Genomic DNA, 120,768 nt, shown 5'->3' with positions numbered 1-120,768 from the left:
GGCAACTAAATTTGAGATGAAGAATCTAGGAGGACTTAAAATATTTTCTGGGAATTGAAGTTGCTAGATCAAAACAAGGTATATTTATTTCCCAAAGAAAATATGTACTAAACCTACTGTCAGAGGTGGGATTGCTGGAGTGTAAGCCTGCAGACACTCCAATTGTTCAAAACTACAAGCTTGGAGAATATCCAAACCAGGTACCGACGGATAAGGAAAGATACCAGAGATTGGCTAGTAAGCTCATTTATCTCTCACATACTAGCCCAAATATTGCTTATGATGTAAGTGTAGTGAGTCAATTCAGACATTGTCCTAGTAAAGATCACATGGATGCAGTGATCCGGATTCTTCAATATCTAAAGTTCTCTCTTGGAAAAGGATTTATGTTTTCAAAGAATAATCATCAAAGGGTTGATGGCTTTACAGATGCAGATTGGGCAGGGAATACCTCAAATAGAAAGTCCACTTCGGGTTACTTCATGTTTGTTGGCGGGAACCTTGTTACATGGAGAAGCAAGAAGCAAAAAGTAGTGGCCTTATCTACTGCTGAAGCTGAGTTCCAGGGAATGACCAAGGGTCTTTGTGAGCTTCTCTGGCTTAGAAAACTACTAACAGAAATTGGCTTTGCTCCTAACTCCGAGATGAATCTGTTTTGCGACAATAAGGCTACTATTGATATCTCTCACAACCCAGTCCAGCATGATCGAACGAAACACGTAGAGGTAGATCGACATTTCATCAAACAAAATCTCGAAGCCAAGATAATTTGATTCCCTTTTGTTGAGTCTGAAGACCAATTAGCAGACATACCCACAAAGGTTGTATCAAGCAAAGATTTTCACAACTCACTCAACAAGTTGCGAGACCTATATGCATCAACTTGAGGGGGAGTGTTGGCATGAGTTGATCAAATAAGCTGAGCCACAATGTTTGTGTCAAATATTGTAGGCTACCAAATATCGTAGGCTACCAAATAGTGTTAGGTATTAGGTAGTGTTAGGAAATTCATCTATATATATGTAGCAAACTCATTGAGAAAAACATGAAAATATATCATTCTTCAAACTCTCTTGCATTTCTTAAGACTCTCTTCAAGTGGTTGAGAACGTAAGCAGCCACTGATTTCGAAGGCAGATGTTTGTCGTGATTTCTACTTGGTCATCTTGGTGTGGGTGATTTCTAAATAATAATAATGATAATGATAGCAATGAAGCCTTAGGCAGGAAGTATCTTGCATAGGAAGCAAATAGAATTTTCCACGTCTTTTTCCCGTCACCCAGCACGAGCCTCCGCTGTGATCTCGTAGCTGTCTTTTTAACATAGCGTTGCAGCTGCTTCATTCACTGCAGCCCAGTTATTTGTCGAAGTGTTCTTTTAAGATTCTTCCCACCCACTCCCGTACGCTTTGGAACTGAACTCCTCCTCTCTAGTCCTTTCTGTTGGGAATAACTGTAGATCTAAGACTAACTCGAAGTATAGTAGCGGAACTAAACGAAAGAAATTGATGACAATCACACAGAAAGAACACCAAGAATTAAGTGGTTCGACTCAAAATGAGCCTACGTCCACTGGTGGGGTCGGTATCGAAGATTTCACTATCAACAGAGATGGAGTACAGATGAATACAACAAAACTTCACAAGGAAGTTATCTCTCAAACTCACTCTAAGCTTCTCTCTCAAGAAAACACTAAAAAAAAAGACAAAAAATGATTTCTGAAGCATAAACAAAAGGGGGGCGCCGTTTGGTATTTATAGGAACAGTAAAATTCACTTCTGTGAACATTGGCTCGAGCGAACACTCGAGCGAGTGTCGAGCGAACGTAGGTTTTCTGCACTTCGCTCAAGCCAACAGTCGAGCGAGAGTCGAGCGAAGCTCTCTACCTGAATTCGCTCGAGCTGGGTGTCGAGCGAGGGTCGAGCGAAGCTCTCTGACTTGGATATCGCTCGAGCTGCATGTCGAGCGAGGGTCGAGCGAAGCTCTCTGCCTGAACTCGCTCGAGCTGGGTGTCGAGCTAGGGTCGAGCGAAGCTCTCTGTTTGACTTCGCTCGAGCGAAGTGAACCTTCGCTCGAGCGAACCTACGACACATGCACTGTTCCATCTGAATTCAAGCCACCTCTTAACAAATCTCCACCTTGGCTTGAACTCTGCCAAAACACAAAAAACCTCTGACCACAAAACCAATCCCCACCACCAAATCCCTTATGGGAATAACAAAATGCAAACACCAATCAAGTCCAAACAAAGTTTGAACTTGTATACTGCAACTGGCTTAGTCATCATATCTGCTGGATTCTCTGTAGTAGCAATCTTCAGAATCTGTATAGCACCCTCTGTAACAATTTCTCTGAGAAAATGGTACCTAACATCAATGTGCTTCGTTCTCTCATGATACATTTGATTTTTGGTCAAATGTATTGCACTCTGACTGTCACAAAATACTGAGATCCCATCTTGCTGTAAACCCAAATCATTGACCAAGCCTTTCAACCAAATGGCCTCCTTAACAGCCTCTGCTGCTGCCATGTACTCTGCCTCGGTAGTTGATAAAGCAACAGTGGATTGCAGTGTTGCTTTCCAACTAATAGCTGACCCACACAGAGTGAAAACATAACCTGTCAATGATCTTCTCTTGTCTAAGTCTCCAGCATAATCAGAATCAACAAAACCAGTAACTTTGGAACTGAGATCGACATCTCTATCAAATATTAACCCAAAGTTCATGGTTCCCCTCAAATACCTGAGTATCCATTTCACAGCCTGCCAATGAGTCTTACCCGGATTAGCCATATACCTGCTAACCACGCTCACTGCCTGTGAAATGTCTGGACGGGTGCAAACCATTGCATACATAATGCTGCCAACTGCGCTGGAATAAGGAACACTAGCCATGAACCGTTCCTCTTCATCTGTCTGAGGAGATAGGCTAGCTGAAAGCTTAAAGTGCGTAGCAAGTGGTGTACTTACTGGTTTGGAATCAAACATTCCAAATCTCTGAAGCACTTTCTCAATGTACTTTCCCTGGGACAAGTACAACTTTCCAGCTTTCCTATCTTTGATGATTTCCATTCCCAAAATCTTCTTCGCAGCACCTAAGTCTTTCATTTCAAACTCATTTCTGAGTTGGGTCTTTAACAAACCTATGTCAGATATGCTTCTAGCAGCAATAAGCATATCATCAACATATAATAGCAAATAAATGAAAGACTTATCAGATAATTCCTTATGATAAACACAACTATCATAGTTACTTCTCAAATAACCATGATCAATCATAAAGGAATCAAACCGCTTATACCATTGCCTTGGCGACTGCTTCAAACCATATAAAGATTTCTTCAATCTGCACACATGATCTTCCTTGTTTTCAACAATGAATCCCTCTGGCTGATGCATATAAATGGTCTCTTCAAGCTCACCATGGAGGAACGCTGTTTTAACATCAAGTTGCTGCAGCTCTAAGTCATACAATGCTACTATAGCAAGTAGCAATCTGATCGAACTGTGTTTCACCACTGGAGAGAAGACTTCATTGAAGTTGATGCCCTCTCTCTGACTGAAGCCCTTAGCAACTAAGCGTGCCTTATATCTTGTATCTGTATCACCCTGGATTCCCTCTTTTCTTTTGAAGACCCATTTGCAGCCAACAGTCTTCACCTTCTTTGGCAACAGAACCAAATCCCATGTTTGGTTTTTGTGAAGAGACTCAATCTCTTCAGTCATAGCTGCGCACCACTGAGCAGATTCTGCGCTCTTGACAGCTTCTGAATAACTGGAAGGCTCCTGACCGACAATATTCTCTGCTGTAGTAAGAGCATACATCACCATATCTGCATGAGCATATCTCTGAGGTGGTCTAATCTGCCTCCTCTGTCTACCAGTCGCTATACTGTAGTCTTGCTCACCTTGTGCGCTGCTACTCGGATCAGAATCATGCTCATCTGCAATAGCATGATCTTGGGCGCCACGAGGCAGCCCTTGTGGTGCTTCAACCTGAAACTCCACCTGCTTTCTGACATCCTGTTCTTGTCCTGTAGACCCAGTAATCTCCTTTCTCGGAATAAGCATGGATTTTTCATCAAAAGTGACATCCCTACTGATCACAAACTTGGGTGATTTGGGATCAGTACACCACAACCTGAATCCCTTCACCCCACTGGCATACCCAATGAATATGCCCTTCTTTGCCCTTGGCTCAAGTTTTCCATCATTAACATGGAAATATGCAGGACAACCAAAAATTTTTAAATTTGAATAATCAGTAGGAATATCAGACCATACCTCATTCGGAGTCTTCAAACCAATCGCTGTGGCTGGAGAACGATTGACCAAGAAACAGGCTGTGTTGATTGCTTCAGCCCAGAAATCCTTAGCCAAGCCTGCATTAGAAAGCATGCTTCGGGCTCTCTCCAAGAGAGTCCTGTTCATCCGTTCAGCTACTCCATTTTGCTGTGGAGTATGTCTAACTGTACGATGTCTGGCAATACCCTCATTCCTGCAAAATTCATCAAACTCACCTCCGCAGAACTCCATACCATTGTCAGTGCGAAGTCGCTTGATTTTCTTGCCCGTCTGATTTTCAATCAAAGCTTTCCACTGTTTGAAGTTAACAAATACATCGCTTTTCTGCTTCAGAAAGTAAACCCAAACCTTCCGTGAGAAATCATCAATGAACGTAAGCAAATACTGAGCTCCACCTTTTGATGGAACTGAAGATGGACCCCAAAGATCAGAATGAATATAGTCCACAGAACTTTTGGTTCTGTGAACCCCTGTAGAGAACTGAACCCTACACTGTTTTCCAAACACACAGTGTTCACAGAAATCCTGTTTCCCTATCTTCTGATTACATAGCAAACCCTGCTTACTCAAAATTGACATCCCCTTCTCACTCATATGACCCAAACGCATATGCCACAAACGTGTGACATCTGAATCCGGATCATCTGAAACAGACACTGCAGCTGCACCTGTCACCGTAGAGCCCTGAAGGAAATAAAGACCATTTGTCTTATCTCCCTTCATCACAACCATAGAGCCCTTACTGACTCTGATAGCTCCACCTTCACCAGTGTACTTATAATCCAACGAATCAAGTGTGCCCAAAGAAATAAGATTCTTTTTCAAATCTGGAATGTGTCGAACATTAGACAATGTCCGGACAATTCCATCAAACATCTTAATTCGGACTGAACCAATTCCAGCAATTCTGCAAGCCATATCATTCCCTAACAAAACGGAGCCTCCGTTGACCGATTCATAGTTAGTGAACCAGTCCCTCTTGGGACACATATGGAAAGTGCAAGCTGAGTCCATGACCCACTTGTCACTAAAGCGACTACTTGAGTCGCTAATTGCTAGAACAAGGTCTAGGTCGTTAGACCTATCATCAGCAACACTAACGGCATTAGATGAACTAGTGTCGTCCTCTCTATTTTTCAATTTTGGACACTCATTCTTGTAGTGACCAAACTTATGGCAGTAATGACATTTGACGTTCTTCTTACTGAACGTTGTTTGTGAACTGCCCCTGGATTTCCCCTTATTCTTCTCTGAACCCCTGTCATTTGATCTACCCCTGCTTGAGGACCCCTTAACAAACAAGCCACTAGCTTGTTCATTAGTGTTCTTCACACTCAATTTATTCCTCAACTCCTTAGAATTCAAAGTAGACTTTACATCTACCAAGGAAATTGAATTTCTACCATATAACATGGAATTTACAAAATTCTCAAAAGATGTGGGTAATGAACATAAAATAATTAACGCTTAATCTTCTTCTTCAAGCTTAATATCTATGTTCCTCAGATCCATAATGATTTTGTTAAATTCATCTAGGTGTTCAGAAATAAGAGTACCTTCCTTCATTTTTAGAGTGTATAACCGTTGTTTCAAATACAAACGGTTTGTGAGAGATCTTTTCATGTACAGATTCTCAAGTGCCGACCAGAGACCAGTTGCAGTCTCCTCGTCAGCAACCTCTCTTAAAACTCCATCAGATAGTGACAAAAGAATTGCACTGTGTACCTTTTCTTCTTCTTCTTTCGAAGGAGCCGGAGAATCTTCGAATATCGACACTTCTAATACTTTTGACAAGCCCTGTTGTCGCAGTAAAGCCTTCATCTTGATGCGCCATAACCTGAAACTGTTCTGACCGTCAAATTTCTCCACTTCGAACTTAGCCATAGCCATCCCTCCAGATCCTGAACCAAGCGCTCTGATACCAGTTTGTTGGGAATAATTGTAGATCTAAGACTAACTCGAAGTATAGTAGCGGAACTAAACGAAAGAAATTGATGACAATCACACAGAAAGAACACCAAGAATTAAGTGGTTCGACTCAAAATGAGCCTACGTCCACTGGTGGGGTCGGTATCGAAGATTTCACTATCAACAGAGATGGAGTACAGATGAATACAACAAAACTTCACAAGGAAGTTCTCTCTCAAACTCACTCTAAGCTTCTCTCTCAAGAAAACACTAAAAAAAAGACAAAAAATGATTTCTGAAGCTTAAACAAAAGGGGGGCACCGTTTGGTATTTATAGGAACAGTAAAATTCACTTCTGTGAACATTGGCTTGAGCGAACACTCGAGCGAGTGTCGAGCGAACGTAGGTTTTCTGCACTTCGCTCAAGCCAATAGTCGAGTGAGAGTCGAGCGAAGCTCTCTGACTTGGATACCGCTCGAGCTGCATGTCGAGCGAGGGTCAAGCGAAGCTCTCTGCCTGAACTCACTCAAGCTGGGTGTCGAGCTAGGGTCGAGCGAAGCTCTCTGTCTGACTTCACTCGAGCGAAGCGAACCTACGACACATGCACTGTTCCATCTGAATTCAAGCCACCTCTTAACACTTTCTCTGTTTTCCCTTCAATCACTTGTGCTTCAACTATATTTGTAAAGCCCAAGCCCGTAGCCCTGAACAGGTGAATCCCAGCCCTCAGGATGATACGGTGTCGTTTAGGTAAGAAATTTTTTTGATTCAATTTCTCTTCCCTTCTGTTTCTCCCCCACCCTGACGGTTTTGCTTTTCCTCCGTTTTTAATTTAGTTCAGCCCGAATTTCTCTCTTTCCCGTATCCCATCTCCCCACGAATTATTTTTACAGTTTCTTTTCTCACTATCTATCTCACTTACAACAGAAACCTTCTCGCTCTCTCACTTTCCTGCATTTTGGCCGAATCTGAGTCTCCATTGGTCCGTCTTCAAACTCGACAACGGTTAGTGTTCCCTCCCTCCGAATCTCGTCTATTCACCCCCAACACCGTGAACCACCAACTAATGTTGCTGAGCTCTCTCTCCTGCACGACAGAATCCTTGAAACCCACTGATTCATGCCTGCATCCTTCACCACCGTACCACGTTATGGCCACCCTGAACTGTTACACACCCTAAGCCGCAGGCTGCGTTCTGTTTTATATCCCAACCAAAGCTGCTTCCTCAGACCGTGAACCACCATGAAACAACCAAGGCGCACGGCTAGTTCCACATAACTAATACCGCAAGCCAGACCCACGGTAGAACACCTCAATGCCGTAAGAAATGCTCCATCGAATCCTCTGTTTTAAGAAGCGTAAACAGAGCAAACTATCTTCTTGCTCTTCGGCTCGGTTCCACCCTCTCCACGCCCTCACCGTGAAGCCACAGATTTCTGTCCGAAGTCCTTACGTGATCTCTCGTCCTCGCTAGTTCTCTCTCGGTAATCCTCTACCGCACCGCTATTCTATACACAAACGGCTACCTGATTTTCAAATAAAATGTAAGTGATTTCGTTGAGCCTTCCGTAAAGTTTATTACGCATAGTAGAGTAAACTTTTGAGATGAAATTTCATTTATTTCCCTCTGAGTTATAAGTCAAATTATAATGCGTTTTGAAATTGTATTTTTGTTGAGTTTGATTTTACGATGGGCATAAGTTTGATTTCAGATCAAAATTATTGAGTTATTTTTAGTGTTGTTTCGTCTCACTTTATATTTAACGGAAAATATTTAAAGACTTTAATTATATTATCTTATATTATTTTATAATTTGATTTTGGTAGTATTGTAAGTTAAGCATATTATATGAAATAAATATTGGATAGTTTTAAATTAGATATGATTATTAATTTAAGATATTTTTTAATATAAGTATTATTATGAATATTTTATGAATTAGTATTACTTAAGAAATTTATGATTTCCTACTAGATTATATGTTGGAAGTATTAAATTATCATTTTAATAATAGTTTATAGAGACATGAGTTTTAAATATGATTAAGTTAATTTTTGAAATGAATTTAAGTTGCCTTGCCATATCTGATAAAATTATTTTATAATAGGTTAAGATTATTTTTAATGATAATATATTTATTAGATTTCTGATAACTAGATAGTTATCAAAGCTATTTTCCGTAGTATGAATTTAGGTAAATGAAAATTTTTAACTAGTCCTTTTAGGAGTTTAGTAACGCTTAGTGTTCTATATAGGTGACTATTGGCATTCATTCGGCACAATTGTGGAAAGATTCAAAATGGCTAAAAAGTCTAGGCAAGCGAGATTTTTATGTTAGAATTATTGAGATTGAGGTTAGCTTCCTGAAAACTTTGCATATTTTGTGATTAAATGAGAACTTGGGAAAAACCAACCATAGTCACTTATTTGCATTACTCATGAAATCTGCATAAAAAAGAAAAATATTTTTTGACATGCATTGTATAGACATGAGCTAAATTTTATCATGATGTCTCTGAAATCTAAAAAGAACGATATTGAGAATTTGAAAAATTATGCATTGATTTAGAAAGATGCGCCGACTTTTGTTTTCCCCACGTGAGATTGACCTAGTTATGTTTCAGTACTATGTTTTGTTTTGATATGGCATCTGAAAACCTTTGACATAGTGTACTGACTTTGTCTCTGCTCTACTCTGTTATGCTCTGATTTACTTTGTTTGAGTTGATACCAACTTTTCTGTCTCTGAGTGCACCCACTTTAGAAACAAAGTGGTTTTATGTTGTCTTTCCTATGTGCACACTCGAGGCTCCGAGAAGAATAAGAGAAAAATTCACCTCTGTCTCTGCCCAGACTGGCAATCAGGGATAGCACAACTCTACCATGGGATGAAACATGGCCTCTACTCTATGAGATGCTCTGTTTGGATGTGATAATGATGCTCAAGTTATGTTATGCCAAAATACTCTGGGTTTTATATATCTTAAAACCATTGCTCTGTTACATTTGAAAACATGTTTTGTTCTGTATAATAACTCTGGAAAATATTTTGTTCTGCATACTGTATTCTGTAAATGCTCATGTTTGCACGCTAATATATGTCCCATACTTACTGAGTTGTTGATAACTCACCCCTTATCTTCACAATATATTTTTCAGATACTTTGAATACTTTAGCAGAAGTTCAAGAATAGGAAGCATGACTAAGATTATCGAGCATAGTGCATTAAATAGAAAGAGTGTTCTTGTTGTTGGAGAATTTTAGTTAGTAGTTTTGTTTTGCTTTGTTGATGTAATACTTTGGGAAAGTTGATTTTTATTTTGAGACTTTTTTGTATTCTTAGTTAACTATTTTGGAGTAGTTGGTTTAAAACAATGAGGTCTATGAATAATAGACGAATTGGAGTTTATTTTTGTACGGTGAGATACGATTTTTGGTGACAAAAAGTAACACTCTGACTCATCCGAGACCGGGGTGTTACAAGACTAGTTTCATTTTATCTTATTTCAATCATAAATGCTACTTGGGAATTCTACGTTGGGCGAGGAAAGAGGAGTGACATCGCACACACAAGCATTTTGGCCATAACTTTGTCTATGGATATCAGAATTGCGCGTATGACCTTAATTCGAAAAGTTCTCTGTGACACGCACGTAGTGCTCACCACGCTACACTTGGTAGTCTCCGTCTTGATCCCATTTTAGTGAGAGGCTTATCTTATTCTATATTTTTTTATTTTTCCATAATTGGAATTTTACTTTCTTCTCCTTAGCTATTTAAGTCCAGTTTGTGGGATTCGAAAGATATATTCGATTTTTGCAACAAAAAAAAATCTTAATCTTAGAGTTAATTTATCTCAAAATTCTCTATCTATTTGCGTTTCTCTCAATCACTAGCTTCTATTGTTTAGCTATCCATCCAAATAATCCTTATTCTGCTCGAGGGTCAAATAAAAGCCATGCTATATGGGATTTTGAAGAAGAGTTAAAGCATCATGTTTAGGCAGTGAGATGTGATTAAAAAACTTGTGAATAGTAGTAAATGATTTGTGAATACTAGTGATCTGTTAACTCAGTGATAAATTTTGTGTTAGAGGATGTTAACTCAGTGTTAAATGATGCTAGTTAAATGAAAATTTTGTAAATAATACAAATTTTGTGATTTGTTAACTCATATCATTTCATGAAATGATTTGAGTTAACATGTTATATTTGATTTTAGGAAAGGAAAGAGAAAATTTTGAATACAAATATAATAAAGTTAAAAAGTTGTTTGAATATCATTTTTTAATATTGTTTTTATTTTGAAATTTAAAAAAGTTGCATTATTATTTATTTTTTTTAAGGAATTTGAGAATGTTTTAATGATTATGTAATGATTAGATGAAAATTAGGTTAGAGATTTGAAATTAAGTTTTGTGCTTGAATGATATTTGAGAATAAAATTATGAAAAGTTTTGAGATATCATCTCATCTCATCCAAGTTCCGAAACATAGGCTAAAAATCAATATTCAAAGGCTTCCTCTCGTTGTCCATCTCTATCACCATTATCACTGAGTCAAGGTCTTCTAAAATAATGGAACCACAATTACTACTTGGCGCTATAAGGACATGTCATAACTAGGGATCGAAGACTTCTAGGAACCCAGTATACACATATGTCATTACCATGGAAGACTTTTCTAGATAGTAATTGGTGGAAATATGCATATATGGAAAAAGGAAGAGACGAAAATGCAAAACACATTATACATATAAAAAGTTATATGGAAATGGTGTCCATGTGTGATTAATTTGAAGCCTTACGATGCCAGCTCATTATATATGTGAGTTTGTATCTTAATCTATAAGGATAAATAATAACATGTTAATAACCTAATTAATATTCATATTCATATTTAAGAGTAAGTTTATATCAATAAGGCATAAAAAATAATATTAAAATTTCTTGTTATATTAATTTTATAATATGTGTAATATATACATAGCATAAAAACTGAAAAATTTATAATATATTTAATATAAGAAATTAAACATATCCTATAAAAAAAAATTATATATATATTTCGCTTTCATTTGGTCTAATTCGGAAATTTTCAAATCTTGAAAACTGATACCAAACTAGTTTTTAATCAATATTTCAAATGCTTGCTCTATCACCATTATCACTGAGTGAAGGTATTCTAAAGCAATGGAACCACGCATGATTACTACTTGGCACTATAAGGACATGTCATTACTAAGGATCGAAGACTTCTAGGAACCCATTATGCACATATATGTCATCCCCATGGAAGACTTTTCTAGATAGTAATCGATGGAAATATGCGTATTACATGGAAAAAGGAAGAGATGAAAATGCAAAACAAATTATACATATAAAAAGTTATATGGAAATGGCGTCCATCTGTCATTAATTTGAAGCCCTTTGATGCCAGCTTATTATAATGTGTGTGTGTGTAACTTAATCTATAAGGATAAATAACAACATATTAATAGCTTAATATTCATATTCATACTTAAGAATAAGTTTATATCGACGTGGCATAAACAATAATATTAAAATTTTATATTATATTAATTTTATAGTATGTGTAATATATATAGCATAAAAATTAAAAAAAAAATAGAATATATTTAATATAAGAAATTAAATATATATATTTCACTTTTGTTTGGTCTAATTCGGTTTTCAAATGTTGAAAATCGATACCAAACTGGTTTTTAATCAATTTTGGTTTCTAGGAAACTGACCAAACCGATCCGATTCTTTTTAGTTCAATCAGTTTGATTAGTTTTTTTTTACAGTACTCCTAGTTTTTAACCATATAAAAAATGATTTTAGGATACGTGGGCTAGCTTAATTTTATCTTATCTCATCTCATCATTACATCATGGGGGTGGGATGAGACACAAAATTCTCATTTCATCTCATCATTACACATTTTTCAAATCCCCATACAAAATATAATAAACAATTCAATATTTTCAAATTCCAATTCAACTTTTTCAAATCTCAATACAATAATAATACCAAAACATAATATTTTAAACACTAAAAAAAAACACAAAATTCTCATCTCACCCCCCAAACCTACCCTAAATGTTACATGGGAGAGGAGGCCAATACTTCAACTTCGGACTTTTTCAAAGTCTAGGACTTATCAAGTAAATCAATTAGGTAATGCATGCAGAAAAGGCCCTAATTTGGTTTGGATATCCTCTAGCAGTAATTCGTTGGATTGTTTACAGCGAGAGAAACGTTTTTGCAAAGTTCTAAAACCGGCTGGGAAGAAGCCTTTTATAAAGTTGTCATTAATACACTTTTTGTGAAGTTCTTGATAGTAAATATGACTGCTTTGTGAAAGCACATCATGTCACAGCCAGAGTCATGAGAGGACTTCGAAGTTGCAAAATTCCATTTAGTAACTTGATCATTATATATACACTGAATGTAGGACATAGAATAAAGAACAAATGAAGTTTCAGAACTAAGATATACTCCAAGCAACTTTCAAAGCGGATGCCCAGCTAGCACTCAACAGTCAACAATATCCTAGCTAATTTATACTAGCTACCACTTTTGTAAGATTAACAATGTTTGATTAATGAAGTATTTGTTTTTGTTTTTGTACTTAAAGCTTTGCTTATTGTAAAGAAATCAAGGGGATTATATTTAGCTACATTAGTCTGTGAACTTTACATTTGCGATATCTTTTTATGAACATAGCATTCTTCTAAATGTTTGAGATTCCTCGTTCACCCCACCTTGAAAGCAAAGGAAGTTGGCCGGGTTAACAGTTTCAAAGCGAAAGACTGAAAACAGAGTCAGTCATACTAAAAATCAAAGATTCAAAAGGTAGTTCTCTTTGTCCATCTCTATCTCTTCTCCATTATGACTGAGTTAAGGTCTTCTGGTCAAATAATGCAACCGTGATTAATATCAGCTATAAGGACATGTCATTAATAAGGATCGTTAATTTGGAAATGGCATCCATATGTCGTTAATTTGGAAATGGAGCCAGGCTATATGAAATTTACAAGCCGAGTTTAAATAGTTAGAAAAAAATAAAAAGTTATAATTATTGCTTAAAATATAAGATACCGAATAAAACATGCAGTAATTTTCGTTTCGATTTGGTTTGATTTATTCAATTGCATGTATATACAGCGAAGCATTTCCAATAGGCTTCTCATGTTTTCTATATGAAAATGTTAAGGCCTAGTTTGGAAAATAAATTAAGATGAGATGAGTTGAGATGAAAATTGAATTAAAATATTATTTGAATATAATTTTATAATATAATTTTTATTTTAATATTTGAAAAAGTTAAATTTTTTAATATATTTTCTTTAGAAGTTTGAAAAAATTGTAATGATTAGGTGATATAGAATAAGATGAGATACTTTTTTCTAAAAATGAAGCCTAAATATTGTACGCGTTTCCACGGACTCTATTTGACCATTCAGTGCTTTCACGCCATAGAAATTCAGAGAAGACTTGTCTTATTTTAATTGTGGTTGAAGTCAATAATGCACTATTACGTGAGGAAATTATGAATGTTTTGATAAGAGATCATTTCACTTTACAAACAAGCCCCAAGTCTTTTATTTAAAATTTAGAGTACTGATTTGTGTGGACTTATATGTGTAATAATCAAATATAGCATACGCATGGATATGTTAATGAGACTTTCTACATATCAGTAGTCTGATGATGCATCTCTCACACCAACTTACAAATACAAACTAAGATACATCCCACTTCAAATTGACTTATATAAAAAAAAAAATGTTTGAGATTTCTCGTTAAGAATTTTAAAGCAGCAAAAGATAGAGTCAGTCATACTAAAAATCATTAATTCAAAAGTTAGCTCTCTTTGTCCTATCTCTATCTCCATCTCCATTATGACTGAGTCAAGGGAACCCAGTAGGCATGGATATGTCATCACCTTGGAAGACTTTCTAGATGGTCATTCGTGGAAACATGCGTATTATATGGAAAAAGGAAGAGATGAAAATGCAAAACAAATTATTTATATAAATATTTATTTGGAAATGGTGTCCATATATATGTCGTTAATTTCCAGTCATATATATGTCATTATTTTAATATTTGTGGTTGTAGTCAATAATGCACTAATATTACGTTATGAGTGTATAGGTAGGTGCCGGTGGCCTATTTAAACAAAACCTTTGCGAGTTTTATAATTGATCAATGGATCAGATGGGGCGTTTTTGTTGGTTCATTTTTATTATTTTGGTCTGTGTTCAAGCTTCTATCATCCCTCCGTGCTCTGCTTGTTTGGAGGAAGAGCAAAATGCTCTTTTCCTACTGATCAACTACCCAAAAGAATCTTTTTCACCATCTTCCAACTTAATTACCAACAAAGAGATTCATGCTACTGATTGCTGCAATTGGACAGCTGTCGAGTGCAGCAACATTACAGGCCGTGTAACCCTTATTTTTATTGATTGGTTGACCTATTGGTACTCATGGGATTCAGCTTGGAGTAGTCGTGGATCAGAATATTGGTACTTGAATACCTCACTATTTCTTCCCTTTCAAGAGCTCAAGTCTTTGTATTTGTACGGTTACAGATATAATTTTAGGGTATCAAAAGAAGGTCTGTGCATATTATAACTTGTGATATAGAATTTTTTCGATCCATTTTTCTTGTGAGATGAGAAATTAGTTGAATATACTTATTTTGAATTTAACCAAAATTATTGTAGGTTTGGAAAGATTGTTTGGGTTGAGCAAGCTGGAGGAGCTTTACTTGGATGATATTCCCTTCAATGACAGCCTCCTGCCATCCCCTGCCAAGATTGCAACCCTCAAGAAACTATCTTTGCGTGGAATGAAGGAGTGGGATTGCGAAGCTGCTAATAATAGCCAAGGTAAGTATCAATAATAAAATTGCTCTTTTTATTGTAAAAAGGAAATATAAAATCACTTCTTATTAATTCAAAGAGTATTATTCTAGAATCACATTCTGATATTGTACTACAATTTCCATTCTGTTACAGTAAATGTGAAGTCTATATATATAAAACCATTGTGGGTCTGTATATATACAGATACAAGTAGAAATCAAAGTTCAATAGAATTCAAGAATTCAGTTTCTCTTTTTGTCCTTTTCACAAACATCTTCTTTACGTTTAACACTTCTCATAAACCTTTTCACTTATATTAATAACATATATGATTAATCCGGTTATTGACTATTTCTTCCAAAATAGTCAATAACTAAATTTTTTCCATTTGTTGTTAGTGTTGCAAGAGACAAATCATGAAAGAGCCTCCAAAACCTATTTTCAAGAAAATTAAGTAGCAATATGATCACTCATTTAAAGGCGACTTGGCCTTAGATTTAAAGTTGGTCCAAATATATGGAGAATGAGAAAATCAAACAGACATCGGTTATTTCCACAAGCTCAAATCATTGGACACATAGCTCCCATATAGATATACCAATTTGTTGTATTTTAAGATTTATTGTACACAGCTTTGGACATTGAAAAATCAAAATTGCAGGTTTTGAAAGATTGTCTGCTTTGAGCAAGCTGGAGGAGCTAAATTTGGAAGATAATGACTTTAATGAAAGCATCTTGCCATCCCTTGGCAAGATTACATCGCTTAAGAAACTATCTTTGAGGTGGAATAAGATTACTGGAAGGGTCCCAATTAATAAAGGTCGGTTTATACTACTACTTCTATTTTCATTTACCTTACTTATATTTATGTAGTTTCCTAATCTGATTCAGTTTTTACAAATTCTTCTAATGAATAATGGAATATCAAAATTATTGCAGGTTTTACAATGAGTAAGCTAGAAGAGCTTAACTTGGATGGTAATAACTTCACAGACATGAGATTCATTTGTAAGATTCCATCTCTCAAGAAACTATATTTGAGAAAAGCTAAGTTGAATGGGGGAATTAATATCCATGGTAAGTCTCAAAGTTCAAATACTTATCAACACACATGATAAGTAATTTCAACGCACATGATAAATATCTAAAGCTTGTGTTATATTTTTTTAGAGCTTGGAAAACTAAAGAACCTACAGGAGTTGCGTTTGGATTATTCATCCATCGACAAAAGCTTTCTTCATAAAGTTGGAGTGATGACTTCTCTTAATGTATTATCAATGAGTACTTGTGGACTCAATGGTAGCTTACCCAACCAAGGTAGAAACGTTTTTTCCAAATATATTGCTGATCATAAACAAGCTGATCTTAGTAGCATAAATTAAAAATCTACTTATTTTACAGGTTGGTGTGAACTCAAAAATCTACAGCAGTTAGACCTTGGTGATAATCATTTTGAAGGAAGATTACCTTCTTGTTTAGCAAACATGACAACACTTCGAGCATTGAGTCTCGCATTCAATAACTTCAACCGAAGCATTTCTCACTCTCCCATATTTAGTTTGCAGTCACTTGAGTACCTTTTTCTGTCATTTAACACACTTGTTGATGAAACAGAGTCTCAAAGTTGGACTTCATACTTTCAGTTGAAGGTTCTGTCGTTGTTAAGTAGCCCTGCTAGAAGACCCACTAGAACGATTCCCAGATTCCTTCATTACCAATATAAGTTACAAGCAATTGATCTCTCGCACAATAATTTGGTTGGAAAGTTTCCCACTTGGTTGCTAGAGAACAATACAAGATTGGAGATTCTTAATTTAAGGAATAACAATTTCATAAACCCTTTCCAAGTACCCTATCATCCTAATCCCCATATTCGAAAAATAGATATTTCGAATAATGATCTAGGAGGTCCGATTCCGACAAACTTGGGTTTAGTTTTTCCCAATTTAGTGCATTTAAACATGTCTCAAAATGCATTTGTAGGCATAATTCCATCTTCTTTAGGTAATTTAGTTTCCTTGATGACTTTGGACTTGTCTAGCAATCATTTGTCAGGAATAATACCAGACCATTTGGGAATGGGTTGCCTCAATTTGAAATACCTCAAATTGTCAAATAATAATTTAAGTGGGCAATTATTTCCAGCCATAAATAATCTAAGAGGTCTTAAGTTTTTGTATTTGGACCACAACCGATTTTCCGGAAAGATCCCATATAGCTTATCCAATAGTACTCACTTGATGGCATTTGATTTTAGTAGCAACTCTTTGTCAGGCAAGCTTCCAAGATGGATTGGCAACATGACCAACTTGGTTCAAATTGTTATGGCCAAAAACCAACTTGAAGGTCCTATTCCGATTGAGTTATGCAAAGTCAAAGACATCATATTTCTTGACCTTTCCGAGAATAATTTGTCTGACTTCATACCATTGTGCTTTAATTCATGGAACATCAAACATGTTCATCTGGGAAAAAATAGGCTAAGTGGTCCCATTACAAGTGCATTCAAGAATAGCTCTGCTCTGGTAACATTAGATCTTAGAGATAACCGCCTAACTGGCAACATTCCAGATTGGATCGGAAACCTCTCATCATTGAGCATCCTCCTCTTGAAAGCTAATCACTTGCAAGGAATGATTCCAATTCAAATATGCCTTCTTCGAAATTTAACCATGCTGGATCTTTCAAATAATAATTTTATTGGTCCAATAGCTCATTGCTTGAGCAACATTAGTTTTGGGGCAACTAACCAAAAATCCGATCTACGAAGTTTAAGCTCTAGTTTTCTTATTCGAGCAATGATATACTTGGAGACAGAGGCAGAAGTAATTATTGAAAATCATGATTATTATGATAGTTTCCAGGATGTGGATGCACAACAAGAAGTAGAGTTCACAACAAAGAGAAATACTTACTCCTACAAGGCCGGTGATATCCTCAATTTATTGTCTGGAATAGACCTCTCATGCAATTGTTTATCTGGTGAAATTCCACTTGAGCTTGGATACTTGAGCAACATCCGTGTGCTGAACTTATCGCACAACAATCTAATCGGATCAATCCCCACAACATTCTCAAACCTAAAAGAAATAGAGAGCTTGGATCTCTCCCACAATAAGTTGAATGGCAACATTCCCCCTCAACTTATAGAGTTAAACTTTCTAGCTGTCTTTAGCGTGTCTGACAATAATTTATCGGGCAGAACACCAGAAAGAAAAGGTCAATTTGGAACCTTCGATGAAAGCAGCTATTCGGGAAATCCTCTTCTGTATGGACCTCCACTACCTAATACTTGGAACAAAACTGGATTGCCATCTAAAGATAAGGGAGAAGAAAGTGATGGTTTCATTGACATGGATTTTTTCTGCATAAGTTTTGGTGTGTCTTACACAATTGTGTTGTTGGGAATTGTTGCAGTTCTGTATATAAATCCTTATTGGCGTCAGGTGTGGTTTAGCTTCATTGAAGTGTGCATTACCAAGTCCTTTTATTTTTTTGGTTGTGATTTCTTGTAAGTTATCATGTACTTTGTAAATTATGTAGCCTTGCATAATGATGTTTGAAAATGTTTGTATGCTTGTTCTTGATTTTCAAATATGAGGTTTATAACTTTCGATAAACCTTTATCGATCGATTATTTATCTATTTTCTACTAAAATGTATGGACTTTTTATGTGTATTTCTATTGAAATTTAAGAATTTGTAAATATATAGGGTGTTATTATTTGCTATTCGCTAGAGTTAAAAAAAATTTGACAAATGAAGAAACTATAAGCATGACTCATTTACAAACCCAAAGACACTGGAAAGGAAGTTTGGCAAAATTTTCCTAGAAAGTGACTCATTTGTGGTGACTATGGCCATCAAGAATTCCCATTTGACACAAGCCTGACTAAATCAATTAATTGTAAGGATATTATGCACCTTCTCCAAACCTCAATGCATTGGAAAGTACAAAAAAAATTGATTACAAAATTGATATGTACATTCATAGCCCAATACACAGTCACCAATTTTCAATTTTGAAGCATACCACCCACCTCTAAGATCCCATGTATTGAATTTCCAAAGCAATTAAGATCCCCTTTATATTGGTTTGTAACAAATTTGATTAGTTTTTTATAATATATGTTTAATTTGATCTTAAAAGAAGAAAAAAAAGGAAGAAATGAGAGGAGGTTGTAAATATTGTTCATAAAGTAAACTTGATAAAGATTAATCATGTTTAGGAAAATCTATAACAACTAAAATCCTGCTAGGGTTGTAGATTATGTTAATCATTCAACGTCCCAATAACTAACACGGAAATTAGCAGGTTTCACAAAGAAATGACAATTAGATGAAGAAAATTAAAACTATATATATATTATATTAGAGGAAAATTTTATTTATCATTTATTTTACTATCATCCACTTAACATCTTATGATGTGGCATGAAATGATTGGCCCATAAGTTGGATGTAACAAATAATCTCAAATAATTTAATACCATATAGTGCTATAGTCACAAAACAAATTTGGGCTTGTTTGGAGAGTGAGATGAGATGAGAATTTTGTGAATAATAGTAAGATAATTTGTTAATAGTGATGAAATAGTTTGAGTTGAGTATTTTTTTAGTTTTGAGAAATGAGAGAAAAAATTTAAATAAAAAATATTATAAAATTAAAATATTGTAAGAATATAGTTTTATAATATTATTTTTATTTGAGATTTGAAAAAGTTGGAATTATTTTTTATTTTTTATTTAAAAATTTGAAAAGTTGAATGATTAGTTTTTAAAAGATGTAATGATTAGTTTTAAAATTTTGTATTTGAGTGTTTGGGAATAAGATATGATGAGATCAAATTATATTAGATGAAAATTTAATATCTCATCCCATGCCTCAAACCTACCATTAAAGTAAACATATAAAGAGATAAGACTTTATGCGATACGTTAGATCTATATTATAATAAAAATAACTTTAAAACTAATTTAACACATGAAACTACATCAATTTATATATTTACTTATATAAAGCTAATACATTTCTCTTACAAAATTTATCAATTTTTTTCGTTACTTTTTTTTTTTAGAAAAAATTAAAAGTTAAAACAAAGCATATTCTCGTCAGCTTTGAGGAAACAAATGCTGCGGTGACGACATAGACGACCTCTAAAGCATATTCTCGTCAGATTTACTCCCCAAGCAAAACTCCTCGCCTCTTTGTTTCCTCGACCTATAAAGCAAATTTCATTAGTTTAAAGTCCATTGGAGCGAAACCTATGATCACTATCTTTTTTCTCAATGGCGAAGCTAAAGATAGGAGGGACATGGGCTGGTGTGATAGAGGTGGTACTGGAGGAATGGACCGTGCCCATGTTGAGGATAGAGGTGGCAAAGCGGTCAAACTGCGGCCTTGAGTCGATCAATTTGATTTGCGAGGGAAAGGTCTTGAGAGATGGTGATGGCACTGAGAAGCTAGCCCAACAGGGCATCTAGAACAACGCTAGGATTCTAGCCAGTCGAGGCTGCGTCGAGGAGGGAAAGTCCTTGGGGGAGGAGTTTCTGGCCGAGGAGGAATGCTCTCGGAGACTCAGCAGAGTCAAGTGAGTCTTGCAAGTCTTTATGCATGCTTTCCCTCTTTTAGATTCGTTTTTTGTTGTTTTTACTTGCGAAGAAATAAAAGCAGGTTGGCTATTGATTTTACTAATTTTGATGAGAGGTTCGTTGTTCCTCATAAGTAATGTATATTGTTGAGTCTTTGTGCTTGTTTTAAGTTTGTGTCTTTTAATCGTTGGTTTGTTAATTTTTCTATTTTGATTATAGATTTGTTAATTGATTTTTGAAGGATAGTTTCGATGTCCTTTTTCTGTAATGCAGTTGCATAACTCACCTTCTCTCTCCCTTTCTCTGTAATGCAGTTCATTGGTATGATAGATCTCAGGGATTTTGATAAGTAATGTGTTTGATTTTAAAAATATAATTACAAACGCAATTTGATAAGAAAGTTGAGTTACCCTAATGCAAGAGTACTGTTGTCTGATCATTGGTATGATAGATCTCAGGGATTTTGATAAGTAATGTGTTTGATTTTAAAAATATAATTACAAACGCAATTTGATAAGAAAGTTGAGTTACCCTAATGCAAGAGTACTGTTGTCTGTGATGTAATCATCACAAGAGTACTATTGTCTCAAGTCTGTGTTGAATTAACCCTAATGCAATAGTATCTTCCACACGAATCTAGTAATTGCGAAAGCAATAATTGGAAATACCTCTCTAGGATTTGATATATGCCCTCCAATATAGTGGCTTTAGAAAATCAGAGGAGCTGGTTAAATGGTTATTCTAGTGCCCAATTTATATGTCTCTCTGGCGTGCCAAACATGGCCCTAACTGTTTTTATCATTTTCCATAAATGAACTTTTCTATCCAAGTGAAGGGGTGAGGGAGTGGTTGTTTGTCTGTTGTCTGCATACCCAACTTGGTGAAAGCATGCAAGAAAAGCCCAAAAAGAGCACCAAGCAAGCTGCAATTGGAATGACCATGTTCTCTAGTTTGTTAGGAGTTGTTATTACAATGTATATATACTACTCATTTAATGACCTACATTATATTTCGCATGATAACATGATAATGGCATTTTTTCTTTTCAATATTCTTGGTATGCATGCATAATTTTGTTGTTGCTTTGGGTTATGTTGATTGCCTTGGGAAAGGATTACTTTTTAGCTTTCATTTTAATGCTTTGCCCGTGAGTCTGTTCTTTCTAACTTGATGGAATGTTTGTCGCAACATGGCAGTAGCCACGGCACTGGCCAAAAGGCATGCAAATGGTTCACTACTAGTTGAAGACTTTAACATAGAGGTTGAAGATCAAAGTGGACATATTGTGCAGTTGGGATCTGAAACTGATCGGTATGGTAAATAGTTAAGTTTTGTGCATAATATTTTGAAAGGGCGGTTAGATGTGAGCATGGAATTCTTTTATTGAGGGATTTAAGGATCTACGATCCCTTTCTCAATGCTGAAGATTTGAACGAACTTTCATGTTACAGGACTGTAATGATGGGACTGATGCTTCATGCAAATGGAAAGCAACTAATTAGGAGTGAGAACTACAAAGATGCATTAGAAGTGCTCACCATGTGAGAGGATTAATTCAACCCCATATGTTTTCATGATTGTAATTTTGGGATTTTCAAATTAGACCATAGTTACCTCCCCCCCCCCCCAAAAAAAAAAAAAAGAAAAGGAAAAAAGTTCTTAGAAGAAATATGAGTAAGACTCAAAAGTTTGAATCAATGCTATTGTCCTGATCAATTGTTTTCTTACTCAGTAATCATAGATTTTCTCCCATACAATTCTAATCGATAACCCGACATTCTCTTTGGTTACGAACCCCCTCTGTGTCTATTGTTGTCTTTTTTTATTGTTGGTTTTAATCTTGCATCGATGAATAGATCAATGTAATTCTCATGTGGGTGTGACTTGATCAATGTAATTCTGATGTATTCGGTATTTACCTCTTAGTAGTGCTCATTAGTACAAAAGTTTTGTAGGGAGCAAAAAAGGTATGGAATGACACCCTCAAAGAAAGCTATGGATCTTAATAAACAGAATGAATTGGTCTTAGTTGGGTAAGTATGCCAACCAATACAATTTTTAGGGTTTAGGATTTGATCTACTTTCTTTTTCACACTTTTCCACCAAATCCATTGTTTTCCTTTAGCATTTTGATGAGAACTAGGGTGGTAGTCTGGGAGAAACATTAGTAGAATTCAATAACTTCACCTGATTTTCTGTAGGGTAAGTAGCAAGGTTTTGATGTCATCACTTGTGTGCAGCGGTTGCTGCTCTTCAGGCTGGTGGTACTATTGAGCAAGCTATGCATCAACTTCTCTCACAATCTGATTCAATCCCCACAGTTGGTGCTGATAACAGTGCCGATTCTTCCGCACCAATACTTCCTGATGCTTCTGGCAGCAGTAATGATATTGGAGGACCATCAACTGTAAGTGAAGCAGAAGAGAGGGATGCAGAGATGGAAGATGCACTGGCTGGAGAACTAGCGAAAGGAGACGCTTTAACAGACTACGACGTTGAAGTTACAAATGAAGGCGAAGCCATAAATGAGTACTTGGCTCTGCTGGAGTCAGCTGGTAATAGTGTGGAGGCATCTCGACAATGAGAAGACAACTCTAGGCAATGGTGTGCCACACTGGCCTCTCTTCTTGAAACAATCTGCAAGGTCAAAGGTGGTCAGACCAAGTGTCCAATGCATTCACATAAAAGATATATAGACACAGCATAACAGGCATGTTTTGACACTGCATAATGGTAGGCTACCATCAGAGAGAGAGAGAGAGAGAGACAGACAGGTGCTTGCAAAGTGTTGGGCAGTGAACTGTGAGTGCATACTTGCAAGTGCATAGCTCTGTAAGAGAACTAATCATTGCTCTAGAATGGAAACAAAAATTTGCCATTAGAGACATGGGAGCAGAAAAATCAATGATCTTGAATTTCTTCATACCTCAGTCTCCCGTGGCTGATTAGTAAGGTCACACATGGTTCCATTTGTATACTGATGAGCATGATACCTACATGAACCATTGAACATGATAATTGTATAATTTCTTAGTCCTTATTTTCTATCCTCTACCAAAGTCCGTTCCTAACTAAAAACAAAATTTTCCTTCAACATAACGTAATCTAATCATTTCAGAGATATTCTGGTTGATAGCAGCTGTGGCCTCTGCATTGTATTCACCTAATATGAACTCCTGAACCACCTGTAACGGTAACAAGATAAATCTAATGACTACACGGTTCTAAAAATGTTTGGGTCTTTTAACACAACCAACTCCACTGGTCCTAATGATATTGCTATTACTACAACCATGATATTTACAAGGATGGTAATCATAACAAAATATTGGACGCATATTTATCCAATCTATTTGCAAGGTTTAGTAGTTAATTCGTGGCGTGGATCCATCAAAACTAGTCAAAACCCAAAACCCACCCACAAGTTTAATCAACATGCTAGCTTATTTGATCCACCCATACATCATGCTATTATTGATAGTATGTTTAAGTAGAAATCAATTACAAAAGCAAATAACAAAGAATTGCATGTAGGAAAATAGGAAAAGCCACTTAATACCTTATCATCCTCCGAATGAACTTGACGCAACTTCTTTTGATAGCAAAATTCATATGACCACCAACTTTCTTGCTGCATGAAGGATTTGGTAACGTGAGAGGATAATTAAGGTGGATGCAAAATCTTTCAAAAGAAGCATACTAATTTGCAGAAACAAATACAACCACTTCTTGCAGCACATACAAGGAATGTTTATGTTTTAGTAATTTTTTGAAAATATTAAGCATTGTTCAACCAGGGCCTGAACAACGAAACTATTGGGGTCTCAGATCGTAACTCGGATAAAACATCGGTCCTTCAATATTTCAAGCAGTTCATCAGGCGTCTTCAGTTTTATCCGCTTCTCAGATTCCATAATCATGCTGCTTGTATTGAGCTGAGTAGCAGGCTTTCCACTCTTGGCTTTCTCCAGCTTAGGTAAAAAACATATAAAATTCTCTCCATTTTTATTTGGCATAACCACATACTCCTAATCATCATCCTACCAAGTAAACGGGCCCAACTATTAGATCATATTACTATCATATAAAAATAACATAGTTTTCCACACAGACCTGAGAATGAAAGCAAATACGGATTAGAATTTATCAAAAACAAAATTTAACCCCAAGGGCATCTGGTAACTGTAAGGCCCTATGCAAGGTTCATAGTCCTATAGAAAGGAATTCGGCATAACCACTACAACTGGTAAAAATCCAGGCAGCTAATAGTTGCATGAAGGAAGCACCCCAACACCTTCACAATTAGGTTAAGCACTTAAAACTGTAACTCTTGCTTGCTGCTTAAACCCCCTACCCTTACACAAAGGGTACGAAGCCACCTGCTTTCCTGTCTACGAAAAATATTGATAGCAAGGAAATGGATACAGGTGAACTGATAACAGCAATACATACCAATTAAATCCATCATGTAGATAGGTCAACTGATGTCATCAACTTTTTAATGACAAATGAAATTACTAGAAATACGGTATCCAGATCACAAAAATTGTCATAAGATTAAGTTTAAACAACCAGACAAAAAGGTGAATCTTCAAATATAGACCACAAACCTATAGTGGCATATTAAAAAAAGTAAAAATAAAGGAAAAAAGAAGAACCCTTTAACGACAAAAGATTTGAGGAATCCATCTAGTATCTAACCATATAGGTTGATAGAATTACCCATTAGCATGGCTACTAGGCCAAATGGGAAAAAGGTTTAAAAGAATCTAAACTACTTACAGGATGAAACAGGGAATCTTTTGGATGGAATTCAATCTTGTACTTCGGTTCACGAAAGCTGTGACCAAATGTGCCACCTGTTGATCAAAAGTTATAATGGAGAAAAGAACATAACTTTGCAGCACCAAAATTGAATGCAAGAAAAGACTTTCTGATTATATCCAGCAATAGAGAAAATAAATCTGGTTGATAGGCACAACCGCTTAGGACAGAAAAAACACATCATGCATAACCAATATAACTAATGGTGGGAATTGGGATTTCTTGGGTGAGGATTGCGGGTTGGGAAGGCTTAGGGGTCTTATTAGAACAGATAGGTTGGGTATTCCGTATGTTAGACGTTAAGTTATGTTGGGGCTTTGATGGTGATTCTTTGATGTAATTATGGTTGTTCCTCCGCCATAAGTGATGGTTTATTAATAAAAAAAATAACCCACATGAATCAGTATGCCCACAAAGCTGTTGGGATGGTAACTGCCTATTCAAAGCACACCCAGTATCTACATTGGCCTCATTACAGCTAAACCACTCCATGAAGTCCCCAAATAGCTTATTACCATTTCACATGTTGCTCAAAATAGTTCATCGTATTCATTACCGCCTTGGCGAGCTAGCTGTTTATGAATCTAATCGTCTTGTAATTAATAAGTAGGAATAAGCAACAGTAGCCAGCATTTCAGAATTAGCATCAATTAAATTCCACGTAAGCTCCAAGAACCAAATTCCATATAAGTTCAATTTCTAACGAAGCAATTAAAAACCCACTTGGCTCTATTTTAATGGAAGAGAGAGAGAGAGAGGGGGGGGAAGAATTGGAAGCCGATCAATGTAAAAATCAAGAAAAAAAAACAAAGAACTCGCGAGCACAAGTTGAAGTCATAATAGCATCGGGTAAACATACATGAGATTTAATTGTAAACATAAGAGATTAAAAGGGCATTTAGAAGAGGGGTTTACCTACATGACTAGGGAAGATCTGATCGGCAAACGCACAGTGACACAAGGTATATGAAAGTAGGATCAGCCACCACAATACCTTCATCTTCATTTTTTCCCTCTTCTCTATTGATCGTTAGTCTCAGGGTTCTTTCTTTGTAATGTTAAACCCCAAACAAGGAGAAAACTCAGCTTTATATATATCGCTTCTTCGAGGAAAAGGAGGAAGAAAGTCTTTCCATGACGACGGGTCTGTTACCTCCACGAATTTAAACCAATCAATATCTGCCACGTCATGAACATGCACGACACTAGGAATTAACACGTGCAAAGCCACGTGAAGCTGTTAGATGTGAAAGCCAAAAGGTAAAATAGCTCTTGATCAGTTTAACTAGATAAATAATAACTTGATAAATTTAAAAATTCAAAGTTATATTTATAAGTCCCCATAGATAATAAAGAAAAAGATAAGGAGTTTTTGAAAAGAAATGATTTTATTTCTGTTAATGGCAACGTGAACACAAAGGCAATACAAAGACATATATTTAAACATGAATATATCAAATAAAGATGAAAACAATAAAAATCTCATAAAATCTGGTTGATAGCTTATGTTAGATCACTACTTTGTTTGAATTAGTTGCCGTTTGAGCTCCAATATCCCTCAACGTCTCTCCATTGATTGAGGTAAAATTATTTGAGCATCCAGCTTTATTGCTCCAAGAATCTTGTCTATCTTTTATCTCTCCATTGACTCTCACAATTGCCAAGCTTGCCAAGTTGTTATGTGCTAATACCCTCTCGCAAACTGTGTCGGGGTCGGAGGCAAAGTTTGGTTCGAAAATAATGAAGGGCTCCCTTTGACATTGGCTTAGTGAAGAGGTCTGTAACTTGGTTATCAGTATAGATATGTCGAGTGATAAGTAGTCCAAGTGCAACACGTTCGCGCACAAAATGGTAATCCAACTCGATGTGTTTACTTCGAGCATTGAACACATGATTAACTGTCATATAAAGAGAACTAAGGTTGTCACAGTAGAGTATTGGAGGAGATGCCATTGGAATGCGGAGATCTTTGAGAATGAAGGCCATCCATTTTAGTTCAGCTGCAATGTTAGCCATGGCTCGGTACTTTGCTTCTGTGCTTGACCGAAAAATTGTATGTTGATTCTTTGCACACCAAGAGATAAGGTTTCCTCCAAGGTAGGTGCAGTAGCCAGTAGTGGAGCATCTGGTAGTGGGACACCCTGTCCAATCTGCATTTGAAAATACTTACAGATCAAGTGTAATGTATGAAGAAAAATGTAATCCTATGTCAATAGTTCCTTTAACGTATCGTAGAATATGCTGAACCATTTTCAAATGAGCTATGATGGGAGCATGCATGAATTGAGCCACATAGTTAATACTAAAGTCCTGTTTGGATTGAGAGATGAGATGGAATGAGTTGAGATGATTTGTGAATAGTAGTGAGATTTGTGAGCTGAAATTTGTGAATAGTAGTGAGATGAGTTGAGATAATTCATCTCTCAATCCAAACTAACTCTAAATGTAAGATCAGGATGTGTGAGTGTGAGGTATTGTAAAGCTTCAACAAGTCCTCGATAGTAACTAGGATCTTCCATGAGAGTGGCATTTGGTGAGGTTTTTGTCTTAGCTTCAAGAGGTGTACTCATGGGCTTGCAATCAACCATGTTGGATCGTTCAAGTATGGTAAGAGTGTAGTGTGATTGGGATAGATGAAGACCATTGGGTGTTGGGGAGATTTCAATGCCAAGAAATGATGAATCGGTCTCAAGTCTTTCATTGCAAATTCACTGCTCAACAGTTGAATGAAATTTGTAACATGTGTTGGAGCAAATCCTGTGAGCAGTATATCATCTACATAAAGAAGCAAAATTAGTGAGTCATACTTAGAATGAAAAATAAACTAGGAAAGATCTGCTAAGCTGCAAAAGAACCCGTATTTTAGGAGGAGGGCACTGAATCGATCAAATTGAGCACGTGGTGCTTGTTTTAAACCATAGAGAGCTTTCTGGAGTTTGCAAACATATGCCGGGTGTTGAGGATTTGCCATTCCTGAGGGTTGTTGTAGACCATGCAAAAAGGTATTCTTTACGTCTAGCTGACAGATAGGCCATTGCTGAACAAATGCTATAGTAATGATCATGCAAATGGTTCTTGGTTTGATAACTAGAGAAAATGTTTTTGTGTAGTCCACTCCATCAATTTGATGATAGCCCTTTGCAACAAGATGTGACTTGAGTCGATCTAGAGAACCATCCATGGCAGCTTTCCAACCAGGATGTGCCAAGGCTGATCTAACATTGTGTGGTTCATGAGGTACGTTGACAGATGTGGTAGCAATCAAAGCATACTTTGGGTTGGGTTTTACTATACCTAGTTTAGGCTGAGTCTCCATAGAATGAAGTATTGGTGCTAAAGAAACTGGAGTATGATGAGATGACTTCGATTGTTTAGGTGCAAGCTGTGGAAGTGATGCTGGTTAAGACAGTTCCAAAAGCTCAAACTCGTGCCGTGTTTCAAGTAGTGTCGAGCTGTGATAATAGGATAGGGAGGATGGAATATCTTATAGGTCAGTAGAACTAGGATGGTGGGGTGGTGGGATTGTAATATTGATGTCTGCTACTGGTAAGGGACTCAAACAAGGTGGTGTTGAAGATTGCAAAGAAGGCCCTGCAGAGGAGCTTATGTTAGTGTGTGGCAACCAAGAATCAAAGATGCTAATGACCTGTGGCATAGTAGGTGTGATTCAGGAAGTGTTGGCAGTCTTATAAGGAAAGACTAAACTCATCAAAAACAGCATGCCAAGAGATAAAAAAAAAATTTACTCGAAGGGTGAAAGCACTTGTATCCCTTATGTTTATCACTGTAGCCTTCAAAAATACAGATAAGTGTTTTTGGTTAAAATTTCTGACGTTGTGTGTCCCAAGTGTAAGTAAAACATTTAGTGCCAAAGGCACGAAGTGAAGAGTAAACAAGATGGACTCCATGCAGCGCAAAATATGGGGTTTCAAAATTAAGTGCAGATGAGGGCAGTCAATTAATAAGGTAGATAGCTGCAGTGAAAGCTTCTACCCATAGAAGTAAAGGAGTACCACAGTCATACCTAGCTCTCTTATAGTCATATGACATCTTTCAACCATATCAGTCTACTCAGGAGTATATGGGGAAGATACCTGATGAGTAGTGCATGTAGAAAGAAAGTGAGATGAAAGTTTGGAGTTTATGAACTCACTGCCTCCATCTAAATGGAAGATTTTAATGTGTTTGTTGAACTGCCTAGCAACATATTTTTCAGATGCTAAATATGCATTAAAACAATCAGATTTATGATGTAAGGGAATAATCCATGTATATTTAGAGAAGTCATCTACCAAGCAAGCATAATATCTGAATTTTGCAATAGATAAAATAGGAGTGGGTCCCCACAAATAACAATGAATTTTTTCAAAAATATTATAACTTGAATGTTCAGAACAAGAGAAAGGTAACAAGCTAAGCTTTCCTAATTGACAACTATCACAAAGATATTGAGATTTTGTTGCCCCTACAACATCAATTAGCCCCTTATTTTTTAGTAACTGTAAAGCCGAAGACTAAGGATGCTCTAAGCGTTGGTGTCAAACTTCTGCAGTGCTGGATTTGAAACGATGAGAAAAATATAATTCCGATGAAGTGGGTAGAATGTAAAGATCGCCCCTGTGTCTCCCTGTTATCACTGGTTGTCCTGTTTCCCGTTCCTTAACACAAAAATCCACGTTAAAAAATTCACAATTGACATGAAATTGAGTAGTTAACTAGCTTACAGAGAGTAACTTTTTTGTTAAGTCTGGAACTAACAAGACGTCATGAAGGGGTAAGGCAAATTTCTTTTGCTTTATACAAGAGTCACCAATTCCAAGAATTGGCAAGGAAGATCCATCACCAATTAAAATTGACTACTAGAATACTTACGAATATTGTTTAACATATTTGGCTTACCTATCATATGATTGGAAGCTCCAGTATCTGTTATCCATTCTGTATCTTCGATGGTGTTGTCCAAAGTAAGTGCTGCAAGTGTTTGTGGAATTTCATCATGATGAGTAGACTTTTTGGGCACCCACTAGCAGATCTTGGCAATATGACCCATCATCTCACAATATTGACATTGTTGATCACAATATTTGTCCCTCTCAGCAGGAGTCATACGATGCTTATCTAGTGGTGGAGGACGACATTGGAGTCCTTGGGTTGTTGTGCCTGGAATCCATGCCCATTAGATGTGAACTTTTGTGAGGCTCCACGATATCCTGAGGAAGTTTGTTGGGAGCATTGGTGCTACTGACCATAGAATGCCATTTGATGGGTGAGTGATGAAGCTTGTACATCTGTATGACTAGAAAACCAATTGCGCCTTTGATCAAAATTTTGGAGTTGAGCAACCAACTCATAGTATGAAGGTCGTGGGGGCTTCAACATGGTATTTGTGAAGATCTCATATTGAGGACCAAGACTAGTAAGAAGATAGAATACTTTTTCTTGGTCGGGAACATGTTTCCCAATGGCTGCTAAACTGTCGCATAGACCTTTGAAGGTACGAATGTGTTTTATAATGGTTTTGTCATCTTCTTTTTGAAAATAAGTTACGTGTTGATGTAGCTGCTAAATTCGCGTTCTTGTGATTCTTCGTGATACGCATTTTTAAGTGTTTCCCATACTGCATGAGCTATGTCGAGGCCAACAATGAGTCTGAGAGTTTCCCCTGAGAGTGTCCCAATGATCCACCCACAAAGGAGACTATTAGACTTTCGCTAGGCTATGTAGGCATATGTTAACTATGGAACAATTTTCAGCATCTATGGAATTGTTTGGATTTGGTATGGTGTATTTGGTGGGAGCGGGATCTTCATTTGTGAGATGGCCGACCAATTCTTGACTCTCTGTAAGAGCCAATGCTTGCTCATGCCACAAGGGATAATTAGTGGGGGTGAGTTTGAGTGTGATGAAGTTGCCAACATTGAGAGATAGAGTAGCCATAGCGGAAGAAGAGAGTGAAAGATAAAAGAAAAGAAAAGAAATAAATTATAGAAATTATGATATGCTAATGACTAAAGATGCAGTCCATGAAAGTAGAGATGTGATGCCACATTGTTCACAATGGCTCTTGATACCATAAAGAAATAGATAAGAAGGAGGAGTTTTTGAAAAGAAATTATTTTATCTCTGTTAATGGCAACGTGAACACAAAGGCGATACAAAGGCATGCATTTTTTTTTTTTAAGAAACTGGAGATCAGGTCTCCTTATTATTGATAATCCTCACTTTTGGTAGAGGAAAACCTTATACAAAATTCCAAAGCATGAAGTATCTTATGTAAAAAATTAACCCAAAACCAAAGGACTCCATAAGCCGTGTAACACTACTACTGAAGCACCCACGCCAAAAATCATATATGAACTTTTCTTATGTAAGGTAAACCCGTGCGATCCGTTTTGAGAATCCCCTTAAGCAAAGATGGGAGCTCATCCTGTGTCAGCCATACTCTATTGTAGGTACTACTTCCCAGTCTAGCAAGATAATCCGATGCCATATTACATGACCTAAAAACATGCTTTGTTTGAGAATTCATCGACAATAACATGAATACATCAGATGAAGATGGAAACAGAAAAACAATAAAATCTCATAAAATCTGCCAACTGATATGCTCCTCATAAATTTGGTCGATAGTTTATGTGCATTCCTTATATGTTGGATCACTATCTTGTTTGAATTAGTTGCCGTTAGAGCTCCAATATCCCTCAACATCTCTCCACTAATTGAGGTAAAATTATGAGAGTATCCAACCATATTGCTCCAAGAATCTTGTCTATCCTTATCACTCCATTGACTCTCACAATTGCCAAGCTTGCCAAGCTGTTATGTGCTAATAGATAACACATTTAATAAAGTGCTTATAAGGTATAATTTGATTTGAAAAATAAATTTTAAAATTTAATTTTTACTATTTAAGTGATATGAATGGTAGTGTACTCTATATAAGAATAGAAAACTCTTTAAAATATATATTTTAAATCAAATTATTCCATGCAAATATTTTATTAGATATGTTCTACTCACTAACTTGAGAATAAAAATTTTTTACCAATAATATTGATTCAAAATTCAAATCGTTTCACAATCTGTTTTACTAATATGATAATATTATTTAATTCAAAACTTTTATTAAATTTTTAACTATTTATTCAACTAAATATGTTAATTGAAGCATACGTAATTCCATTAATCATATAATAATAGCAAAACCTCAAAAATATTAATGATAATAATAAAAATAAAACTCCAATATATATATATATATAATGTGGAAATTAAAGAGCATGCATGCAGTAGTCTCATATCGATGATGATCACTAAATTATCGAGCTCATGCGTTAATGGCAAAAAGAACATCTTCGTTGAAAACTAGGAAGATCATAAAAACTACGAATTAAGGAATTAAACAGTACTAGAAACCTAGCTTATAATCAATTGACATGAATTAATTTATAATTTTAACCAGAACGATCGAGCTGGTGATCATCTTATTCTTCAGAGATTTTAGGATCATCAATCCATGCCACTTATATATAATGCTTGCTGGATCAGGACTTGTTCATGGGGAAGGCGGAGCTGGTGTTGCAGATGGAGGCTTTGCATCAAATTGAGAACATTAATGGTCCTTGAGCCTTGGATGGTGCAAGAAATGATCACCCTCATCACGAGCATGTTGGCCATGGGAATCCTCAGAAACCAGCTGGTTGAAGGCAGTGCAACAAGTCTGGCCTAAATTCGTGAAGTTAAATGATAAAATTGCCTGAATAATATCGGCCACACATGGCTCTATCTTTGAGACAGCAGTCAAGCATTTCCCAACTTCTTCATCTGTAGGACGTTGGGGGTCCAGGTGATCATGATCATCATGATGATGATTGAGAACATCAAAATTCCGTGCATAAGCACAAGGCAAGTTTTGAATAATGACTGTGACTGAGCAAATAACGAAGAAGAACACAGCTAAATATTTCTTCCTGATTATGGTTGAAGATGATCACCGGTTTTCTAGCTATATAAACAAGCTGAGATGACAAATTAATAAACTAGCTTCGTAGGTAGGCTAGCTGCAGGGACTATATATATAGGCCAAAACACCAGATCGACTTGCTCTCAATTAATCTAGCTAGTAGTTATTTGTTTGTTATGATCTCAAATCTTTTCATTCTCTCTCTCTTTGTGATTTTCTGTCAAGGGATTTTTACACGAGCTTTGCTACTCATTATTCACATATCCTCACACACCATATTTTTTACTTTTATTTTTTATTTTTTATTTTTATTTTTGTTCTATTCTTCTTAAATTGAATTGTTATATTTATCATTTATATATCACACATTTAGTATGAGAAAAAAATAAAAATAAAATATAAAAAAAATGTAGTGTTTGGAGATGATGAATATAATTTTTCTTATTATATATAGGAGACTGCTAAGGCCACCGAGAGGGGCACGAGAGTTTCTATGCGCGGAGAAATGTAAAATACACTTTTGTATTTTGTATGTTTTTTTAAACATGTTTTAAATCACTTGAAATATTAAAAAAAAAAAATCACAAGCTTCAATGAGAGCAGAGAGAGAGGGAGCAGAGGTTTTAAACAACAGACTAAGAGGGGAAAGAGGGACAATATCAACAGAAGGGGGCTTAACATTTTAAACAAAACTTTAAAAAAAAAAGATGACATCATTTTATTAAAGAAAATTATTTTATTAATATATATATATAAAGTGGGTTGGGTAGGACAGATGGGGTAAATCTCGAGCCGGCTTGGGTCAAACTCGAGCCCTATCCCAACATGGTTGATGGTTTCATCATGCGAGCAGATGCCTCGCAACCCGCATGGGATGGGCAGGGGGCCCCATCCCAGTCAAGAATTGAATCAAAAACAAAATTCAATGTCATATTAAAAATCAAAGGGATGAAATTTAATTAGTTAATTATTTTAATGATTCTATACATTGTTAAATCTAAAGTTTTGGTATCATATTTGTTACATGTCAGAATTATACTATATATTGTACTCATATTATCTCTTACTGTTAAATTTATTTATTTATTTTTTAGAAAAAAAGAGTTGATCAAAAAATTATAAGTAGTGTCACCAATATAGAAATTAAGTGATTGATTATTATATAGCATTTTATCCACGTATTAATTAAGAGTTTTGTTATATATTAGACTAGCCTTATAATTTTATCTCACTTGATGTGCCATTATTCATTAGCTCTAGAGTTTTTAAAAAAAGGCACAAAAAATTAGACCTCAAAAAAATATTAGAAGTTGGTAGTGTATATATTATTGGTTCTTTACTTTTTCTTCCTTATATTGTCCTTGGAAAACTAAATTAGACATCTAAATAATACTTCTTGGGGAGAACTTAAACAATGGAATATGTAATTATTCAAAGCATTATCCCTAATAAGAATCAAGTTATAGTCTAAATATTATATATAACCCAAATCTCACAAAGGACTTGCCGAAGCTTTTTTCACTTCAAACTAAACTGAATTTTTGGACCGCTAATTATTTTGTCACAAAAAGTAATAGGAAAATGATAGTTGGACCGATAAAAGTGACCGATTGAATTTTTAATTTTTTTTAATTTTTATTTTTACTTAATAATTAAGTAAGTGACTATTAGTGAATTAATATTTTTCTTTTATTTTTTGAAAATATTTAAAAATGTATAAAAAATTATTGAAAGAAAAAAAAATTAAATAAAAAAGTGCATTTGAACTTGTCAGTCGTTTTTCTCGATTAAATCTCTCGATCCAAATAGCACGGTCCAAATTAATAAGCATGTCATGCTTAAAAGAAAAACAAAAAAAAAAAAAAAAAAGCATTATTTCGTTGCTAAAAGACGTTTGAAGCAACGAGTTAGGCCTCGTTTCGATAGTAAGATGAGATGAGATATTTTAGATAAAAATTTTAGATGAAAGTTGAAAATTGAATAAAACATTATTAGAATATAATTTTTTAATATTATTATTATTTTGAGATTTATTTATTATATTTTCTATGAGAATTTGAAAAAATTATAATAATAAGATAAGATGAAACTATTTTAGTATCCAAACAAAGCCTTAATCACCATTTCTAGTTTTGTTAGGACTCCCAAAAGAATATTATTAGTTTTATACTTTAAAAAAATTAACATTGTTAGAGTAACATTCACAAAACTTCTTTTTTTTTGTTATCATTTGGAAGAGAGGGGTTTCAAACTCCATACATCCATTTTGGAGGCTGAGGGTTATGCCAATCAGTACATAGGCCTAGCAAAGAATAATACTACTTTGACACCAAATTTTGACACCTCATGTATTTTAATTTTTTTTAATTTCTTTCTTTATTTAATAGTTAAAGAATTGACTATTAGTGTATTGATATTTCTTTTATATTTTTTAAAAATATTTTAAAATGATTAAAAAATATATGAAAAAAAATTGGGAAAAAAAAAAAGAAAAAATGAATTTGGTCTAATGGTAACTTGTAGCAGGCTACTCTGAGAGGCAAAATAGCACCGCTCTTTGGCAAAACATTCACATAGTTAAAAAGGCATTAATGTACTGATTTCTTTCCCGAAGGTGCTACTCTCTTAACAATAATTTCAGGGTACCTAAATTACAGGTTAAATTGTTAGGCGATGATTTAGATAGTTAATAAAAATAGAAAAGGTTCATGAGCCAGTGACTACACAGTTTAATCTAGATTTTGTATCTCTTGCTGTCTTTGTCCATCTAGAATGGAAAAGAAATAGCGGTATGAAATGAGACTTAACGTTTTGTACTCTACTGAATTTTTTAAACATGTAACACTTGTGTAATTTCTGTGTATAAACTAGGGTTATAAGGTTGAAGATGATAGCTCCTTCGAGGGTAGGACCTCTAAAATTGAGAGAGGGAGAGAGAGAGAGAGAGAGTGAGAGGAATCTAAAAATAACAACTCGATCAGTTTTTGCATAAAGGACATTGTGCAAAGACTCTGCCCTCTAATAGAGTCTCACACAGGGTATAACCAACTAGATTCCCTTCTAGAACTTCTATGTAGTAACAAACACTTAAAAGAAATAAAGGAAGAAACAAAGACTGTGCCGCAAGTCCATGGACTCTTACATTACTGGACTAGACTCCATCTACTAATACTTAACCATAAAACATACCCCTTACAATCTTAGCCCATTATTCTGACTGTGGCCCCGAGTCGATCAACAAATAATTGAGTATTAATAATGAGAATTTGAACAAAGGGAGACAACTACGGGACATCTCCTAAATTGGAGTGGAAGGTTAGATTAATTATCTACAAAATAAATCATAAGTGACAACTTGACAACAACCTACTAAAAAAAGATAGAACTTTAAAAAGAAATTATTATTGATAACGAAAATTAAAACAGTAAAAATGGGATTAGGCACCATTAGTTGGGTTGAGATGAATAGATTATTCTAACAGAGTTGGTATGAACTGTGATTTGAACAAAAAGACCCAATCAAGGTTGCATTAATTTCTGGTACCACCAAACATTTGCAAGAACAAAAAGCATCTGAAACGGAATTGTAGTCGCTTTTATGTGGTCTTTTTCAAGTTGTTCGGTCTAGCACCAAATGTCTGCCGCTTTTATATTCTGCGAGGATAGGAAAAATTTTTTAAAAACGCTCTAGGACAGTTGGATAGTAATTTTGTTGAACATTTATCCCTCACCATCATAACACTGCACCGTCAGTAGCACCGGTTTAGACTGCCACCGCCACACCTCACTTGCCGACTACCCCTCTCTATTAAACCTTTAACCCTCATTGAAGCTCCCAACTCCTTCATGCCTAGCCACCAACCACAGTCATCGATGCCAATCCATAGCAGCAAAGCCCCTAGCCCCACCTCATCCTCAGACAACTGAAACCAACACAACTGGAAATGCCCAAACCTCACGAGGATTCCCTGTCTCCACCACTAGGAATAAAGCACAACCTGAAGCCCCTCACCTACCTCGGGCCACTAGGATGGGCATTACAACAAATGATCTCCAATGGTCTTTAGGATGGATAATTCATAAAAGCCAAAAAGAAAAAAGGGTGATTCAAAGAGATAGAGCACTATATATAAGTGGCACCATTGGGATCCTTTGTCTCATTGACAACCAAGAGTGAGCTCGGATTCAGAATGTACGTATTATCTTTCGGTGGGTAAGCACCTTTGCATGCATTACGTGATATATGCTTGTCAATTAAACATTTTCTACACATCCTCCATCTAGGCAGGCATCCAAAATTTGTGTTTGAGGCTTTGAGTCAGTATACACTTCAACAAAAATGAGATTTGGGACAAGTTTTTTTTTGGGCGAAATAAAAATCATCCCAAAACACGAGTTGAAGGGTCGAAATTCAAATTTCTTCCCTAAAAAATGAAGGAAGTCATCAACTATTCGAATAGTAAATTGTTTGTTCGAAAGGTATATGTAGGGACGAGAAATTTCGTCCCTAATAAAATATCCATTTGGACATTTACTAAAACATTTGAACGTAATAAAATAAACATTTGAAATGATATTATATATAGTCAAATGAGAAATTGGTGTGTTAAGTGATTAAATTTAGCGAGACATTGACTTACCGTTCAAACAACTTACTACACCTTTCGAACGTTAAGGTTAATCGTTGTTTAAACGTAACATAAAGAGATCGAATGAAAATTAATTGTAGAAATATTTTTGAACATAATAAAATAAACTTTCAAACGGATATTATACAGGATCAAATGAGGAATTAGCGGGTTAAGTCACTAAATTTAGCAAGACATTGACTTACTATTCGAACAAATTATTACACCATTCAAACTTCTAGGTTAATCGCTGTTTGAACATAAAATAAAAGGTTCGAACAAAAATTTACTGCAGAAATATTTGGTAGGAATATAAAAACGTTCAAATGCTTATACATTACATTTGAACGAATACATAATTTTCACAACTTTTGATGGCAACACAATACCTTACTTAATTATAGAGAAATATTTAATTTATATAAAAAATTAGTAGTTAAATATGTATATATATAATAGAAATCAATAATTAATTTAGGAAAAAAGAAAAGAAGATTCATAAATATTAAATTAATTTTACAAAGCACAAAATATTGTCCATACAAAAAAACAAATGCAAATAAAAGATGCATACTATTACCAGCCCAAATCTCTAACCACATCCTAGACTCTAGCTAGGCATGTCTCGAGACCCGAGTACTGATTGTCACCTAAGTCACAGATATGGTAGCAATCATCAGAAAATCATCAAAGCGTCACCTGAGTCAAAAAGTGGCATTTGGATCCTCAGAAAATCATCTTGAATGTAAAATCTTTAGGACGTACGTGTCAAAGTTTAAATGTGATTCAGGTGTGCAACACATAGATATATAATATTGGGTAGATAATAAGTAATGACTATATATAATTTTAGTCCTTAGTAAAATTCTATATACCATACTACCAGCTCATTTTCAACCCATTAAGTAAGATGTGAAACATTTATCCCCACTAAATGATCATTAATTGGATGGTTCTTTATCATTCCAATGGTGATAAATGTGTCACATCTTTCTTAATAGGATAAAAGTAATATGAGAGTGTGGTGAATAGCATTACTCAACTTCTTGGATTACGATGATGGTGCTGTCGTTTGTTCTTTTCTATTCTAGAACAATGAATGGGGAAAAGAACATCAATCAGAGATGCAGTATTTTCTATCAATATACATCTAGTCTTTGCGCGCAATAAATTTATCTGAGTTGGCAATAAGAGTAAAGGATCAGTAGGCCGTATTCCTTTATCGTTTGTCCATTGGTGAAGAAATTAGTTTGAAGGAATTGATATAATGGTCGGATTTGGTGAAATTGTTTTGAGTGTTATAAGTCAGTGCAACCTGCAAGGTTATCATTCAAATGATGTTTTGTTTCAATAGTGACTAACATATGTACGTATTTGATCTGTAATTGATCACCAAGTGGCATGGGGTCTTTAGGAAAGATCCGCCTTATTAATTATGATCTTTGTGCGTGCTATTTAAAATATGAAAGAGGAAAAAAGTGAATATAAAACTAGTTGAAGGTATAAGTACCTATGGGTTTTAGAAATATATTTATCTAGATGCAGCTTCATCACCTGAATGGCAGCCTTATTCTTGTTTCAGATTTATAGGATATATAATTAATGGTTAGTATTTTTAGTATTGGCTAAACTCCGTTTCAAAACAATGGTTAACGTTGTTTGTTTTTGGGGTTTGGGTTGATAGATGAGATTTATGATTTATCTATAAAGATAATGGGTAAATTTAAGTTGATAAGAGATCAAGTTTGTCTATCAATGCTCTAGCTTCTATTTGTTGAAATAAATTTGAGTATTAGATGAACATGGAGGTTTGAAGATCTCCAAATTCGAAATTTGGATAACGATGCAAGAAGATTTGGGTATGATGATGTTGAGCTAGTAGACTTAGCATTGATAGCATTGGACTACTACGAGAAGGCATGTTAGTGCAAATACAGTGAAAAAATGAGAAGATTCCTTGGGTTGGTCAAGGCGAAAAAAGGTGAAGAAGAAATGAAGATTCCTCAGATGGGAAAGGAAATGTCGGGATTCTTTAGTCGGGGGAGGAAAGGATGGGATTACACTGTTTGGCAAGGAAGAAATGCCGGGATTTCTCAGTTGGGCGAGGAAAAAGGGACAACATCACATAGGAGTCAGTATTTTGGCCATAACTTTGGCTACGGATATCAAAATCGCTCATATGGCCCTAATTCGGAAAGCTCTCTGTGACGCGCATGTCGTGGTCATCATGCTACACCTGATGCTCCCCTTCTAGACCCCATTTTAGCAAGATACTTATCTTATTACGTATTTTATTATTTGTCCATAATTGGAATTTTACTTTCTTTTCCTTAACTATTTAAGTCCTGCTTGTGGACTTCGTAAGATATATTCGATTTTTACAAAAAAAATCTTAATCTCGAAGTTTTATCTTTGTTTGCATTTTTCTCAATCTCTAGCTCCTGTTGTTTAGCTAGCCGTTAGCTCCAATGTTAGATAAAAGCCATGACATATGGAATTTTAAAGAAGTGTTAAAGCATCATGTTATGGTAAAGAGATGTGATGAGAATTTTGTGAATAATAATTAAATGATTTGTGAATAGCAGTAAAATAGTTTAAGTTAACATAATTTATTTGATTTTAGGAAATGAGAGAGAAAAAATTAAATAAAAATATTACAAAGTTAAGAGGTTGTTTGAATATAATTTTTTTAATAAAAATTTTATTTTAAAATTTTAAAAATGTCATTTTTATTTTTTGTGTTTTGTTTTTTGTTTGAAAATTTAGAAAATTTTAATGATTAGATGAAAATTAGGTTGGAGATCTAAAATTTAAAAGTAGTTTTTATTTGAAGGATGTTTGAGAAGAAAATTATGAAAAATTTTGAGATCATCATCTCATCTCATCTAAGTGCCCAAACATAGGCTAAAAATCAATGAGTCAAATCACTGTAAAATGCCTTATTTCTTGTAGTGATTTTTTTAACTTTTGCGACAAAAAAGTTCACCGCAACATTAAATTGGCATTTTGCAGCGATTTATTAACTTTTTGTGACGAAAAAATTTGCTGCAATATAAACAAATTTGTTGCGATGGAAGTAAATTCGATGAAATTGCTAAAGTGACCTTTTGCGACGATTTCTAACATTTTAGCGATGCAAAAACTCACCATAATTAAAAATTCAAAAACTTGTGAATTTTTACTCGAGCGCCAAAATGCACAAAAATGAAAAAGAGAAAATATAAATATCAGTCTACTGTTTGTTAAAACCGCCGCACACTCAATGGATTGAGTGAAAAAAAAAAACCTGTGTGGTGTGCTGCGGTTTCTGGCTGACGTTCAGCACAGCCCAATGAAAAAACCCCCCCTCCGGGAGTCAAAACGCAATGGAAACCCCCCCCCCCCGGCGCAACCTGTGTCGTCCCCTACCGTCACCCACAGCAAGCCTCCCAACCAGCCCTTGCTTCCGCCGTCGACAGCACCACAACGTCGTCGTCAAACCCCTCCTCCCTCTCCCCCTCCTACTCCCTCTCTATTTCTCTGTTGTCTCCCCCTCCTTGTCATCGTGTGCCGTCGCAAGCCCAGCCACTGGCGCCGATTTCCTCTCAGTCGTGCGGGAAGCTCTCTCACTTCCACCCTTTGAGTTTCTCCCTCTTCCAGCCCTGATACCCCTTGGTCTCTCCCTCATCTCTCTGTTTCTCTCATCTCTGTATGTTATAGTCACAAGACTTATGAAAACATTGTCCTATATATCCATTGATTTTTGTTTATTTTGTAGCTTCTGATCATCTCTAGCTTTTGATCATGGGTCAAAATATGCATTTTCGTTTCAAAGTCAGTAGTGATATTTTAATTGACCATAGAGATCATATTATATAGTGCAGGCTGGTGAAGAAAAAGAGAGGTGATGGTACTGATCAACCTGTTTATAAAAAGTTTCTGTTGAATATGGAGCAAAAGAAAAAGAATGCAATATAAGTTGTGCCAATTAATTATAGAATGTTCCTTTCTCCATCTCATGACTGGTGTTTTATTAAAGCTTTTTTCCTAATATTGATAGTGATTGGCATAAGGGGCCAATTAATTACCTGTGCATCTTCTTTAATGTGCCAAGTACTGAATTGCTTTGCATTTGTTTTGTATTATCTGTCAGCTTGTCTCAGTCGATGATCATCACAGAAAAAAAAAATAAAACTGGCTTTTATTATTCCAGCTTGTTTTTAATAATGTCTATGGATCACAGCTTATCCTTTCATTGTGCTAATTACAAAGAAATTAGGCTCCTTACACACCAAGTGATCAATAAGGCAATCATCCAAAATTTGTTCTTTAATTAGCAGGCAAAGAAGGGCCAATCATCTTTCTTAATCAGTCAATATTCCCTTTAAAAAAAACATGTACAAGAGGTAAAGCAAAGAGTCTTAGTGTCTGGGCAACCCCATCCCCATCTTACACATGTAGCTCTTCAATTAAGTACTCATTATGACCTTTTCAAACCAGATGCATGAAAAAAGAGCCTAGCTAGGTTTTCAGATATATATTATATTCCATATCAAAAAAAGATATATATTATATTTTTTACTCAATTTTCTCTGTTACAGATCCAAAAAGCTTATAACAAAGGGATATTGTATGATTGTTGAGATATCTCTCCATTGCTGCACCAATAACAGCTTTCTATTTAGTCATTTGTAATTTATTATCTATGTATTTGTTTCTTATTGTGCATGATTCAAAGTGAAAGAGGTGCATGCAGGTCTTGTCAACAAGACTAAGGAACCGATGTACTGTTATATATATATATATATCTATCAACAGGTCTTGTTTAATGCATAATTGAAATTTTACTTTCTTCTCCTTAGCTATTTAAGTCCAGCTTGTGGGCTTCATACGATATATTTGATTTTAACAAAAAAAAATCTTAATCAAAGTTTATCTCAAAGTTCTCTATCCATTTGCGTTTCTCTCAATCCCTAACTTCTGTTCTTTAGCTAGCCGTCAGAATAATTAATCCTTATTCTACTCCAGTGTCGGATAAAAGCCATGCTATATGGGATTTTGAAGAAGAGTTAGCATCATGTTTAGGTAGTGAGATGTGATGAAAATTTTGTGAATAGTAGTTAAATGATTTGTGAATACTAGTGAAATGATTTGAGTTAACATGTTTTATTTCATTTTGAGAAACGAGAGAGAAAAGTTGAATACAAATATTATAAAGTTAAAAAGTTGTTTGAATATAATTTTTTAATATTTTTTTATTTTGAAATTTTAAAATTTTGTATTATTATTATTATTATTATTATTATTATTATTATTATTATTATTATTATTTTGAGAATTTGAGAAAGTTTTAATTATTAGGTAATGATTAGATGAAAATTAGGTTAGAGATTTGAAATTAAAAAGTGTTTTTCTGTTTGATTGATGTTTGAGAAGAAAATTATGAAAAGTTTTGAGATCATCATCTCATATCATCTAAGTGCCGAAACATAGGCTAAAAATCAAAATTCAAATGCTTGCTCTAGCACCTTCTCTATCACTAGGGGTGTAACCGGTCCGGTCCGATCCGGTTTTGGATAAAATCTAAGATCGAACCGGTATGTACCGGTTTTATATTTTCCAAAACCGATTACGCACCGGTTATCCTCCTAAACCGGTACTTCCGGTTTTACCGGTTTCCGGTCCGGTCCGGTCCGATTTTTTAATTTTTTAAAAATGTAAATTTCACAATTTGTCATTAAAAATTTGTTTATAAAAAAAAAAACTTTTAGTATTAATTATAAGTATTAGTATTAGTTATAATCTTTTAGTATTAATTATAAGTATAACTATAATCTATAGTCTATATTAGACTATTAGTATTATTTATAAACTTATATATTAGTATTAACATTTAATGTGATAATTTATAAATTATAATATGAAATTATTTCATATATATGAAATTATTTCATATATATGTATATATATATATGAAATTATAAATTAACATTTAATGTACAAATTTATAATTATACATTATATATAAAACTTATTTATATTAACATTTAATATATATTTAAAATATTTTGTATAAAATTTATATATAAAAATATTATTTTTTATTTTTTTTAATCAACCGGTCCGGTCCGGTCCAAAAAATCCCAAAACCGGAATCGGACCGGAACCGGCCGGTTTTTACATTTTAAAAACCGGTTTCGGACCGGACCGGTTCAAAACCAATCTGGTCCGGTCCGGTTCGGACCGATTTTCCAGTTTGAGTTTACACCCCTATCTATCACCATTATCACTAAGTCAAGGTCTTATAAAACAATGGAAACATGTACGATTACTACCTGGCGCTATAAGGACATGTTACTAAGGATCAAAGACTTCTAGGAACCCAATATGCACGGATATGTCATCACCATGGAAGACTTTTCTAGATAGTAATCGGTGAAAATATGCATATATGAAAAAAGGAAGAGACGAAAATGCAAAACAAATTATACATATAAAAATTATATGGAAATGGAGTCCATCTGTTGTTAATTTGAAGCCATCTGTCATTAATTTGAAGCCTATGATGCCAGCTTAGTGTATATATATGTGTGTATATAAGTATGTAACTTAATAATAATATATTAATTAATAACTTAATATTCATATTCATATTAAGTTTTAGTAGCAACTCTTTGTTAGGCATGCTTCCAAGATGGATTGGCAACATGACCAACTTGGTTGAAATTGTTATGGCCAAAAACCAACTTGAAGGTTCTATTCCAATTGAGTTATGCAAAGTCAAATACATTATATTTCTTGACCTCTCCGAGAATAATTTGTTTGACTTCGAATCATCTTGTTTCAATTCATTGTACGTCAAACATGTTCATTTGGGAAAAAATAGGCTAAGTGGTCCCATTACAAGTGCATTCAAGAATAGTTATGCTCTGGTAACATTAGATCTTACAGATAATCGTCTAACTGGCAACATTCCAGATTGGATCGAAAACCTCTCATCATTGAGAGTTCTCCTCTTGCAAGCCAATCACCTGCAAGGAAGGATTCCAATTCAAATATGCCTTCTTGGAAACTTAACCATGCTGGATCTTTCAAATAATAGTTTTGCTGGTCCAATACCTCATTGCTTGAGCAACATTAGTTTTGAGACAACTAACCAAAAATCCAATATGGGAACTACAACAGGCATTAGTTTTGGTAGTGGAGCATCGACATACTTGGAGACAGAGACACAAATATTGATTGGAAATGATGTTGATGATCCTTTACCGTATGTGGATGCACAACAAAGAGCATAACTTACTCTTATAAGGGTAATGTCCTCAATTATATGTCTGGAATAGACCTCTCATGCAATTGTTTATCAGGTGAGATTCCACTCGAGCTTGGATACTTGAGCAACATTCGTGCACTGAACTTGTCGCACAACAATCTAACTGGATCAATCCCCACAACATTCTCGAAACTAAAAGTAATAGAGAGCTTGGATCTCTCCCAAATTAAGTTGAATGGCAGCATCCCCCCTCAACTTATAGAGTTAAACTCTCTAGCTGTCTTTAGCGTGGCTAACAATAATTTATCGGGCAGAACACCAGAAAGGAAAGTTCAATTTGGAACCTTCGATGAAAGCAGCTATAAGGGGAATCCTCTTCTGTATGGACCTCCACTACCTAATACTTGGAACAAAACTGGATTGCCATCTAATCATAAGGGAGAAGAAAGTGGTGGTTTCATTGACATGGATTTTTTCCACATAAGTTTCGGTTTGTCTTACACAATAGTGTTGTTGGGAATTGTTGCAGTTCTGTATATAAATCCTTATTGGCATCAGGTGTGGTTTAGCTTCATTGAAGTGTGCATCACCAAGCCTTTTTATTTCTTTGTTTGTGATTTCTCATAAGTTGTCCTGTACTTTCTAAATTATGTAGCATTGCCTAATGATGTTTGCACATGTCTATATGCTTGTTCTTGATTTTCAAATATGAGGTTTATAACTTTCGATAAACCTTTAGCGATCGATCATTTATCTATTTTCTACTAAAATGTATGGATTTTTTATGTGTATTTCTATTGAAATTTAAGCATTTCTAAATATATAGGGTGTTATTATTTGATATTCGCTAGAGTTAAAAAAGTTTTGACAAATGAAGAAACGATAAACATGACTCGTTTACAGACCAAAAGACATTAGAAAGGAAGTTTGGCAAAGTTTTCCTAGAAAGTGACTCATTTGTGGTGATTATGGCCATCTTGAATTCCCATTTGACACAAGCCTAACAAAATTAATTAATTGTAAGCATATTATGCACCTTCTCCAAACCTCAATGCTTTGGAAAGTACAAAAAAAAATTGATTACAAAATTGATGTTTACATTCATAGCCCAATACACTGTCACCAATTTCAATTTAGAAGCATACCACCCACCACTAAGATCCCAGGTCCTGAATTTCCAAAGCAATTAAGATCCCCTTTATATTGATTTGTAACAAATTTGATTAGTTTTTATAATATATGTATAATTTGATATTAAAAGAAGAAAAAAAGGGAAGAAATGAGAGGAGGTTGTAAATATTGTTTATAGAATAAACTTGATAAAGATTAATCATGTTTGGGAAAATCTTTAACAACTAAAATCCTACTAGGATTGTAGATTATCTTAATCATTCAACGTCCTAATACTAACACAACAATTATTATCCAATCACAAAAAAATACACAATAATTTATTAATCTCAAGTAAACATACAAAGAGTAAACAAAGAAAGTGATATGTGTGACGCCCCGACTCCCACGTATGGAAATGTGCGAATCGTGACGTCAGGATGATGACAACATGAGTCACGCATCCCAACGATAAGTGCCAAGTGTGTGTACATACAGAAAGTGTACAACAAAAACGCAGCAGATAATACATTTCTCTTAAAAATTTATCAGTTTTCTCGTTATTTTTTTAAAAAAAATTAAAAGTTAAAACAAAGGACCTCTAAAGCAAAGTCATTAGTTTTGTAGTTTCCAGCCCAATCAAAACCCCGACTCTTCCTTACTCCCCAAGAAAATCTCCTCGCCTCTTTGTTTCCTTGACCTGTAAAGCAAATTCATTAGTTTAAAGTTCATCGGAGCACAACCTATGATCTGTATCTTTTTTCTCAATGGCGAAGCTGAAGATAGGAGGGACATGGGCTGGTGTGATAGAGGTGGTACTAGAGGAATGGACCGTGCCCATGTTGAGGATAGAGGTCGAAAAGCGATCAAACCACAACCCCAAATCCATCAATTTGATTTGCACAGGAAAGATTTTGAGAGATGGCAATGGCAGTGAGCAGCTGGTCCAACTGGGCCTCAAGAACAACGCTAGGATTCTCTCCAGTCGCAGGGCCAACTAAATAGATTTTGAGGCCGAGAAGTTAAAATGTGACATTTTTTCTGTATCGAAGTATATTTTTATTTAAAAATTATTCTTCTTGTTTTTTGAGATGCATAATTGTTAATTAAATTTTTATATTCAAGTTCTTTTAATATTTCATTCTCAATTGATAATATGGTAAGAATATTCTTACTATGCTTCTAAATATTCTAGAATAAATAAATATTAACATAAAACAATAGAACCTAGTTTAGCAAATGGGATTCATTTTTATATAACAGATGAGCACCACTTTTCATATAAAATATTTAATCTGCACAATAAAATAAAATATATTAATATTAATATTCAAAATCAAGAAATAAATTATACAATATGGAAGTTAAAAAAACACCTGAAGGTAACAAATATTCGATGATTACTTATATACTTATATTGAGGTTACATCTCTCTAATTTAGGCATCAGAGTTCTTCTAGGCACCTAGTGCCACTTTCTCGTTTGTTGCAGGTTATCCAAATAGTTGGTTGAAACATGTCATTTACATTTTTATTGCTTTTGCACTCTTTTCTGATCTCCCCTACTTCGTGATCATGAGTTGACAACCCAAACATCAGAATCAAGTTGTATCTATTGTTGGTTTTTCTAGTTTGTGCAGGCACTTGATAGATACATGTACTCAAGTTTATGAAGCAATCATAACAAAAAATGAAATTAATTATTGCACCTACAATAATGTGATTTGGCTCTGTAGCCGTAGATGACATTTTTGTAATGCGATTAACTATTCGTCTTAGTTGCATTTACGTTTTAATGCATTAACCTCTATTCGTTTAGATGACAGAAACTGTAATTTCCCATAAATCATTTTTGTGGCAAAAAGCAGACTTTTGTAGGAAAAACTCTATTCTCACAAGATTTTGTTGTGGGAAGCTCGTGGGATAAAACTCGCCAAAAAAAGTATTATAGCCCACGAAATGTTTAAATCGTGGCAAATACCAATCTTTTCCAACAACACTTCTCGCGACAAGAGCCGATGAAGTTCACCGCAAAAGCACGTCCATTTTTGTTTATGCTCGTGGGAATAAGAGCAATTATCGCGAGAGGTACTGGTGGTATGAGTATTACCCACTAGAACATTTGGTGGAAAAAACTTCTTCTGGCAGAAAAAAAAGTATTTCCCGCGAGTTGTCTTCGCGGCAAATGCTAAACAGAAAAAAAAATAGTAAAATTCATAAAAACATTTATAATATAAGCTAAAAAATTATATACAAACCTTGAGCAATCACACTTTCTACTATTAAGCAATCTTTGATTGATTGTACATTTGGTAATAAGCAAATCTGAGCTAAGAATGCTGGAAGCTTTTGGAATTTTCAATAACCATTCCATGCATCCAACAAGTTGCACTGCAGACCAGAGTAACTAACTGAGTTAGACTAGCTCTAGGACTCATCCAAATCTGTGGAAGAAAAAAACATAGCAGGTATTTTATCCTTAAGAACTACTTATCAAAAAAATTTTACCCTTAAGAACTACAGCCATGTATAAAAACAAACTTTAATATTTAGTACACACCAACAACAATCCCAACCAACATATCACTTCAATAGTTAGTTACCAATTCACATCATTCCACTTCACACTCCCATATATATAACTCAAAGAGTCAAATAGCAACAAGCTTGCTGCCCATGTAATCCAATCCAACACAAATGTAGATATTTTATCCATCTAACACGAGTTCAACACAATAAATAACACAACTGTATAATCATAAACCAAATTCACATATCACAAAATCTGAAAATATATACATACAACAAAAATTATATATACTTGAGAAGGAAAGGTCGAAGCCTACACATAACAAGAGAGAAAACGCAAAGAAAGGGAACCTACTCTTAGCAGTGCAGTGGAAAAGATAAGTGGATATTGGCTGTTGTTCCACTTTGGGTGTAGGAAAACTAAGGTTTTGGTGGATTCTTGGTATTCCTACGGAGTTCTGGAATTAGCTACACACAAAATAAAATAGATGTGTAAAGGAAAAGAAGTGGAGCTGCTGTTGCTCCTTTGCCTTAGCTATTGCACTACTAATTGTTTGATTTTGGCTTCCCCTGTTATGAGGTTCATGAATGGCTAACAAAGATTTAGAATTTGTTGGTTCATTGGCATGGACTGAGGGACTAAAGGTCTTTAAAACAGAGGCTGAATAAGGGAAGGAATATAGAAGACTGAACTCAAAACTCAGAGTTACAAGGACTGATATTCTGCTGCTATAATGCCTTGCAGTAATTTTAGTTCAATCCTTATAGCATTTGTGGCTTGGAGTTTAACCAGGCCAGTAGTGAGAAGGGATGAGAATGACGTGATCAGAGGGTTGGTTTGATGTGCAGCAACTAACTTAGGTGTTTAGGTGCTAGAATCTAATAAAACTAGAGGAATATGAGGCAAGAACAAAAACTAAATTTGCCTAAAGTGATAGGCATGTAACAGGCTGCCAAAGAGAGATGGAGCTGGTCTGATGCAAGGGACTTGTGGCTCATGCACGCACTGATTTATAATGGTTTGACATACAAAAAAAAAATGGAGATTTAAACATAGTTGATTAGAGGAAATGATAGAGCTAAATCTACAACTCTCACACGTGAAAAGCATCAAGAAGATGTCAACAAGGGAAACCAGCAAGCTTGCTTAATCATCATTTCAAACCAGAACTTAAGAGAAGAAAAAAGAAAGCATGCATATTAGAGACATAATCCAAAATATAGGCTTGGAAACATGAGAAAGCAAATTCAAAAGCCTATTAAAGCTGAACCTATGTGAAGTGTGAACAAATAAAAATTACCACAAGAAATACAGAAAATTACAAGCTGAACCTAGATAGGCTGGCATTTGCAATGATTGCTGTCTTTAAGTTTCTACCCAAAGAAGACTGCATTGACAATGATAGTAACATATGAGCTTTTTAATATAAGGACCCTACGCTGGCATTTTTATTTATAAGTAAAGAGTACCCTTGTAACACCCCGTTCCCGAAAAGACATTTTAGAATTTTCGAGGAGCCAGTGTGCTACTACTAAACTTAAATATAAAAAGCTTTTCCTTTTTAACAACGCGCCAGATACGAAAGAATTCCATAAAATAACAAATTTCAATAAATACTGAAAATTTAAAATAAAGTCTGCAGAAGCATTTATTAAAAAAATATACAGAAGTTTTATGTGCTTATCAAAATAATTTATTTAAACCATAGAAATAATCATAGCAAAATCTGTCTAGGTCTCAGCCTTGTCTCCCGGAGTCAAGTCCTGTCCTGCAGTCTCATCTTCATAAATGTCATCACCTGGAGGGTTTAAAACATGAAAAAATAAACTAAAATGAGTCGAATACTCAATAAGCAACACATCATACAGTAAACATAATAAACATAAGGTGTCTTGAAAAGCGTGCATATTCATAAATACATGCATAAAAATCATGAGCATGAACATTAACTTATCTTTCACTTATCATAGGCCGTTACCCACTGTTGACCCCCGTGAGTTAGGGTTAACGAATCTAAAAAGATTCCGATTCCGCCCGTGGCCGCGGGTTGTGGAATCCATACATAAGGAAGACAATACTGGGTGCACTACCAGCATGCACAACCTGGCAATGCAATATGCCCATAACGTAGGTACCGTTTTCATATCATAACATAGGCCGTTACATTTTTATCAAATCATACTTGCATACTTGTCATTTCATAGATTTCAAAAGAAATCACATACATACTTGTCATATCGTATCATAGTTTTCAAACGAAATCGCATTCTTTCATAAATGTCGTGATACGTGTTTCATTGCATAAAATCATGATTTTTCTTTTATAAATAATTTTATGAATAATCTTCACATAAAATCATGCATTTCATAAATAATTTTTATGAATAATCTTTTACAAATAATCATGACTTTTTTATAATTTTATCATGTTTTGGGTACGTAAAAAGGGGCTTCCAATAAAGGGCATACATGCATAATATCTTTTATAAAAAGACAAACAGCTCACTGTACATAAGCGTAAGGATATGATCATGCTACTTACCTCGTAGCGCTAATCCAATATTTCCGGGCGCGACTGATTTCCTATAAGATAGACACGTAGTTTACGTAGTTTACGTAAATTTCTACTTAAAGACATACCTCTTAATTAAACTAGAAATTCCAACTTAATCTATATTTTTCATTAACTTTGATCTTTCAAACTCTAAAATCACATTGACTCCATAATATTGACATCAATTCTGTATATCTAGAGTTTATATGCAGAACTTAAAAATACAACTCTATCACTATGATACAAATCTAATTAACCTCAAGTCCAATAAAAATATAAGTCTATTTAAAGATCATTAGAATTTTGTAAGAGTTGAAATCTAGCCCATAAATATAATACTGTACTACCTGAGTCCAAACAAAAAAAATGAAAATAAGCCCATCTCACCCTCATACGGGCCTAAGGCCCAAGGCCCATCAGAAACTAAGGGTTCTTCCTAGAACCCGAAACATGGCTAACCAAAACTAAGGCAAAAACAGAGTTGAGACTGACTCTGCGATGGTCCGAAACTCACCGAGGGATGAAGAAGCTCACTGCGATGGTAGTCTGGGCGGCTGGCAGGGGGTCACGACGGCGCAACCGAAGGCTCCACTGAGTATGGTGGTGCAATCAGTGAGAGAAAGAGAGAGAGTTTAGAGAGAGAGAATTCTGCTAAACCGAAAACAACCGAGAGAGAGTGGAGGCTAGCGACGGTCGTGGGTTTACCGGAAGGGAGTGGGCTCGACGGAGTTCGGCTGGTCGGTACTTTCTGTGCCGTGGGAGAGGTGGTTCGGTGTCTCTTACGGTGGCTACTGTGGAGAAGGTGACTGCATGCTCCGTTTCGACGTGCAAAAACAGTGGTGCGTCCGTGGCTGCTACGGCGTGCCTTGGCGGCTGAGGGTGATCCGATGTATTCTATGGTGGTCAGTGGTGGCGTCGGCGAGTTCTGTGGCTGAGGGTGGCCGGGCTGTGGCTTACGGTCGAAGAGTTCAGTGCTCTGTTTTTTAGGGCTAAAACAGGGGAGGATGCAGCGGGTTTATGGCTTTTTCGAGGACGGGCCGTGCGGTGGTTCTGTGCGTGTGGAGGAAAAGTGAACTAACACGGCAGTGGGATTTACGGTGGAGGGAGAGGTGGTCTGCTGGACGAGCTTGAGGGAGATGGTGGAGCTTGTCTTCTCGGACGTGTGCTACGGTTTGAGGGGAGGAGGTTTGTGGCAAGTGCTCTGTGTGCGTGAGTGTATAAATAAATACAGTGTCGTGCAAGCGGAGGAAAAGAAAGGAGCCGTGCATGCGTACGTTTGATGCGCGATGGGAAGACTCACGATGGGGCATTGCGGCTTGCATCCGTATGAATATATGTTTCAGAACCTAGAAGAAAACCCTAGAAAGAAAAAGAGACGTGCATGTGTATGTGCATGTGAGTAGATTAGATTTCGCGTTTGAAATTCAAAGAAGAAAAAAAAACCGGCAAGAGGAGTTGTATTATGAAGAGGATTCAAGGGTTGGACAGAAATAATAATAGTAAAAATAATAATAATAATAATAATAGAGCCTTAATAAAATTATTTAAATTTTATCCCTAAAAAAAAAATTATAGGGTCGGGTCGTTACAACCCTACATTCACAATGATAGCTGCGTGCCTTGTTCATACAGATTTGGGAAAAAGTGATGTATATAATACTTCATACGTAGTCTATTAGCTGTTCAATGTCATCAAGGGAAAAAGTGATACAAGCCATAGATTTGGGCATTTCATACCTCAACAATACTAGCTATTAGTTTAATAGCCAAAAGAAGCTGCCAAGCAATTTAAAAATAAAAATAAAAAATATCATTTGCATAAGACCATGGTCTGATATCCTACTGAGCTTAGTCCATTGCATTGTATAAAATTCAACTGCAACTGCATTGTATAAGTCCATTGCATTGTATAAAATTGTTTCACGGGTACAAATATATGAATCATAAAACCATGTAATGCAATTGCAACTGAATTGTTAATGAACATAGAAAGTCAATGATTGCAAACCTCAGTAGAGATCCATGACTAGCAGTAAGAAAATTTTGCACACGGGGAGAGATGTACCAATGGTTAAAAAAAGCATGTTACAAGCACATTTATGTAGCTATATAGAGAAGGATTTTCGAACAATATGCATTGAAAAGAATTACCTATCCAACATCAAGAAGTTATAAGGAGTTATATAACAGAATTAGTTCAAAAAACCATACACAAGCGAGACTATGTATTTATAAGCATGCTTCTCTATGTATTTATAAGCATGACTTCCGATAGATAATACTCACATATGTATTTATAAGCATGAAAACCCACTTACAGGTGCAGACATACCAAATGCATAACAAAACTAAAAAGGAACAAAGCACAAATTTGTTGAGCCTAAATCCAAAACCTTAAGCTATCTAATTTTGAAGTGGTTGCATTTAGACTCTCCACTTACCCAAGAATTAATGCTTCTAACAGATGGAAAGAAAGGCATAGGAGGTTTGAAAGCTATCGACGGTAAACCAAAAATCTTTGAATCAACCAAGTAAAAAAGCATAGTGAACTTCAATGAAAGTTATAAAAGAAACATAGTCGAACTTCATAAATAGCCCATTATACTGCCAGACATTCAATAGCTAAAGTCAGTCCAAGTTGGCCCGGTTTCCCATTTACTACACACAAGATAATAATGAAGTCTAATGTTTTTACATGGTATCAAGTTTACAACAAATAAATACATGCATATACTTATAGAAAAAAATATAAACATTTCAATATATTAATCGATCAACATATGTGAGTGATAAAAGCTGAATCTTTTACAAGATTTTAACTCAAGTGAGGTACTTTATTCATGCACTTTATGGTTGCAACTTAACTCATTTTGAGCTCAAGTGCAAATCACCCATAAAGAATCTTTCTTATTGCATTCTTTTCAAACTTCGAACAAACAAGTAGAGTGCATCTTCCGATAGAGCAGCACGTCCAATTCATAAAAGGTGTAAACATTAAATTAACACCAAAGTAGTGAGGTTAATGTAAATAAAAGCATTTATTTCTACGGTACTAAACAAAACCTGAAGTTTAAAAGGTTTGGAAATAGAAAACAAACACATTTTAAAAAGAGGGGGAGACGAACTGTGTAGAGTAAGTACAGGGGATTTCTTACCTTCAATTTGAGAGAGAAGAGACCGAAGGGTAGAGATAGAGAGAGCTTATAATTGGAGACAGAGTAGGGGAGGGTCACCGGCGTGAGGCGGCGCTGGAGGTGGAGCCGTCGACATCGGCTGCGTGCCCTGGTTGGGAGGTAAGCTGTGGAGTTTCGGCTGGGGGGGACGGCGATATGGAGAGCTGGTATCGGGCGTGGGGAAGAAAGAAATAAGAGTGAAAAATGAGTTTTGATATTTAAAAGTATTTGCGGCGATTCCTTATCGCCATGGTATCTCATAGCTCCTCGCCGCAAAAATAAGTAGTTAGTTCGGTGTTATACGATTTATTTGCGGCGACAAATATTCGCCGCAAAAACTCGTTTGTTTCGCCGTAGAAAGTATATTATCGTCAAGTTTATCTTTATAAATTGAACTTGCTTAGAAGAAAGTTACAATTTACCCTAAAGTTTATCACATGATTGCAATAAAGAAAATAGTAACTAAAAATTAAAATAGTAAAGCAAGTGGGAAAAATAAAAAGAAGGAACCGAAGAAAAAAATCGATAGATATCGCTGATATTTATCCTCTTTCTAGATGGTAAGGTTAAATTTTTATTTTACATGCACGTGGCATTATTAATCAAAATAAGTGATTTGGCACCATAACTACAACACTTAAGATAATCACTATAACATCCTATTTTGAACATAAAAGTGTACATATTGTGAACGATAAATGCTTAAAGTTACGATCACATCTTTTATTTATTAAATGTTAGAATATAATTTTTTAATATTAGTTTTGTTTTGACATTAGAAAAAGTTAAATTATTTATTATATTTTATATAAAAATTTAAAAAAATTATAATAATTAAGAGATAAGATAGTTTGTATTGTGTAACCAAACGACCTAAAGTATATTATAAACTAAAATTTGACATGTGAGCCGTGTGGATGATGTATCCCACCACATCAACTTAACTTATAAATAGAATTTTTCTTAAATTTTTAGAAATACGTGTCCCACATCCAACTTCAAATTGACTTATATAAAATCTGTGAGATGAAAGCATAGGAATTAAGTTGGTAAAAATTTTGAAAGCAAAAGATTTAAAATAGAGTGATCAGTGACTCAGGGGCATGCTTGGTAACACCAAACATTTCTAAAATTTCTGATAACTTTACTCTCAACTATCAATCAAAGACAAAATACTTCTCTATTTCAATTTTTAAACTTTTCATTAAATCATTAACTAATTATTACCTAAACATAAAAATTAATACAATTTTTAAGAATTTTAAAATTAAAATTATATTAAACAATTATAATAAATAATTATATTCAAATAATTTTTTAATTTTAAATATGTACTTTCACAAACTGCAATACAATATTTATTTTAAATAATACTTTTAGTCAATTTGTTTCTCTCATTTATTAAAACTCAATAAAATATATTTATTGAACATATTTTACTATTATTAACAAAATATCAAAATAATTTAAATATCCAAAAGGCAAACTTATCCTTAAACTAATGCAATGGGTTCGAACTCCTCACCCGCTTGTATATAAAAATTAAAAATAAATAAATAAAAAAGTCTTTTTGTCCATCTCCACCAATCAAGGTTTCCTCAAATAATGTAACCATGATACCACGCACCGGCTATATGTATTTAAGAAGACTTCAAGCTGGAACCCAGTCGGTATGGATAAGTCATCACCATGGATCAAGACTTCCTAGATAGTAATCGGTAGAAATATGTGTATATTGAGAAAGGAAGAGATCGAAATTCCGTCTACTCTCACCTGCTCTATTGACCACCACTCACGTCTCACGCCATAGAAATTCATAGAAGACTTATAGCTAGGGCTGTAAGTCGACCGGTCCGGACCGAGAAAACCGACCGGACCGACTGGTTCGGTCCGGACCGGACCGGACCGAGAATATGCATTCTCGGTTTCGGTCCGCAGAAATTGAGATTTTCGGTCTTCGGTCCGGTCCCGGGTTTAGGTGTTTTCGGACCGGACCGGACCGGACCGGACCGAGAAGCATTGGACCGGACCGGACCGGACCGAATTGGACCGGACCGGACCGACAAAAAAAATAAATTATATATTTATATTTTTTATATAATAAATTATGTAATTTTCATCTAACCTACCACATGGTCCAATTAACCTATCATCAATTCACCACTAACTAATTAGTAGACATTTACAAATACAAGACTACATCTATCTAGATTCTACATTATTAGATAACATTTTTTAATATATCTAAATTATAAGTAAGTATAAAGCAATTAAAAATTTAAAAGTAACTAATGTAAATTATAATTAACTTCATGATTCATGTATGACATGAATATCAATTAACTCACCTATGAGTCTATGACTAATTCACCATTAACTAATTTATAAGTTAGAAGTTAGAACTATAATAAATTGTAATACATTGACTTACTCTAAATTAGTAATAAAGTAACAATTAACATCATCAATATAATTATAAGTTTATAACTAAACTAAATTTATAACTAAATCAATGTAAGTCTATAAGTTATAATAACTAGTAACTACAAGTCTATAAGTCTATATATAGTCTCAATACAACTAATACTATGACTAATGACTAATGAGTATTACTAATGAGTCAATGACTAATGAGTAATGAGTCTATATGATATATCACTGATTCACTATGACTCTAATTTACTATTAGTAATTTAATATAGTATAGTCCATAATTTAGTATCCATGTGTTATTATATAATATATATTCCATAATATATAACATATATAATTATATTATTAGTATCACTATTACTATTAGAGTATAATATATAATATTATCATTAATTATTTTTTTAATGAGTTAAAAGAATAATCACCATTAAATAGTTTAATTAAATTTACAATTTAAATAATTTTTTTAATTAATTTTTGTGCCAAAAAGATAAAAAAAATCACAAGTTTAAAATGAAAACACATCAAGTTTGGAAAACATCAAACGGCGCCGTTATTCAGAAAATTGGACTTAAACGGTGCCGTTTAAGTCCCAACCGGTCATATGCATTCACTGGTTGCGTGAAACGGCGTCGTTTCACGCAACCTTTTTTTTTTAAATGAGTGCAAGCTTACTTAAACGGTGCCGTTTGGGTTCTTATTTAATCCAAACGGCGCCGTTTCGTCACCCCCCTTTCCCCAGTTAGCCCCCGGCCCCCACCCCCCCTCCACGAGCCACGAAATTCACCCTCTCACTTCTCAGTTTCCATTTCCGTAACCCTAGCAGCCGCGCGACTTCCCCCCTCTCCAGCAGCCCAGCCCCTCCGTTCGGTCCCCTGAAAATTCCAGCCGGCAGTCCATCGTCTGAGTCGTCATCGTTGGGACCCCAAAAAATTACAACCGACAGCCCCACTCAACCGCTCCGGTGCTGCCTCAGACTTCAAAGCCTCACTCTCGGACCCTCGGTATGTTTATTTCATTTCATCTACTTGTAATTCTCGGTATCTTGATCTTGAATATTGTGAATTTGTGTGGGTATAAAATTTCGGATGCCCGAATATGAAACCCTTTTTTCCTCTTGATTTTGTTTATTTATTGGCCCTCTTGTTTGGTGTGTGTGTGTGTGTATAATGTAAGATCATTGTCATTAATCTCTCAATGACTTGTAAATGGATTACATATCCGAACATTGTTATTAATCTTTTTTTTTTTGATAAGTCCGAACATTGTTATTAATCTGTGTGTGTGTGTGTGTATAATGTAAGATCACCATCTCTTATCCGCTAGGCGTTCCTGTTTTCAATCTCCTAGTTTTCTAGACTTCAATACTTCTTCTCTTTCTCATCTTCTTGTTAGTTGAGTGTTTTCTTTTGTACACTTCCTGTATATTTGAGTTGCGCTTGTCTGTGCTCTTAATAAAATGAATTAATCATAAAAAAAAAAAAAAAATACACACAGGATCATCACATTTACTTGCATTACTTCACCTCCGTATATGTGTTGATGTATATATCCAACATGAGCATCAACATGATCAGTTGTCGTGCATTAAAGTCAGCTACTTGGTCACCTTAAAAAAATCCAGTGACTTGGTCAACTCCATTTCATTCTTTTTTTTTCATTTTTTTCACTATTTGCTTCCTATCTATATAGTCATGCTAGCTGGAAACTCCTGTGAATGTTGGTCTTACTTCTCTTATGGATCAAATATATGGTTAGTGCACTTGTTAATACTCTAATTTACTGTGTTTGTTGCTGAATCCCCGTGGTGATTATAGTGAACTTACAAATGCAGGAGAATATATTTGTCTTTATATGTAAATATTGGGAGATAGCCATGTCTGCTGGCCCGTTTTGGTTGCTATTGCTGTGTCCTTTTCCTTATCATGATTTTTTTTTGGAGGGTAGACAACACTTAAAAAAAAAAGAGGGTAGACTTTTATCTCTGCTTGTAGTACTTTCTAGATATTGGATCTGATTTTTTAATGGGATGTGTGCTATATTTGAATTGAAATAATTCTAGTGCTATTTTAAGTATTTTTACCAACTTCATCCTTTGTTGGGCTTCAACGTGGAAGATAAGTTGACAACTAAATTGGAAATTATTTCAACTTATCTCATCTCTCAATCTCAATAGGGTCTAATCAATGTGTGTAGTTCCATTGATGAATGAATATAAAAAGAGAAAAAAATATAATTTTTAAAAAAATATTATTATAATTTGAATTTTTTTTAAATATAATTATATAGACTTACATAAGTAGTTCTTATTTGAAGATTGTATGAGTCATTTTAATTTTAATTGTTTAGAAGTGCCCGTTTCTTTTTGTCACTCCTCTTGGTTTACCAATTAAATGGAATGAATTTTTGGTTGTGTTCTTAATGCTTCATTGACTTTCTTGTATCCCTTTCTAGCACCTTTTTATGTAACTAACTAACTAAGTGTAATATGTAACATATTTATTGATTATATGTTATTTTTATTTAATTCCATTTCTTTTTTTTTTTCTAGATGGAAACGATTCCAGAATTATTTCCACATGATTCTACTACAGATGATGTAGAGTCAACACAGGCTACACATGGGCAAGACATTCCTCCACTCCCACCCAATGTAAGTGTTAATAGTACACATAGTGGTAGTGGTAGACATAGGTCAATGGTTTGGGATCACTTTACAAAAATACCAAAATGTGATCCAAATAAACCTAGGGCTGCATGTAATTACTGTGGTGCTTCGTATGCATGTGATACGAAGACCAATGGTACAAAGTCCATGAAGTATCATATTGAAAAACAATGTAAGAAATGTCCATTGAGACAGACAGATAAGTCTCAAACTACTCTCGGTTGGAAGGCGGGTGTAGGAAGTGTTAGTGGGGAATTTGTGCCCATATCATTTAGTGTTGAGGCTTGCAGACAAGGCTTAGCAGAAATGATTATTCTTTATGAGTTGCCATTTAGGTTCGTTGAAGGGGAGGGTTTCAAGAAGTTTATGCTCATTGTTTGCCCTAAGTGGGTCGGGATTCCATCTCGTGTTACGGTTGCGAAGGATTGTTTTAATGTGTATATAAGGGAAAAAAGTAAGTTGAGAAGTGCTCTTCAAGGGCAACGAGTTTCCCTCACCACGGATACATGGACATCCGTGCAAAACCTCAACTATATGTGTCTCACTGCACACTTTATTGATGATAATTGGAAACTACACAAAAGAATTCTTTCTTTTTGTTTGGTTGAGAATCACAAGGGTGATACACTTGGTAGAGCCATAGAGATGTGCTTGCATGATTGGGGGAGACCGAAAATACTTGCAATCACACTTGATAATGCAAGTTCTAATAATGGAGCAATTTCTTATTTGAAGAAAAAAACCAAGTATAGGAAGGACACTGTTTTGGAACATGAATTCTTGCATGTTCGGTGTTGTGCCCACATCCTAAACTTAATTGTCCGTGAGGGGTTGAGGGAATTTGATGAGTCTATTGTGAAGGTGAGATGTGTTGTGAAATATGTTAAGTCCTCACCTCAAAGGTGGACTACATTTAAGAAGTGTATTGGGTTGGAAGAAATTGCAAGCAAAAGTGGCATTTGTTTAGATGTACCAACTAGGTGGAACTCCACCTATCTTATGTTGGAGGGGGCTTTAAAATTTTGAAAAGCTTTTGAACGGTTGGAAGAAGAAGATTCGGGATTCCTTAGTAGTGTTGGAGACGATGATGTCGATGATGATGAAATTGGTGATATAGTGAATAGGAGAACATCAAAGAAGTTAGGGCCTCCCAATAATAATGATTGGGAGAAGGTAAAGTTGTTTGTAAAGTTTCTTGAACTATTTCATGATGCAACTTTATCTTTTTCGGGGAATCAATATGTAACTTGCAATTCTTTCTTTCTGGAGTTAGTTAAAATATCTGATGCAATTGAAGTGGAGTGTGAAATAGGAAGCCCTGTGGTAGGATTAATGGCCACAAATATGAAGAAAAAATTTGAAAAATATTGGGGCGACTTAGATAATATGAATATGTTGTTGTTTGTTGGGATTATTCTCGATCCTCGGTATAAGATGCGATATTTTGACTTTGCATTGGAATGCATGTATGCCAGTGACCCCACAAAAGCGATTGATTTGAGTTGGAAGGTGAAAAATGCTTTAATCCGCATGTATGAGGCATACACTGATAATGACGAAGGCTGCAATTCTGATTTACAACAGCAGCGCACAAGTCCCCCACGTGAAGAAGTAAATTCTACAGATGGTAGTGGTAGTGGTAGAGTTGATAGGACGGCAGAAAGAATGGCCATATTCAAGCAGCGGTTACAGTCGGAAAATACTTTAGGGAGCAAGAATGAGGTTGATAGATACCTAACTGAAAGTTGTGAGGAGGCGTTCCCAAGTTTTGACATTCTTATTTGGTGGAGGGTTAATTCAGTTAGATATCGTGTACTTTCAAAAGTTGCACGAGATGTATTCGCAATACCGGTATCTACAGTGGCTTCTGAATCTACATTTAGCACGGCGGGTCGTGTCCTTGATCCTTTTCGAAGTAGTTTATCTCCGATGATGGTTGAGGCTCTCATTTGTACACAGAATTGGCTTCGTTCTTCTTCTATTCCCATCAACCTTAAGACTTTAATGAATGAGGTGGAGGATTTTGAAAGGCAGTTGGGTATGTTTCTTACTTACTTCATTTTATAACTTTTTTTTTATAAGTACATCATTTTATAACTTTTATGAGTTATAATACTATATGTTATGTAAATTTATATAATTTGTTTTATTTATTTATTGTATAGAACTTGTTCGGGACGGTGACAATTCTATGGAGGCTTCAAATACAATGTCAACCAATGCAAGTTAATGAGGTGAATCTATTTTAGCTTGTTAGTTTTCAATTTTCACTTTTGTTATTTCCTAATAATTTCTTTGTTTACACTTTACAGAATACTGTGAAAGATGAAAAGTATGCCAAGCCAAAAGATGTAGGAAGCTATGGCTTATGAGCTGTCAGGAGAAGAATTATCTTTATTGTAATTTGTATTTAGAGCTTTTAATTTTTCAGTTATTTGGGAATTGTATAATTTTTAATTTTCATTATAATTTATCTATGCTTTGGAATGATTTTTTTTTTCTTTCTTACTTTTAGAAGCCAAATCTGCTTAGAATGTTATTTCAATTTTCTTTCATTATCTAGTATAATTTTTAGTTTAATCATGTTTAAATTGTTTGGAATCTTTGGATGGATTAGTAGTAAGAAAATCAAGTAGCTATTCATTTTTTAAAGTTTTTTATGGATATAGACAATTTATTTTTTGTACTAAAACCTTTTATTCAAATTTATTCACTGTAATTTAGTTAACATATTGCTTGGCAACATAGTTACACAAGTATTATTAATTTATTATATTGACAATTTTTTTATGATTATTTTTATTTTCCCTTTAAGTTCTTTTGTATTTTTTGGCTTCAAATTGGATAAATTGTTAGTGGGCTTTCACCATTGGGCCGAAAAAACAGAGGAATAAAATTGGGGTTGAGGGACCATTGGGCCGAAAAAATAGAGGAAGAAGATTGGGCTTTTGGCCCATCCAGTTAGGATTGGACCGAATAGGACCGACCAGACCGGACCGGACCGAATTGGACCGGACCGGACCGAATTCACCCCTACTTATAGCTATGTTTGGAGTAGAGATAAGTTGAGTTAATTTATAATTAGTAATATTTTGTAAGTCTCATTGATATGTGTACAATGTAAATAAATTAATATATGTATTTAAATGTATGAAATAGGCCGTTAAAATGTGTTAACTTTTTTAATGGGAAGTTGAAAAAGTAGTAGATTCCACCAATTAATGGTTTGAGATAAGTTGAGTTAAGGTCAACAACCAAACATAGAAGATTGGATTATTTCATCTTATCTCCTCTTATTTCCTTTCCAAAAATTATTTAAATATTAACAGTACTTTTCAATTTAAAATTTTTAACTTTTTCATCTAATCATTACCTAATCATTACAACTTCTTCAAACTTTCAAACAAAACACAAAAAATAATTATATTTTTTCAAATCTCAAAACAAAAATTATATTAAAAAATTATATTCTAACAATATTTTAATTTTATAATATTTGTATTCAACTTTTTCTCAGCCTTTTTCAAAATCTCATAAAATATCATAACCCAAACTTTAATTCATTACCATACACAAAATATTTCTCTACTATTTATAAATTTCTCTATGCTTAAGATATTTTATTTGTCGTTGTAATAATGCACTATTAAAGCGACCCTAACGATGGGCTACAAAAAGATCGGCTCAAGTTCAATTTGTGTTATTTTGAAGTTTGTAAAATTTTAAGTAGTGTTTATATTTGAAAAATGATTATGTAATGATTATATGAGAAAGTTAAAAATTTAAAATTTAAAAATATCTTGTGTTTAAGTGATATTTGAGAATATAATTACAAGAATTTTAAAAATTCTATATCTCATCTATATGTCCAAACGAGCCTTTTAAGTCTCTTATCTAAAATCTAGAGTACTAATTTGTGTAGACTTATATGTATAATAATTAAATATGATATACGCGTTCAAAATTAAATTCTTTTCTAAACCAAAATTTGAAGTATCAATAGTGTGGATGATGCCTCTCTCACAACAACTTATAAATACAATTTTTCTTAAAATTCTAGAATTATGTGTCGCACATCCAACTTCAATTTGACTTATATAAAAATGTGTGAGATTCCTCTTGTACCCCCACCTTGATTGGCCCTCTCTTAACTCGAGATGAAAGCAAAGGAAGTTGGTTAAAAATTTTAAAGCAAAAGATTTAAAACAGAGTAACTAGTCAGACTAAAAATCAATGATCACTGAGTCAAGGTCTTCTCAAATAATGCAACGGTGATAATAATCGGTGGAAATATGTGTATTATATGTCATCAGCATAGAAGAGTTTCTAACGGTGGAAATATGTGTATTATAGGTAGAAAAGAAGAGACAAAAAAGTAAAACAAATTAAATATATAAAAACTTAAAAAGTGCTTTAACGAGATTTTATAAAAATAAATTTATAAATTAATGTAACTTGATATATATTGTCAGATTTGTTTTTTAAGAAAAACTCTCCTACTTTTATTCATCCACAAAGGGCAAAGCTTATTACAATAAAACCTCAATCCACCGAAAAGAAACAAGAAATTACAATTCTTACCCCAAACAATAACAATAATAGACAGAAATTACCCAAGTTAACGCCTTAAACACTGCAAGCTCAATCTATCCAATCTAAGAATACCCCTCGAAAGACAAGTCAAGGCAGTGCCACCCACATATCTCGCATTTTCCCTTTCCTCACCCCTGCGCGCCAAAAAATCCGCGACTTGATTTCCTTCCCGGAATTGGTGTACTATCCGAAAATTAATACCCTGAAGCTCCCGAGGAAGTTCCTCCCAAAAGTCCCACAAGTATCAAACCGTGCAGTAGTTCTTCACACTACTACTTTCGAATCACACTCAATAATCACCTGACTAAAACCCATCTCCTTGCAAAAAATACACCCTCCTTCAGAGCCCTCAAATTCAACCTCATTGTTAGTGCCATGACCAAAGTACTGTGAGAAAGCACCCTTTACACTCCCAGTATGATCCCGAACTACTCCTCTGCCTCCACAGTTCCCCAGGTTCCCCCAGCAGCTACCATTGACATTAAACTTCATCCATCCCTCCGCTGGCTTGCACCACCTGATAAGCCTTTGTCGTCATATTCTCTTCGAAAGTAGAGGAATTTGAAATTCCGAAAGGACCTGCACATCAACTGACGATAAATCCTTTGTTTCTATTAGCTCCTCAGCCAACCTCTGAATCCAGAATTTAATGGAGATCCAAACAGCTTCTACCGTCTCCATCTGTCCCTCCATGTGAGCCTTACACCGACGATACCACAATCTCCATGTTATCAAACTCGAAATGGGGCCTATTATAGTGCCCCGTTGCAACAATTTCCTAGCACAAGCTTGCCAATGTAAAACACGTGCCCACCACGTCCCCATCGGCATGCATGGAACTCCCAGAGCCTTCATCGCTTTCAACCAAATTTCTTTAGCAAACTCCGCCTATACTAAGTACCTGGTGTTGAACACAACAGTCACATTGTGATGCTAGATCGACCTTGCACTCTTTTATCCACATGTAGGCATCAGAACCTTGCTTTCCACATACAGACCGTAATCTTCTTTGGCAAAACATGATCCCAAAGCCAGTCTAGCCCATGGAACAAATGACCCTTTGCCCTGATGATGTCCCACGCATTAGCAGTCGAGAAGACTCCATTTGTGGCTGTCTTCTATATAAAAACATCAGGCCCCTCTCTCCCAGCTATAATCTTCCGTATGATAACCTCTGCAATCTCTGCACCCACCAGTTCCTCTAGTAAGTCATAGTTCCATGAACCATCAATGCAGCAATCCTTAATCTGAAGGGAAGGATTAACAACATGGACTTGATTACAAAGAGGGCCCTCTGCCAACCATCGATCATATGAAAAGGAAGCTTTACCCTCATGCACTCGCATCTGCATGTTTTCCCAAACATAAGGAAAAACCATGATAATCGACTTTCAAAATCGAGAACACGCAGCCGACGTGGAGGCAAGCATGAGATGCCCCTTCTTCTCGTACTTATCAACCGACATAAGATGCCGTGCAAATTTCATGTGCAGAGCCCGTTGTACCTCAGCAATGTCACGTAACCCCAAACCTCCCTCCCGCACAGGCTTACAAATCTTAGACCAAGCACACCATTTCATCTTACCCTGGCCATTTATGTCTCCCCAAAAAAAATTAGAGAGGAAAGAATTTACTTTCTTAAAAATCACCTTCGGCAGATCAAGGACTGCTAATAGATGAGTGGACATGCAAGTGAGTACATGTTTCAAAAGGATGAGCCTACCCCCTTGTGATAGCAGCTTGTGCTTCCATCTCGCCACCTTGTTTCGAATTTTAGCAATAAAAGGCTCTATAATTCTAGCCATGAGACGACCAATTACTATAGGCACCCCCAAATAAATCATCGGAAAACTTTCTACAAAGCCCGAAGCCCTGAAAAGCCCACACTTCCTTGCCAAATTAATATGCTTCGACAGAAAGATTGCCGACTTCTCTGTGTTAATAACTTGACCAGACCATTTTTCATACACTCGCAATGTTTTCATAAGCATTCTCATAGACCTTTTCTCGCCATTAGCAAACACCAAGAAGTCATCCGCATATAGTAAATGGGAAATCAATGGGCCCCCATTAGATGATAAAACCGTCCAATCTTCCATTCTTCAAATTGCCTTCTTAAATGGCGAGATAAAATCTCCTTCATCACAAAAAAATAAATAAATAGATGAGGGGATAAAGGGTCCCCCTGTCGTAAACCCCGGGATGGTTTGAAAAAATCTTCATAGGTTCCATTTATCATGATCGAAAACCATGGGGATTGCACACACTCCGCCACCAAGCTACAAAACTTTTGAGAAAAACCAAAACTATTAAGCACTCTTAAAAGGAAAACCCAATTAACCCTATCATACACATTTGACATGTCAATCTTTAGCATCGCATTTCTCCCTTGGGTTTTTTCTATTTAAAGAGTGCACCATCTCTTGCGCCAACATGATGTTTTAAAAAGTACTATACCTTGGGATGAAAGCCCCTTGCTCCGGCGAGATCACAAAAGGAAAGGAAGACTCTTGGTCATTCCCTTAACCTGTATTTTTGAGAAATCTTGTAAGCAACTAAACAAAGACTAATCGGCCGAAATTTATCAAAGCTTCTCAGATCCTTTACTTTCGGGATAAGTACAATGAAAGAAGAAGTATAGAACCTTGGCAAAGAAGCACCATTAAAAAAAACCCTAGCTGCCTCTACCACATCTCCCTTAATCAAATCCCAACAATACAAATAGAACTCTAACCCAAAGCCGTTTGGACCAGGGGCACTATGCTTCGGAATTGAGAAAACAATTTCTTTAACTTCTTCCTCTGTAGGAGCCTGGCAAAGCAATGAATTCTCAGCATCAGTGACCACTTTCTCCACCAAAGGAGATAAATCATCTTGTTCTATACCGGGGGAGCTCGACAGGAATTCTTGGAAATAATTGGTGGCACCCACATGGACTTCTTCAGGAGAATCCAAGACCGTCCTGTCTTCAAGTTGCATGGATGAAATAGTAGCTGCATTCTTTCTTTGATTGACTATAGCATGGAAAGATTTAGAGTTATTATCCCCTTCTTGTAACCATTTCTTTTTTGCATTTTGAGCCAAATGCATCTCCTCCCTCTTCTCCCATACCCCTAGTTCAGATTTGGTTACAAGATAGTCAATTTCCACCTCATGCATATATGTCGTTTAGCTAGTGCTCAAATAACTCCAATCTCTCCTCATGCGACTTCATATTGTGTTCCACATGACCAAAAATCGGTCGGTTCCAAGCTCACAACGCAATCTTGGTCTTCTTTAACTTCACTGCTAATTTCACCAATCCCGTAGCAGCTTCTGGTTCCTGCCAGACCTCCTTCACACACTCAAAAAAATTTTCATGAGTGCACCCCATGCTGTGGAAACAAAATGGGGATGGCCCATAAGTGATCGACGGTCTATCAAGGTGTAAAACCATTGGACTGTGATCCGAAGTTTTCTGCACTAGATACTTTAACTTTGCAGAGGTAAATAGATTGGAAAAACTCACATTGGTGATTGCCCGATCTAGTCTCGCCCAGCTCCTAGAGCGTCCCTCTTGGCCATTGCACCAAGACATGCTTCTTCCTTGGAACCCCATCTCCACCAAGCCACAATTATTTAAGCATGTATTAAAATCCTCCATGGACGATAAAGGCCTCAGATTCCCTCAAATCCTCTCCCCATCCTCCCGGATAGCATTAAAATCAACCACAACTAACCACGGTAGGTCGTCAATTCAAGATTCTTCAAGGTCTTTTTATAACTCCTTGTGCTCAACTTGAGTGCATTTTGTATACACAAACATGAGAAGAACTTGTTTGTTATCCAATGTAAACCAGCCTAATAAAAGCTGGTCAGACCTATTCACCATCTCAAAGATCACTTCTTCTCTCCAAAACAGCCAAATCTCCCGGCACCCAATTGCTTCATTACAACAAAAATGCTGAAAATATAAAAAACTCGCTAAATTGGACATTTGGTTTTCCATTGCAAAAGGTTCCAAAATAGCCACCACCACCACATTATTTTTCCTCACCAGACTCTTCAATCTTTTTTGAGACCTTCCCAACCCCCTAATGTTCCATACCATAATTGTTTCAATCATAGATTCAATTTTTGAGTTCGGGTAGCCACCCGTTGGGATTCTCATACACCATTGTTCAAAGTAGCTTTCATTTGTGGCAAAGTAGAATATGATTCATATCTTTTTCCTTGGCGAAAATCGCAAGACTACCCTCAACCTCTTTATTCGAAACACATTTAGTTAAGACATCGCTTGGACCTTCAACATTCATGTAGGTATGCCTTCACCTGCTCTCCATTTCCAGTAATTTTGTAACACCCCGTATTTTTAGTGTATTTTTTTTTAATTGAAAGATTATTTGTTATTAATTTAAAATTTATTCTCTTATTTTAAAATTGTTGGATTTTTAGTTGTGTTATTTTTATGATTTTATTTTTGTGAAAATTATTTTTGAAGTGCTTTCTCTAAATTAATTATTTTTATGCGTTTAAATTTCTTCTCAAATTAAATTAACTTGTTGTTGGGTTTAATTAATTATTTTCATGTTAATCACTGTGTTTGAAATATTTTATTTCACTAGCTGTTTTAAAATCGTTTCAGTTGGATCATTTTCGTGACCCAAGTTATGAGGATTGGACCTCATTTCTTTTTTCAGTATTTTTCTTTTCCTTTTCTTTTTCTTTTCTTCTTTTCCTTCTTTTTTCCTTTTCTTTTTTTTTTTCTTCTTTCTTTCTTCTCCCTCCCGCGCCTTTCTCTCTTTCTCTCTCTCCCGTGCGTCAGCCGTTTGCCCTCGACCCGCCGCCGTGCTCCGGCGGTGGTCGACACCGCCCGGCTTCCCAGCACCCCCACCCACCGGCGACCTCCCCCTCCGATTTCCAGCCCCAGCCGCGCCGCCGTTAGCCTCCACGCACCACACGAAGCCGCGGTATTCCTTGCGCCGCTGCGCCGCCGTCGCGCCACCTCCAGCCACCATCTTCTCACCACATCATCCTCGACCTTCTAGCAACCCAATGGACCCAACCCCACCTCAGATCTGTCACCGGTGAAGCTCCACCATCAACATTTCCGTTTTGGGTGTTTTTGCACTTCAACCGCCTATTGCGCCGCCACCCACGGCCAACCACCACCACCATTAGCTTCACCGACATCCCTAAGCCCTACCCTATCAATCTCGGGTCTTCGTTTGCACCCGTTCAAAAGTGAGTTTTTGAGACCCACGGCCACAGTGCATTTGGCACTATTTTGTTGCTGCGTTGCCGCTTCTAGCACCTCCGTGATCTTTCAAAAATTATATTATAGCATTGTAAGTATTTTTTCTAAAGTACTTTTGAGATTTAAATGTATTTCTGCTCTAATTCTTATTTACTGTGTTTTTGTTGGTTGTGCCGAACCGAGTCCGAGGGGTAAGAGGGGGTCGTTTGGATTGGTGGTTGAGAAATTATTTTAGAAGGGAATTTAATTTTCTTTGTCCAGTACAGTTTAATTTTTGGAGGTATTAGTTTATATTTTCTGTTATGGAGTTGTGAATGGGAAGAAGTGTGCTTTGTGTAGTATTGTTGGTTAAATTGTTAGTAATTGTTTGGGACTGCGAACTGTTGGAATAAGTGTGAGTTATTGGAATTTGAATTGGCATTGGTCCTGATGCTTGTATTGGACAATACTGAGATTGGTATAGAATATTTTGGGTCGAAGTGTGGGCTGTCCAGATTGTTATTTGGTTATTTGAGTTGGATTAAACTTGCTGAATTATGGTCTAGAAATTGGGTCTTAAGTTGTCTAAGACCAATTTTGTGTTGTTGGACTTTAATATTTAGTTTATATTATTTTTATGAATAGGTGACGAGACGGATAGAGACCGTATTCAAGTCATAGTTAATGCGCTGCAGGAGTCAGGTAAGCGGGGTTCCTATGCTAAGCCTTACACGAATTATTTGAGATTGAGGTTGATTTTCTAAAAACTTTGCATATTTTTGTGGTGAAATGAGAACTTGGGAAAAACAAAACCAACCTCGGTCGTTTATTTGCATACTCATGAAATCTGTACGAAAAAGAGAAAAATATGTTCTGACATGCATTGTGTAGACATGAGCTAAATTTTGTCATGTGGTTTCTGAAATCTGGAAAAAGAGCGATATTGAGAATATGAAAAGTTGTGCATTTATTTAGAAAGATGTTCTGACTTTTGTGTCCAGCGTGTGTAAACTGTCTGATTCTGTTTTGGTACTATGTTTTTTTTTATATAACATCTGAAAACCTTTGGCATGGTGTACTGGTTTTCGTATCTGACTCTATCTCTGCTTTGCTCTGCTCTGCTCTGTTATGCTTTGCTCTGTTTGGGTTGGTACCAACTTCTCTGTCTCTGAGTGCACCCACTTTGGAAACATAGTGGTTTTATTGTGGTCTTTCCTGTGTGCACACTCGGGGCTCCGAGAAGAATAAAGGAAAGATTTCACCTCTGTCTCTGCCTGGTTTGGCCACCGGGGTTAGCACAACCCTACCACGTGGGTGAAACATGGTCTCTGCTCTGTTTGATGCTCTGTTTTGATCTGATGATGATACTCAGTTTATGTTATGCCAAAGTATTATGGGTTGTACGTGTCTTAAAACCATCGCTCTGTTACTTTTGAAAATATGTTCTGTTCTGCATGATAATTCTGAAAAATATTTTGTTCTGCATGCGATACTTTGTAAATGCTTATGTTTGCACACTAGCATATGATTTCTGCTTACTGAGTTGTTGATAACTCACCCCCTATCATTATAATATTTTTCAGATGATGTGGAGAGTCCAAATGAGGACCTGGATTAGATTGCTGTTTATGTTTAAGCTGAGGAGATGTTGGTAGAAGAAGGACTTCTGGTGTTCCTAGTTTTAATCTCTTTGAGTTTTAGTAATATCTTAGGTTTCAGTGAGATTTATGAAATTATTGGTTGGGTTGTTATGACTACCGGGAGGTTATGGACCCCTTTGATTTATTATTATTGCATTAAAGATTTTGTGGAGTTTGTAATGAGATTATTGAGAAGATTTGAGATTGATTTCATTTATGAAGTTTTTTGGAGATTATTCTTCGAATGTGTTGGGAGACATGATTATGAGTGACAAGTAGTAATTCTCCAAGCCACCCAGGTTTGGGGCGTTACATTTGGTATCAGAGACAGGTTAGAGATTCTGCATACTATAAACCTTGGAGGTTTAGATATCTGTGGGTTTAAGACGAAACTTCAGATTTGAGGTGTAGAATTTTAAAGAATAAGAGATGATTAAGTGGATATTTAAGGTTTAAATTTTACAGAATTTATGATTGAGTTTTGAGATTTTGAGGTTTAGGGATTTTAGATCCGACAAGCTTACTAGGTGGACTATAGGAGATAATCTTTATAAGATTAATTTAAGGTTTAGATTTTTGAGGTTAGATTTTTAAAGACGAAAGAGAGTTTAGAGCGATGTTGGGTTTACAATATGAGATGATAGGAATGACTATATGAGTTGGTTAAAGATATGGCTAAGAATGGGTAAAACCATATGTGCAGTATCAGAAAAGTTTAAAGGTTTAATTGAAAATTATTATTTTTATTTAAATTGAATTTATTTGGTTTTGTTTGATTTTATTTTATTTGAATTGAAATTATGTTATTTTATTTATTAAGTTTATTTTATTTTGTTCGTTTCGTTCGAAACTGAAAAGCGGGTTAAAGATTAAGTTATGGCAGGAATATGGTACAACTGAGAACGCTATTAGTATATTTAGCAGAGTAAGCTTGAACTTTTATCGACTTGGTGTGCATTTATAATTTCATGTTTTGAAAGGAACGACATAGTCTGGATGATCTATTTGGGTAGTAAGATATTTGAGGTTTTTGATTTCATGGATATATGACACGAGGCTTTAGAATAGAAAATTTTATGTTCAACAAGCTTTAAGGATAGACTTACGGAAATTTCACCAAAAGTTTAAGGTTTTACAGACTTTAGGGAATGATTGTTATCATTTAATGTTTTAGATTTTGAAAACTTCGGGAGTCGATTGTTTTATTATTGGATATAAGTTCATCGATCTTACAGATTTTGGAGAATGATTCTGATGTAATTTAAGGTTTTAGAATTACAGATTTGAAGGACTGAATGTAAATGAGATTTAAGTTTTTAATTTTGCAGGCTTGGTGTGCTAGCTGGATTTATTTTGGACATTGGTTAGTATGTGACCATTATTATGGGGTTGATCAGAGTTGAGTTATAGATATAGGGATTTTCAAGGAGATTGCTTCTTTGGGGATTGAAAGTATTGATCTAGTTTGGATAATGATTGTTATTAGTTCGGGATTTTAGTGGCAAGTTATGGGATTAGATCCATATCAGATTCAAGGATAATAGTTGGTGCAGATTCAGGAATGAATTCTTGGTGAATTTGAGGAAAGTGTGTAATAGTGTATGGTTTTAGAGATCAAGAATTTTCTACCTAATGTCATAAGAGTTTTCTGGTCAGTAGGTATGGAGCCACCTTGTACTCAATGGTATTGTTTTATGAGGACATAAATTTTATGCAGGTGGCAAATTATCAGAGTGCGCAATAGGAGCGCGATATTTAGGTTATAATTAAGGATTCAAACCTTGTGTTGATCTTAAGGAATTATTGATAATTTGAAATTTGATAAAGATACTTGTAACTAGGGATTAAACTTTGGTGGTGCGGAATTAGGATATAATTCTTGTTGATTTTGAGATAATAGGTCTGGATGATGGAAATGTTTATTGATGGTTAATTTTGGAAGTGGCTAATAGGTTACCAACTTGTAGAATTCAATGAAGGTTTGTGAGTTTTAACATAGGAGTCGATTGAGGTTAGCGCAGATCGTGTTACGAAAATAGTAATAATCATTGGGATTCCTTGGATGTTGTGTAAAGGCTCTTGTGGAAAGATGAGATTTTGGATAGCATTGCCACCCTAAGAATACTGGACGTGTTGTGCCACTGGGGGACTAATACGAGTATGATGGAATTGCCTATGAAAATAGACTTGAGAGAACATTACTCATGCTTGTTGGGAGTTGTTGTTGGTATGGTCTTTTCGAGCGTGTTTTGAGTTGTATCTGGTATCCTGCTTTAGCGTGATGTTTGACCTTACAAATTTCGACGACGAAATTTTTTTAAGGGGGGAAGGATGTAACACCCCGTATTTTTAGTGTATTTTTTTTAATTGAAAGATTATTTGTTATTAATTTAAAATTTATTCTCTTATTTTAAAATTGTTGGATTTTTAGTTGTTATTTTTATGATTTTATTTTTGTGAAAATTATTTTTGAAGTGCTTTCTCTAAATTAATTATTTTTATGCGTTTAAATTTCTTCTAAAATTAAATTAACGTGTTGTTGGGTTTAATTAATTATTTTCATGTTAATCACTGTGTTTGAAATATTTTATTTCACTAGCTGTTTTAAAATCGTTTCAGTTGGATCATTTTCGTGACCCAAGTTATGAGGATTGGACCTCATTTCTTTTTTCTCTATTTTTCTTTTCCTTTTCTTTTTCTTTTCTTCTTTTCCTTCTTTTTTCTTTTTCTTATTTTTTTCTTCTTTCTTTCTTCTCCCTCCCGCGCCTCTCTCTCTTTCTCTCTCTCCCGTGCGTCAGCCGTTTGCCCTCGACCCGCCGCTGTGCTCCGGCGATGGTCGACACCGCCCGGCTTCCCAGCACCCCCACCCACCGGCGACCTCCCCCTCCGATTTCCAGCCCCAGCCGCGCTGTCGTTAGCCTCCACGCACCACACGAAGCCGCGGTATTCCTTGCGCCGCTGCGCCGCCGTCGCGCCACCTCCGGCCACCATCTTCTCACCACATCATCCTCGACCTCCTAGCAACCCATTGGACCCAACCCCACCTCCGATCTGTCACCGGTGAAGCCCCACCATCAACATTTCCGTTTTGGGTGTTTTTGCACTTCAACCGCCTATTGCGCCGCCACCCACGGCCAACCACCACCACCATTAGCTTCACCGACATCCCTAAGCCCTACCCTATCAATCTCGGGTCTTCGTTTGCACCCGTTCAAAAGTGGATTTTTGAGACCCACGGCCACAGTGCATTTGGCACTGTTTTGTTGCTGCGTTGCCGCTTCTAGCACCTCCGTGATCTTTCAAAAATTATATTATAGCATTGTAAGTATTTTTCCAAAGTACTTTTGAGATTTAAATGTATTTCTGCTCTAATTCTTATTTACTGTGTTTTTGTTGGTTGTGTCGGATCGAGTCCGAGGGGTAAGAGGGGGTCGTTTGGATTGGTGGTTGAGAAATTATTTTAGAAGGGAATTTAATTTTCTTTGTCTAGTACAGTTTAATTTTTGGAGGTATTAGTTTATATTTTCTGTTATGGAGTTGTGAATGGGAAGAAGTGTGCTTTGTGTAGTATTGTTGGTTAAATTGTTAGTAATTGTTTGGGACTGCGAACTGTTGGAATAAGTGTGAGTTATTGGAATTTGAATTGGCATTGGTCCTGATGCTTGTATTGGACAATACTGAGATTGGTATAGAATATTTTGGGTCGAAGTGTGGGCTGTCCAGATTGTTATTTGGTTATTTGAGTTGGATTAAACTTGTTGAATTATGGTCTAGAAATTGGGTCTTAAGTTGTGTAAGACCAATTTTGTGTTGTTGGACTTTAATATTTAGTTTATATTATTTTTATGAATAGGTGACGAGACGGATAGAGACCGTATTCAAGTCATAGTTAATGCGCTGCAGGAGTCAGGTAAGCGGGGTTCCTATGCTAGGCCTTACACGAATTATTTGAGATTGAGGTTGATTTTCTAAAAACTTTGCATATTTTTGTAGTGAAATGAGAACTTGGGAAAAACAAAACCAACCTCGGTCGTTTATTTGCATACTCATGAAATCTGTACGAAAAAGAGAAAAATATGTTCTGACATGCATTGTGTAGACATGAGCTAAATTTTGTCATGTGGTTTCTGAAATCTGGAAAAAGAGCGATATTGAGAATATGAAAAGTTATGCATTTATTTAGAAAGATGTTCTGACTTTTGTGTCCAGCGTGTGTAAACTGTCTGATTCTGTTTTGGTACTATGTTTTTTTTTATATAACATCTGAAAACCTTTGGCATGGTGTACTGGTTTTCGTATCTGACTCTATCTCTGCTTTGCTCTGCTCTGCTCTGTTATGCTCTGCTCTGTTTGGGTTGGTACCAACTTCTCTGTCTCTGAGTGCACCCACTTTGGAAACATAGTGGTTTTATTGTGGTCTTTCCTGTGTGCACACTCGGGGCTCCGAGAAGAATAAAGGAAAGATTTCACCTCTGTCTCTGCCTAGTTTGGCCACTGGGGTTAGCACAACCCTACCACGGGGGTGAAACATAGTCTCTGCTCTGTTTGATGCTCTGTTTTGATCTGATGATGATACTCAGTTTATGTTATGCCAAAGTATTATGGGTTGTACGTGTCTTAAAACCACTTACTGAGTTGTTGATAACTCACCCCCTATCATTATAATCAGGGCTGCAAACGGGCCGGTCCGGTCCGGTCCGGTCCGGTCCGGCGATGGACCGAAAATTTTCGATCCATTATTTTTCCGACCTAATGACCGAACACAGTAGACCGACGGACGGAGCTATCGTCCGTCCGGTCCAACGTCCGCTTCTTTTAATAATTAATAAAAAAATTTATTTAAAATACTAAATTAAACTAAGTGACTTATTAATGTGGATTATGTAACAAACTCAATAAAAAAAATATTTTATATGGTCAATGATAATAAATTAGATGAAAATTATATTATTAATTTATATAATTACTATATAATTAACTAATTGATATTATATATTTATTAATTCATAGAATATTAACAAGTGTTAATAGTATATTTAAAATTTTATATTATTAATAGTGATAGGTTAAATGAATATATATATAAAATATTGTTAATTTATAGAATATTAACAAGTATTAATAATATATTTAAAAATTTATATTGTTAATTGTACAATTATTATATATAAAATATATATAAAAAATATATATTTTTTTTAATTTTCATTCGGTCCGGTCCGGTCCGGTCCGGTCCGAAAAAACTGTGGACCGTGGACCGGACCGAATGATTTCGGTCCTCTAAAATATGGACCGGACCGGACCGGTCTAAGTCTCGGTCCGGTCCGGTCCGGACCGAAACGGTCGGTCCGGTCGGTCCGTTCGGTCCGACCGGACCGTTAATCACCCCTAATTATAATATTTTTCAGATGATGTGGAGAGTCCAAATGAGGACCTGGATTAGATTGCTGTTTGTGTTTAAGCTGAGGAGATGTTGGTAGAAGAAGGACTTTTGGTGTTCCTAGTTTTAATCTCTTTGAGTTTTAGTAATATCTTAGGTTTCAGTGAGATTTATGAAATTATTGGTTGGGTTGTTATGACTACCGGGAGGTTATGGACCCCTTTGATTTATTATTATTGCATTAAAGATTTTGTGGAGTTTGTAATGAGATTATTGAGAAGATTTGAGATTGATTTCATTTATGAAGTTTTTTGGAGATTATTCTTCGAATGTGTTGGGAGACATGATTATGAGTGACAAGTAGTAATTCTCCAAGCCACCCGGGTTTGGGGCGTTACAAATTTCATAGCTGTATCCCACTGACCACTATCCATCTCTATCTGGCACATGTTATTCAACAGATCAGCTTAAAGAAGAAGAGTTTCTTCATTATGTAAAAAAAGAGTACTGCCAAACTCTATCTCCTTTGTACGCAATGGTCTAGCCATACCATTATGGGGCCCTTCTCTATGCCTAGCATTTTCATAGATAGTAAGGTCCTGCACAGCCTTACCCATCGCTGCATCCCCATGTGGCATCTCCACAACCTGAATCTTCTTCCTTGTCTCACCTGTAATAGTCTTCCACACCAATGACGTAGTGATCATCGGCAGGGGGGTGGGCACCACCATAGGCACGCCCTAGCAGAAATGATAGAAACCTACCAAAATAGGAAATCCCACGTATTGCGGAGCGTTGTCGTGGAGCCTTTTTTTACTTTATCTCAAGTCTTTTTCATTGAGGAATAATCTCACATTGGCTGTGGACAAGGTCTTAGGCATGTTTATATGCAATGAGCAATCATCTATTGTTGAACCGGTTTTATGAGATGAGTTAGGCCCATGAATTTCTTCATGATATCAGAGCCTGTCACAGGACGAATGGGGCCCACACTCTTACCCCGTGACAATGACCAGAAAAAATACTGGCCTGCACGTGAGGGAGGGTGTTGAGGAATAATCTCACATTGGCTGTGGACAAAGTTTTAGGCATGTTTATAAGTAATGAACAATCATCTCTTGTAGAACCAGTTTTATAAGATAAGTTAGGCCTACGAATTCTTCATTTTCTCCCTTTTTCTATTACGTTAAATTATAAAGTTATTTTTATCGTAAAATAGAATTAATATATTACATAAAATTACGTCCGTTTGTGAATTTACTTATGCAAAATCTCTTTTTAGCCATTACACTTTTATAAAAATTTATATAACGTCCATTTGTAATTAATTTACAACCATAGGATGCCAACATAGTTCAAATGCATAGCATTTGTGGAATATATTGAAGAAAAATGAAATTTACAGTCGTGGAGTGCACAAGCGTAGCACAGTCTTTTTGAAAAAAATAAATACATATGGGATTCACATGAAAAAAATTAAAATTTTAATAGAAAATGATAGGGATCTCACTTTTTAATGGAAAATTAATTTTTTCACATCATTTTTTAAACACTTTTAAATATTTTAAAAAATAAATTCACAATATTATTAAACAACACTTTCTTAATTACTAAGTAAAAAAAACTAGAAAAAAAATTTGGAGTGGGATCCCCTAGCGGGATCCCTAGGATTACCCTTTTTTAATAGTGGAGCTCACTCTTTTTCAAAACGATTGCATGGCATTTGTGTAGTCCATGACTATATGTAGTATTACTCTTTGGTGAAAGATAAATATTTTTTGGTACGTTGTTTTAGAGTGTTACTGTTTTATTTGAGTTAACATGTTTTATATGATTTTGGAAAATGAGATAAAAAATTGAATACAAATATTATAAAGTTAAAAAAGTTGTTTGAATATATTTTTTAATATTTTTTCATTTTAAAATTTGAAAAAGTTATATTTTTTTTTCTTTTGGAAATTTGAGAAAGTTTTAATGATTAAATAATGATTAGATGAAAATTAGGTTAGAGATTTGAAATTAAAAAATAATTTTTTTTTAAATGATAACATTTGCGAAGAAAATTATAAAATATTTTGAGATCATCATCCCATCTCATCTCATCTAAGTGCCGAAACATAGGCTAAAAATCAATGTTTCAAAAGCTTGATCTTTTTGTCCATATCTATCACCATTATCACTGAGTCAAGGCCGTCTTCTAAAATAATGGAACCACGATTACTACCTGGTGCTATAAGGACATGATGTCATTACTAAGGATCGACAACTTCTAGCGGAACCCAATAGGCACGGATATGTCATCACCATGGAAGACTTTTCTAGATAGTAATTGGTGGAAATATGCATATATAGAATAAGGAAGAGACAAAAATGCAAAACAAATTATACATATAAAAATTATATGGAAATGGACTCCATCTATCGTTAATTTGAAGCCATCTGTCATTAATTTGAAGCCTATGATGCCAACTTAGTGTCTATATATGTGTGTATGTAAGTATGTAACTTAATAATAACATATTAATTAATAACTTAATATTCATATTCATATTCATATTTAAGAGTACTGAGTTTATATCAAGGAGGCATAAATAATAATATTAAAATTTCATGTTATATTAATTTATAGTATGTGTATAAATATATATAGCATAAAAATTAAAAAAGTTATAATATATTTAATATAAGAAATTAAATATATCCTATAAAACAAAAGAAAGTAAATATATATATATATATATATTTGGCTTTGGTTTGGTCTAATTCGGTTTTCAAGATTTTGAAAACCGATATCAAACTAGTTAAGAGTTTCAAAGCAAAAGATTGAAAAGAGTCAGTCATACTAAAAATCAATGATTCAAAAGCTAGCTTTCTTTGTCCTTGATCTCTATCTCGATCTCCATCATGACCGACTCAAGGTCTGCTCAAATAATGCAACTGTGATTACTACCTGCTATAAGGACATGTCATTAATTAATAAGGATGGAAGACTTCTAGGAACCCAGTAGGCACGGATATGTTATCACCATGAAAGACTTTCTAGATGGTCATCGGTGGAAATATGCATATATGGAGAACGTAAGAAACAAAATGCAAAACAAATTATTTATATAAAAATTTATTTGGAAATGGCATCCATATGTGGTTAATTTGGAAATTCAGTGCTAGTAATATTGAATCTGTCAGCTGAGCATCATTCGACTCGGATCTTCTGCATGATTAGTTGAATTGTATAGCATTTGTAGAACTAATGAAAGAGAGATTTTCTGGTACTATGTTTTAGAGCGGTATTAGCAGATGTTGTACGAGGTTGCTTAGAGCAATAGCTTTGGAGACTCACATATGTAAAATTTATTGCAAGACTGTAACATCAAATGGATATGAATTGCAGGTGTTAAAAATGGAATTCTCGTATAAAACAGTTCTTATTAACTCCATAATATAGTATAAAACATGCAATAATTTTGGTTTCGATTTGGGTTGATTTGTTCAATTTCGTGTATATACAGAGAAGCATCTCCAATAGGCTTTTGTTAGTCTGTACGAAAGTGTTAAGGCCGGATTTGAATAGTGAGTTAAGATGAAATGAGTTGAGATGAAAAATTAAATTGAAATATTAAAATACTATTTGAATATAATTTTATAATAATATTTTTATTTTAATATTTAAAAAAATTGAATTGTTTAATATTTTCTTTTAAAAATTTGACCATTGCTTTGACGCCATGGATATTCGGAGACGACTTGCATTATTTTAATTGTGAGTCAATGCACTATTACGTTATTCAAATAGTTGGGATAAGAACTTATGGAGGGACCCACCGAGAGCCAATTAAAAACATTGATTCAAAACTAGCTCTATTTGCATATATATATATATATATATATATATATATATATAGATGTGGTTATTTTAATATTTGTGGTTGTAGTCAATAATGCACTAATATTACGTTATGAGTGTATAGGTAGGTGCTGGTGGCCTATTTAAACAAAACCTTTGCGAGTAATTTCTTAAAAGAGTAGAAAGCAATTAGTTGATCAATGGATCAGATGGGGCAATTCTGTTGGTGCGTTTTTATTATTTTGGTCTGTGTTCAAGCATGTATGATCCCTCCGTGCTCTGGTTGTTTGGAGGAAGAGCAAAATGCTCTTTTGTTACTGATCAACTACCCAAAAGAATCTTTTTCACCAACTTCCAACTTAATTACTAACAAAGAGATTCATGCTACTGATTGCTGCAATTGGACAGCTGTCAAGTGCAGCAACATTACAGGCCGTGTAACCCATATTGATCTTTATGGGTTGCTGTATTCTTGGAGTAGTATTGGATCAGAATATTGGTACTTGAATACCTCTTTGTTTCTTCCCTTTCAAGAGCTCAAGTCTCTGTATTTGTCCAGTTACAGTTACAGATATAATTTGAGGGTATCAAAAGAAGGTCTGTGCATATTATAACTTGTGATATATAGCATTTCTTCCAATATTTTTGTTGTGAGATGAGAAATTACTTAGTTGAATATACTTATTTTGAATTTAAACAAAATTATTGTAGGTTTGGAAAGATTGTCTGGTTTGACCAACCTGGAGGTGCTTAACTTGTATGGTATTCCCTCCAATGACAGCCTCTTGCCATCCCTTGCCAAGATTGCAACGCTCAAGAAACTATATTTGAGTGGAATCAAAGAATGGGATTATGAAGCTAATTATAATAATAGCCAAGGTAAGTATATAAATAATAAATTGCTCTTTTTATTGTAAAAAGGAAATATAAAATCACTTCTTATTAAGGCATCTTCAATAACTAACTCAGCCAACAATACACGCACAGCAGAGCAGCAAATTAAAACAGAGGAATCACCTCTTCTTAGCCACGTCACTCACAAAGCATAACTAACGGATTGTAATTAATTCAAAGAGTATTATCAGAGGAATCACATTCTGATATTGTACTACAATTTCCATTCTGTTACAGTAAACGTGAAGTCTATATATATAAACCATTGTGGGTCTGTATATATACAGATACAAGTAGAAATCAAAGTTCAATAGAATTCAAGAATTCAGTTTCTCTTTTTGTCCTTTTCTCAAACATCTTCTTTACGTTTAACACTTCTCACGATAAACCTATTCACTTATATTAATAACATATATGATTAATCCAATAGTCAACAACTAATATTAAAATTATATGTTATATTAATTTTATAACATGTGTAATATATATAGCATAAAAATTAAAAAAGTTGTAATATATTTAATATAAGAAATTAAATATATCCTACAAAAAAAAAAGAAATTAAATATATATTTGGCTTTGGTTTGGTCTAATATCTTGAAAACCGATATCAAACTGGTGTTTAATCGATTTTGTTTTATAAGAAATTATTTGTAGCTAGATTAGTTTGTGAACTGCACATCTGCGATGTCTTTTTATGAACATAGCATTCCTCTAATCTAAAAGCTGTGATGATGTAGCTATCTATATGGTAGTGATCTAGGAGGCATTTAGAGTTATAAATAATCAAAACTACTGACAATCTTTTAACCATTTTTCCTTTAAATCGTATGATGGTGTTTGTTAGTGGAAATGTTGAAATGCAAATCGTTTGCATTTAGGCCCGTTTAGACGTTTGGAGTATTTCATAATTTTGTGAATAGTAATAAATTGTTTTGAGTTAATATATTTTATTAGATTTTGAAACAAAATAGAGAAAAAGTTAAATCAAATATTATAAAATTAAAAAAATATTTTAAATATTTTTTTTATTATAAAGTGTGTAAAAGTTATATTGATTTTTTTGTTTTATTTTTAAGTTTGTAAAAATTGTATTAATTTTTGTATTTTATTTTGAAGTTTGTAAAAGTTGTACTTAGGGGTGTGCAAAATTTCAAAAATTCCGACTCCGTCTGACTTCCGCTCCGACGGAGTCGGAGTTGTCGGAATTTAGAGTCGGAATTCGAAGTAGCTCCGAATAACTATTCGGAGTCGGAGTCGGAATCGGAGTGAAATTTTTTTTATAAAACCCAGCTGTAAAACGACGTCGTTTTACAGCTGGGTTTTTTTTAAAAAAATTGAACGACACCATTCCACTTAATATGGAACGGCGTCGTTTCATATTAAAAAGGGGGGTCCAAAACGCGTCACCCCCCTTCTTCTTCCTTCTTCAGTTCTTCTTCCTTCTTCCTTCTCCCTTCTCTCTCGCGTCTCACTAAACCAGTGAAGCCGTCTCGCACCTCACGTCTCGTGTCTTTCTTGCCAGCGTGCTGCCGTTCGTCGTTGCTCCTCCGTGCCACCGTTCCTCATTGCTCCTCTGTTTAGCTTCCACCTACGGTGAGAGTAAGGTTATGAGCCCTAAATTTAATTCAAGCAATTTAATTCAAGCACGTCTCTTATGAATTGGAGCCAACAGTTGTGATTCCTGTGAATTGGTTGTATTGAATATAGTCCCAACAAATCACGGCGCTCAAAATCCTGAATTTTACATTGTATTGAACACTTGCGCTCGAGCGAGGTGTCGAGCGCACGTTGTATTGAACATTGGCTCGAGCGATATGTCGAACGGAAGTCGAGCGAACCTCTCTGGAAGAGTTCTGCTCGAGTGCTACGTCGAGCGCACATCGAGCGAACCTCTCTGGATGGGTTCTGCTCGAGCGCCACGTCGACCTCCATTCAGAATTCCCTCCGACCACCGTTCGGAGTTTCGATCGGATGTCGGAGCTCTGACCTCCGTTCGGAGTTCCGATTGGAGGTCGGAGCTCCGAACTCCGATCGGAATCGGACTCCGACTCAGTTCGGAGTCGGAGTCGGAGGGGCAATTCGGCTCCGACTTTTGTCGGAGTCGGAGGTCAGAAACAACAACTCCGACTCCGTCGAAGTCGGAGCCCACCCCTAGTTGTACTTGTTTTTATGTTTAGTTAATGATTAGGTAATAATTAGATAAAAAATTTAAAAATTTAAAATTAAAATGTGCCGGTGGCCTATTTAAACAAAACCTTTGCGAGTAATTACTTAAAGAGTAGAAAGCAATTAGTTGATCAATGGATCAGATGGGGCGTTTTTGTTGCTGCATTTTTATTATTTTGGTCTCTGTTCAAACTCGTATCATCCCTCCGTGCTCTGCTTGTTTGGAGCAAGAGCAAAATGCTCTTTTACTACTAATCAAAACCACCATCAATGAATCTTTTTTACCATCTTCCAAATTAATTACCAACAAAGAGATTCATGCTACTGATTGCTGCAATTGGACAGCTGTCGAGTGCAGCAACATCACAGGCCGTGTAACCCATATTTATCTTTATGATTTGTTGGATTATTGGAGTGGTCATGGATCAGAATATTGGTACTTGAATACCTCTTTGTTTCTTCCCTTTCAAGAGCTCAAGTCTTTGTATTTGTACGGTAACAAATATAATTGGATGGTATCAAAAGAAGGTCTGTGCATATTATAACTTGTGATATATAGCATTTCTTCCAATATTTTTGTTGTGAGATGAGAAATTAGTTGAATATACTTATTTTGAATTTAACCAAAATTATTGTAGGTTTCGAAAGATTGTCTGGTTTGACCAACCTGGAGGTGCTTTCCTTGGATTATTTTCCCTTCAATGACAGCCTCTTGCCATCCCTTGCCAAGATTGTAACGCTCAAGAAACTATATTTGAGTGGAATATTCCAGGGGTGGGATTACGAAGCTGCTAATAATAATAATAGCCAAGGTAAGTAAATCAATAATAAAATTGCTCTTTTTATTGTAAAAAGGAAATATAAAATCACTTCAATAACTGACTCAGCCAACAATACACATGCACAGCAAAACAGAGGAATCACCTCTTAGCTCTTAGCCACGTCACTCACAAAGCATAACTAACGGATTGTAATTAATTCAAAGAGTATTATCAGAGGAATCACATTCTGATATTGTACTACAATTTCCATTCTGTTACAGTAAACGTGAAGTCTATATATATAAACCATTGTGGGTCTGTATATATACAGATACAAGTAGAAATCAAAGTTCAATAGAATTCAAGAATTCAGTTTCTCTTTTTGTCCTTTTCTCAAACATCTTCTTTACGTTTAACACTTCTCACGATAAACCTATTCACTTATATTAATAACATATATGATTAATCGATTCGGTTATAGACTATTTCTTCCAAAATAGTCAATAACTAAATTTTTTCCATTTGTTGTTAGTGTTGCGAGAGAGAAATCATGAAAGAGCCTCCAAAACCTAGTTTCAAGAAAATTAAGTTGCAATATGATCACTCATTTAAAGGCGACTTGGCCTTAGATTTAAATTAAGTTGGTCCAAATATATGGAGCATGAGAAAATCAAACAGACATCGGTTATTTCCACAAGCTCAAATCATTGGACACACAACTCCCATATATATATTCCAATTTGTTGTATTTTAAGATTTATTGTACACAGCTTTGGACATTGAAAAATCACAATTGCAGGTTTTGAAAGATTGTCTGGTTTGAGCAATCTGGAGGAGCTTTACTTGGATGATAATGACTTTAATGAAAGCATCTTGCCATCTCTTGGCAAGATTACATCGCTTAAGAAACTATCTTTGGGGTGGAATAAGATTACTGGAAGGGTCCCAATTAATAAAGGTCGGTACATATATATTGTATTAGCCAGTTAGGTAGTACTACTACTTCTATTTTCATTTACCTTATATTTATGTAGTTTCCTAATCTGATTCAGTTTTTACAAATTTTTCTAATGAATAATGGAATATCAAAATTATTGCAGGTTTTACAATGAGTAAGCTAGAGGAGCTTGACTTGGAGGGTAATTATAACATCACAGACGTGAGATTCATTTGCAAGATTGCAATATCGCTCAAGAAACTATATTTGAGTGATGCTTACTTGAATGGGAGAATTAATATCCAGAGTAAGTCTCAAAGTTGAATTACTTATCAATTTGCCACAGGTATGTGTACTATTACATCTACAAAAGAATTACACAAAATCAATTCCACGAATTGACGTGACTTCATCTGATCCGTTAGATCTACTTTACAATAAAAATAATTTTATAATCTGACAAACTACATCAAGCGGCCACATCAGTTTATGGAATTATTTTTGTATAATTTTTTTGTGACTACAGTATTTTCCAACCTAAAATATTAGATGGAAGACGTATAAGTCTCACCTCAAGTTGTTGGCTTCATAATATATATTGTCTTGTTTTTCGGTGTACTTCATATGCTATAAGATGGTAGTGATTTCTTAATAATTTCAATACACATGATAAATATCTAAAGCTTGCGTTGTAGTTTAATTTTTTAGAGCTTGGAAAACTAAAAATACAGGAGTTGTATTTGGATGATATAGAATAAAAATGAGGCCTAAATATTGTATGCTTACGTTATTTTAATATTGTATGCTTACGTTATTCAAGTAGTTGGGATAAGATCAACTTAATTAATGGGACCCAACGAGAGTGCATAGGTAGGTAGGTGGCGGTGGCCTATTTAAACAAAAACCTTTGCGAGTCTTATTGTAGTTAATGGGACCCAACGAGAGTGCATAGGTAGGTGGCGTTTATGCTGGTGCGTTATTATTTTGGTCTGGGTTCAAGCATGTATCATCCCTGCGTGCTCTGATTGTTTGAAGGAAGAGCAAAATGCTCTTTTCCTATTGATCAAAGCCTCCATCAATTACCCAAATGAATCTTTTTCACCATCTTCCAACTTAATCAACAAAGAGATTACTACTGATTGTTGGATTCTTGTCGTGGATCAGAATATTGGTACTTGAATACCTCTTAATTTGTTTCTTCCCTTTCAAGAGCTCAAGTCTCTGCATTTGGGTTACATGAGTTATAATTTTAGGGTATCAAAAGAAGGTCTGTGTATATAACTTGTGATAGCATTTCTTCCATTTTTCTTGTGAGATGAGAAATTAGTTTAATATAATTATTTTGAATTTAACCAAAATTGCATTTCTTCCATTCTTTTTTATTACATGTAACCCCTCGACATCCATTTTGAAACCACGGTTTTCCAAACCCAGGCATAAAAATGCCACATAGATTAACTCAAAACTTATACAGTTGAATCTACTTATTATGACATGGATACTCATGAATTTAACCAAAATTGTAGGTCTTGAAAGATTGTCTTGTTTGAGCAAGCTGGAGGAGATTTACTTGGATGAGAATGACTTTAATGAAAGCATCTTGTCGTCCCTTGGCAAGATTGCATCGCTTAAGAAACTATCTTTGATGGGGAATAAGATTAGTGGAAAGGTCCCAATTAATAAAGGTCGGTTTATATTCATGTATTAGCTAGTTAGGTAGTACTACTACTTCTATTTTCATTTACCTTATATTTATGTAGTTTCCTAATCTGATTCAGTTTTTACAAATTTTTCTAATGAATAATGGAATATCAAAATTATTGCAGGTTTTACAATGAGTAAGCTAGAGGAGCTTTACTTGGATTATAATAACTTCACAGACATGAGATTCATTTGTAAGATACCATCTCTCAAGAAACTATATCTGCGCAAAGCTAAGTTGAATGGGGAAATTAATATCCAGGGTAAGTCTCAAAGTTCATTTACTTATCAATGCACGTGATAAGTAATTTCAATGCACATGATAAATATCTAAAGTTTGTTATTGTTTTTTTAGAGCTTGGGAAACTAAAGAACCTTCAGGAGTTGTATTTGGATGGTTCATCCATCAACAAAAGCTTTCTTCATAAAGTTGGAGTGATGACTTCTCTTAATGTATTGACAATGAGAACTTGTGGACTCAATGGCAGCTTACCCAACCAAGGTAGAAACGTTTTTTTCCAAATATGTTGCTTATCATAAACAAGCTGATCTCAGTAGCATAATTAAAAATCTACTTATTTTACAGGTTGGTGTGAACTCAAGAATCTACAAGAGTTAGACCTTGGTCATAATCATCTTGAAGGGAGATTACCTTCTTGTTTGGCAAACATGACAACACTTCGAATATTGAATCTCCCATTCAATAACTTCAACGGAAGCATTTCTTACACTCTCATGTCTAGTTTGCAGTCACTTGAGTACCTTTCTCTGTCGTATAACACTCTTGTTGATGACACAAAATCTCAAAGTTGGACTTCATACTCTCAGTTGAAGGTTCTGTTGTTGTCAAGTAGCCTTGCTAGAAGACCCACTAGAACTATTCCAAGATTCCTTCATTACCAAGATAAGTTACAAGCAATTGATCTCTCGCACAATAATTTAGTGGGAAAGTTTCCCACTTGGTTGCTAGAAAACAATACAAGATTGGAGATTCTTAATTTAAGGAATAACACTTTCACAAACCCTTTCCATGTACCCTATCATCCTAATCCCCATATTCGAAAAATAGATATTTCGAATAATGATCTAGGAGGTCCAATTCCGACAAACTTGGGTTTAGTTTTTCCCAATTTAGTGCATTTAAACATGTCTCAAAATGCATTTGTAGGCATAATTCCATCTTCTTTAGGTAATTTAGTATCCTTGATTTCTTTGGACTTGTCTAGCAATCATTTGTCAGGAACAATACCAGGCCATTTGGGAATGGGTTGCCTCCATTTGGAATACCTCAAATTGTCAAATAATAATTTAAGTGGCCACTTATTTCCTGCCAAAAGTTATCTAACTCGCCTTGAGTCTTTATTTTTGGACCACAACCATTTTTCCGGAAAGATCCCATATAGCTTATCCAGTAGTGCTGACTTGATTGCATTTGATTTTAGTAGCAACTCTTTGTCAGGCATGCTTCCGAGATGGATTGGCAACATGACCAACTTGCTTGAAATTGTTTTGGCCAAAAACCAACTTGAAGGTCCTATTCCGATTGAGTTATGCAAAGTCAAAAAAATTATATTTCTTGACCTTTCCGAAAATAATTTGTCTGACTTCATACCATTGTGCTTCAATTCATTGAACATCAAACATGTTCATCTGGGAAAAAATAGGCTAAGTGGTCCCATTACAAGTGCATTCAAGAATAGCTCTGCTCTGGTAACATTAGATCTTAGACATAACCGCCTAACTGGCAACATTCCAGATTGGATCGGAAACCTCTCATCATTGAGCATCCTCCTCTTGAAAGCTAATCACTTGCAAGGAATGATTCCAATTCCAATATGCCTCCTTGGAAACTTAACCATGTTGGATCTTTCAAATAATAAATTTACTGGTCCAATACCTCATTGCTTGAACAAAATTAGTTTTGGGCCAACTGACCAAAAATCCAATCTAGGAAGTACAGGGGGGTATACTTTTGGAAAATCAACATACTTTGAGACAAAGACACAAATATTGTATGAAACTGAAGACGATGATTATTTCTTGAATGTGGATGCACAACAAGAAGTAGAGTTCACAACAAAGAGAAATACTTACTCCTACAAGGCCGGTGATATCCTCAATTTATTGTCTGGAATAGACCTCTCATGCAATTGTTTATCTGGTGAAATTCCACTTGAGCTTGGATACTTGAGCAACATCCATGCGCTGAACTTATCGCACAACAATCTAATCGGATCAATCCCCACAACATTCTCAAACCTAAAAGAAATAGAGAGCTTGGATCTCTCCCACAATAAGTTGAATGGCAGCATCCCCCCTCAACTTATAGAGTTAAACTTTCTAGCTGTCTTTAGCGTGGCTGACAATAATTTATCGGGCAGAACACCAGAAAGAAAAGGTCAATTTGGAACCTTCGATGAAAGCAGCTATATGGGGAATCCTCTTTTGTATGGACCTCCACTACCTAATACTTGGAACAAAACTGGATTGCCATCTAAAGATAAGAGAGAAGAAAGTGGTGGTTTCATTGACATGGACTTTTTCTGCATAAGTTTTGGTGTGTCTTACACAATTGTGTTGTTGGGAATTGTTGCGGTTCTGTATATAAATCCTTATTGGCGTCAGGTGTGGTTTAGCTTCATTGAAGTGTGCATTACCAAGTCTTTTTATTTTTTTGGTTGTGATTTCTTGTAAGTTGTCCTGTACTTTGTAAATTATGTAGCCTTGCATAATGATGTTTGAAAATGTTTGTATGCTTGTTCTTGATTTTCAAATATGAGGTTTATAACTTTCGATAAGCCTTTATCGATCGATCATTTATCTATTTTCTACTAAAATGTATTGACTTTTTATGTGTATTCCTATTGAAATTTAAGCATTTGTAAATATATAGGGTGTTATTATTTGTTATTCGCTAGAGTTAAAAAAAATTTGACAAATGAAGAAACTATAAGCATGACTCGTTTACAAACCCAAAGACATTGGAAAGGAAGTTTGGCAAAATTTTCCTAGAAAGTGACTCATTTGTGGTGACTATGGCCATCAAGAATTCCCATTTGACACAAGTCTGACTAAATCAATTAATTGTAAGCATATTATGCACCTTCTCCAAACCTCAATGCATTGGAAAGTACAAAAAAAAAATTGATTACAAAATTGATATGTACATTCATAGCCCAATACACAGTCACCAATTTTCAATTTAGAAGCATACCACCCACCTCTAAGATCCCATGTCTTGAATTTCCAAAGCAATTAAGATCCCCTTTATATTGGTTTGTAACAAATTTGATTAGTTTTTTATAATATATGTTTAATTTGATCTTAAAAGAAGAAAAAAAAAGGGAAGAAATGAGAGGAGGTTGTAAATATTGTTCATAAAGTAAACTTGATAAAGATTAATCATGTTCGGGAAAATCTATAACAACTAAAATCCTGCTAGGGTTGCAGATTACCTTAATCATTCAACGTCCCAATAACTAACACGAAAATTAGCAGGTTTCACAAAGAAATGACAATTAGCTGAAGAAAATTAAAACTATATATATACATATATATATATATTATATTAGAGGAAAATTTTATTTATCATTTATTTTACTATCATCCTCTTAACATCTTATGACGTGGCATGAAATGATTGGCCCGTAAGTTGGAGGTAACAAATAATCTCAAATAATTTAATACCATATAGTGCTATAGTCACAAAACAAATTCTGGCATGTTCGGAGAGTGAAAAGAGATGAGAATTTTGTGAATAATAGTAAGATAGTTTGTTAATAGTAATGAGATAGTTTGAGTTGAATATTTTTTTAGTTTTGAGAAATGAGAGAGAAAAAATTAAATAAAAAATATTATAAAATTAAAATATTGTAAGAATATAGTTTTATAATATTATTTTTATTTGAGATTTGAAAAAGTTGAAATTATTTTTTATTTTTATCTAAAATTTTGAAAAGTTGAATGATTAGTTTTTAAAAGATGTAATGATTAGTTTTAAAATTTTGTATTTGAGTGTTTGGGAATAAGATAGAATGAGATCAAATGATATTAGATGAAAATTTAATATCTCTTTCCATGCCCCAAACCTGCCATTAAAGTAAACATATAAAGAGATATGACTTTATGACGTTAGATCTATTTTATAATAAAAATAACTTTAAAACTAATTCATCAATTTATATATTTCTCTTAAAAAATTTATTTTTTTCGTTACTTTTTGTTTTTTGAAAAAATTAAAAGTTAAAACAAAGCATATTCTCGTTAGCTTTGAGGAAACAAATGCTGCGCTGACGACACAGATGACCTCAAAAGCATATTCTCGTCAGATTTATTCCCCATGCAAAACTCATCGCCTCTTTGTTTCCTCGACCTGTAAAGAAAATTTCATTAGTTTAAAGTCCATCGGAGCGAAACCTATGATCGGTATCTTTTTTCTCAATGGCGAAGCTGAAGATAGGAGGTACATGGGCTGGTGTGATAGAGGTGGAACTGGAGGAATGGACCATGCCCATGTTGAGGATAGAGGTGGCAAAGCGGTCAAACTGCGGCCCCGAGTCGATCAATTTGATTTGCGCAGGAAAGGTCTTGAGAGATGGCACTGAGAAGCTAGCCCAACTGGGCGTCAAGAACAACGCTAGGATTCTCGCCAGCCGGGGCTGTGTCGAGGAGGGAAAGTCCTTGGAGGAGGAGTTTCTGGCCGAGGAGGAACGCTCTCGGAGACTCAACAGAGTCAAGTGAGTCTTGCAAGTCTTTATGCATGCTTTCCCTCTTTTAGATTCATTTTTTGTTGTTTTTACTTGCGAAGAAATAAAAGCAGGTTGGCTATTGATTTTACTAATTTTGATGAGAGGTTCGTTGTTCCTCATAAGCAATGTATATTGTTGAGTCTTTGTGCTTGTTTTAAGTTTGTGTCTTTTAATCGTTGGTTTGTTAATTTTTCTGTTTTTATTCTAGGTTTGTTAATTGATTTTTGAAGGATAGTTTCAATGTCCTTTCTCTGTAATGCAGTTGCATAACTCACCTTCTCTCTCCCTTTCTCTGTACCGCAGTTCGTTGGTATAATAGATCTCAGGGATTTTGATAAGTAATTTGTTTGATTTTAATAATATAATTGCAAATGCAATTTGATAAGAAAATTGAGTTAGTTTTTTATTTTTTATTTTTTTGGGTGGGGGGGGGGGAGGGCGTATTCAGAGTAGAATATTCCATTTAATGTTATTTTGGTTCAAACCATAAGAAACATACTACAATCAGGTCTAATTCTTATTTTCATTTATATTATTTTATTTCTCGTACAATGAAGTTTTTTTTCAGCCCCACTTTGGTGCTGCAATCAAATATACAAAGTTTGTGGTTACATCTCATGCCATCATTCATTTAAGATGGAATGCTCCTATTATAGACGATTTCCCGAGCATTACCCAAAGTGGATAGATAGGCTGTTGTCCAACTCGATAAAAATCTGTGATGTAATCACCACAAGAGTACTATTGTCTCGAGTCTGTGTTGAATTAACCCTAATGCAATAGTATCTTCCACACGAATCCAGTAATTTTGAAAGCAATAATTGGAAATACCTCTCTAGGATTTGATATATGCCCTCCAATATAGTGACTTTAGAAAATCAGAGGAGCTGGTTAAATGGTTATTCTAGTGCCCAATTTATGTCTCTCTGGCGTGTCAAACATGGCCCCAACTGTTTTTATCATTTTTCATAAATGAAGTTTTCTATCCAAGTGAAGGGGTGAGGGAGTGGTTGTTTGTCTGTTGTCTGCATACCCAACTTGGTGAAGGCATGCAAGAAAAGCCCAAAAAGAGCACCAAGCAAGCTGCAATTGGAATGACCATGTTCTCTAGTTTGTTAGGAGTTGTTATTACAATGTATATTTACTATTCATTTAATAGACCTGCATTATATTCCGCATGATAACATGAAAATGGCATTTTTTCTTTTCAATATTCTTGGTATGCATGCATAATTTTGTTGTTGCTTTGGGTTATGTTGATTGCCTTGGGAAAGGATTACTTTTTTGCTTTCATTTTAATGCTTTGCCCGTGAGTCTGTTCTTTCTAACTTGATGGAATGTTTGTCGCAACATGGCAGTAGCCACGGCACTGGCCAAAAGGCATGCAGATGGTTCACTACCAGTTGAAGACTTTAACATAGAGGTTGAAGATCAAAGTGGACAGATTGTACAATTAGGATCTAAAACTGATCAGCGGTATGGTAAATAGTTAAGTTTTGTGCATAATATTTTGAAAGGGCGGTTAGATGTGAGCATGGAATTCTTTTATTGAGGGATTTAAGGATCTATGATCCCTTTCTCAATGCTAAAGATTTGAACGAACTTTCATGTTACAGGGCTGTAATGATGGGACTGATGCTTCATACAAATGGAAAGCAACTAATTAGGAGTGAGAACTACAAAGATGCATTAGAAGTGCTCACCATGTGAGAGGATTAATTCAACCCCATATGTTTTCATGATTGTAATTTTGGGATTTTCAAATTAGGCCATAGTTACCTCCCCCCCCCCAAAATAAAAAAAGAAAAGAAAAGGAAAAAAGTTCTTAGAAGAAATATGAGTAAGACTCAAAAGTTTGAACCAATGCTATTGTCCTGATCAATTGTTTTTTTATTCAGTAATCATAGATTTTCTCTCATACGATTCTAATCGATATCCCGGCTTTCTCATTGGTTACGAACCCTCTTTCTGTCTATTGTTGTCTTTTTTTATTGTTTGTTTTAATCTTTCATTGTTGAATAGATTTTATTTTATATTAGCCACTTTTTTTCTTAACATGAGAAGTTGTTTGCTATAATGTATAGTAAAATATTTTCCTGTGATTAATCCCGATTGGGTTAACCGCTTTCTTCCTGGAGGCTCTCTCTCTTTGCAATCCGAAGGACATCGAGGTGAGTGAGCATTCTTTCATTTGAGTATTTAAGGCCTCCTGCGATGGTATTAAATTATTGATGACCATTCACTTTGAGAACCATGTCATGCTTCAAGGTCATCTGTTTTCATTTTATTGAAATTTGCTTTGAGTTGCTTCCTACTAAGGGACACCATTTGGTTGAGCTGCTTGTGGAACGTGCCTTTCAAAATTGCTAGTGACCATTAGAGATTTTGCTTCTAGAATTTGATTGAACATGACCTAAGTTACCAATGCTTCTGGGAGTTTGAAAAAATAAATAAATAAAGCTACCTAAGTAAACCATGACATGGTGAATTTTGGATTTGGTAAATGTAACTTTGGCAATTTCACCCTGTTGACATTCAAACATTTAGTTTCTTTTTACTTGTAAAAAAAAACCTTTTAGTTTCTTTTTGGTTATAGACTATCCTATACTTTTTAGTGATATCTTGTTTGCTTTCAGTTGATTGACAATGTCCCAATTCTGCAAATGGACATGGTTTGGTGTTATTTCATGCTTCGAGATATCAGATGGCTTTCGGTGGCAGGAGCACACCTGGAAAAGGCTAGGGAAGGAATTGAACGTGCTCATGGGAAAGACTACTCCCGTGTCAAACTCCTCCAAGCTGGTCGCCATCCAGAGCTTGCAATGTGAGTTTTCAAATATATACTTTTAGTCTGTATGTTCTTCACCAGTGGTAACCCCTAGGTGTTGGCTCAAGTGGTAAAGGCCTTGGTCTTGGTGGAATGCTCCCTCCAAAGTCTAAGGTTCGGATCCTCTTGGATGCAGACAATCTCCAAGGGTCATCAGACTAAGGGATTTTCCTCTTGAATTAACCAAAGTGCACTTTGCAGGAAACTTATTGCCGAGGTCTTGTGCACTCCCAGGATTAGTTGGGATGTTGTTCTCGAACACCCGGTGCCAATCAAAAAAGAAATAAACTAGTGGCAGGAAAATTCTTGGATATTCGGTGTGAAGCTAATTTATTTTGAATTTCTTTATATAGACATTTGAGACTGAAGCTGCTGGAAGGGGTGGTGGCATATCACAATGGTGACTTTGATAGATCAAGGAAGGCATTGACCTCAGCGCATCCAAAATACGTCCAGGTTAGTTGATACCTAACATATCTTAGAACAAAAGGAAGAGAGTTTTGGGTAATGTACCATCCCCTTCCTCTAAAAATTAATCTCTTCACCTTGTTTTCTAACAATCTGAGTAATGTACCATCTCTACGTGTTTCTTCCTTTCCAGTACTAATCTCCTGTTGTTGATTTCAGCTGCAGGTACCAGATGAAGCCTTATCACTTGTTATGAGCATGGGATTTAAAGAACGTGATGCAAAGAGGGCACTGTGAATGAGCAATCAAGATGTTGGGAGTGCTGTTGATTTTCTTGTTGAGGAGAAGGCAAAAAGAGCACAGAAAAGAGAGGAGGATATTAGGCGAAGAACCGAAATAATGTGGGTGTGACTTGATCAATGTAATTCTGATGTATTCGGTATTTACCTCTTAGTAGTGCTCATTACTACAAAAAGTTTTGTAGGGAGCAAAAAAGGTATGGAATGACACCCTCAAGGAAAGATGTGGATCTTAATAAACTGAATGAATTGGTCTCTGTTGGGTAAGTATGCCAACCAATACAATTTTTAGGGTTTAGGATCTGATCTACTTTCTTTTTCACACTTTTCCACCAAATCCATTGTTTTCCTTTAGCATTTTGATGAGAACTAGGGTGGTAGTCTGGGAGAAACATGAGTAGAATTCAATAACTTCACCTGATTTTCTTTTGGGTAAGTAGCAAGGTTTTGATGTCATCACTTGTGTGCAGCGGTTGCTGCTCTTCAGGCTGGTGGTACTATTGAGCAAGCTATGCATCAACTTCTCTCACAATCTGATTCAAGCCCCACAGTTGGTGCTGATAACAGTGCCAATTCTTCCGCACCAATACTTCCTGATGCTTCTGGCAGCAGTAATGTTGTTGGAGGACCATCAACTGCAAGTGAAGCAGAAGAGATCGATGCAGAGATCGAAGATGCACTGGCTGGAGAACTAGCGAAAGGAGACGCTTTAACAGACTATGACATTGAAGTTAGAAATGAAGGCGAAGCCATAAATGAGTACTTGGCTCTGCTGGAGTCAGCTGGTAATAGTGTGGAGGCATCTCGACAATGAGAAGACAACTCTAGGCAATGGTGCTCCACACTCGTCTCTCTTCTTGAAACAATCTGCTTGGTCAAAGGTGGTCAGACCAAGTGTCCAATGCATTCACATAAAAGATATATAGACACAGCATAACAGGCATGTTTTGACACTGCATAATGGCAGGATACCATCAGAGGGAGAGAGAGGGACTTACGAGTGCTTGCAAAGCATTGGGCATTGAACTGTGAGTGCATACTTGCAAGTGGATAGCTCTGTAAGAGAACTAATCATTGCTCTAGAATGGAAACAAAAATTTGCCATTAGAGACATGGGAGCAGAAAAATCAATGATCTTGAATTACTTCATACCTCAGTCTCACGTGGCTGATTAGTAAGGTCACACATGGTTCCATTTGTATACTAATGATCATGATACCTACAAGAACCATTGAATATGATAATTGTATAATTTCTTAGTCCCTACTTTCTATCCTCTACCAAAGTCCGTTCCTAACTAAAAACAAATTTTTCCTTAAACATAACGTAATCTAATCATTTCAGAGATATTCTAGTTGAAAGCAGTTGTGGCCTCTGCATTGTATTCACCTAATACGAACTCCTGAACCACCTGTAACAGTAACAAGATAAATCTGATGACTACATGGTTCTAAAAATGTTTGGGTCTTTTAACACACAACCGACTCCATTGGTCATAATGATATTGCTGTTACTAAAACCATGATATCTACAAGGATGGTAATCATAACAAAATATTGGACACATATTTATCCAATCTATTTGCAAGGTTTAGTAATTAATTCATGGCGTGGATCCATCAAAACTAGTCAAAACCCAAAACCCACCAACAAAAGTTTAATCAACATGCTTGCTTATTTGATCCACCCATACGTCATGCTATTATTGATGGTATGTTTAAGTAGACATCAGTTACAAAAGCAAATAACAAAGAATTGCATGTAGGAAAATAGGAAAAGCCACTTAGACAATACCTTATCATCCTCCGAATGAACTTGACGCAACTTCTTCTGATAGCAAAATTCATCTGACGCAACTTCTTCTGATAGCAAAATTCATATGACCACCAACTTTCTTGCTGCATGAAGGATTTGGTAACGTGAGAGGATAATTAAGGTGGATGCAAAATCTTTCAAAAGAAGCATACTAATTTGCAGAACCAAATACAGCCACTTCGCACATACAAGGAATGTTTACTTTTTAGTAATTTTTAGAAAATATTAAGCATTGTTCAACCAGGGCCTGAACAACGAAACTATTGGGGTCTCAGATCGTAACTCGGATAAAACATCGGTCCTCCAATATTTCAAGCAGTTCATCAGGCGTCTTTAGTTTTATCCGCTTCTCAGATTCCATAATCATGCTGCTTGTATTGAGTTGAGTAACAGGCTTTCCACTCTTGGCTTTCTCCACCTTAGGCAAAAAACATATAAAATTCTCTCCATTTTTATTTGGCATAACCACAGACTCCTGATCATCATCCTGCCAAGTAAACGGGCCCAACTATTAGATCATATTACTATCATATAAAAATAACATAGTTTTCCACACAGACCTAAGAATGAAAGCAAATACGGATTAGAATTTATCAAAAACAAAATTTAACGCCAAGGGCATCAGGTAACTGTAAGGCCCTATGCAAGGTTCATAGTCCTATAGAAAGGAATTCGGCATAACCACTACAACTGGTAAAAATCCAGGCAGCTAACAGTTGCATAGAGGAAGCATCCCAACACCTTCACAATTAGGTTAAGTACTTAAAACTGTAACTCTTGCTTGCTGCTTAAACCCCCTACCCTTGCACAAAGGGTACGAAGCCACTTGCTTTCTTGTCTACGAAAAATGCTGATAGCAAGGAAATGGATACAGGTGAACTGATAACAGCAATACATACCAATTAAATCCATCATGTAGATAGGTCAACTGATGTCATCAACTTTTTAATGACAAATGAAATTACTAGAAATACGGAATCCAGATCACAAAAATTGTCATAAGATTAAGTTTAAACAACCAGACAAAAAGGTAAATCTTCAAATGTAGACCACAAACCTACAGTGGCATATTAAAAAAAGTAAAAATAAAGGAATAAAGAAGAACCCTTTAACGACAAAAGATTTGAGGAATCCATCTAGTATCTAATCATATAGGTTGATAGAATTACCCATTAGCATGGCTACTAGGCCAAATGGGAAAAAGGTTTAAAAGAATCTAAACTACTTAAAGGATGAAACGGGGAATCTTCTGGATGGAATTCAATCTTGTACTTCGGTTCACGAAAGCTGTGACCAAATGTGCCACCTGCTGATCAAAAGTTATAATGGAGAAAAGAACATAACTTTGCAGCACCAAAAATTAATGCAAGAACAGACTTTCTGATTATATCCAGCAATAGAGAAAATAAATCTGGTTGATAGGCACAACCGCTTAGGACAGAAAAAACACATCATGCATAACCAATATAACTAATGGTGGGAATTGGGATTTCTTGGGTGAGGATTGCGGGTTGGGAAGGCTTACGGGTCTTATTAGAACGGATAGGTTGGGTATTCCGTAATCCGTATGTTAGACGTTAAGTTATGTTGGGGCTTTGATGGTGATTCTTTGATGTAATTATGGTTGTTCCTCCACTATAAGTGAGGGTTTATTAATAAAAAAATAACCCACATGAATTAGTATGCCCTCAAAGCTGTTGGGATGGCAACTGCCTATTCAAAGCACACCCAGTATCTACATTGGCCTCATTACAGCTGAACCACTCCATGAAGTCCCCAAATAGTTTATTACCAATTCACATGTTGCTCAAAATAGTTCATCATATTCATTAACGCCTTGGCGAGCTAGCTGTTTATGATTCTAATCGTCTTGTAATTAATAAGCAGGAATAAGCAAAAGCAGCGAGCATTTCAGAATTAACATCAATTAAATTCCACGTAAGCTCCAGGAACCAAATTCCATATGAGTTCAATTTCTAACGAAGCAATTAAAAACCCACTTGGCTCTACTAAATGGAAGAGAGAGAGAGAGGGGGGGGGGGAGAATTGGAAGCCGATCGATGTAAAAATCAAGAAAAAAAACAAAGAATTCGTGAGCACAAGTTGAAGTCATAATAGCATTGGGTAAACATTCATGAGATTTAATCGTAAAAATAAGAGATTAAAAGGGCATTTAGAAGAGGGGTTTACCTACATGACCAGGGAAGATCTGATCGGCAAACGCACGGTGACACAGGATGCATGAAAGTAGGATCAGCCACCACAAGAGTCTCAGGGTTCTTTCTTTGTAATGTTAAACCCCCAAACAGGGAGAAAACTCAGCTTTATATAGATCACTTCTTCGAGGAAAAGGAGGAAGAAGGTCGTTCCGTGACGACGGGTTTGTTACCTCCACGCATTTAAACCAATCAATATCCGCCACGTCATGATCGTGCATGACACTAGGAATTAACACGTGCAAAGCCACGTGAAGCTGTTAGATGTGAAAGCCAAAAGATAAAATAGCTCTTCAGTTTAACTAGATAAATAATTGGATAAATTTTAAAATTCAAAATTATATTTATAAGTCCGCATAGAAAATAAAGAAATAGATAAGGAGTTTTTGAAAAGAAATAATTTTATTTCCGTTAATGGCAACGTGAACATAGAGGCGATACAAAGGCATCTATTTAAACATGAATATATCAGATAAAGATGAATACAATAAAACAATAAAAATCTCATAAAATTTGGCGACTGAAATGCTCCGAATAAATCTGATTGACAGCTTATGATAAATCATTATCTTGATTTGAATTAGTTGCCATTAGAGCTCCAATATCCCTCAGCGTCTCTCCATTGATTGAGGTAAAACTATTAGAGCATCCAGCCTTATTGCTCCAAGAATCTTGTATATCCTTATCTCTCCGGTAACTCTCACAATTGCCAAGCTTGCCTAGTTTTTATGTGCTAATACCCTCTTGCAAACTGTGCCGGGGTCGGAGGCATAGTTTGGTTCAAAAATAATGAAGGGCTGCCTTTGACATTGATTTAGTGAAGAGGTCTGCAACTTGGTAATCACATAACTCATTCGAGTGATAAGTAGTCCAAGTGCAACATGTTCGCGCACAAAATGGTAATCCAACTCTATGTGTTTACTTCGAGCATGGAACACATGATTAACTGTCATATAAAGAGAACTAAGGTTGTCATAGTAGAGTATGGGAGGAGTTGCCATTGGAATGCGAAGATCTTTGAGAATGAAGGTCATCCATATTACTTCAGCTACAATGTTAGCCATGGCTCAGTACTCTACTTCTGTGCTTAATCGGGAAATTGTATGTTTTTTCTTCGCACACCAAGCGATAAGGTTTCCTCCAAGGTTGGTGCAATAGCCAGTAGTGGAGCATCTAGTAGTGGGACACCCTGCCCAATCTGCATTTGAAAATGCTTACAGATCAAGTGTAGTGTTTGAAGAAAAATGTAATCCTATGTCAATATTTCCTTTGACGTATCGTAGGATACGCTGAACCATGTTCAAATGAGTTATGATTGGAGCATGCATGAATTGAGACACATAGTTAGCAAAGCCCCATTTGGATTGAGAGATGAGATGAAATGAGTTGAGATGATTTGTGAATAGTAGTGAAATTTGTGAGTTGAAATTTGTAAATAGTAGTGAGATGAGTTTAGAAAATTCATCTCTCAATCCAAACCGACTCTAAATGAAAGATCAGGATGTGTGAGTGTGAGGTACTGTAAAGCTCCAACAAGTCCTCGATAGTAATTGGGATCTTCCATGAGAGTGACATTTGATGAGGTTTTTGTCTTAGCTTCGAGAGGTGTACTCATGGGCTTGCAATCTACCATGTTGGATCGTTCAAGTATGGTAAGAGCATAGTGTGATTGGGATAGATGAAGACCACTGGATGTTGAAATGCCAAGAAAGTGATGAATCGGTCCCAACTCTTTCATTGCGAATTCACTGCTCAACAGTTGAATGAAATTTGTAACAAGTGTTGAAGCAGATCCTGTGAGTAGTATTTCATCTACATAAAGAAGCAGAATTAGTGAGCCATAATTAGAATGAAAAATAAACAAGGAAGGATATGTTAAGCTGCAAAAGAACCCGTATTTTAGGAGGAGGGCACTGAATTGATCAAACCGAGCACGTGGTACTTGTTTTAAACCATAGAGAGCTCCTGGAGTTTGCAAACATGTGTCAGGTATTGAGGATCTGCCATTCCTGGGGGTTGTTGCATATCATGCAGAAAGGCATTCTTTAAGTCTAGCTGATGAATAGGCCATTGCTGAACAAGTGCTATAGTAATGATCATGCGAATGGTTCCTGGTTTGATAACTGGAGAAAATGTTTCTGTGTAGTCCACTCCATCAATTTGATGATAGCCATTTGCAACAAGACGTGCCTTGAGTCGATCTAGAGAACCTCGGGTTTGAGTTTTGATTTGAATACCCATTTAGACCTAATGACGTGCATGACGTCCTATTTCCCGTTCCTTAACACAAAAATCAATGTTAGAAAATTCACAGTTGACATGAAATTGAGTAGTTAACTGGCTTACAGAGAGTAAATTTTTTTTTAAGTCTGGAGCTAACAAGACATCATGAAGGGGTACGGCAAATTTCTTTTGCTTTATACAAGAGTCACCAATTCCAAGAATTGGCAAGGAAGATCCATTGCCAATTAAAATTGACTACTAGAATACTTACGAATATTGTTTAACATATTTGGCTTACCTGTCATGTGATTGGAAGCTCCAGTGTCTATTGTCCATTTTGTATCTGTGATGGTGTTGTCCAAAGTAAGTGCTACAAGTGCTTGTGGAATTTCATCATGATGAATAGACTTTTTGGGCACCCACTAGCAGATGATCTTGGCAATATGACCCATCATCCCACAATATTGACATTGTTGATCACGATATTTGTCCTTCTCAGCAGGAGTCATATGACGCTCACCTGGTGGTGGAGGACAGCATTGGAGTCCTTAGGTTGTTGTGCTTGGAATCAATGCCCATTAGATGTGAACTTTTGTGAGGTTCCATGATATCCTGAGGAAGTTTGTTGGGAGCGTTGCTGCTACTAACCATAGAATGCCATTTGATGGGTGAGTGATGAAGTTGGTACATCTGTATGACTAGAAAACCAATTGTGCCTTTGATCAAAATTTTGGAGTTGAGAAACCAACTCATAGTATGAAGGTCGTGGGGGCTTCAACATGGTAGTTGTGAATATTTCATATTGAGGACCAAGACTAGTAAGAAGACAGAATACTTTTTCTTGGTCGGGAACAGGTTTCCCAATGGCTGCTAAACTGTCACATAGACCTTTGAAGGTACGAATGTGTTCTGTAATGGTTTTGTCATTTTCTTTTTGAAAATAAGTTACCTGTTGATGTAGCTGCTAAATTCGCGTTCTTGCGATTCTTGGACATATGCATTTTTAAGTGCTTCCCATACTGCATGAGTTGTGTCGAGGCCAACAAGTCCGAGAGTTTCCCCTGAGAGTGTCCCGATGATCCATCCACAAAGGAGACGATTAGACTTTCGCTAGGCTATGTAGGCATATGTTAACTATGGAACAAAATTTTCAGCATCTGTGGAATTGTTTGGGTTTGGTGTGGTGTATTTGGTAGGAGCGGGATCTTCATTTGTGAGATGGCCGAGCAATTCTTGACTCTCTGCAAGATCTGAAGTTGCCAACATTGAGAGATAGAGTAGCCATGGCAGAAGAAGAGAGTGAAAGAAAAAAGAAAAGAAATAAATAACAGAAATTACGATATGCTAATGACTAAAGATGCAGTCCATGAAAGTAGAGATGTGATGCCACAGTGTTCACAATGGCTCTTGGTACCATAAAGAAATAGATAAGAAGGAGGAGTTTTTGAAAAGAAATGATTTTATTTCTGTTAATGGCAATGTGAACATAGAGGCGATACAAAGGCTTTTTTTTTTTTTTTAAGAAACTAGAGATCAAGTCTCCTTATTATTAATAATCATCACTTTTGGTAGAGGAAAACCTTATACAAAGTCCCAAAGCATGAAGCATCTTATGTAAAAAATTAACCCAAAACCAAAGGACTCCATAAGCCGTGTAACACTACCACTGAAGCACCCACGCCAAAAATCATATACGAACTTTTCTTATGTAAGGTAAACCAGTGAGATCCGTTGAGAATCCCCTTAAGCAAAGATGGGAGCACATCCCGTGTCAGCCATTCTATTGCAGCCACTACTTCCCAGTCTAGCAAAATAATCCGATGCCATATGACCTTCCCTAAAAACATGCTTTGTTTGAAAATTCATCGACAATAACATGAATACATCAGATAAAGATGGAAATAGAAAAATAATAAAATCTCATAAAATCTGCCAACTTATATGCTCCTCATAAATCTGGTTGATAGTTTATGTGCATTCCTTATCTATTGGATCACTATCTTGGTTTGAATTAGTTGTCGTTAGAGCTCCAATATCCCTCAACGTCTCTCCACTAATTCAGGTAAAATTATGAGAGTATCCAACCTTATTGCTCCAAGAATCTTGTCTATCCTTATCTCTCCATTGACTCTCACAATTGCCAAGCTTGTCGAGTTGTTATGTGCTAATAGATAACACATTTAATAAAGTGCTTATACGGTATAATTTGATTTGAAAAATAAAATTTAAAATTTAAACATTTAAATTTTACTATTTAAGTGATATGAATAGTAGTGTACTCTATATAAGAATAGAAAACTCTTTAAAATATATATTTAAATCAAATTATGCCATGCAAATATTTTATTAGATATGCTCTACTCACTAATTTGAGAATAAAAATTTTCGATCAATAATATTGATTCAAAATTCAAATCGTTTCTCAATTTGTTTTACTAATATGATAATATTATTTAATTTAAAACTTTTATTAAATTTTAAAATATTTATTCAACTAAAAAATATTTAAAACCGAATTGTAAAAAGCTGAAAATTTTAAAGAGAAAATTTATTTATAATACTGTTGTGATAAGGATTATATATTAAACTATCAAATTATTCATTTTCTTTTTCTATAATCCGTTCTTTTTATTTTCAGATCATAATCTAACGGTTAGGATCATCTCAGGTCTTGTATTTTTAGTCCATTATATTTTCGGTCGATCATTAACCGGGTAGATTGCAACTCGCAATTTTTCACATAGTTCAGACATGGGCTTTTCAATGAGGAAGCAAAGTGAAAACAAAAATAAACAGGTAGGAGGAAAATTACCTGATGCATGATAGTCCAAAGCAAATTAGGAAAGCAAAAATGATGAGAAGAATGGTCAGAGGCAACAATACATTAAGTAGTCTCGGAATACAGATGACGAGGTACGTACTTTTAACCTATCATAATAGAATAATGTTATTATGCTTCCTTAATTTATTTTCTCATTTTGACCGTTCATATATTTATTTATTTTTTAATTTTTTTTTATTGATTAAGAAAGTGACTATTAGTGTATTTATATATATATTTTAAAAGTGTTTAAACATGTTTAAAAAAATATTTGAAATAAAAAGCAAACAAAAAAAAAAGTACAATTTACACTAGATTCCACATGGACCGATCACTTGCAGGCAGTAGAGTAGCACCCTCATCATAATATATCATGATGTTAAAATTTCTTGTACGTATAAGCATTTATTTTTTATTACATCACATCTTACGAGAAGTTGAGAATATGAGAATATTAAACGTCAACATTATTCAATTCTCTGCGAGAGGGTAAAGTGCCATGAGTCTTTATAGAGCATGTTACGATGGTTTGTTAATCGTTGCAATTGTAAAAGTCTTCTTTTGCAGCAATTTTTTAACTTTCAAAATCGTTGAAAAAAGGCTATTTCCAACGATTTTTTTATCGCCGCAAAAACATCACCGCCAATAATACTTATTTTCGACGATTTAACTTTTGCCCGTGAATTAAAGCACGAATTCGAAAAATGTTGATGGAGAAATTAACTGTTACGTTTTGCGGCGACTTTTATAGCTATTGCGGTGACGTTTTCCGCCACAATAAACAATTTTTACTATAGTGGCATTTTCTTTCCATCAAATCCAACAATCGCCACAATAGATAATTTTTGCGGTGAAAATTATCGCTGTAATGGTTTTACGGCCACTTAAAATATTATTAGCGGCAATATGAATGTGCCGCAAAAAGCTAACAAAATTAAAAGCCTCGCTCCTTTTTCAGCATTTCCCTCCATCTGTCTCCCCCCTTCCCCCCTCCAAAGTTTTGAATACCGTACCGGACGTCGTACCTATCAAGGCACTGGAACGAAATATTTTAGTACCGGTACTATTTTATGTACCGTTTCGGGATAATTGATATATGAATAAATTATATATATAAATTATATTCTAAAATAATAGTCTATATATATATAAATTATAAATAGCCTAGTCTAAATTGGGGGTCAAAAAATAAGTTTTTGGTTTGAAAAAATGAAAAAAAAGAAAAGAAAAAATGTAGTCGAAATACAGGGTAGCCGAAATATCGGACGATACAAAATATATGTAATACTTGTACCGGACCAGTGGCCGTTATAGCATAAACCGGTCGTACTAGCCGGTACGGTATTTTAAACAATGCCCCCCTCTCCCCCCTCTCTCTCCAATCCCTCTGTCGTACACAACCCACGCCACCACGCACAGCCCGTCGCCAACATTCTCACCACGCCACTGTCACCTCACCTCGAAGGCCACCTGCTCCTTCTCCTCTAGCCCCCGCCCGATCTCTTGCCTCCTCGAATCTAGCGTCACCCCTCTTTCTCTCTCTCAGATTTCTCTATATCGCCGCTGCTAGGGTTGTCGTTCGCCACAACCCACACATCGACGCAGTCGCTAGTTCTCCGTTGGAGCCCCCTTCTCCTCCACGCCTAGCCCAGCAGTCTGAGGCCCTCCTTCTCTCCTTGCTCTGTTTTCAACCCACGGCCACCAGTTCTCCCCAGCGCCACCGTGCTCCTCTCGAGCCACCACTCCACGCCAAGCAACCACCACGACCACTCCTGATATTGCGTTATGTTTTCACATCTATGGATTCTTTTCATTCCTATTATATTTGCTTGATTTCTTGTTTTAGTTCCGTTTGGAGATTGGGTTTTGTGTTTATATATGTGTGGTCACTAGTTTGTTTATGGGTTGTTGATATCATGCATTTTTCAATTATATCTTTGGTGCATGCTGATGATATTTCTTATCTTTGAGCGATTCAAGTTTTTTTTATGACTATTTGATCAGAAGCCGATATGTTTGCAATTGGTATGTAAATAGTAAAATAGTTTTTCATTTTCTTTCCTGTTTCTTTCTTTCTTGTTGATGAGAATTGGGTAACATGGATAACCATTAACGCCATAGGTTTTTTTTTCTTTTGTTTTTTTTTTTTTTTTTTTTTTTTTTTTTGGGGGGGGGGGGGTGGTTTGTAGGAATTTTTAGCTTTCTCAAATGTGTTCAAATTACTTTAATGTCAGGACTATCAGTTTCAATTTTGGTTTTTATGCTAGATGGAGATTTATTCTTCTTATTTTCATCTTGGAGATTTATTATAGAATTGTGTTTGAAATTTGTGAAATTTGGTGGCTTGACCTATATTCTTGTTTTCCCATGCTGGGATATATATATATATATATATATATGCATTTTTTTCTAACCTTGTCAAAGCTGAGTTGACTGGTAAACATCTGATTTACTGACAGAGGCAGCTTGTCACTAAATGATGGATTTAGATCAAATTTTATGCAATCTCGATGAATATCATTTCATCAAAGCTCATTTTTTTTTTTTTTTTATAGGAAAACTGAAATTTCATTAATAAAAGGAGTTTACAGACATTTATCAAGCCAAACAACCTGAGAAATAAATTCTGGATAACACTCATTCCACATTGAGATATTCTCAACATTCCAAGCATATCGGGCAAGAATATGAGGAACCTGATTACCTTTTCTATAGACATGTTGAAATTTGCACTCTACAAACACTTTTAACAACTTCCTTATTTCACTCAATAATAGAACTAACATTGCATCAGGAACAAGTTCATTGTTGAGCACTTGGGTAGCCATCAAGCAATCTGATTGCACAATCAATCTATGGATTCCCATTCTAGCACTCAGCCTGTAAGGCACGAAAAATAGCCAATGTTTCAAAAGCTTTAGCATTATTCACTTCAAATTCTACCTTGTTTGTTGCCAAAATCACCTTACTAGCATCATCTCTAAGCACCACACCCACCCCTACCTTACGAAGTTCACCAAAAATAGCACCATCCACATTTAGTTTCAACCAACCTGTTGGTGGGGGCTTCCAATCATAATACTCTCGAGCTTTCCACTTGGGCAAATGTTTCAGATCATTGCAAGCTTTTATAACAGACATAGCATGATCAATGACCTGTTGGACTGCAATATTATTCTGCTCATGAACCATTTGATTTCCTCTATATTGTGTTGTTTCATTGCAGGTTAACAAGTCATATATCTCCCTTTAACATTAGGGGAATATTCAGTTGTAACCACTTCATGATTGTGACATCTTTCTCCATTGTGGTATTAAAAGTTATATTTTTGTTCACAGCTTTCTTCATTTGATACAGGTTATGAAATGATTTTCTTTTCATTAATATTGGAAATATGTTCGGTTGGGATTCTGAAGTTGTACGTTGAATAAATAGGGAACTTTTATTTGAGTAAACATCATTTAATAAAGTATATTAAATAAGATTAGTGCAGAATTTGTAGAGACCAAACTACTAATTAAAAGATGTCAAAGACACAGGTTGGTGCCCAATATATTTTTAAATATAATTCACAGTCTACTAGAATACTCCTGAATTTTCATTTTTTAAAAGATAAAATTTTGTGATTCCTCTCTTTATTCCATTATTCAAGATACATTTTTCATAGTCTGAAAAATTCAAGCATTGATCTAGATTCTTGACTGAATGCATGCTTATTATCTCCTTTATTTTCTAATAGAGTTTTTGGCTTGGATGCATTGTTGGTTCATGGCCATTGTTTTGGGCTCTCTTCATCAGTTTTTAACTTGGAACTGCTTATTCTATATATTTGGGTTGGTTTAGCTCGCATATAAATGATTTGAACTCCTAAGATAGCTGTATGGTCCAGTTGTGTTACTCTTATATGATGACTATCTATAACCTAAGCCATAATAAATTTTGTGGGTCTGTGTTGTGCATCTATAACCTGAGCCATAATTCACTATTGCTTGAGCATACGATTTCTTGCCAGCATCCTCAGAAGGCAACCCCTCTGAGGGTCGATCCAACGATAGAGCCATGGCCTCTGCTCATCCAAGCCTCGCAAACAGTCGAAAACCTACCAAAAAAGCTAAGTCTCGACAAATTGGAATAACCAAAAATAAACCCAAAAGTCGCCTCAGAATCGCCTCACTTCCCTTGTCAGAAGATTATAATTCAACGACTATAATTTGTGACGACTATAATTCACCGCAAAAATTTTTCCCGCAATTTAATAGGCAAACCGAATGGGTATTTGCAACGTTTTATTTGGAGTTTGCAGAAAAAAAATTCGTTTGAAAAAGTAACTATTTGCAGCGATTTTTGCAGTTCACTGGTTTAACTTATAATTGAATAGACAATTGCGACGAACATTCGATGATTTTAGGGCTTATTTTCGGCGATTTTTGGCACTGAGAAAGATGCAAGTTCCCTCCCCTAACAGATCACTACTTAATCTCTTTTGGTCGATGTGGCAATCAATCCAAATGGAAGCACTGGAGCAGCAATTTGTAGATCAATATATGGCTCTTTGAACTTGTATATCCAGATTCACATATAGTGCCAACCCAAACCAATTAGGTGAAGCTGTACTTACAACGTTCATAAGAGTTCAAAAAGCTCACTCTCGACATATCGAAAAGATAATTATTGAATGGAACTCATAAGTAACCATCAAGGTCATTGATCAACTTAGAAATGCTTTTTATTGGACGATGGAAGTAATTAACTACCAAAGATACCAGATTTCTACTCTAAGACTTTGACTACTGGAAATTAGTAAAATTACATGAATCTCAAAATCGATGTGCGCATTTTATTGTGCAACGGTCAGCTTCCAACAATTTACATGGAAGCATCCCCCTATTAATTAAATCTCCAAGTGCTTACTTGATTTCATAGTGGGAATGACACTTATATAATTCTTATGTTTTGTATCTAGCTATTTTCGTGACTTAACGAGGTTTGTTTGCTTAGAAAAAAACAAACCTCTCTACTTCTCCTCCTTCTTCCTCTCATTTTCCTCCTTCATCCACCCACATTGTCCATCAAGGTAATTCGTTTTGCTTACTTTTATTTTGCTTCATTCAAGGCTAAAAAGACAAATCTATAGCTTTCCGACAACCCCCGAGAGACACGCAGCACAAGCAAACTCCCAGACCTCAAATCGTTAGGAGGAAAGTGGCAGTTTTGCAAAAATCACCATGCCTAGTCCTCACGTGCCGCCCACATCTACGCGTGATCCTCACACACCACCCCTTCCAGCAATTCTACTTGCCATGTGCGCTAGATCACCATACTCATCACCACCAGATCATTTAGATCTAACATTTGTGGCTGAAAAGAGACAAGCATATTGCCTTCACGGACCATCACAGATTCTGGAGTCTACCAGAGTTGGTCCAAACTGTAATTTTTTTTTGCATCTATATATCTTACTGCTTTCCTTTTTGGTTTCCTTACTTTAATTAAAAAAAAAAGAGTTCGTCTCTTAGACTTTGGTCTATAGAAGTTGAGTCATCTCCTTCTATGAAGGGTGACGTTGAGTCTTTGTTTAGGCAGAGAGTGTTGTCTCTTGGAACTTTTTCTGTAGAGAGTATCAACAGTAGTGAAGATCAGACCAATCACAAAAGGAAAGTGTACTAGTGGAATTCCAAATGCATTATTTTGGTTTATGATGTCAGGTTTGATATAGGGGCATCTCAGAATGTATAATATAAGTTTCTTGATGAATGAATGATGATAGTTTCCCTTCAAAAGGGAAAAAAAAAACAAAACAAAACAAAATTGAGTCACTGTATACATCTTAAATTACTGCATATTCTGCCTTGCTCTAATCCCCACACCTCGTCCTACAACCCACCAACACAAAATCTCACACATACTTACCCAAGTTCATCACTATCTATCAGAGCGTAGATGAAAGCAAAGCAAATAGCTTTACCATATATATTTGGGGTAAGGCCAAGCCAACTTGGTGAATTTTTTCATAGCAATCCAGCGTCGATGGTTCTTGTAGACAAGATTGGCGGTCTTCTCGCCATTCACAGAGACGATGAAGACAAAAACAAAGATAGAAAGAAAAAGCAATTGAGATAAAGAACGAGCGTATATATAAATATATATATTATATATGAGAAGTGCTACAGATACAAAGAAATTATACAAAGTAAACCCATAAACTGACGTGGCTTTATAGAATCCGTTAGATCTATTTTATAATAAAAGTAACTTTAGAATCTGACATACCATATCAAGTCATGCCAATTTGTAGGTTTATTTTTGTGTATTCCCTATGTGGCTAAAGCATTTTCCTATATTATATATATAAATATATATATATATATATATATAAATACATATTGAATATTAGAGACAATTTATAATGGAAGAAATAAGGAGAGATCGTTCAAGTTCGAGAGCCAAACATCATAAATTTTTATGGGAGAAAAAAGGCACCATTTTTCGCCAAATTTTTGGATAAGCCTCACATCTCATAACATAATTTACAACTATGTTCTAAGATGAGGGTAATATTTCTGTAAAATAATGTTACTTTTATATGTTATTTTACAAATATGTTTTAATTAGATGAGGGTAATATTTTTGTAAATGTAAAGAGATGGTTACTTATATATGTTATTTTACAAAAATATTCCTCATTTAAAACATAATTGTGTAAAGTGTACATTGTGAAAAATTGTTGTGTAAATCATTTTTGGTCGAAATTTATCTTGCCCATAATATCTCTATTAACGTACCATATATGGTTTGGTGCTAATCTAAATGCAGGGAAATTAGCCAAGGTCCTTTGGACCAATTGGCAACACCAAATTAGTTTCTCATTAAGAAAACTAAGGATTGAATCCCCCCTCCCCATGTATAAAAAGAAAAAAAAAACGTGGGAATTAAGCGCAATTGTAGCGGAAGATATGACAACAAATCAAAAGTGTGATTGGATATTATTTCTAGGAAGTGATTAAACAAAAGTTAACCTACAAACTGATGTGGTTTGATGTGATACATCAGATTGTAACGTTACTTTTATTATAAAGTAGATCTAATGGATTTAATAAAACCACATGAGTTTGTAAGTTTACTTCGTTTAATTTCTTTGTGTTTGTAACAGTTCTTTTATTTCTATAGAACAATCAACCATATTTTCTGGAAGTTTGCCTACTTTTTAATAAAATAATTTTGATTATTTTGTATAAAAAATAATAATAATTTGTAAGCCGATTAATTTGCATGTCATTACTTTTATTGATACCGGCCTTTATCTACCATACTTTAGTCAATGTTAGTAATCACTCATTATTCATGTCTAATACAATTATACAAACAACTTGATGGGACTATTTAAGGAAAAATATGCCAACACTTGTTTGTTTTTATATCTTGGGTTAATCTCACTAATTTGTTTTGTTGGCAATTAAGAATATTATTAATTTTGTTGCTATAAAGAAAAGAGATCGATGAGGAATATAAGTATCGGATATATATATATTTACACACCTGATCAATCGACGTGGTTTATTTATTTTTAGATATCATAAGTCGTATATTTCAAAAAATGGTATGTACATGTTATTTTTTATGTTATGTTAATTAATCACTTAATAAAAAATAAATAATAGCAATTACGAGGAAAATTAAAAGGCAAAGAACCCAATAATGTGTTATAAATACTCAAATTATATCTTATATGTAATAAGCGTCAATAAGCAGGCAGCTGTTGTCTAATTTTTTTTCCTTTTTTACCCTTACATTTATAATCTATTTCCGTTGTACTCGATCACTTTTTCTGATGTTTTTTTTTTTCCACACTTGCCCTTACTTTTTTAATCATTTTCCCTGTGCATCCTTTGTTTGTCTTTATCTTCACTTTTTTTCTTTTCTTCCTGTAGATTACACAGATTTTGATGATCATGCCGTGTTAGGTTGCTTCTTAATTATAAGGTGTTGGAGGAGGGGAAGGTGGCAGCGTAAGGGCGTCACACCTGGGTTGATTGAGCCACGTGTTTGAACATTTGCTAAACCATTGTTGGGCGGTTTGGGTACTAGTCAACACGTGGTGCTAAGTATGCCAGGAGTATTCCGAAACTGTAGAGGAAAATACTATACTTACCGATTTTACCCCTACTTTTTTGTCCATTTTCGATTTCTGTCTTACAATCTTGATGATCGAGTCCTGCATGTGCATATCAGTCTGTAGTAATTGGAAAAATCTACTCATAGGCCGGTCTATGATCACACGGCACACGAATTTTTGGCAAACCGGGTCCACTTTTCTTTCTCCGGTCCATCTCAACTCTCCCTCCCCGAAAACAGATTTCCCTCTCTCGACCAAAAATCAAGCTTCTCCCTCCTCAAAAACCATTCCCTCTCTCAAGCGTCTCCCTCCGAGATTCACAACCTCTCTTCAGAAAACCATTCCCTCTCTTGACTACCACTATCACGACGGAAACTCGACCCCTCGAGCCAGATGTAGGACGGAGCTCGACCCCCAAACCCACGACGGACTGAGTTCGACCCCCAGAAAAGAGACGGATCTCGACCGAGAGAGAGAGAGAGAGAGAGCGAAAGAGCTTCCTGCCGGTGTTCTTCACTAAGGCGATTTGGGTAATTTTTCTCCTACACCTAGGACATTGTCTGGGCCAAGAGCCATAGTTGATGTTGTTTCCATTGTCTGTACTCCTACACCTACGTAAAGTTGTTTCCATTTGGATGCTGTGCGGCAAGACCTAGCCAGATGATGTCTACTGGTTGGTAGTGATAGGACTCTTAGTACCCTGCATACCCAAAAGGGGGCTCCGATTAAAAAATAATATTTTGATTTTGTTTCAAATGCCATGTAATGTAATCTCATTGTTATGGTGATTGTAATCTGGGCTATGGAAATATGTAGGGATATGGATTGATAACGCCACTTTGAGAAATGAATAACAAGTGTTTGTAAAAAGGACTCAAAGAAAACATTTTGCCTCAATACTCAGGGTGCCCCTTAGTTTGGTACCCTTGATATATCTTATGTAGAATGTATTTTTTGGTAATGTTATTTGCCTAATGAATTTTGCATGGGGTCTACTTTGGTGTGTATGACCACTTTATTTTGGCAAATCTGTTGATGGAGTCCTTTTGGCAAATCTGTTGATGGAGTTCTTTGCTGTTGATAGAGTTCTTTTGACAAAATGACCACTTTCTTTGATAAGGTGTCATCTTCTCCTTATTTTATCATGGAGTTCTTTGCTGTTCTTAGACATATTCGTGAACCATTTCTCCGCAAAGGCATAGATTTGTGGTAAAGTGTTTATAACGCCTCTCATATACTGGATGTTGGGTGTTATGGTGACCATTATAAATTAGCTTTTCCTCCTAAAATCTTCTTCGTAATCTCATATCTGCTATTAATATTTGGTTGGAATTGAAACACTTGGAACTTCATTTTTCATTTCATTTGGTTGGAGCTATTAACATTCGTGAAACACTAAGAGCTGAAACACTTGAAGGTGAGATATTGTTCAGTTCAATTTCATTTTTGTTTCTAATAAGCACCTATAAGGAGGGAAAACTGCACGTCATGACTAACCAAATCCCAATTAAAGTGATATATTTAGGAATAATCAATGTGGTCTAGGTTTAGGAGAGGAAATGGTTTTCTGAAGTTGATAAAAGAAATAACAGTTAATTTATTGTATGCCTGAAGTATTCAAATATATCTAGTTCCACGTTTGTGGCTTTGTCTTGTGAGCTTTCATTTTCAAGAAGCCTGATGCTTTTTCTTTTTTATAATCATAGTGACTTTCTTCGGGTATAGCTATCATCTCTATGTTTATCATCATTGTACACCTTTCATGCTAATCCATTTTGATATTTTATCTATTTGGAAATTGGAATTGGTATGTTATATGTATATCTGCCAACCACAAGTTCAGAAACTTAAACCACAATCTCACAGCCACGTGATCAGCAAAAATGTACACTTATTAGCTCTAATAATTGTATTGTATTGGAATAATTTAGGAACAATAGTGAACTAGAATATAATTTCTTTGTGAAGATTCAAACTTTGTCTCAGATTTTTGCATCCTGATGAAAGGAATATATCATGACTTTTCTCTACTGTTGGTTTAGGTGTCAACTTGGCACTCCTCTCTAGGGTCATGTCACCCCGGCTTTCCCATGGAACCTATAATGGTGGACTACTTTGAACAGAAGCTAGGACAATTGCACGAGTGAGATGACTATGGCTGGATACTTGGGTCAGAGTAGACTCTTGAATGTCACCCTACTTCACTCTTCATTTGCATTTCCTCCATTGTGACATTCCATCGAAACTCCGAATCTTTGAGAAGGGTAATAGTTTTGACAGAAGAAGCCAAATATAAAGCAATGGAGAAGAAGTATAAGAAAATCTTAAAAGTGTTGTTGACATCGTGGTTGTCGCTTATTGTGATTTTTTATGTAATTTTTATGTATCCCAAAAACATGTCTGTATGTCGGGCAGTGCTTCGACTCATGTCTGTATGTGATGTAATTAGTCGTGTTTAGTAACTTTAATGAACATGTGATGTAATGAGTTGACTTTTGTCAATGTTTATGAATGTTATGGACATGTTTTGACATAAGGGCCTTTTCACTCTCTCTCTCTCTCTCTCTCTCTCTCTCTCTCTAGTGCAAAATGCTCAAGATGTAATGCATGCAGATAAACGCACTTAAGCATGCATTACGAATATATACATGCAAGCAAGAATATACGGCAAATTAATTAAGAATAATCTTGCAAATGCTATAAGAGAGGCTGTATATACGTGCAGCAACCTGTAAATCCAGCAACCTTTTTTTGTTTTTAAAACAAAATAACTAGTTATGTTATATACCAAAAGGTGCCATACCGAAATTGAAAAATATTGGAATGCAGCAAAACAAGGCAAAGCTCAACTTGAATGAGCAAAACTCACATAAAGTCAACCTGGTGCATTTATAATAAATGAAATGCAGCAAAACAAAGTATAACTCAACCTATAAAAAGCAAAACTCAACGCTAGCACAACCTCTAATAATCCCAAAAACATTCCACCAACAATTGTCACATACAACCACAATAGCGAAATAAATGTGCACAAAATACTTCAAGATTTCTATGATTTATATAATAATGATTTTTATACAAGTACTGCATTCGACTATCTGTACATTCTTTACAACCACAACCGCCAACAAAAAGGCTCCAGCATTTTACAAAATACTTCAAATAACCCATCAAAAATATAATAATGATTTTCATACACATTGAACACCCACAAATCTATACATTCTTTACAACCACGACCTTCAATAGAAATACTTCAAGAAACCCATAAACAATGCTTCACAAATTCTCATCATTGCCCGATGGTGTTTGTTGTGTGACAATACTATATTGGGTTCCAACAACAACATCTTCAACGTTAGCACCAACTTGGGGGGCTGAGACCTCAGCAACTTCAACTTGTTCGTCATCAAATATTTTTCTACAAGTCTAATTTCCACAATGTCAGAAAATACACATCTATTAGAAATGAAACAAACATCTATCCAACATATATACAATTAATAAAAAAAACCGAGTACCTGTTTCTTCTTTCTCTTGGTTGCGGCCTTCTCCAATAGTGAAAATTATGTTTATCGCTGCTTTCTATCCAATGCAATTCTATAAATCTCACCCCCCACTTCTCCCATCCCTTGGTAAGTAGAATTTTATGAACCTCAATAGATTCTACTTTAGTGAATCAATAGACAATCACCATGTAAATTTTCCATTAAAAAAAAAAAACTAGTATAAAGGAATCATAGTTTTGAAATGAATTATAATGGTCTGTTTTAATAGGTAGGAATCCCTGCACTACATGTTTATTCATAAATGTAGCTGAGAAATATAGATATTAGTTGTTCATAAATGTAGCTGGAGCAACAACAAAAAAATGATTACTCGTACATTTAAATTACATACATCATACATTTGAAAACTAGAATAAAAAAATAATTGACTTTTAATGCAATTTTCTCATACTTCATCAACTCTGTTACACAGCGCATCAAAAAAATAAAACACCTCGCAACGGCACTCATATGTGCAACCCAATTTGCTTTTAATGCAATTTCCACTCTTACACAAGACATATAAAAAAAAAAATTAACCTACACTAACACCAACCCTAAGTTCCAAGTTCACAAACAAATTAAGAAATGAAATCTATCAAATATACTGTGATTTTCGGGCAATAGTAGGAAAAAAAAAAACTAAAGCAAAGAAAAACCCAAACTTTATCTACTGTGATTTTCGGTGCTCTGTTTTCTTTGCAAGAGTTGACAGGGGGTAAACCATCAAATGAGAGCTCCACGTAGAATGGAACAAGCAGCACTGATCTGGAAGCGAGCTGAAGTTGAAAGAAAAACATAAAAACGAGATTGTAACACATAAGAAAAACGGAAATGGCTCAAAGATTATAAAAAAAAAAAAAAAAAAAAAAAAAAAAAGGCAAAAACCTGTGACGTTGAACGTGGAGCTGAAGACTCGTCGATGCAAGTTGATGTTGGCGATGGGTCCGTCGTGGATAGCTTCTCGTCGGCAGTCCCAGATGGTGGCGAAAGTGAAATGGCCTCTGTCGGAGGAAGAAGAGGCTGCTGGCTCTGTTGGCGGGAAGAAGAATGGAGGAAGAACGTGGGTGTAGGGGGAAAAATGAATTCGAAAGGGTATAATTTTAGGTTTAACTAAACGAGCGTTTAAAAAAAAAAAAAAAAAAAAAAAAACCAGATCACCTTTCGTGTGCCGTATGAGAAAAAGGGAAAGGTGTATAGAAGGACTCGTAGTAATTTATATGTGAATTAATTGTCACGGCTCAGACTGCATGCGTACGTGGCTACACTCGATCGACGGCATGCATTTACTTTAAGCTGTGCTGGTCATGCATTTTAACGTACACGTGGATATTCATGCATTGTGACATATGTTCTGGATTTATCATTCTGCCGTTTTTTCACTTAGCTTTTCCACTGCGTTCACATTTGTTATCAGATTGTATTTTTACTTTATTTCCACCGCTTCCGATTTACTATAAAACCAAATTTCGTTGTCTGATTTTGGTGTAAAAGTCTGCTGCTTGGCTTTCGGATTTCAGATTACACTCGGTATGCTTCTTGTTTGGTCTTATACTCTATTAATTATGAAATTTCCTTTGCTTTCATAAAATAGTTAATACTTATAGATGTGAAAAAAAAAAATAATGTATTTTATGATTACAGAAACGATTATTTACAGTTTAGCAATGAAAAAAAAAATTAATTACTTTATGATTACAGAAACAATTATTTACAGTTTAGCAAAATTATATCCTCAACTGATAACAAAATTACTTTCTTATTCATAACATACATATACATAGCTTAGAAGACATAAAAAATAAAAATCTAAAATTTAATTTCTTTACATAACATGCATATACATATGAAAACAAATTTAATTATTTTATGATTACAGAAACAATTATTTACAGTTTAGCAAAATCATATCGTGGACTCATAACAGCAGGACAAAATTACTTTCATATGTATAACATGCGTATACATAACATAGAACACATAAAAATTAAAATTTTAAAATTTAATTTCTTTACATAACATGCATATACATAGATAACATGTCAATTTATTTTGAAGATTAAAATTCTAAAATTTAATCCAAAACTCATTACATGTAATAGGTATGTCAAATATATGTGCGAAACAAAAAAATTTTTAAGCGTGAAAAAGGTTGCTATACGTAGATGTTGATCTTTACAAAACAGAACAAAAAAATCAAAAATTTTACAAGCACAACAGAAAATATATTTAAGATAAAAAAATTTCGCGAAATCAGACAAAATTTTCCCACTAATTTCTTCATTTACTTAGAAGCATGGAAAGAAAAAAAAAACAAAAGAAAGAGTAAAACAACAGCAAAACAGAGGCAGCAACATATACTTGTAGATCAGCGAATGACGCCACTCATATCTGAAGACGAAAAAATACCCAAAAAAAAACCTCAGTCGGATCTATTTCAGATCTATGGAAGCAAACCAAAAAATAAAAAATAAATAACCAGTCAGATCTGAACACGAGATCTTCAAATATGCGAAGATCTGTTCAAATGTATAGAGAAAAAAATGCAGAGATGAACCAACTTCAAACCAAAAACACAAAAGCATTCGGAAAAAAAAAAAAAAAAAACCTGCGGACCATGTCTTCATGAAGTTCCTCTTGTCGCTTCGAGCCTTGCGTTCGGGTGGAAATCCGACACAGGTTCATGAAATATATTCCACTGGCATGCAAGAAGAAAAAAATTACAACAAAAAAAGGGAAAAAAAAAATTCCACATTCGGTAGAAAATTAAAATTTCTTTGCATATCTTGTTTATTTGTTTAGAAGAAGGTAAGAAAATAAAGAAGAGTGCAGACGGAAAGGGAAGAAAGGAGAGAAGTAGAAGAAGAAAGGTGAGAAGAAGAAAGAGAGGGATAGAGACGGAGAGAGATTTCGGAAAGGGCGAAATGAGGGAAGGGATGTGATAAGGATGAATTTCTACGGCTGCTATTAGATTTAGGTTTTCTCCTTCTGAAAACGACGTCGTTCTAAATTGGGGATGGGTTGTTGCTTTCGGTGCAGGAAACGGCGCCGTGTTGGGTCATTCTTGCTGATAATTCGACTGGGTTTTAGGGCTATTTTTTTTTTTCCCTCAGATTTTAAGTGGGTAAGTGAACAAAAAAAAAATATATTCCACTACTACTAATAAAATTAGTCATATTATTTTCACTCATATAATTATAAAACTTCATGATATAAAAATATATACTCTATTATAATTTTTTTTACAGGTTTTCTGTTATTGTTCTTCATTTATTCTTATTTATTATTATTATATTATAATTAAAAACATTAAACAAATAATCTCTATAATGTCCATGACGCTGAGAGAAAAAAAATAGAAGGGAAAATTTTTTTGAAAAAATCTACATAACTTTCTACTGTTCACACAATCTTCACACACCACACTTTTTTTTAATTTTTATTATTTTTTCCTTTTATTAAATATTTATTATATGAATAATGAATAGAAGAATTAAATTATTTTAAAAAGAATAAACTCAAAAAAAATATTAAGAATTTTTTTTAAAAAAAAATGTAGTGTGTGAAGGTTAGGAGGTTGTGAAGCATTGCTAAAAAAATTTACCCCTACTTTTGTATTTATTTTCACTACTTGTCCCATTTACAACTTTAGATGTGAAAAATACATAGGTGTTAAAAATAATTTTCATCCCAAATTAATATATCAATTATCCATAAAATTATAATAATAAAAAAAAGTCTCCAAAATTTAAGATATATTGTCGCACTTACTTTTTGAAGAATAATATTTTCATAAATTTTACGTTTGTGTTTTAGATTTTAGAATATGCATATACTTAAATTTTATTACATCAATCATTTTATTACATATCATGTAAAAATTACAATAAAACAACTGAATATGAAAAAAATAAAAACATTTTATGTTATAGTGGCAAAAAAAATAGAGGCTTCACAATCAAGATAAACATTTCTTCTCATATTTTGGAGTTAAAAATTTTTACATTATAATTAGAATATATAAATTGCTAATATTAATAAATAATAATTTATTTACTATTTTTATATATCAATTTTATTTAGAAATGTATAGTGATCGCACATCAACTTCAATAGTCGGTTTTAAATCTGCAATAGAAAATTGTATAATTGTAAATGTATTTGTGAAAATTCTTATGTTATAGTTATAAATATTCTACAGATAATATATGTAATATTTTTTATGATCAATGAGAAAATATTAAAACATAAGCAAAACTATTCCATTTCATAATCATATATATTAGTATATATTTTATTATTACATAATTTTACAAAAAATTCTTATTTTTAAAAATATTTTTTATATTTTTGCAATTGGGCACACGTGCATTGCACGTGTTTGCCCTTTACTAGTATATATATATATATGGAGCCCAATTCATGCAAAAACAAACTACATCCCTATTGACAACAAATAAGGATATTAATAAACCTCTAACAACTTAATTAAAACGACACTACTCTAAAACAATCCTAAACGACATGACTGTACTAAAATCTAAACCAACTCTCATCAATTAATACTTGCCTAATTTTCTAAGAAAATGATGGAAAATACATAAAAAAAAAATTAAAAAAAAATAAAAGACTTAATCCTAGGGTTTGATATTAATCCCCCATCAATGAATCACATATGGCTTGACGTCCATACACTTCCGAGGGATTTCATAATTAGGATGATAATCATTATTGTAAATCAAACAACAATACTCATGAAGTGTGTCGAAAGGTTTACCCATCTCACAAGATATGCCTA

General features: G+C 35.2%; 1 protein-coding gene, 2 long non-coding RNA genes and 2 pseudogenes across 11 annotated transcripts; 2 read left to right on the top strand and 3 right to left on the bottom strand.

The window, feature by feature from the left end:
• The first annotated feature begins 14,432 nt into the window (after nucleotides 1-14,432).
• LOC109005318 (receptor-like protein 56) lies at nucleotides 14,433-89,756 on the top strand. 4 transcript variants are annotated; one of them, XM_035694932.1, is made up of 8 exons: nucleotides 14,433-14,842; nucleotides 14,952-15,116; nucleotides 85,114-85,272; nucleotides 85,415-85,558; nucleotides 86,778-86,936; nucleotides 87,078-87,215; nucleotides 87,308-87,454; nucleotides 87,539-89,756. In XM_035694932.1, the coding sequence occupies exons 1-8, from the start codon at nucleotides 14,434-14,436 to the stop codon at nucleotides 89,644-89,646; spliced, it is 3,429 nt and encodes a 1,142-aa protein (XP_035550825.1). In that variant the 5' UTR covers nucleotide 14,433; the 3' UTR covers nucleotides 89,647-89,756. The 4 variants fall into 4 exon arrangements, with proteins under 4 accessions (XP_035550825.1, XP_035550826.1, XP_018839797.1 ...); XM_035694933.1 differs by lacking the exon at nucleotides 85,114-85,272 and adding an exon at nucleotides 15,754-15,912; XM_035694935.1 differs by lacking the exons at nucleotides 14,433-14,842; nucleotides 14,952-15,116 and adding exons at nucleotides 80,736-81,087; nucleotides 81,202-81,369.
• On the bottom strand, nucleotides 23,279-27,524 carry LOC108999656 (annotated as a pseudogene).
• Nucleotides 50,741-54,886, bottom strand: LOC118349601. The gene is made up of 3 exons (XR_004802608.1): nucleotides 54,700-54,886; nucleotides 51,533-51,573; nucleotides 50,741-50,788 (listed from the first exon to the last, which is right to left on the bottom strand). It is a non-coding gene; the product is annotated as an uncharacterized LOC118349601 (long non-coding RNA).
• Nucleotides 89,757-91,392: 1,636 nt separating the features above from the next.
• LOC108999505 lies at nucleotides 91,393-96,060 on the top strand (annotated as a pseudogene).
• A 19,398-nt stretch (nucleotides 96,061-115,458) lies between these two features.
• On the bottom strand, nucleotides 115,459-118,904 carry LOC109005312. Of its 6 annotated transcripts, none has more exons than XR_004802607.1 (4): nucleotides 118,587-118,904; nucleotides 116,859-116,996; nucleotides 115,944-116,749; nucleotides 115,459-115,851 (listed from the first exon to the last, which is right to left on the bottom strand). It is a non-coding gene; the product is annotated as an uncharacterized LOC109005312 (long non-coding RNA). The 6 variants fall into 6 exon arrangements; XR_004802604.1 differs by having other exon boundaries at nucleotides 118,579-118,760; XR_004802605.1 differs by having other exon boundaries at nucleotides 115,459-116,749.
• Between the last annotated feature and the right edge of the window lie 1,864 nt (nucleotides 118,905-120,768).

This window comes from Juglans regia, chromosome 10, assembly GCF_001411555.2.
Source record: "Juglans regia cultivar Chandler chromosome 10, Walnut 2.0, whole genome shotgun sequence".
Lineage (NCBI taxonomy): Eukaryota > Viridiplantae > Streptophyta > Magnoliopsida > Fagales > Juglandaceae > Juglans > Juglans regia.
This window is presented reverse-complemented; position numbering and strand designations above follow the sequence as displayed.

Excerpts from the sequence above, each read along its gene's own strand:
- LOC109005318 (XM_035694932.1), top strand. The coding sequence starts at position 14,434 with ATGGATCAGATGGGGCGTTTTTGTTGGTTCATTTTTATTATTTTGGTC. Across the intron at positions 85,559-86,777 it reads TGGGAGAATTAATATCCAGA|GTCTTGAAAGATTGTCTTGT; the intron begins GTAAGTCTCAAA and ends CCAAAATTGTAG. Across the intron at positions 87,455-87,538 it reads TGGCAGCTTACCCAACCAAG|GTTGGTGTGAACTCAAGAAT; the intron begins GTAGAAACGTTT and ends CTTATTTTACAG.